The sequence below is a fragment of the Chelonia mydas genome, chromosome 1 (assembly GCF_015237465.2).
Source record: "Chelonia mydas isolate rCheMyd1 chromosome 1, rCheMyd1.pri.v2, whole genome shotgun sequence".
Taxonomy (NCBI): Eukaryota; Metazoa; Chordata; order Testudines; family Cheloniidae; genus Chelonia; species Chelonia mydas.
The window spans coordinates 101137476-101281654 of NC_057849.1; the positions used below are offsets into that span (position 1 = coordinate 101137476).

General features: G+C 41.9%; 1 protein-coding gene and 1 long non-coding RNA gene across 2 annotated transcripts; one reads left to right on the plus strand and one right to left on the minus strand.

Annotated features, from left to right (window-relative positions):
• Positions 1–19275: 19275 nt before the first annotated feature.
• On the plus strand, positions 19276–102039 carry LOC119566059. The gene is made up of 4 exons (XR_005225041.2): positions 19276–19399; positions 62597–62671; positions 95678–95735; positions 101430–102039. It is a non-coding gene; the product is annotated as an uncharacterized LOC119566059 (long non-coding RNA).
• Positions 46891–63836, minus strand: SLC10A2 (solute carrier family 10 member 2). The gene is made up of 6 exons (XM_007066245.4): positions 63315–63836; positions 56953–57071; positions 55884–55972; positions 53297–53472; positions 50195–50352; positions 46891–48489 (listed from the first exon to the last, which is right to left on the minus strand). The coding sequence occupies exons 1-6, from the start codon at positions 63707–63709 to the stop codon at positions 48329–48331; spliced, it is 1098 nt and encodes a 365-aa protein (XP_007066307.3). The 5' UTR covers positions 63710–63836; the 3' UTR covers positions 46891–48328.
• Positions 102040–144179: the final 42140 nt, after the last annotated feature.

Sequence of the window (144179 nt, forward strand, 5' to 3'; positions counted from 1 at the left end):
TGGTAAGCAAGTGGTAATTCTTCCACTGTTCTCTGCACAGATAAGACCTCAGCTGGAATATTTTGTCCAATTCTGGGAACAACATTTCAGGAAAGATGTGGACAAATTGGAGAAAGTCCAGAGGAGAGCAACAAAATAATTAAAGGTCTAGAAAACATGACCCATGATGAAAGATTGAAAAAAATGGGTTTGTTTAGTCTGGAGAAGAAAAGACTTAAGGGGGACATAACTGTTTTCAAGTACATAAAAGGTTGTTACAAGGAGGAGGGAGAAAAATTTCTTTTCTTAACCTCTGAAGATAGGGCAAGAAGCAATGGGCTTAAAATTGCAGCAAGGGAGATTTAGGTTGGACATTAAGAAAAACTTTCTGTCACGGTAGTTAAACAATGGAATAAACTGCCTAGGGAGGTTGTGGAATTTTCCTCATTGGAGGTGTTTAAGAGCAGGTTAGACAAACACCTCTCAGGGATGGTCTAGATAATATTTAATCCTGCCTTGAGTGCAAGGGACTAGATTAGAAGACCTACTGAGGTCCCTTCCAGTCCTACGATTCTATGATTATAGCAGCCATCCCTCATCCATGTGCGTAGATCTGTGCAGAGATCATGGATTTCCTTGTGATCTGGGGAGAGGAGACCGTCCAGTCCTGCTTCAGCAGCAGCCACCGTAATGCCAAAATATATGAGTGCGTGTCAAAGAAAATGACAGAGTGGTGTCACTCCTGGGACAAATTCCAACACTGCAACAAATGAAGGGAACTCTGGCAGAATTGCTAAAAGGAACAAGGACAGCAACAAGACAGGGCCCAGTACCTGCCTCTGTTATCATGAGCTTGACCAGATTTTTACCAAACCCTGGTGTTTTGTGGACAGCACCAAAGGCACCTATAAAAGTGTAGCTTCTGACCAGGATTTGATGAGGAAATTTCACTGGAAATCCCCAGAAGGCAGGATCTCTTTGCCAAACAGGAGCCCAAGGAGACATCAAGGAAGACAGCTCCTGAAGTTCAGGCAGACACCCAGCATAACTGTATGGGGGGGCGGGGGGCCTTCTTCCAGTTAGTACTATGTGCTATATTGTAACACAAATGTATAGGATGTTTCAAACAACTTTAGTTGCAGGTGCTTGATGGATGCTGCTATTTTGGGCAGACATGAGCCTTTCTGAGCCTGCTCAGTTTTTATTGTGCTCCACAATTCCCATGCTTAAAATGGCATCCATCCTGAATAATTTAAGCTCTGCAAACATAAAATTTTCCCTTTCTCTCCTACTTTTCCACTCCTCCCCCTCTCCAAGCTGGTTGCACCACAGAGGTTAAAAAACAAGCTCACCGTGATGGATCTGCTAAGCGGGGAACTACAACTGCCGCCAGGCCCTTCCTCACTGCTCTGCCCTTCCTCTTGGCCAAGTAATGGGAAAGGTCCTGAACCAGGAAGTGGCCAGGCTCCTTGAGAGGCAGCAGCTGTATGGTGAGCTAGGAGCTTCAGAGAAGCTAGAGGCAGGGAGAAAATCTCAGAAACTGTAGGCAGTCACCTATGGAAGAGGCTGCGACTGCTGGGTATTATATCTGGATGCAGGTCTGCATGGGCAGAGCAGCTGCAGTTGGGCAGGGAGCCAGGGCTGAGGGGCCCCAATGAGAGACAATAGTTGAGCCTGGCCTGGAAATCTGCAAGCTCCTATTTGCTTGAATAGAGACTGTACTGAAGAGGGCACCCCAAGCCCGGGGCCTAACAAGCCCTCATTGTCAATTGGACTGTCCCAGGAGCCCACACAAGAAGCACCATTGCTCACTTTGAACTGAAACCGTTAAGCCTCCGTACCTAGAGTATCTGTAACCTATCCCTATCCTGCCAGCCTTAGTAAAATACCCACAGACACATGTCTAAGTGAAAGGGTATGTCCACACTGCAATTAAAAACCCATGGCTGGCTGTGTCAGCTGACTTGGGCTTGTAGGGCTTGTGCTAAGGGGCTGTTCAACTGTGGTATAGATATTTGGGCTTAGGCTAGAACCTGGGCTCTAAGACCCTGTGAGGTGAGAGGGTCCCAGATCTTGGGCTGCAGCCTGGGACGAAATATCTACACCACAATTAAACAGCCCCTTAACCCAAGCCCTGTGAGCCCGAGTCAGCTGGCATGGGACAGCTGTGGGTCTTCAATTCCAGTGTCGATATACCCTGTGTGGTTATTGGGACGCACCTAGAAACTTTGGCCTATTTACAAACATCCTAAAATTGACTGCTAAGAAGTACATCCCATGTGGTCACCACAAGGCTTTCACCCCCTGCTGGACAAAAGAATCCGAGTCCCTCCTGGGGGAATATGAAAGGAGCAGCAACCCAGATAAAGCCTCTATGCTCCTTGAGTCCTTGAATTCAGAAAGCCTGGAAAGAGACTGTTGAAAACCTTGATTTCACCCATTCGAGCCGTAAGGCGTGGGCTCTTTTGCGGCAACTTCGAGGATCCCAGCCAGTAACGTGATGCCCAGCAAAGGTGACTGCAAATGCTGCAGTCTCTCCTCTCCTTTCTAACAGCAAGATGCTGACAGACAAGATTGAACACCAGGAGGTCAGGCAGAAACTCCACAGAAACCTCCAACAATGCCCTAGGAATCCCCACTCTCCTTTCCATATTCTCTCAAGAAGATCAATGTTGTGCTGTCGGAAACCAAAAGCCAGAAAGCTGCAGGGGATGTCAGCATTCCTCCAGAGTTTCTCAAGAACCTGGGGACATGGGGATGGCTGGCAGTGCTTTTTACTGCCATGCACAGAACCAGAGAAATGCCAACAAGCTGGCGACAGGCAACAGTGGTTGCCATACTGAAGCCTGGAAAACCCCAAGAGGATGCAGCCAGCTACCACCCCATCTCTCTCATCTCAACCACCAGCAAGCTCATGGAATGGGTGCTGTTCCACTGTCTGTCTGATATTAGTGAAAACATCCTCCCTGCAGAGCAGGCAGGATTTTGCTGAAGAGGAACTGCTGTGACCAAGTACCTTCACTTACTGGCCACACTAAGGCAGGATTCAAACGTAAGTTGAAGACAGGAATCACCCTTGTCGATCTGTCCTTGGCATACAACACTGTTTGGAGACAAGGCCTCCTCCTCAAGGTCTCCCACGTCATTCACTGCCGGTGAATGATCCGCCGCTTGGTGGCAATGACTGGGGACCGCTGCTTGAAGGTACACCTTAATGGCTAGATCAGTAGACCAAGAACTCTTAACTTGGGCATCCCTCAGGGCTCTGTCCTGGCCCCAATACTTTTCAATCTATACAACATGGATATACCAGTGACGGAGTCGAGGAAATTCATGTATGCGGATGACATTGCCCTAGATGTTCAACATATAACCCTTCATATCATCAGCTGCACCCTAACCTGAGATCTTAGCACAATGGCTGATTATTTCCAATGCTGGAAACTTAGGTCTAACCCAAAAAACCCATGGTGATCACTTTCCATCTGAACAATAAAATGGCTCATACCAAACTTGATGTGCAGTTCTGTGGTAAGAGTTTTAGCCAGAAGGCTAATCCAAAGAATCTTGGCGTTACGCTGGACCAGAGTTTGACCTTTCAACAACACATCGAGAATACCTGTGATAAGTTCAGGTCTCGTGTTGCACTTATCAGAAAATTGGCTGGAACATCATGGGGCTCCAGTCCACAGACTTTACGAACTGCAACAATTGCCTTGGTATATTCTGCAGCTGAATATTGTACAGCAGTCACACCAAAGGCCTTGACACTCAACTCAATAACGCGATGCACATAGTGTCAGGAACGCTCAAATCAACTCCCGTTGACTGGCTCCTGGTCCTATCGGACATCCAGCCTCCACAGATTAGAAGAGCTGCTCAGACATCTTGCTTTCTTAAATATGTCAATGCAAACATGAGGATCCCGCTGCACGATGACCTGCAGAACCCGCCAAAGGCGACATTAAAATCCCACAACCCTTTATAGAACCACATGAAGACCCTTGCACTCAATTTCAACACTGAGGCTCAATGGGGAGCTGCATGGAACACTTTGACCGCTCAAAACAAACAGCTCGTCACTGACCCTGCCGAGGTACCACTGGGTTTTGATGTATGTTGGAAAGACTGGTGCAGATCGAGTCACATCAGGACATCTCATGGGAGATGTGGACAAACCCTCTTTAAATGGAAAATGAGGGAAACACCTGTATGCAACTGTGGTCACCAGGCACAAACGATGGAGCACATCATATCTGAGTGTCCCCTTTGTTCTTTTGCTGGGGGCCTGAAGGACATTCACCAGCTCACTGCTGCGGCAATGTGCTGGCTATCAAACTTTGATATAAATTTGTAGTCATTGCTACCTACCCAAGACATATGAAAAAAGAAGATTGGTACCCACCAGGGCTAGCTCCTCCAAAATCTAACTGCTGAATCACCTATACGGCTTGCCTCCAAGTCGCAGTATACCTGGCATGCTACTGGCATCGTAGGGGTTTGGTGTATTCCAGCTCTGAGCAATCTCAATAGTTACAATGTTGTAATGCAGCCACATTTATTGGAAGGGCAGATACAGGAAAAGAAAACACAATATAAAAGGACTTTTCTTCATAGTTTGAGTAATGCCCTGAGCATTTAGCTACGATAGCATTTTATGACGTACATTTCCCAAAGTGAGACGTTTAAAAATGCCTAGAGATTAAAAGGCACTCAACAACTCAGCATTGTTAACCTCTTGGGTTCAGAATAATTACTGTAGAAGTCTGTTTATTTTGCCATGCACTTTGTGCTGATCTTCAAGTGTTATAAAAGGGAATTGAACGCAAAGATACTGCTATAGTTTGGCATGAACATTGAAAGGCAATGCAGGGTTGTTGAGGCCAGCTGTATAGTCCTGCAGCAGTAGTAGGGGGAGCATTGCCAGAGCTGGATTAACTCTCCTGTGAGCCTGGGGCTATTAGATTTTGTGGGACCCCTGTATACAAGTCTTTTTCCTAATTTAAAACAAAATTATCACAATTATGGCATCGAGGTTATTAACACTATACTGCACTTGCCTTTTAATTAACATAAAGCCATTGTATTTCCATTTTAAAACATGTAGAATATAGTTAAGTTAATTCAAAATAGCCTACTTCTTACCTTAGAACAGCTGTTATATTAGTTCCTTTCTGGGAAGGAGTTTGATTGCAGGAGGGGGCTCCAGGCTGGGGCAGAGTTTTGTGGTGCAGGAGGGTGTGCGGGGTCTGGGAGGGAGTTTGGGTGCAACAGGCAGATTCAGACCTGGGGCAGGGGGTTGGAGTAAAGGGGCGGGGTGCAAGGTGTAGGCTCCGGCTGGGAGGTGCTTACCACAGGCGGCTCCTGTCCGGTGGCGCAGCAGGGCTCAGGCAGGCTGCCTGCCTCCCTGCTATAGCCCCATGGCATTCCTGGAAGCAGCTGGCTGCTGGCACATCTCTGTGCACCCCTGCAGGGAGTGGGAGAGCATGTCTCCATGTGCTGCCCATGCCCACAAGCACTGCCGGCCAATGGGAGCTGCGGGGACAGTGCTGGGGGCTGGGGAAGCGTGCGGAGCTGCCTCCCTCCTCCAGGGGCTTCAGAGACGTGCCAGCAGCCGGCCGCTTCTGGGAGCAGCGTGGGGCCAAGGCATGCAGGCAGCCTGCCTGAGCCCTGCTGCTCCGGGGCTCCCCTTAGCCTGAGGCCCTGGGCTGCAGCCCCTAAAGCCCCAGCGTTAAATCTGGCCCTGACCATTGCAGCATATCTTGCTGGTCTGCCCATTGCCTTTTTGAACAAGACATTTCTTTGCCATTTGGTGACATGCCTTGAGATAACATCCTCCAAAGAAAGGACAACTTCAGAGGCATGTGTGCAATTACTAACGTATCCCCTGCTGCCCTCAAAGGCATCCAACCCACACCCTTCCCAGGACTGATCCCATAGAAAGGGGAAATAAGGTGGAAAACATCTTAACTTTTCTAAGCTCCCTCCCAACTGGGAAGAGACTATGGGAATAATATTCCAAAACTGAGCAACATTTTGTCATTGTTGACATGGAGACTGGAATTAGTACATTAACTACTTCTTCTGTTCCTCAGCCTGCCCAGCTCTTGCACTGACAGGGAGCCAGTGCAGCCCTCACAGAGAGGAGTGTTATCAACCTCACAATGCCTGACAAACCTCTAGGTCAAAAATAGGATGGCAAGAGATTAAATGTTTGGAGACCTTATGTCTTCACTGCAGTGATAAGAGTAGTAAAGGGAAGTCTCCTTGCAGAGAGAGGAGCATAGAGAATTGACAACTGACAACACTGATAAAGAGAGGGACATGTAAAAGCAGCTGTTGTAGTTGGAGCAGAAGCAGATGGTCCTGCTGGACATCATTTTGGCGCAATGTTCCCATCACAACCCCAGCCCAGCTTTTCCTGCAGCCCAGGGAAAACAATGCACATTGGGAGCAGCACATCCCCATGTTCCAGTGACAGGCACTTCTGTCCCCATTCCTCACCCCAAGTAAATAAGAACAGTGAACATTGGGACCCCCATCTTCACTCCTGCAACTACAAGTGAAAGTTTCTTCCCTTGCCGTTCTACACCCCGACGCAAGGACACTAGGCAGAAATCCTACACCTACATATTTGTGAACAGAACAGCACAAATACATGCGCACTTAGGCATGTGTGCCACATCTGCACTGTTATGTTCCATAACGTTTGCCCTGTTTTGTATCACAGTTTATGTTCCACTGGTTTATAGTTTGCACTATGAGGTTTTTCAATATTTCTTGAACTTAACTTATCTGATGTTCAGTTATTGATAAAGGTTCAGAAGAATTTTATGAAATTACACATAAGCCATAAACCTCATAAAATGCCCTTCAGTAACATTGCTGCACACGTCATAAATTTCCATTTCATAACATACTTTCACAGTGCATAATAAAATTTCATTTCAACATTCTAACCCTGAGCCCCAAAGTATGAGTCATCTTGTGGTCCTGATGATTTGCTGTGGTCTGGCTGTTCCCAGCACTCCATAGTCTCTGCACTTCTGCCTCCTAACCATCACCAAGGCACTCTTCCTTGTTCTCATAGATACTGTGCAAAACACCATTAATTCCATAGTGCTTCTGGTATAGGGACAGGATTTTATAATTGTACTATAAGAATTGATGTAAACCTTGATTTCATTCTGCCAGCCACCCTTTTTGAATAACAGAAAGGAATGACTGTCTGAGACTGGGATCCTGTTTCCCGTATGCATTACAATTAGGACCTGTTATAAAGTTTAGTTAGTAAAAGACAGGATTAGATTAGATTAGAGAAATGTTGAGGGTTTAAAGCCAATGTAAATCATTTTAGTTATAAGATTTAGCAAGACTTCATTTACAATGTATTCTGCTACCTTTGAAGGTTTCTGTGAAAGACACTGTGAATGAGGAATGCATGCATCAGGAAAAGATAAGGTGTGAAGGCCACTGTTAACCAGATGGTCAAGAAAGGAGGGGCGAAGACGTCTAAGGAGACTTATCCTTGCCAAAGAACCATCAATGCGCATCCATGACTGAAGAAGGGCAAATTGATGAGCCTGAGGTGAAGACTAGCACCCCTAAAGACAAGTGATTAAATCAATCCAGAACAGGATAACCCTCTCGGAGCTGTTTTAAAATGTTAACATCAGAAGACAACACCAATTAAGAAGTAGCCTGTCAAAACTGACTTAGCAAAATCCATAGACATCAACAGAGAGAAGGAACTATAAGAACAGGATGCTTTGCCATGGGATTTTGGGTTCGGCTGGCCACTGGATTGATCCAGACTCTGAACTGGTAACTATAAAACATCAACTGGCAGGACTGTGTGCACGATGTGTGTGTGTGTGTGTGTGTGACTGAAAAGCATATGCTAACTGTTGTGTTTTCAATAAATACGGCATATTTGCCTTCTCTGTTATAAAAGATCCCGTGTGCTTTGTATAGCATAACACTGGGAGCAAAATCACCTTTCTCATTGAACAAAATAGGCCTGAGTTTCTGAAGATCATGGCATCGTGGGACTTTCCAAACTGCTCCATAAATATTATTATTATTATTGGTGAGCCTTTCATGTTGATCAACCAGGGGTTGGCACACCATGGAGAAATACCACTTTCTGTTGATAAACTCTGAGGCCTGAAGAATAGTTACGTGGGTCCCAGCAACGGCCTCAATACAATTCAGGAACTCAACTGTGTAAATCCATCAATAATCATTTCCAAGCTCTATGATTTGGGGCATCAGTGCCCTTTTGATACAGCATACCTCTCCATGACATGAATCGATCTACCAGCACTGAAGGGGTTAGCTGCTGACTGGTAGCAATAGGGGTGGGAAGCTTCCAGATAGCGATGGCCATGAGTTTCTTAACGCTGAGGGGAACTGTCATGTTGGTGTTCTGCCACTGCAGTTCCCCGGTGGGGTCTGCACAGATCTCTAAGAAAGTGACTTTATCAACCTGAAATTCTGCCACCTCTTCTGGTCCTCTAAGATCTGCGTCACTGACCTATCCCACTGGTTAGCAATAGTTTCCTGAGCTGAGAAATGGCACCCCACTGAGTGAAGCTGTTCCTGGAAAAGTTCATCCACAAGTGGCTGCTCAATTTCCTTCCTCTTCCTAACTTTGTTTGGCAAACACCAGTGCAGCAGCCTCTGCACATTAAAAACTGTCACAATAGTGGCATATAGCATTGTACCTCCCATGCTGGCTGAGAGCAGTTTGAAAGTGGCACTTGCTCACAAAAGAGAGATGAATGCCCAATGAATGCTTGGGATGCCAAGAGCAGCATCATGGGAATTTTCTAGTTTGACTCCAAGTCATAGAATTTCAGAGTCTTCTGCTACTTATCGCACAGTATACCATGAGACAAATCCCCAAATGCATAGAGCCCAGCAGTGGGATAATGAGCCATGGAATCCCAGAATACTGTGCACTTTAAAAAAAAACCTCAGTGGCATGGATGCACTGATTAGAGGAAAGTTGGTTAAAGTTGGCCGTATGGAAGCAATTATTTTGAATTTGTTGTTTTGAAAAATTTATACCAAAAAACAAATTGTGAAATTTTTTTCCTGTATAGACAAGCCATAACAGAGATTGTCTTAAACTGTGTATCATGAGATTTAATGTCTCTTCTGAAATTTTTGTTAGCAGGAACTGTAATAACTCTAGATATTCTTGTTATCTCTGTTCTATAACTTGTGGTGTCTTGTTAGCCTCAACAACTTCCTGTGGCAATGAGTTCCACAGTCTAATTGTGTGTTGCGTTAAAAAGAATTGCCTTTTATCAGTTTTGAATTTGCCACCCTCCATTTTCTCTGAATGTCCCCTTGTTCTTGCTTTGAGACAGGGAGAACAGAAATTCCTGCTCTATCTTCTCTACAGCATTCATTGTTTTATATACTTTTATTATGTCACCCTATTCACCTCCTTTTGAAGGTAAACAATCCCAATTTTTACAATCAGAGTTTTCTGTGCCCATAATTATTCTTGTATTCTTTTTCTGAATGACCTCTAATTCTGCAATGCCCTTTTAGAGCAGGGGGTGGCCATGGCCATTACTGCACACAGCATTTCAGATGAGGCTGCTGCCTTGCTTTCTCTAATGGCAGTATAATGTCCATATTATTCTTCATCCATCTTAGTCCTTAAGCAGCTAAGATCTTATTAGCTTTTTTGACGGCAGCTGCACATTGAGCAGACATATTAATTGAACTGACCACACTGACACCCAAGTCCCTTCCTAAGTTGATCGAGCTAACCTTTTATGGAATGTGAGTAGTTCAATTTTTTCCTTCCCATGTGCATTACTTGGTTTTTATCAACACTGAACTTCATTTGCCATGGTGTTTCCCATTCACTTAGCTCATTTAAGTCTCTGTGAAGGTACTCACAGTCCTCATTGGCCTTGACTAACCTAAAGAACTTTGTGTCATCTGCAGAACTTGCAACTTCACTGCTCACCCACCTTGCAGATCATTTATGAATATTTTAAACAACACTGAACCTAGTATGGATCCTCACTGAGCATCATACAAATTTAACTTTTAAATCTTCCACTCTGCAAATCTGTACTTAATGAAATCACCTGGTTTTCTTAAGCTATTTTAAAACTTTTTTTGGTGGGAATGGTGAGTGCGTGTGTTGTTTGCGAATTTGATAATACTGCAAATCAAATACAATACTCAGAGGTGAAGCTAAAAAAAATTGTTAGGTTTATTTTTAAAAATTACCTGTAGCTGTCATGCGATTGGTACAGGCTGATATAGTCTTAAAAGTTAAACTACAATCAAAGACATTGCCTGTGATATACCTAAATACTTAAACCTTGAGCAGTTCTCGGAACAGACTTCTAAATGCAAATAAACAGTAGCTATATGACTGTTCTATTGCATGATGTGATGCTGACAGTCATCAATGATTATCTTGAACTTTAGCTCTCTTGAGTTTTAGATAAGAGTTGATGAATTCACTGTATATATTCTAGGGTACATTGCTGTGATGTGCTCATGCAATAATTACCTTTGCACCACATCCTTGATATGAACAGTGAAAATTCACTCAGATATTAATGCCATATTCTGTTCAGAGGAAGGGAAAATAATATAATTTTTGTAAAATCATGTTTAAAAATGAGATCTATATTTTCCGATATAAACTTATCAAGTTGACTTGGCACTGTGATGACTTTTTCCCTAAGTCAGTGTTAATTTTCTCCATGCCATTTTAAAAGGCTAACATTTAGAGTCTTAGAGTCCTGTGGCACCTTGTAGACTAACAGACGTATTGTATGCTCCAATACGTCTGTTAGCCTATAAGGTGCCACAGGACTGTTTGCCGCTTTTACAGATCCAGACTAACACAGCTACCCCTCTGATATTTAGTGTCTTGTCACTATATTTAGATCCATTTCCCCTCTGCCTTGTACTTGTGATCTATTTACAAATGTGCAAAGTGGGAGTAAAAAGCTACTGAATCAAAACTACTCACTTTTCATAGCTATAAAAGACTATACAAGCGCTCAACATTTGTTAAGCTGAATGTTTTAGAGGCTATTGGGCTGGTGTGGTCAACAGAGCTGTGCTGATTGATAAGAGCTGAGGAGTTGTCCCGATTTTGTTCTTACTCACAACAGTATAACTCTCTTTTTATGTTAGAACTTGAAAGGATATTCTTTCTGGGGAAGGAACAATCAAAATAAAATTATTCTTTGCTAACATTTTTTTCTGAAAGTAGTAGATCTAGTTATTTAAACTACTGTTATTTAAATAACCCTGCTGGCACTGTTATCATCTAGTTGGGAACTACAGACACATTTTTTTGGAATCTATGAAGGAAATAGATTTCTGGAGAAATGAGCTTAATATAATTAGTCCTAAGTACACACCTTCTGATTATACCTGGTTGATGTTTTCAAATTTCCACGAGTGTAAAAGAACGTATTACTGAATCCTTGCCAGCGCTGAATTGCAAAATCTAGAGAGAATGCAAAGTCTGCATGGGATCAACAATGCAGGAACAGGCAACCAAACTAATAGTTATTAGGCCAAATAATGTGCTGACTTACCTCGTGTGCAATCTCACTGACAGCAATGAGTTTTGCATGAGCAATATGTCAGTGCAGAATATACCCATTTGCCTCTTTTAAAAGGAAGCTGTATAGATGGCCAATATATAGTGGAAAAGTTAATCTTTTCAGAGTTATCCTGATCATTGTGCAAGAGAGAATTATCCCTTAAGTGTTTTCCACCTACATTCTTTCTTTTTTTTACTTCCATCTCTTTCTTTCCTCTTAAGAACAGTAGGGTAGACCTTTATTATATGATTTATATTTTTGTGCCTAATTCTGTTTTATTAGTTATAGAAGCATTTTTATACATTTAGGGCCACACATTTTCTAAGGGTGGTGTGCAAGTTGCACTGAGGACATTTACATGTGCAGCCATTTACATGCTAAATTTGAATTTACATGTATAAAAGTCTATTTGTAAGCAATCAGATATTTTGGGCATCCCTTTGAAGAATGGCTTGTAGTATTCCTCTATCTCCGTGTGGACTTTGTATGTTCTCTGTAACAGTAGCCAAGTGGCATATACTTCCAAAGTACTGACTGAAGCACAACAGAAGTAGAGAATCATAGAAATGTAGGGCTGGAAGGGGCCTTAAGAAGTCACCAAGTCTAGGCCCCTGTACGGAGGCAGGTCCAAATATATCTAGATCATCCCTGACAGGATGATGACCAACCTGTTCTTAAAACCCTCCAGTGATGGAGATTCCACAACCTCCCTAGGAAGCCTATTCCAGAACTTATCTACCCTTATAGTCAGAAAGTTTTCCTCAATCTAAACTAAATCTTCCTTGCTGCATTTTAAGCCCACTGCTTCTTGTCCTACCTTTAGTGGACATGGAGAACAATTGATCACTGTCTTCTTTATAACAGCCTTAACATATCTGAAGATAGTTATCAGGTCCCCCCTCAGTCTTCTTTTCTAAAGACTAAGTGTACCCATCTTTTATCATAGGTCAGTTTTTCTAAACCTTTTATCACTGTTTTCTGCTCTCCTATGGATTCTCTCCAATTTGTCCACATCTTTCCTAAAGTGTGGTGCCCAGATTTAGACACAGTACTCCAGCTAAGGCCTTACCAGTGCCTGGTAGAATGAAACAATTACCTCCCATGTCTTACATACAACTCCCCTGTTAATACATCCCAGTATGGTATTAGCCTTTTTCACAACTGCATCACATTTTTGACTCAGATTCAATTTGTGATCCACTGTACTACTGCTGAGCCAGTTGTTCCCCATTTTGTAGTTGTGCATTTGATTTTTCCTCCCTTTGTGTATTACTTGCACTTGTCTTTATTGAATTTGTTGATTTCAGACCAATTCTCCAACTTGTCAAGGTCATTTTGAATTTTAATCCTGTCCTCAAAATGGTTGCGACTCCTCGCAGCTTGGTGTCATCCACAGATTTTATAAGCATACTCTCCACTCTGTTATCTAAGTCATTAGAGAACATAGTGACTAGTACCAGTCCCAGGACAGACCCCTATGTGACCTTACTAGATATGTTGTCCTGACAGTGAAACATTGATAATGACTCTTTGAGTACGGTCTTTCAACCCATTTTGCACTCACCGTACAGTAATTTCATCTAGACCACATTACCTAATTTCCTTATGAGACTGTCATGTAGGCATGCATCAAAAGCCTTACTAAAATCAAGATATCTCATGTCTACAGCTTCCTACCATCCACTAAGCTAATAACCCTGTGTGACAGGGCATGCTTGCCCCCCACTGATACTGCAAGGGTTAACTCCAGTCTATGGGCCGAGGAGGCCAAACCCCCTTGGCCCTGCTGGGCATGCTTTGGCTGGAGACCAGGTATAAAAAGGAGCAGCTCAGCTCATTCAGGGTTGACTGCCAAGGAAGGAGGATGTATGCTCTGGGCTCCCACCTGGGAACTGCTGAGGCCCCAGGTGGTGGAAGCTGGAGATGCCAAGACCCAGGTGAACACCCAAACTCCTGTGGGTGGCCAAGGAGTGATGGAGCTCCTAAGAGCTGGACGGAGCTGCTGAGAGCTGTGGAGAGCTGGCAGAGGAGCCCAAAGACCTCGGAGATGCCAGGACCACTGCACCAGGGAAAGCGTAGGAAGTAGCTCAGGGAGTTTAGTCATTGTGCCGGTTAGTGTCCGCATGTTTTGGATGGATCCCCCTGTTGACCCAATGACGAGCACACTTTCCACTGCCAGGGCCCTGAGCTAGAACTCGGTGGAGTAGGCAGGTAGATAGTCCACAATAATTATGTACACATGGTCAACTATTTCCTGCTTCAGTACAAATCATTGTGTCTACATGGCGGGACTTTGCATGTACTAAGTATACAGAATTCTGGACGGGTGTTGCATGGTTACACACACCACGCCTAACATCATGTAAGTAGTGTGAGGTAGAAATTGGCTAGTGCAAGCTAGTGCAAATGAGGAGTACGGGCACTTGTTTGCACTAACTCAATATGGAATGAACGTAGTATCTTTTCAAAGTGGATTTCATGTTAACTGGCCAGTTAGAATGCTTTAAGAATCGTGTCATTTGGAAGCAGGTCATTAATGCACGCAAACTGAAGTTAGTGTGTAATAATCCCCCCTACCTAGACAAGCCCTCATTAGGAGAGTACTACTCCAATTTCTTTTAAAATGAGCTGGTACACAACACATTAAGCACCAATGTAATAGTACATTGTAAATTGCAGTTTGCTATCCATTGGATTCCTGGTGAGTTAATAATGAATAAGGGCTCACAGTTCTCAAGTGACTCGTGGGAATTTCTTTCCAATGTATCATTTCAAGCACATCGTGTCAAGGCTATAATATGAACAGCTGAATGGGTGAGCAGAAAAATCAGTACAAAGAGCAAGGAACTTGGTTAAAAAAGAAAAAGTTCTGGCAGTTTCAAAGGACCTATATTTAGCATTGTTAGAATGTCATTACACAGCTCACAATGATTCATTAGGATGACTAGCCCAAAGACTTATCAGAGAAAGAGAAAAATCTCAATGCTGACATCTTAAAAGCTTCTTGGGCCAAAGACAATTAACCCGGAAGATGTTACAAAAGAATGATCAGGCAGGAAACTAGAACAGAATAAATACTCTGACAAGAAAACTGAATGAGGTGGGTGAGGTAATGTCTTTTATTGGGCCAGCTTCTGTTGCTGAAAGAGACAAGCTTCTTAGAGCCTCTCAGAGCTCTTCTTCAGGTCTTGTCTCTCTAATATCATGAAACCAGGATGTTGGACCTCAAGTCTCTATTGCTGTATTTTATTAATTGGTGCAATGGCTGTATTAATTTCAAGCTGTTGTTTTCATTTGATATTAAGTTTAATTTGCATTTGATTTTCCAAGAATAAATAAATAAAAGGGAAGTTGTAACAGTTGCTGTTGGAGCCAAAGGATAGCGATCCCTGCCACATGACAGGGGATAATGTTCTTCTAACACTGTCGCATCATGGGACTGGGGCTCGGGAAAAACGGGTTAGCCTAGTCTGCTAACAGCAACCCTTATGTACGGAGTGATAGTATGTGTTGATAGGAGGAATGAGGCACAGTCTCAAATGATTTCAAGTCTACTTACAGTGAGGATTGCTAACATAACTTGGAGATGGGGCTGTAAGGACAAAGCTGGCAACATAAAATGAGATTGTTTTGCATCTATTAATTATAGTTCTATTATTTAAGACCTGCACTGTCAAACCTGAGGGTCTAATGTTAGGCGCCTAAATCCATATTTAAGCTTCAAAATACAAGTGGCCTGATTTTCAGAAATGTTGGATGCCTGCACCTCGCCCTGCCTTCATTGCCAAGCACCACCCTGTTCCACAGTGTGAGCGGTGTGTGCTTAATGCCAATGAAAACCAGGTAATTTCTTTAGATGCTTAAATATGAATTTAACTCCTTAACTTCAAGCACCCAAGTTTGAAAATGTTGGCTTAAATATAGCTTTATAAAGAAACCGAAGAACCTATTGCTGTGTTTCTCAGTGTTTTTGTTTTAGTTGTTGCTCAGGAAAGGAATGCCAGCTGTCTTTTAAAGGCAGATAAGGTTATGATGAGTGGCAGTCATTTGGTAAACTCTTTCTCGTTCATTTTATAACATAAGTTAATCTGTTTCCAACGATGTTAACTGCTTTACACTAAGAATAAGTGCATGCTCATATGATTTGCTTGAGCAGTTTTGTTTTGATTGCTTCAGGCCAAAGATCAATTCTAGCTGAAAACTGATGGAAGGTGAATTCTGCTGTCAGTTGCACCTGTGCAACCTTATTAGGCTCAGCTAGGTTGCAGGGTTGCAACTGAGAGCAGAATATGACCTTTTAACTGCTTTTCATGTGATTTAAAGGGAGCATAAAACCAACAGACACTCCCCTCTTATGAGATTTATGCATACAAATTTTAATGAACCCAGAGTAATTGTGTCTATATTGGGAGGCCTTTGGTCATGAACACTTTATGCCACTTTCACAACTAATTTTCACAAGTTACACAAAAATATTGGCCATGGTTCTTCTGTGCAAATAATGAAGAACTGCTAGAATCAAGGACCTATTCTTTTAAAGTGATTAGTGATTGGAGGTGTTTTTCAGTTTTAGGTGTCCAACCTGAGATACGTGACAGATGCCTGATTTTCCGAAGTGCTCACCTTTTCAGGTACCTCATGTTGGGCATTTAAACAATGAAGCATTCTAAAGCTCTCATCACTTTTGAAAATGTAGGCCCGTGGAAAAAGAACTTTGGCAAAGGCGGCTAAAAATTGAAATGTATAAATAACCATAGCCATTCCCCACACTCTACCCCCCCCGCAAGAATGAAGTTGAGGTGCTGCATGGAAGGAATAGCTCCTGACGGTAAATATTCTAATATCCTTTTATTTTTAACTATTCCTCAATAAAATGGCTATGTGTCAACTGAAGGCCTTTCTGTCAGGGAATCAAATAGCATCTAGCAACCATTTATTCAGCAGAAGTCTGCAAGCACTTCCCATGAGGACCTTATCATGAGATAACTTAGGTTACAATAACTTTATTTTTAATATATTTAGAAGGCTGAAACCATCCAGCCACATTATCTCTACGTAGGAATTTCCAGAGATGAAGGCCTTTGATTTCCTGCCATACTCCTCTGTGGAAGATATCGGTTTCCATATGTTCTTAGAGCCTGCTGGGCCATGTTTTCCCTCCCAAGCGGACAATACTTATCCACCAGCGCTATGCTTTGTATGTGTAATAGCTTAGTTGTTGCAGTTTACTCGCAGGGTTATCTCTGAGTCTGAAGAGAGAGGGGTGTTATTTCTAGCACTCCTTCTAGGCCGGCATCAACACTTCTGTCACTATCACCGTTACACAGAAACCCAAGTAATAGCTCAGTGCAAAAAAAGAACAAAGGGTGTGCTCCCTTTTGCACATTTCCCACGCCCACGCAGCTGAGAACATTTAAAAACTAGGACTGCTGGATAATGTCTGGATCACCTAAGGGGCTCACATGTAGTTTTGTGGCAGCAATGTAAAAATGTGGCACTCCAGAATTTTAGGCACGCTCACACCCACTGCTTTGCCTGTAGTCTGATTGTAATAGATAGTAAATATCAAGTGATGATCATGTTAGGGATGGTACTCAGAGTTTGTACATGCTTTAATTACTCTCCAAGCACTCATGAGAATCATGGCTCAGAGCCAATTAAGGGGAAAAAAACCCGCTTCATTTCAACACCTCATTCAAGAGATATAAACTATATGGATCTCTACATACTACTTGATTGTCACTGTTTGATGTAAAATATCTTCAGTGTTTGAATTCAGTAAGTACCAGGGTATTGCTTACATTCTCCCAATAGCATGTGCTGGAATATCTCTTTCACATGGGGAAATGATTTAGGGATGCTTGAAAAGAAGTTACTTCTGAACCGCTCTTTAAGCTAAATTAGCACAATTATGCATCAGTTTTGCACTAGCTACTCTAAGCAACCATGCCTTCTTATTACTGTGAGCCCTGTCCTCCCTGGACTTCCCTCCTATTGTTTATTACACTCACTTGATCTATCCTGTCTTAAATTAGATTGTAAGTGTTTTGGGGGGCAGGGACCATCACCTCTGTGGTTGTACAGTGTCTAGGATCATTGGGGTGCTGACTGTGAATGGAACCCTTTCATCCTACTGAGATGATAATGTGGTAACTATCCATTGTCCTTAGCAATCTAACCTTGGCCATCGCTAATACTGTACTTACTGTAGACTAATTGTTCTCAGTGGTAAAGTGCACAGATATAAATTTTCATATTAATATTTAATAAACTGCAAAAATTTAATTATGTAATGAAAAATACTTGGTAAGGCTGCTTTAATGTCAAATTAACATAATTTAATATGTTACAAGGTTTTCTTAGTTCATGGGACATATATATTTCAAACCTACCACATTGAAGTCAGTGGGAGTTTTGCCCTGACTTCAGGAGCAACTGGACCAGGTCTAGAATGACTGTGCTAATTCAGGTACAATGCTGAGGGACTTTCAAAGGTAGGCCACTCTGTTATATATGAAATTATAGTCTGTAAATTGGAACTGAATACTACGGAACAGCATTACCATTGTGACTCAGTTTTGTGACTTTGAGATCGAGAAATGAAAAGTGCTATATAGGTGTTTGTTTGTTTTTTTCTTATTTTCTTTTTACGGTGGCATTTCCTGGTCCTTCATTGTATTTGTGAAAGATTGGTGTTTGAGTAGAGCAAATTATGTGAACTTACACTCTCACCAAACATGGTGTCAGGTGGACACTGGTAAATGTGTTGGTAAGTTGATGACTGGATAAGATAGCCATGTTCTCCTCTGTGTTTTTGGGAGAGGTGCATAATTCACTTGACCTAAACGAAAAGGCTTAAAAACTGCAAGTTGATGTTGCAAACGAGCTGTATGCATATTGCGTAGTGCTCTTCTATCCATCTCAGGTAATATGGCTCCTATTATCATAATATCTGAACACCTCATAGTCTTTAATGGATTTATCCCCCAGCACCCCTGTGAGGTAGGGAAGTACTATTACCCTCATTTTACAGAAAGGGAACGGGAAAACAGAGTGGCTAAAAGACCTGTGCAAGATCACACAGGAAGTCTGCGGCAGAGCAAGGAATCAAACCCAGGTTTTTAATATCCTAGACTGCCACTCTTAACCCTTGGATCATCCTTCCTCTTCTATAAAGCTTCTTGCTATTACACAAACGGTACATCAATGTATTTGTGCAGAATAACTGTTCTGTAGTCGTCGACCCTGCATGCATCTCCCTTTGGTAACACTTATGCTCACCTTAAAAAGCACATTGATATAAACTGTTGTGCATAGGGGCTGAGAGCAGTATATGGCCCTACACTGGCACCTAAATAAATAACAAGTAGTGGGGAAAATCTTCTAATTGGTAATCATTTAAGTAGTTCCACTGATAATAGGGATTATATATAAAGATATGGGGGAAGAGATAAAGCAGAATGAAAAGCAATATAATGCATTTACCTTATGTGATTTGTGCACTCACTTTCTTGTTAAGAAATGACTCTGTGTGTGTGTGTGTGGGGGGGGAGGGCTACAATGATTTCATTATCCATTGTATGATAATTTAGACTGTGATAGCCCCAAAATGTAGAATCTTTCCAAAATGGAGAAGGACATAGGACAGAGAGCACACGATCCTTATCTGATTCCTGTTACTTTTCAGATTTCATGCTGTACATCAGAAAACAATCACAATACTCCTGAGAATTAACAAGTAATGGAAGAGGTGAAGCATTGACCAGGACTCATTTTGAAAACTGGAGAAAATCACTTTTATCGACGACACTTTCCAAGTATGTATATTTTAAAGAATGGGCTGGTCAGCTGTTATTGTTTAAAAGAGGAAGCAGTCACTAGCTCTTGGATTTCTAAGTTGATTATCTTGCTGAGATGAACATCTAGGGGATCCTGTAGCAGCTTAGTCTATCTACACCCTGCAGTCACTTTTGAACCTTGAAATTTGTATTGGGAAGTGATGGGGAAGTGAAATTTACTTTTCTGGGCTAACATTCAATAAAAGAATATAGTCCAATAATGGATGAAATCATGCCAGAAATGAGATGGAGAGACAGTTCCTTGTTTCCTACAGAAAATGCCTCTCTATTCAGCCCATCAGTCTTGCACTTTCTGTTTCTAGTGGTCCATTTTTTTTTTTACTTTGTCCAAATTCAAACATTTCCTTTGTTTTTAGTTTTCATTTAAAAAGAAAACTGTTTGGGGGAAAAAAAGTCTATTTCTGGAATGAGAGTATATAAAAGCATTAACCTGGGCCCCTCTGAGCAAGGAAATTGGTTCAGAACTTGAGGATAAATTATAGCAGCTTTGCAGAGAAAGGGGACAATCATAGCAGAGCAAATAATTAATGTTTTTGGTTGAGTGCCTGAACTGAAAAATCTGAAAAAACAAATCAGTTAAGTTCAAACCCAAACTTTTTTTTTTTTCATTTCACCAAGCAAAACCAAAAAAATATAAACACCCTCAAAAAATGATTTTGGGTCAAACAAAATATTTTGTTCACTCCAAAATAACATTTTTCAGTTTTGCATTTTGTTTTATGTCATTTTTGGGTGTGTTTTCCCCTTTTGTAAATAAAAGCTACATTTCTAAAGAAACAGCTTCAAAATGAAAAGTTGACACATTTCATTTCAAAATGACAGAAATGAAACAGTTTGTATTTTTAATTTTTTTCTATTTTGGGGGGTCAAAATTATTCACTAAATTCTCCCAAATTTGTGAGTAGTTTTGGTGCCCCCAAACATGCAATTTTTTGGTGAGTTTACTATTTGATGAAATTTTTTTTGCCTAACACTAGAGACAATGAATACAGATCACTTCAGGTCAGACCATTTTCTGACTTTCACCAGAGAGAATAACACCTAGGTTATCAAAGTACAAAAGAATATAGAGACCCACTGGACACCACAGCAAATAAAAGATGTTGGAATGATGGTGATGAGAATGGGCCAAAATCTGCCCTCAGTTACAATACCACATACTTGGGTGAGTGTAATCTAGGGCTACAGCTGCATGGTGTTGTCACTCATTATACACTATGGCTTTCTGTCATCCTTTAGTGGCTTTTCTGTGTAGAGGGTTTGGGAGTCTGCTACAACCTTTGAGCTAAGAAATATGTATTTTTAAGTCAGATAGTACAGACATATGCTTTTAGATCCCGGGGTCCTGGAATTTGGTCCCAAAGACACCAACCCACCCAGGAACATCTTTTTAAAATTGAAAAAATATATTAATGAAAATCTGCACCATATCTGACTTGTGATGTGAGGTAGCCAGCTTTGTGATCCTTTGTGTTTATCTGCAAACACGGGATAAATGGTTTGTGTTTGGGCGAATGTTCCATTCAACTGTTTCTGTTTAAAGAGATATCAGCTTTTGTATAAATACCTCTATTCATACTTGACTTTGTTGTTTACTGTTTGTTATTCATCTTTTCAAAATACTTCAGCCATCCAATTGGGTAATCAACCCCATGCGACTTGGGTAATCAACCCCAAATAGATTTATATATCTCAATTCACAGGTAATCAGTAATTTGTTTGAACAAACGGCTCAGTGAATAATTATAAATAATGAACAAAAAAGGAGGAAAATCATTGGTCACAAACAGAAAAAACTTCTCAATCAATAGTTGGCCCAACTCTATTGTGAGAAGAATTTGGAATTTTAAATGGACTTACTGCTTCTGGGAAGAGGGTAATCAAATGAGTAAATATGGTCCTCAAATTTATTTAATCTAAAGATCCAAAATATTTATTCTGGGAGATCTTACCTTCCTAATAGATATGCACAAATCATAAAACACGGATAAAGTATGAGCACTCAGATACCTCTGCAGTGAGCACTAAAGAAAAAATAAGACTGATGCTGAGAGATAATGAGAGCAACTTAGAAGTTAAGAATTAAATTTTACAGAACTGGAAATGAATGAAAGATGTTGGTGCTATGAGTGATGTCGCTAACATGGACAAGGTTGAATAAGAGAGAGGCTGACCTTTGGGCAATACAGTATCTGACTAATTTTGGAGTTAATAAGGAATGTTTACAGTTTTATGTGTTGGAATGCAATAGACTACTGTGTTGATGAGAGCACAAGAACTGAATTACCCAGCACCCCCCCCCCCATTTCTTGCAAATAGATACGTATAGAATAATAAACCATTTAGAATGGCAGAGATGATAGGTCTCCTGGCCTGGCCTGGAGGCTTCCAATTTTTGACACTTTATCCCTATGCTCCTGATTTTATCTCCTATTTTGGGGGAGAGTGGTCTGGACAGTAGTGTGGCTGTGGTTCTCTAGGCTATACTTCTGTGGCTACAGTCCTGGAGGCATGTTCTAGGTCCCATACAGGTCCTACCTAAAGCATAGCCCCCAACCTTCCCATAGCCATTAGAGATATAGCTAGAGTATTAAGCAGTGAAGTGAATAGAGTGGTACTGTGTAATCTGCCATTCTAGCTATATCTCTATGACCAAAGGTGTGTTGGGGACAACACTATCGGCAAGGTCTCTACGGTTAGGAAGCACATTGTAGATGGATAAGGAGAAACTGGAGGGAGCCAGAGTCAGAGGGTGCAGGTATGGGAAGATACTTTCCGAGAGAAGAGGGAGTCAGCCAGAGACTGCAGAAGATCTTGAGAGAGAGAAATGGAGAGTTTATGCAAGTGAGATGGTATATGTTTATCTGATATGCAAATCAGGGCATTATGTCATTTGCATAAAGTCTCCAAACTTCTGAACCTGCAGACTTAGCAGGCCTGGAAGTTATCAGTTTTAGAAGTCAGTTGGGACTGTGCTAGCTGACATCAGGGGCAGCAGTTGGGCCACGTGACTCACAGAAGATCTCGCTGCTGGCAGCTTGCAAATGGAGCTGGCAACCAGAGACAGAGAGTGCCAACAGGGCCCATGGCAGCGAGGAACACTTCTGCCCATTGTGATTAGAATGAGGTGTGGCAGAGATGTCCCCCAGCACCCTAGTTACAACCTGGCCTGCTCTGTCTCCCCTTCCATAGGAATAGTGCGGGGATTGCTGCAGTTCTAGGGCAACCGCTGCAGGCTCATCATTGAGAGAGTTGTCATATGTGAAGAGTTGGTGGAGGGGAGAAGTAGGGTTCTCATTGGTGCAGGCCCCCCTTTTCCCCTCCAGAGTAGCTCTGTACCACCCGCCAATGTGGTTGGTGCAGATTCCCTGTACATCCTGGTCGCAATGGACCTGAGTCTCCCAACTATCTAGTGACATTATGCACAGTTAACATATACAGAGGTATTGGGAGGATATTTTGCCATTGAAAACCAGGTATCTAAGTCAGGATTTGGCCCTCAGTTTGTCTAACGTCCTTAAGGAACAGTAAAAAAGAACAATCTAAGAGACCCTAGAACCAGGTTTCTAAATTTCCCGTGCCATCTCATATATATGGATGTGTGTGTGTAATATATGTGCACACATATACATGAGTATGTGTTTATTATGTTCACACACACATGGCAATACTAATCAAGACTTTTTAACATGTACCAAAAAGCCAGGTTAGCATTAGTGGTAAGCCATATAAATGTGTGATATATACAACAAGAGCCAAGTTAAAAAAGAGTCAGCCATTTAAACGGCCAAGTTAAATAAGAAACAATTGGAGCTAACTTGTCCCTCAAGGCATTTATAAGACCACACTTGGGAGCTCTTGGAAGCTAAGTTAATATTAATTCTATTTTATTAAACTTGGCCATTTGAAGGGCTAGCCCTTCAGCAACTTGGCTCTTATTGCAGATATCACACCTTTATATGACTGTTCTTCCCCGCTTAACTTCGCTCTTTTAGTGGACATTGAATGGGTTTTATCAGATATGATTTACATTATTCAGGCCAATTATTGTAAAAGACAAAAACAAAAGCTCCAAAGGACAAAGTGTGCTGGCATAAAGTATAATTGGACTGACTTGGACCTGTTTACATTCTTTTTGGCTTAGCTCAGCCTTCACATGTTAAATTGTAATAATCTATGTTTTCTCCTGCCAGCTTGACTAAAGCCTCCAAAGAATTTCCCTAGAGCTAGCTTGGTGGAACCATCTGTCATCTTGCTCCAGATACATACACACTGCTAACAGGAGAGGTTTCCTTCCGGTCTGGGCAGACAGACACTTAGCCAAAGTGTTGCTATCCTGGCTCCCCAAGGAGAAACACGAATGCTGGCTGTAACATGCTGGAGGCAGGAAGAATGCAGAAAGAAAGCAGAGTTGTTTTAAATAACCCCAAATTTCTGCTCAAATTGTAGCTACTAGGGGCTTTGGGACCAAAATTCTCCTCCCCCTCTCAACCATGCAGATTTAAATACACACACAGAGTGGGGTCCTATGACATAAGTCAGCAAAATAAAGACCAATGGATTAACCAGGATTTTACTTTGTAGGTGATCACACACACTAACTAAGTGCTAAGAAGCATGGTGATGAATGTAGGTATACATGCTTAGACAGATTAGATGGAAAGAACTAAAAATGACTTTCCTATGGTGCATAGTCACATGCCATCTAGTGACCTAGCAAGGAATTCCTACATATGCCATAATATCTACATTAGGGACTGAATTTGGAGGTGATATGAGTTACAAACCAGAAAGTGGGTTTCACGATTGTCTAACAGAGTCTAGAAGAACTAGGGCGGGGTAATTTACATGTGGATGAGTGGGAAAGAGGTGTGGAGCAAGAGAGGCGGCTAGGAGGTGGGTGTGAGATAATGTAAATTAAAGTAACCTCTCATGCTCATTCCTTCTTCCAGCTTCTTTCAGTAACTCAGGGCTTGTTTACCTCTAATATAGACAACTCACACAACCTTACCCAAGGCAACATGAGTTTCTATTAACCTGCTGCTTAACTATTTTTGTGGATTTTCCGGTAAGATTTCATTTCTCAGATCACATAACTATGCAACGAGTGTCTAATAATATGGAAAATGCTGTCTGCACAAATATTGCAGTTCAATGTGGTAATTATCATTGAAGTTACCAATTAATGTAAAGAGAAATCACACCATACAGTTTTATTACTTCAAATCCGCCTTTTCTTATTCTCTCTCTTTCCCCCCTCTCCCCCGAAGCAAAGGAAAATTTACTGTTTCCATAACTAGGCTTTTGTGGACAACAGGCCTACTTCTTGCAAACAGGCACCCCTTCCTTTTGCTGACAGTATCAGGTGGTTGAATATAAAGGTTGGTATTTCAAAGTCTCTATGTTCCCTGTGCCATTCTGCTAGGATGCACAAGAACATATTCATAGGCAGAAAAAAATGACATAAATACCCTGTTATTACAATGTCAGCCAAATGTAATTAAAAGTAAATAGGTATTTATATTCTTTAGGGAAATAAAGAGATGTGGGCAATTACAGATCTGTTAGTCTGACATCAGTAGTATACAAGGCTTTAGAACAAATTGTGAAGGAAAGAATAATTAAATTCATGGAGGTAAACAGGATGTAATGCAACATGGGTTTACAAAAGGTAGATCAGACTAACCTGATTTCCTTCTTTGAGATATAACCGACGTTTTAGATAAGAGAAGTGCAATCGATCTAATATATTTGGACTTCAATAAAGCATTTTATACAGTATCACATGGGAAATTATTAGCTAGATTAGAGAAGATGGGAATCGGCACAAGAATTGTAAAGTGGATAAGGAACTGGCTAAAGGGGAGAAGGCAACAGGTGGTGTTGAAAGGTGAATTATAGGACTGGAAGGAAGCTACTGGTGAAGTTCATCAAGGATCAGGCTTGGGACTGATCTTATTCAATATTTTTATTAATGACCTTGGCACAGAAGCAGGAATGTGCTAATGAAATTTTCTGATGATACCAAGTTGGAGGCATTGTCAATAAATAGGAGACTTGGAATACTGGAAGATGGGAGTGACAAAAATGGGATGAAATTCAATAGTACAAAGTGCAAGCTCATGCATTTAGGGTCTACTAATAAAATATTTTTGCTACAAGTTGGGGGCTCATCAGTTAGAAGTCACAGAGAATAATAGAAATGTTTAATGGTATGTCTTTAATCTGAAAGATATGAAGGTGTTTTTGAAAGAACTGAACCTTTTTAACATGGTCTGTACAAGATCCTCATCCTGCGTCTGTTGAAGCCCATGGGAGTCTTATCCACTGGGGTCCCCTTTATAGATAAAATGCTAGCCCCTCCAAAGATGCCAGGGGCACAAAACTTTGAAACGCTTTGTGCTGTGTGGGGTGGGAGGAGACTGTGTTATGGTGAAGCAAAACGACTTCTCTCCCTGTGTTTCCATAAAGCAATGCTCTGTGGCATCTCTGCCCATTGCAGCAAAGAAGGCCAAGACAAGGCCAGGTTTAGAGTGGGCTTGTCCAGTAGGTCAGGATTGAATGTATGAATCACATGCTCATTTTGGCTCTAAGACTTTCAGTGAGGTGGGGTTTTCATTGCAGTAGTAAATATAGAACTTTTAGTAGAATCTGATACAGTTTGGCAAAGAACACTAAAAGGGGTAATAGGTGCAGTCTGTATTGATGTTGTTTAAAGCTAAATATTAAACTAAGGAAGGTCTAGTTTTAAACTGCACCATTGTAACATGCATCTTTCTGATGCAATTTTCCTGGTCTCCAAAGAACAAACTGTACTGAGAAGCAATAACCTTCACATGTTGGGCTCTAACATGTAATGTTTCTTTTGCCCTCCTCTCAGATTGTGTGTGTGTTGGAGTCCAATGGGGCCTTCTGGACTTAGGAGCTGACTAGATCTATCCCGGATCTTAGTCGCTCTGCTCCAATGATATCTCAGTGCAAATGTTGGAGTTTTCACGTTTCACTGTAAATATTTCACACAATCCGACTAATTTCAGAATCTTGGCTTGGTACATTGTTAATAATATATATATATAGGACAAACTACTATAGTTTACTATGACAGAGTAGATGCAGTATAATTGTAACTGTATTACTTAAAATACTAGACAGATCAGAGGTAATGTGTAAGGCACACATTAGTAAGTGGGTTTAAATGCATAGATTCCGAAATTTTTAAGGTCAGAAGGAACCATTATGATCATCTAGTCTGACGTCCTGCATAGCTAGGGCCCTACCAAATTCACGGTCCATTCTGATAAATTTCACAGCCGGAGGGTTTTAAAATTGGTCAATTTCACGTTTTCAGATGTTTGCATCTGAAATTTCATGGTGTTGTAACCATGGGGGTCTGGACCCAAAAGGGAATCATGCAGGGAGGGTCACAAAGCTGACATGGGGTGGGGGGCGGGTCATGGGATTACCACCCTCACGTCTGTGCTGCCTTCAGAGCTGGGCTGCATGGCCATGGAGCTTCCTGCAGCCAGAGGAGGCATTTGGAGGTGGATCTGATCTCCCCCAGAGAGTGGATGTGCAAAGGAAGAGGAAGTCCCATCTCTTCCCAGCCCAGCAGATAGCAGCTGGAGCCTGATGAATGGTAGGAGCCCCAGGCTGGGGCACCCTCCGCCCTGCCCCTTCAATAGCTAGATTTCATGTTGGAGGTCTGATTTCATGGTCCATGACGTGTTTTTCAGGGCTGTGAGTTTGGTAGGGCCCTATGCATAACATAGCCCATGGAACCTCATCCAGTAATTCTTGCACCAAGAACATAACTTCTGGTTGAGCTAGAGCATCTTTTAGAAACATAACCACTTTTAATTTAAACATTTCAAGTGCTGGAGAACCCACCATGTTCCTAGGTAAGTTGTTCCAGTGGTTAATTAAAATGTATGTCAATAGCTATAAAGGAGTCTGGGTCTGATTGTTCTAAGAGAGTTCAAGGTCTCAATTCGACAGATAAATCTATGCAATCAGAGGCTTATTCCCCTGGGCAGTGCCCAGCAATGAACATGAACCTCCATGCAGAGGAAAGGATCCACCTGCAAAGATGCAACTGCAACATCGGGGTTTAATTAAGTGAAAGTGAGTTTGATTTAGTGTAAGTAAGATGCTGAGGGGGCCAGAAGAAGGTGTAAGTTACACCTGTTTAGCCTCTGTTGTGAATGTGGCCCTATACGTGCAAGCTATATTTGCAGTGATTGTACTACACCAATGTATGATGACACAATAAAAATAGAAAAATATATTGTTAAATAATTTTGCTAAGCCCATCGTTGTGGTAACTTGGAGCGTGACATAAATTCAGTTTGATAGGACATTAGAAGAAGCTATTTAAAGTAGAGAACAAAAGCCATCTCCCTCCCTGAATCATACCAATCCATCAGGCTAATGATGGACTGAAGACATAGAATATCAGGGTTGGAAGGGACCTTAGGAGGTCATCTAGTCCAACTCCCTGCTCAAAGCAGGACTAATCCCAATTTTTGCCCCAGATCCCTAAATGGCCCCCTTTAGGATTGAGCTCACAACCCTTGGTTGAGGAGGCCAATGCTCAAACCACTGAGCTATCCCTCCCCCATAAAGGATATGGGCCCTGTGTCCTGCTCTTCAGCTCAATAAATCTCAGTTTTGCTTCAAAACAGAAAACTTGACTGAAATAATTATTCAGAGGAATGAAAGTTAGAAAATCTTTCCATGTACAGCAGGGTATGGCTTGGGGGGTGGGGGGGAAGAGATAAATAATTTCCTTGAGCTTCTTTACAGTTTACTAAAGGCTGACTGCCCCTTTGATCATTCAAAGTGCATATCTTTTATCTGAACTCAGTCCTTGTATCAGCACAGTTTATCTGATAAGAAAAAAACTGTTTTCAACTGTTGAGTTGTAATGATGGGGTTCTTTAATAAAATTGTATGGCACACCCTATCTGCTTTCTATCTGGATTTGTTATCTTTCATTACAGTCATAGCAGATAACATTAATTTTGAATATCTGATGAGAAGCCTTGGAGTTATATAATCAACTTCTTTTGGGGCTTTACATTTCTAAGCAAAAGAGAATTGAACCTGCAAAGGAAAAGAGAGTTGAACCTGGTTTCCCAAGTTCCAGGCCAGTGTGCTAACCCCTGAACCATCTTTCCTTTTCCCTAAAATTCAGGTACCCATCTGAAGGGGTTCAAAAGTGAGTTTTTTCCTGCTTGTATCTTTAAGGGTAAATATAATTGATGATGCATTTAATACAATCATAGAAATGTAAGACTGAAAGGGACCTCAATTAAACATCTAGTCCAGTCCCCTGTTCTGAGACAGGACTAAGTATTATCTAGATCATCCCTGACAGAAGTTTGTCTCACTCGTTTTTTAAAACCTTCTGTGACAGAGATTCCTCAGCCTCTCTGAGCAATATGAATCACCCTTACAGTTAGGAACTTTTTCCTAACGTCTAACCTAAATCTCCCTGGCTGCAATTTAAGCCCATTGCTTCTTGCCCTGTCCTCAGGGGTTGAGGAAAACCCTTCTCTTTATTACATCCTTTTACGTTCTTGAAGACAGTTATCATGTCCCCCCTCAGTCTTCTCTTCTCTAGACTAAACAAACCCATTTTTTTTCAATATTTCCTTGCAGGTCATGTTTTCTAGACCTTTAATCATTTTTGCTGCTCTCCTCTTGACTTTCTCCAATTTGTACACATCTTTCCGGAAGTGTGGTGCCCAGAACTGGACACACTATTCCAGCTGAGGCCCTATCAGTGCTGACTAAAGTGGAAGAATTACTTCTCGTGTCTTGCTTAGAACACTCCTGCTAATACATTCCAGAATGATGTTTGCTTTTTTTGCAACAATAATACATTGGTGACGCATATTTAGTTTGTGATTCAGTACAATCCCAAGATAAGTTTTCTGCAGTATTCCTTCCTAGGCAGTTATTTCCCATTTTGTATTTGTGTAATTCATAATTCCTTCTTAACTGTAGTACTTTGCATTTTGTCCTTATGAATTCCATCCTATTTACTTCAGACCATTTCTCCAGTTTGTCAAGAACATTTTGAATTCTAATTCTGTCCTCCAAAGCACTTGCAACCCCTCCCAGCTTGGTATCGTCCGCAAACTTTATAAGTGTACTTTTTATGCCATTATCCAAATCATTTATGAAGATATCGAATAGAACCGTACCCAGGACAGATCCCTATGGGACCCCACTCAATATGCCCTTTTAGCTCAATTATGACTCCTTGATAACTACTCTCAGAGTACGGTTTTCCAGCCAGTTGTGCACGCACCTTATGATGGATTTCTCTGGGCAATATTTCTCTAGTTTGTTTATGAGAAAGTCATGTGAAACGGTATCAAAAGCCTCACTAAAGTTGAGATATTTTGCATTTACCGTTTCCCCCCCACCCACAAGGCTTGTTACCCTGTCAAAGAAAGATATTAGGTTGGTTTGACGTGATTGGTTCTTGACAAATCCATGTTAACTGTTACTTATTACCTTATTTTCTTCTATGTGCTTACAAATCAATTGATTATTTGCTCCATTATCTTTCTGGATGCTGAAGTTAAGCTGACTGGTCTATAATTCCCTGGGTTGCCCTTATTCCTCTTTTTATAGGTAGATACTGTATTTGCCCTTTCCCAGTCCTCTGGTTTCTCTCCTGTCCTCTATGAGTTCTCAAAATTAATCGCTAATGGCTCAGAGATCTCTTCAGGTAGTTCCTTAAGTATTCTAGGATATATCAGGCCCTGCAGACTTAAAGACATCTAACTTGTCTAAGTAATTCGTAATTTATTCTTTTCCTATTTTAGTCTCAGATCCTACCCCATTTATAAGGATGTTCACTATGCTAGTTGTCCAATCACTGCTAACTTTTTAGGTGAAAAATGATACAAGAAAGTTATTTAACACTTTGACCATTGCTGCTTTTTATGTTATTGTCTTTCCTGCCTCACTGAGTAAAAGACCTACTCTACCCTTGTTCCTCCTCTTACTTCTCATGCATTTGTAAAATACTTTCTTGTTGCCCTTTATATCTCTAGCTCATTTAATCTCATTTTGTGCCTTGGCTTTTCTAATTTGGTCCCTAAATCTTTGTGTTGTTTTGTGTGTGTGTGTGTGTGTTCATCCTTTGTAATTTTGACCTAGTTTCCACTTTTTATATGGCTCTTTTTTTGAGTTTCAGATCATTGAAGATCACCTGGTTAAGACAGGGTGGCCTCTCACCATACGTCTTATCTTTCCCTTGCTTTTGGTATAGTCTGTTCTTGTGCCCTTAATATGTTGCTTTAAAATACGTCCAACTCTGCTGAACTTTTTTTTTCCCTTAGACTTGCTTCCCATGGGATCTTATGTACCAATTCTCTGAGTTTGCTAAAGTCTGTCTTTTTGAAGTCCAGTGTCTGTATTCTGCTGTATTCCCTCCTACCATTCCTTAGAATCAGGAACTCTGTCATTTCATGATCACTTTCACCCAAGCTGCCTTCCACCCTCAGATTCGCTACTAGTTCCTCCCTGTTTGTCAGACCCAAATCCCGAATGGCCACACCCCTAGTCACTTTCTCCACTGCCTGTAATAAAAAGTTGTCTTGAATCATAGGCACTGACTCTATGGGTGCTTCGGGGCTGGAGCACCCATGGAGAAAAAATGGTGGGTGCTGAGCACCCACTGGCAATCCCCCTATCAGCTCCCCCCTCCCAGCGCCTCCCACCCGCTGGTGGGCCCTGCAGATCAGCGCTTCCCCCTCCCTCCCTGTGCCTACCACTACTGCAATCAGTTGTTTTGTGGCATTCAGGAGGCTCGGGAGGAGAGGGCGGAGGTGTGAGGATGCGGTGCATTCGGGGGAGGGGGCGAGACTGGGCGGGAAGAAGCGGGGCGGGTGGAGCAGGGGCAGGAAGAGGTGGGACAGTGGTGGGATCTTGGGGGAAGGAGCGGAGTGGGGGCGGGTCCTGGGGCACAGCTCGGGGGGTCGAGCAACCCCAGCAGTTTGGAAAGTCGGTGCCTGTGTCTTGAATACATTCCAAGAAAATATTGGATAATCTTTGCCATGCTGTATTATTTTCCCAACAGATGTCTGGATAGTTGAAGGCCCCTATCACCACCAAGTCCTGTGTTTTGGATTATTTTGTTAGTTATTTAAAACCTCATCCACCTCTTCTTCCTGGTTAAGTGGTCTATGGTAGCCACCTACCATGACATCACCCTTGCTTTTTAGCCCTTTATCCTTATCCAGAGACTTTCAACAGGTCTGCCTCCCACTTCTATCTCAACCTCAGTGCAAGTGTATACATCTTTGATATACAAGGCAACAACTTCTTCCTTTTTCCCTGTCTGTTCTTCCTGAACAAGCTGTGCCCTTCTAAACCAATAGTCCAGTCATGAGAATTATCCCACCAAGTTTCTATGACAATTATGTTGTAATTGTGATTATTCACTAGTATTTATAGTACTTCCTGTTTATTCCTCATAATTCTTGCATTGTATGCAGATATTTAAGATATTCATTTGATTTCACTTCTGCATTCCCTCTTGTCTCTCCTTTGTCCCTGTTGTGATTGCTCGTGTTCTCCCCAGATTCTGACTTTTCATCCAAGTCTCCATGTTTTGCATTTACATGTGGGTTTTTATCTCCTGCCCCTGTCGAACCCAGTTTAAAGCCTGCCTCACTAGGTTAGCCAGTCTGTATCCAAAGATACTTTTCTCTTTTCTTGACAGGTGGACCCTATCTCTGCTCAGCAATCCTTCTTCTCTGAACAGGATCCCTCGGTCGAGGATGCTGAAGCCCTACTGGTGACACCAGTCTCACAGCAATGTATTTGCATGTCTCTGCTTGGGCCCCTACTCTTGACCAGAAGGATCAATCAGTACAACACCTGCCCCCCACCCCAACTCCTTCACCCTTACTCCCAGAGCACTATAGTCACTTCTGATCTGCTCAGGATCATACCTCGCTGTATCATTAGTGCCCACGTGGACAGTAGTCAGAGGGCCAGATGAATCTTAGCAATCCTTCTGTAATGGCTCAGACATGGACCCCTGGCAGGCAGCACACCTTCTGAGATGCCATGTCAGGCTTGAAGATTGACGTTTCCATCTCCTAAAAAGGGAGTCATCGACCACTACCACTTTTCATTTCATCTTGGGAGTGGTGAGGATTGCAGCCACAGCCATGGGGGTACATGGCTTCTCCTCCTTCACCTTTGGGGGAGATTCCTCATCCCTCGTTGCCAGGGCAGCATACCCTTTCATTCCCTGATACATTAATTAACTTGATTATCAGTAAAAATCCAACAAAATCCTCTAACTAGCATATAAATGGCACTAAGTTAACCCCCCCCCCCCTCGGCCTTTTAAAGTTAACAATCTGTCAAAGGTACCAACACTTGGGAAGGCTAAATTTTATCCACTGAGAGAGAAAACATTTGAATTAAAGTGAAGAAGTTTCATTTATCATGGTTATGCAACTTCATTTATGATTAACAGAGTGAATCAGGGCTGTCCTAGGTCTCTGAGGCAACATTTAGGAAAAATGAAAGGGCCTGGTCCTGCATTGTTTGCCCACACTAAAGCCAGTGGGAGTTTTGAATGTGTAAGGAGTATAGGATTGGGCACTGTAGCAGGGTGATCTGTCCCCTTTAAAAGGCAGTGAGGATTGGCACCAGCCAAACCCCCTTCCAGGACTTCTGGAGCAGATGCTGGGAAAGAGAAGTAATTCCTGGGTAATTAGACTCTGAGGAAAATGTAAGGGTCTGCAGGGAGGAGCTTTGGGGTTCCAACCAGGACAATGTCTGGGAAAGAGGGGAGTTTAAATTAACTGCCTCTTCCTTCCTACCTTGTCAGCGTTCTCCTTCCATTAGTTGTAAAGTACTGAGTTAGTTGATTTTATAGTTTAAGATTCTTAAAATGGTTTTTGCATATGTATGTTGACACGATGCTGTATATTACAGATGGCAAATATAAATTTATAGTATTTATTTATCTTTTTGTATAGTCATATTTGTACTGAAAAGCAAAAATACTTCAATAAAATGTTTGATAAAGGTGATATCGGTAACCCATTGTAAGGGAAGAGGAAGTGAGGTGTGGGAGCTCATTTTAAAAATGTATGTCAGGTTTTCTACAATTTAATGATTCAGCATATCTGATACAATTAAATTACAGCTATAAACTGTGAGATAACACTAAGGTTGTGTGGGATGGTAACACTAGGTATAAAATGAATTATGTTCCTCATGGTCAAGTACATCTGAGACATATAAATCTATATAAGGTAGTGAGTCCTTGGAGAAATAAGGGAGTGTATCCGTGAACTTCATGTTCTCAGAAAAAGCCTTTGGGCTCTGCTTTTGCCTAGAGTTGAACCAGCATGACTAAGAACAGGATTTGGTTCATAATGTTCAATAGCAAGATGATAATTTATACTAAAATGAGTAATAAATAGAAGACACACTACACAATCTTCCTTGAAGTAAATGGGAGTTTTCCGGTCAATGTTGTCCACTTTTGCAATTTTATCTCAAGCCTTGCAATATTTGGTGCTTTTTCTTAAAGCCACAGCTCCTGGAATCCTGTGATTATATGAGGATCTCAGATTTCTTTTTTTAAAGCAAATTTCTATTCCTCATGATTGCTGAGAAAAGTGTGAAAATATGAACCCTAAATCCTCAAAGCTCAGAAGGCAAATAAAACCCACCCTCATATTTATTATTCACAAAGTGTTATGATTTTAAAGCAATCCCATTACTTTTTTGGGGCCTGACTTGTGATTTTCAAGTGCTGAGGGTTGATAATATTGCATTTTATTAATGGGTGTTGGATCAAGGCCATAGACAGCAAAATTAGCTATGCATAGTCTCTGTGTTGTATGCATTCATAGTCTTCAATGTCCTCAGTGAGTTTTACTTATGGTCCTTCTGAAGATCCTCTGTAGATGCTTCTGTGCAAAGAGATTGGGTTGGGTAAAGCTTGTTAAAGTCACATGATTCATTTTAAAACAACATTCTAACAATATATTTACTAGACTCTGGAATATTTAAGGCATTGATTGCCCAGACTCTCATGAGATTTTGTTTAGAAGTGACCTGTGGGAGGAAAATTCACAATCTTATGGAACTGTAATTGTTGCCTGGGCGGTATTTCTCTCCCCCTGGTCCGGCCCCTGAACGAGCAGGGAGTTAAGCTTCCAGGTGCTGTGGATCATGGGGGATCCTCAAGAAACACGTGGCATTTGTGCAATACCCCCATTCCTATTTGCCCTGCCCTGTCCTCAGGCATGGATCCCTAACCCAGAATCCTGGGGGGAGGGTGGTATTGTGGAGGCAGCCCCTATTTCTGAAGGGGAAGATTAGCTTGCAGAGAGGATCCTCTTTGTGTGGTTCTGGGCCAGGTGTGGTCTGGCTGTATGTTATTAATGACCATTACTGTGATCATGGTAATACACCAAGATAAATGAAAGATGGTATCTCTGGGTACAGTTAAAGGTGTTTTACCTTATAGGAGCTCTTCTTCTGTGAAATGTGCAGGCTCATAATAGCATACCATATAACCGAAAATAGATTCCAGTAACAAAATAGACTCAATAGATACCAAGCCAGTGGCAGTATATTTTTTTCCTTACCAAAAGATAATATTGTTTATTATAGCATCACTATTCATTATGTTACATGTCTTTCGGGGGTTAGCCATATACATATACATTTACTCTGGTATGAAATCTGGAAACCAACCTGGCCACTAACTGTTTTTGCTTCAATGAGTTTATATTTTTAAGTAAATTTAATGCTTCGCTGAAAGCTTTGGAAGTTGACGTCCTATGCACAGAACAAGTAAGTCTAAGAAGCAGCAGTGCTGGTTTCCAGTCCTGGCCTGGCAAGCCTGCTGCTTAATGAGAGGTTAGTTTAATCTTCATTCTGATGCAGTCCTAATGTAATGTACTTGTATCTATGAGTGTTTGAGTGATGTGGCTGGTTTGCAAAGAAGATCAAGGACCATTTACCAGTAATAGAAGCCTGTGATTCTGGAGCTGCAGCTCCCCATGTGTGTGTGATTTATACAGTAATAAAGCCTGTTGTCTGTAGCACATCAATTCATTACACTAGGCCTCTCTGCTGAGGCTGCCAAAAATAATATCAATTAGTATCAGTTATAGCACTGGGTTTTCTGACTTTATAACCTAATTGGACTCAAAAACTCATTTCATACAGGCCACCAGATAGGGCTTAGTTGTTAATAACATTCAGTTCTTGCTAGTGGAGGGCTACATACAACATTACCAGTACCAGCCAGTCCCCTATAGTTTTAGTCATTTAAAAATAAGTTTATAAGATAAAGATGTCTGAAAAAAGATGTGTTTTGGGGTCAGTTTTAAAATGTAAGACATTGTGGTTAAAAGAAATATATCAGTGCTTAGTCCATAATTTACTTTATCTCTCTGCAATACTTTAAAAAAGAAATAAATACATAAAATGGTTTGTATACTGAGGTTTAAAATTCAGCTTCTTAATGTATAATCAATAGCTTTAAAAACATGTTTTTTATTATAGGACTAAATCTATGTTTGCTCCATAGATTATTTAAAGCTAGTAATGACTATCGAATAAAAATGAGTTTAAAAGATTTGTAAATATCTATACAGTGCTAAACCAAAATACCTCATTAAGTGCTTTTCTAGATTGCTGAGTATATGTGGTTTAAACAATAGTATAACATGTTGATAGTCTTAGTGATGAGATGGGAATGCATACAGTTTTTTCTCAGTCCTAAATAAATAGGGCTATATTTTTAATTCTGCTTTCTCAACATACCATGTTCCCTCCATTTAATTACTACACAGCAATTCTTAACTTGCAGTATAGCTAGATTCTGAATTTTTTTTCAGAAAAATAATTGCATGCTGTGGTTGGAAGTTTAAATGATGATCACATATATTATTTAACAAAGTACTGCCTAGCATCAAAGCTGGCAATACCTCTAGGAGGCAAAGAAAGCAAAGCAAAGTTCACAACAGACAGTGTTAAGTCCCCGGTGGTAAATAACTGTATATAATTCTGTGTCACCCACATCTTCAACTGAGCATGGGGGAGTGGTGACTTTGGGTTTCAAATAAGAGATGTGTGATGTAATCAGGTACAGTTGGCAGAAAAAAAAGTCCAAATTCATCTCAGGTGTTACTTTAATAAAGTTAATGGTGTAGCACCAGGATGGAATGAATCTGGCCCAATGGTCTGTGTAAAAGAATCATAGAAATGTAGGACTGGAAGGTACCTTGAGAAGCCATCAAGTCTAGCCCTCTCTGCTGAACAAAGACCGGGTAAACCTAGAAAATCCCTGGCAGATGTTTGACTAACTTGTTCTTAAATACCTCCAATGACAGATTCCACAACCTCCCTTGGAAGACTGTTCCAGAGCTTAAGTAGCCTTATAGTAAGAGACTTTTTCCTACTACTTAATCTTTTAATGTCCCTTGCTGCAGATTAAGCTCATTATTTCTTGTCCTATCTTCAGTGGACATGGAGACCAATTGATCACCATCCTCTTTAGCATATTTGAAGACTGTTTTCAATTCCCCCCGAGTCTTCTTTTCTCCAGACTAACCAGGCCAAATTTTTTAAACCTTTCCTCATAGGTCACATTTTCTAAACCTTTTATCATTTTTGTTGTTGTCCTTGGGACTCTCTCCAGTCTGTCTACATCTTTCCTAAAGCGTGGGACCCAGAAATGGACACAGGACTCCAGCTGAGCCTCACCAGCGCTAAGCAGAGCATGACAATTACTTTGAGTCTTACAAACAAATGCCCTGTTAATTCACCCCAGAGTGATATTAGCCTTTTTCATAATTTCATCACATTGTTGACTCATATTCAATTTGTGATCCACTGTTACCCTAGATCCTTTTCCACAGTATACCACCTAGCCAGTTATTCCCCATTTTGTAGTTGTGCATTTGATTTTTCCTTCCTAAGTGTAGTACTTTTCACTTGTTTTTATTGAACTTAATCTTGTTGATTTCAGACCAATTCTCCAATTTGTCAAAGTCATTTTGAATTAAGAAAAGGAGTACTTGTGGCACCTTAGAGACTAACCAATTTATTTGAGCATAAGCTTTCGTGAGCTACAGCTCACTTCACGGCTGTTACTCTGAAACCTGCCATTTTGAATTCTAATTCTGGCATCCAAAGCCTGTTAACTCCGCCCAGCTTGGTGTCATCTACAAATTTTATAAGCATACTCTCCACTCCATTATCCAAATAATTAATTAAACTATTGAATAGTACCAGACCCAGATTGATCCCTGTGGGCCCATACTAGATGTGTCCTTCCAGTCTGACAGCAAACCATTGACAACTATTCTTTAGGTATCATATTTCAACCAGGTGTACACCCACCTTATACTAATTTAATCTAGACCACGTTTCCCTAGTTTGCTTACGAGAATGTGTGACTATATCAAAAGCTGTACTAAAGTCGAGATATATCACATCTACTGCTCCTCCCCATCCACTAGGCCAATAACTTTGTCAAAGAAGAAAATTAGGTTGATTTGATATGATCTGTTCTTGACAAATCCATACTAGCTATTCCTTATGTAACCCTTCTGCCCATCAGAGTTGGCAGCAACAAGGGCCGGGTTCAATATCTAGGGGATCCATTCCAATAACACAATGCAAACCGGCTCGAGCCCCCACCCAGTGACCTGGGACAAATATATACCACCCCTGCTGGGCGCCTCCAAGAGGCAATACTTCCCCTCTCGCAAGCACATAGTCTGAGTGTAGCAAAAAGCCTTTTAATAACAGAGAGAAACAATGTGGCATTATGTTGGGGAAACACCACCAACAGGATTCATAACACAACCCATGAGCAAAAAAAACCACCCCAAGCAAATTGGGGCATGCCCCTTTCCCTCGGGTTCTTGAGTCCCAGCACCCAAACGTCTCTTGAGTCCAGCAATCCACAAATCACCCAAAGTCCAAAAAGTCCAGCCCCAGAGTTCAAAAGTTCATCTGCATAGTGTTACTCCCCAGTCTGGCTAAAATGTGCCTGTGTGTGGGGGAAAGGGGTAAGGGGCACCTTACGTGTCCTGAAGCTGACTGCCCCACAGGGCTCTGCTCTGCTACGCTGTCTCACGAACGGCTCTGCTCCACCACGACCGGCTCAGCTCTGCACAGCTCGCCGTCTCACGAACAGCTCTGCTCAGCTCGCCGTCTCACGAACACACCGCTGTTTCACGAACGGCTCCGCTCCACCCCAACCGGCTCTGCTCAGCTCGCTGTCTCAAGAACAGCTCTGCTCAGCTCGCCGTCTCACGAACGGCTCCGCTCTGCTCAGCTCGCCGTCTCACGAACAGCTCTGCTCAGCTCGCCGTCTCACGAACACGCCGCTGTCTCACGACCGGCTCTGCTCTGCACAGCTCGCCGTCTCACAAACAGCACCACTGCACTCTAGATCTTCCGGCTCCCCACTACTTGACACAGTGCTCAGTGATTTCAGCTCTTAGTGATTTCAGTCCTGAAGCTGACTGCCCCACAGGGCTCTGCTCTGCTCCACCACGACCGGCTCCGCTCTGCACAGCTCGCCGTCTCACGAACAGCTCTGCTCAGCTCGCCGTCTCACGAACACACCGCTGTTTCACGAACGGCTCCGCTCCACCCCGACCGGCTCTGCTCTGCACAGCTCGCTGTCTCAAGAACAGCTCTGCTCAGCTCGCTGTCTCACGAATGGCTCCGCTCTGCACAGCTCGCCGTCTCACGAACAGCTCTGCACAGCTCGCCGTCTCACAAACACGCCGCTGTCTCACGACCGGCTCGGCTCTGCTCTGCTCTGCACAGCTCGCTGTTTCACAAACAGCACCACTGCACTCTAGATCTTCCAGCTCCCCACTACTTGACACAGTGCTCAGTGATTTTCAGCTCTTCACGCAGTTTTGGAACCCATGACCCTTGCCTAGCGAGTGCTACTTAGTTGATGGTGAGTCCCTCCATCATAGCAAAAGGCCAAGTACAGTTCCAAGCACAGTTCCCATAATCAGGGTAATAACATTTTATTCTTCCTGCCCCAATAACAGAGACACTGGGGATCCCACAGCAGCCGAAGTGACCATTTGGGCAGCTATGGCCTCAGTCTAGGCGGGGTGGGTGTGCCTATGCAAATGAGATCGGCCCCTGAAGTTTTTTTTCCACAACTTGCCACACCTCACCACCAGATGTCAGGGTGGAGCTCATCCTGACACTGCTTACACTTATTATCCTCTAGGTCTTTACAAATTGATTGTTTAATAATTTGTTCTGCTATCTTTCCAGGAAGGAAGGAATGCCTGAATGCACATTGTAAATTTAAGTATCCTATAACATGCTGTTGTTGCATCCAGTTCTTCATCTGGAATGGATATGGGATAGCTTTCTTTTGACAGTCATCTTTCCAATGCATCCTAATAGTAGCAGAGCAGTGATAGACCAGGGGACTGGGAGACACAATCCCTGGGTTCTTTTTTCCCTCCCATACCCTTCTAATGATTTTCACCTAACTTTGGTTCCAGCTCTGTGAGATACTAATTAACTCACCGAAGCCCCTGAGTGCCTTCAACTACTAGAATGTCAACAGCATGTAATTGTTCAGGCTCTTTCCTCAGTTCCTGGCATGGTCTTACTTTGACAAACTTACCATGTGCCAGGAACTCTATGTGTCTATTCGAGTCCAACCACTGTTGATTCAGAGGAACTGGTTATGCTAAACTTCAAACCCTTAATCAGGGAAATATATTCAATTTTCTATAGCTTTGTCTACTGTTTTGGGGCCAGATACTCAGCTGGGGGACAAATGGGACTTTGCATCTTTGAACACTGCTCCACAGATCCTAGAGTTGGGTAGGTGTGGATTCAACCATCAGTGTAACTTAGAGCAACCTCAGGGCCGCTCTAAATTGTTCATGGGCCCAATGCTTTCCCCCCCAAAACAGCTGTTCCACAGATGAGGACTGTCAAAAAGCAGTGGTGCTCCAGCCGTGCTCCCTTTCCCTGACATGATCTTTATGCTGGAGGCTGGGAGAGGGAATAGGGTAGAGCAGGCTAAGCCAGCTGGAAATTGTCCTTATATTAGAGGAATTGCTACATAGCTGGTAACACTTACTTTCCAATTGCTTTGCTAGAGTGGAATAAGCAGCCGAAAGGTAAGCGGGGAAATGGTCCTGCTATTGTGGGGAACTTTTATGGCTTATACACTACCCTGGTGGAATTGGCTAGCAAAAGGATCTGAGTCCTCACTCCCACTCCCTTTACCCAGAGGCCTGTCTGATCTGGAGGACGCCCCTTCCACTCTCCTGTGTGGCAGAGTCCTCGTAACCCCAACAAGGCTGGGCCCAGGACTCCTGGGGAGCTCGACCCCCAACCTTGTCATGGTCACTTACGGCAGGGGTGAGGGTGTCCCCACTCTGGGGTGCGCTCTCTGCACTGGATGCTTCCCTGGCCCACTGATCATTACGTATAGTTCAGCAAACAATTTAAAAAGTAAGGGAAAAAATGGGCAAGGTTAAAGGAACACATATAACCCAGCTCTGTGGCATGGGGACATCACAACCAGCAGTCTCTGGAATGTCCGGGCAGTTCACAGTCTGTTCCTCACATGTGCCAGGCTTCCTGCGCAGCCTCTGGCTGGGCTGCAGGGATGTAGCGGGTTAGACACTTGCTCTGGTGCTGGCCACATGCTCTCAGGCTCTAGGTGGCAGGACCCTTCTTCCCAGCGTGTCCCCCGCCCCGTTGGGGTTATGATCCTCCTCCAAGTCTGGCCTGCAAGGCCTCTTGGTTGGGGGCGTCTCCCTGCGCTGGGTCCTCTGTCCAGGGTCCCCCCTCGCTCTTCCCAGCTGCTCACCGCACCTGGCTCCGGACTGCTCCAACCCGAGTTTTAGCACCAGCACTGCTGCTGCTCTGCCTCCAGCACTGCTCTCCGGGCTGCTCCTCTGGCCCTGGCTACTGTGGCTCCCAGCATAGATCTGCTCTCTGGTTGGCTTCTCTGGCTCTGGCCAGCGTGACTCTGCTCAGCTCAGGCTGCTCCTCTGGCTCTGGCCTGCACAGCTGTTCCCCAGCTCATCCCAGGCACCTTCTTTTTCCTTAACTCGGCACCACTCTGGCCCAGACAGCTCCAGCCCACGTGGAGGATAGGACCCCTGGCCTTCTGACTCCCTCATTAGCCTGCCTGCCTTGTCAATCAGGCTGATCTGGAGTGTTGGCCTCTCCCTGTTGCCCCTGGGGACCATCAGTCTCAGGATCCTGGTTTTCCCTTTTCTTTTGGTACTGGGAGATGGTCAACCAACCCCCCCGCCAGCCCACTAAGTCCCCTTACATTAAGCAGAGGATCTGGCCCATAGAACTTAAAGTGAACTTCTGCTCTGAAAAGTGATTCTGTAAAACACGACATCATAGTGTCGCATGTTCATTGTCTCCTGATTATTTTCATATCAAACATGTTCATTTTACAAGTAAGCAGAGAGGTTTTTTGTGAACTACTAGCTCTTGGGATTCAAGCTGGGTTCTTTCCATCTCAAATGACTCCAGTGACCAAAATTACAAACATTCGTTCAGTTTATTCATTTCAAACAATTTACAGGTGTTTATTTTACATACACACACATGTGCTTGTGATGGGGCATGGTGTCCACCCCATACACAAGGCAGAGCAGGGACAGCCAGGGCTTGAAAGCCTGATTGAAGGCTTGAAAGTCTTCTCAGCCTAGCTGAGAAGGACAGATGGGGCTGGTGTAAAACCAGGAAGTTGGCAGCAGAAGCGGGTTACAGGGGAAGTACTCTGCATTCACTCTGTGGAAGAGGTGTGTTTAGTGTTTAGTCTGCAGTTACTCCCTGGGTGGAGGGAGTTTGGGGCTGTTAAAACCAGAGGTGGGACAGAAGATAGAGCAAAGAGGAAGGAAAAAAAGCTCAGGGAAGTAGTAACAGTGTCTGGGAGCAGAGCATAGTTGCTAGACATAAGGTCCCTGGACTGGAACCTGGAGTGGTGGGTGGGCCTGGGTTCCCCTACCAGCTGCTGGGAAAGTAGCACAGCACCTACCTGTGGATTGGAAGACTGTCAGGAGTGGATGAGGACAGCTGATCCAGTAAGACTTTGATACCTTGGAAGGGGAGAACTACATAATGATCTGGCTGGAGGACTGAGTCACAAAGAGGAAATGTGTGAAGTCCTAGTGGGCAAGTGGGCTGTGGCTAGGGTGAGATGACGGAAGTGAGTGTGGGACCTGACTGAGGCCTGGTCTACAGTATGCGGTCGTTTTGGAATTAGCTGAGTTACCTCGAAATAAAACTGGTTCCATCCACATGACCAAACCAGTTTTTTTGATTTAAAGGGCTCTTTACTCTGATTTCTCTACTTCACCTCTGCAAGTGTAGCACTAAAATCGAGATCTCAGTTCCGGGTTACAGGTACTGTGGACACAATTCGACGATATTGGCCTCCAGGAGCTATCCCAGAATGCTCCCTTGTGACCGCTCTGGACAACACTCTGAACTCCGATGCACTAGCCAGGTAGGCCGTAAAAGCCCCGGGAACTTTTGAATTTCCTGTTTGGTGACCATCAGCACAGGTGACCATCAGCACAGTCCACCATCACAGGCAACCATGCAGAGTCCACCATCACAGGCGACCATGCAGAGTCCACCATCTCAAGAGACCACGCAGTCCCGGATTCGCAGACAAGCCTCCAGCATGGTCCAAACGGGAGGTACTGGATCTCACTGCATGCTGGGGAGACGAATCTGTTATGGCAGAACTATGTTCCAAAAAAAGGAATGCAAATACGTACACTAAAGTCTCCAGAGCCATGACGGAAAGAGGCTACTCCAGGGACACAGAACAGTGTTGTACAAAAATCAAGGAGCTCAGACAAGTGTACCAAAAAGCCAGGGAGGCGAATGGGTGCTCTGCATCACAGCCCCATACATGCTACTTCTACTGTGAGCTGCATGCAATTATGGGGGGTGACGACACCACTACCCCACCACTGTCCATGGACACCTGCAAGGGGGGAGTAGCAGCACGGAGCGAGGATGATGAGTTTTTGGAGGACGAAGAGGAGGAGGAGAACAGTGCACAGGCGGCAAGTGGGGAATCTGTTTCCCCCCCCTAGCCAGGAACTGTTCTTAACGCTGGAGCCAATAGCCTCCCCCTACTCCCAAAGCATGCTCCCAGACCATGACCCTGGAGAAGGCACTTCTGGTGAGTGAGAGCTTGATCGGAGCCACGCAGTGGGAGGTGGGGGGAAACCCAGCCATGCTGGGCTGTTTGCGTTTAGTTTAAAGGGCTCATCCCTTCTCAGAGCCTCATCGGAGCCACACTGGGCTGTTCACGTTTAGTTGAGCAGGGATGATCCCTTTAAGAGCCTCATTGGAGCCCCGCGGTGTGTGTGTATGTGGTGGTGGTGGTGGGGTGTTGTGTGAAGTGATCATCCCAGAGAGCCCGCAGGCTGCCTGCAAGCTGAATTCTGTTGCCTGGCCGCATGTTGATGGCTTACTCACACCAAAGTGGCAGGCTCTTCGGTATAAGAGGCAAAATGAGACCTTGTACAGAAAGAACATGTGTACTATGAATTGCCTGTTTCACTGAGAAACAGTGTCCCCTTTGTTCTCTAAAATGTATCTTTTAAAATACTACCCTCCCTTTTTCTCCTCCTGCAGCAGGTGCAAATGTTTCAATGCGGCCCCTATATACTCTGTCCCAGAGGCTGGTCCAGATTAGAAGGCAGAAAAAACAAACTCAGGAAGACATGTTTGCCGAGCTCCTGCAGTCCTCCCACATTGATAGGACCCAGTTGAATGCGTGGAGGCAAACAATTGCGGAGTCACGTAAAGCATTACGTGAATATGAAGAGAGGAGGGATGTGCGCTTTGAGAGCAGGCAGGATGCTATGGTCAAGCTCATGGGGGAGCAAACTGACATGCTCTGCTGTATGGTGGATCTAATGCAGGAAAGGCAGCAAGACCACAGACTGCCGCTGCAGCCCCTGAATAACCACCCTCCCTCCTCACCCAGATACCCAAGAACACGGGGGGGGGGGGAGGCTATGGGGACCCATACAGTCAACCCCAGATGATTGCACAAGCAGCAGAACGCTGGCATATCCTAATTTTTTATTTGGTTTCTGGACGTGTCCTTCCCTCCTGCTCCACCCCCCAAACCCAATACCCTCCCTCCCCCATCTATTCATTCATTCATGCTTCATATTTCTCTCAATGTTTTGTGCAACAAATACTAAAGAATGGTTTTTAAACAATTGTGACTTCATTTCCTTTCATATATATATGGGGGGGGGTAACTTTAAGAGAAACAAACACAACTCTCACACCGTACCCTGGCCAGTCATGAAACTGGCTTTCAAAGCTTCTCTGATGTGCAGCGCGCCCTGCTGCACTCTTCTAATTGCCCTGTTGTCTGGCTGTGTGAAACTGGCCACCAGGGGAGTTGCCTCAACCTCCCATCCCGCCATAAACGTCTCCCCCTTACTCTTACAGATACTGTGGAGCGCACAGCAAGCAGCAATTACAATTGGAATATTGGTTGTGCTGAGATCTAACCAAGTCAGTAAGCTGCGTCAGTGTGCTTTCAAACGTCCAAACACACATTCTACCACTATTCTGCACTTGCTCAGCCTATAGTTGAACTGCTCCTTACTACTCTCCAGGGTGCCTGTGTATGGCTTCATGAGCCATGGCATTAAGGGGAAGGCTGGGTTCCTGAGGATAACTATAGGCATTTCAACATCCCCAACAGTAATTTTCTGGTCTGGGAAGTAAATTCCTTCCTGCAGCTGTTCAAGCAGACCAGAGTTCCTGAAGATGTGAGCATCATGTACCTTTCCCGGCCATCCCATGCTGATGTCAGTGAAATGTCCCTTGTGATCCACCAGTGCTTGCAGCACTATGGAAAAGTACCCCTTGCAGTTTACGTACTGGTCACCCCGGAGTTCCGGGGCCAATATAGGGATATGCGTTCTGTCTATCGCCCCGCCGCAGGTAGGGAACGCCAGTGCATTAAAACCATCCACAATGGTCTGCACATTTCCCAAAGTCACTACCTTTGATAGCAGCTGGTCAATGATTGCGTTGGCTACTTGCAGCACAGCAGCCCCCACAGTAGATTTCCCCACTCCAAACTGATTTCTGACTGACCGGTAGCTGTCGGGCGTTGCAAGCTTCCACAAGGCTATGGCCACTCGCTTCTCAACTGTGAGGGCTGTTCTCATTTTGGTGTCTTTGCGCTTCAGGGCAGGGGACAGCAAGTCACAAAGTTCCATGAAAGTGGCCCTGCTCATACAAAAGTTTCTCAGCCACTGGGAATCATCCCATACCCGCAACACTATGCGGTCCCACCAGTCTGTGCTTGTTTCCCGGGCCCAGAATCAGCATTCCACAGCATGAGCCTGGCCCAACAGCACCATGATCTCCCATTTGCCACATGCCATGCCATCCGTGTCCATGTCCTCATCAGTATAGTAATCGCGCTGTTGTCGCTTCCTCGCCCGGTTTTGCAGGTATTGCAGATACTGCTGGATAATGCGTGAGGTATTTACAATGGTTAAAACTGCAGCGGAGATCTGATCGGGCTCCATGGCTATGGTGCCTGCACGGGTAATCCTGGAAAAAGGGCGCGAAACGTAGGAGAGCAGAGTGGCAGTGGAAGCTGTGCTGTTTGGTTCACGGTAGCCAAAAAAAGGCTGAAAATGGTTGTCTTCTGTGGCTTTCACGGAGGTGGGAGCCCAGGACAGACAACATGGAGAAGCTCGGAAGCGTGGGAATAGCGGGAGAGCAGAGTTGGCGGCGGAAGCTGTGCTGCTTGGTTCATGATGGCTGAGCAGAGTTGAGTTGGAGAGGTGGATTCATAGTAGCAGAGAGCAGCTGTGCACCATCTGCTGAAAGAAGTATGGCGTCTGCACGTCAAAAAGGCACAAAATGATTGTCTGCCTTAGCTGTCTGACGAGACATACCCAGAAACTCCCGCGAGAATGTTTTTGTCCCATCATGCACTGGAAGCTTAACCCAGAATTCCAATGGGCGGCAGGGACTGCAGGAACTGTGGGATACCTACCCACAGTGCACCACTCCGACATTCGATGCTAGCCTTGGTACTGTGGACGCAATACGCCGAATTCACACGCTTTAGTGGGGACACAGAAGACTGAATGTATAAAATAGCTTCCAAAAATTCGAATAGAATAATTTCTAAATAATTTTGTACTGTAGACGTACCCTGAGCTAATTCCCAGAGCAACCAGGAGGAGGCCATCTCAGCAGTGAGTGTATCCTGTGACACATGCTTTAATATGATACAAGCAAGACAAATTATGAAACTTAATATATTTTCAAAATACATTAAAAGAATGTACAGAAAATTTTCATTTAAAAAGCTCAGAGGTGAGCAGAAAGGAATATTACATGAGCAAAGCTGAATTCTGCCTTGCTTCTCAGTTTAAACAGGAACAAACATGAAGACAGCTCCCTAACCCATGTGAGGTTAACAGTAGAACTCCCATTGACCCAAGGGGAACAGAATTGGGTCCAAAGACATTTACCACAGCTGTTGGAGTTAAATGCTTATCTTTTGCTTACTGAGTTTTCACATTTATGATCTCTCCAGATTAGGCTGCTGTGTACCTGCCTGTTTAAATAAAAGTGAAAATGGTGGTATGAGCTAGTTCATGCCAAATACTGAGCACTTCCTAGAAGGTTAGGAACACTCAGCTCCCAAATCAATACAACTTCAGGCTTTCCAGTGCTTTGCTATGTGATGAATGATTTTAGGACCCTTTCCCCCACATCTAGTACATTAAAGTAATTCACTCTCTGATACTGAGCACGTTTCTGAAATAGTGAAAAACTGAATGGCAGGAGCTTAAATTCCTTTCCTAAATTGTGTTTTCAAAATCCATATTTTGGATAGAAAATATAAAGTGCTTTAATGTGTGCGGTAGGGAACTTACAACACCTAGAAATGTTTGCTTGAGTTAACCAATCTCTGAAAAAGAGTGATCATTTCCATGTGTTGATATTTGGCTCATTCTTGAGGTTCTTATTCAACTAACCTTTCATTGGCTTCAGTGTAAGTTTTCCTTGTGCAAGGACTGCAGAATTTGGGCTATTGAATATGTTTGGGGTTTACAGAGTTACTGTGTTTGCTTGGAATTGAATTCAGATCACTCAGGCATTCAGGGGGAGATTTTCAAACAGTAGCCTCCAATTTTCAGGAATAAATAGGTGCATTTTTATTCACAATTACTGTCCATGGTTTAGATAATATAAATCTTTAAATTCTTGATATCACCAGCCTATCAGGCACCTTCATATCTAATTGACCCAAACTGAAGACATGAAAATTTTTACTGCAGTGAATATAGGCACAAATTGAGACATTTTTTACTTATTAAAATAATAGCTTTAGTATAAATTAATCCTTTCATTACCAATTCCTCTTGTAAGCAATGGCTTGAAATTGTGTGGTTTCCATTACCGCCCCCGCACCAAGACCATGAGAAATAAACTCATTTTAATCCCTATGTCCATGGAGGAACACTGGGAATTTGAGGGTCCTGATCTGATCTGCCTATTGTGATAAACAGCAAATCTGTCAGATTAAAAACAACAAATTGCTTATGCAAACACTTATGCCTGAAATTTTGATCAGCTTTCCTCTAGGTTTACTCTGTTCTTTTCTTGCTCAAATGGACAATTATGGAACACTAAATATTGTAGTAAATTAGTGTCAAACCTAGATTTGCATCCTGGTGGTACAAGCTTCATTCAAAAATTAAAAAAGAAAACAACAAAAAAACCTTTCACCAGTCAATCATTGCGAAACTCTTTTACACAATGTCAGGAGACGATAATGTTGTTCATGTTGCTTGTACTTTTTTCATTTGCTGTAAATCCTCCATTCATCTGGGCATATGTTTCTGGTATCGATTCAATTTCACTTGCTGGTTCTGTGAAGTCTGTCTTTGGTGAGGCACAGAATCTTTTGTGCAAGTAGTAGACTAGGAATCAATATATATATGTTACAATAAAGGCAGAAATTATAATAAACTACAGAAGCTACTGTATTAAGATGGTGCTGTAGGGCTTTTACTTTCCTAATGTTAATAACAGCTACTGTTTAATGTTTAACATAGCTTTTTAAACAGAAGTCTGTCAACAGTAACCCATCCTGGAAAAAAACATATTTGAAATAAAGATAAATATTTGTACTGCATTGGGAATTTGACTGTCTTCTGATCATCCAGTGGATTATAGGCTTTAATTGTATTGTTTAATTTAGAGCAATGTCCCTGGCACCAATTCTCAGTTCTGACTGTACTTGGTACAGGAGCTGAGGGAGTAGGGGAAGAATAGTTAAGTGACACATTTGTACCTCTTGGATTCCGGGGAGGGTGGGGGTGTGTGAGATTTTGTGTCTTTTTAGAGGTGCAAAACAGAACTTGCAGGGGATGGGGACAGTGGCTAAGATGTCATTGTCACCTTTTTGACCTTCCAGTCCTAGGGCATTCCCAAAATTTGAAGGGGCCTGGCAGCCTAATTTATGGCAGATTCCCTAGGCTGGCTTGTAGGCTACAGCTTGGCCTGGAATCTCTGCAGTGCTGCATGCTGTGCTCATGTCCCTTACACGAAAGCTTGTGAGGAGTTATTGAGGAGGCAGCCTTATGGCTGTCTTTCATAATGTCTGGGTTGAAGGTATCTTTCCCCTGGACAGAACTGGAACGTATAATAACACCACCGCCATCTGGCTAGTTTATAACATCATTAGCTCTCAAGCTGCTTTAAAAGGAGAGCAGTATAAATTATCCCCATTTTACAGATGGGGAAATCCAGGCACATAGCTGTGAATTGACTTAAAAGCAGCTGACCACTGGCAGATTGAGGACTAGAACCCAGGGCTCCTGACTCCCCAGCTAGTGCTCTATCCATGAGGTCACACTGTCTCCCCTTTCTAGGCCCCCACTGCTCTGGCCCATTTATGTGGTGTAAAAAGATAGGAAGAGGGATGAGGCTCTTACTTTAGCTACGCTTCCAGCATATCTATGTTATCACAGTATCTGTGTACCTCACATTCACTAATGGATTTTATGCTTTCAATAGCCCTGTGAAGTATTATTCCCATTTCACAGATGGGGAACTGAGGCACAGAGTAGACGCGGTGACTTGCCTAAGGTCACACAAAGTCTGTGGCCAAGCCAGAAACTGAATGCAGGTCACTTGAGTCCCAGTTCAGCGCCCTATCCACTAAAACACCTTTCATATAGGCAGTAGAAAAGAGTAGCAGCAGGGGCAGCTATAGTTTCTGCTGTCCTGGTCCTGTATGGGCTGTTGCAACTGCTCAGAATAGTTGGAGTGCACTAGGTCCAGTCACATCTGCTCTGTGCTAGTGCACCTCCTTCCTACCCTGGTCATACCCTTGGCGTGCCTTCCAGGGGATGCTCCTGAATTGGGGGCATTCCCAGATGGCCAATTCTAGATGTTTAGAGCCCCTTTACGCTGGAGTAAAGGGCCCAGCCAGAATGCAGAATTGAAGCCCATGTCTCCTATCTTTTGTACAGTGCCTAGCACAATGGGGACACATTATTTGGATTATCATTTAATATTGTATTTTTGTATTCCAAATGGTCTCATTATCTCTGGGCACCCAGGAATAAATAATAATAATTAATAAAGCTATTAATATAGTAGAAGATATCTGTGGCTTACCTCCTACAAACATTAAAGCAAACACTATCTGGAAAATACTGTAGATGAGTGGAAAAGTAAACATCAGTGCAAGCTGTTCAGGGTTGAAGGACAGCTGCACTATAGTTGTACACAGTTGAGTGTTCTGCATGCCTGTTTCCAGAGCTACAGTACGACATCTAAAGGGAATGATAAAAAGAAAAATTTAAAATAGTATCCTATTGTTCCAATGTACTTTGAAAGAATACAAATGAATGTAAGAGACATACAATCAGAGATATCTGGGCAGAAAAGAACCATCTAGTTTACATAATCCAGTCACAGAACTCAATCAAATGGGAGCATTGGAAAGCACCCATTTCACAAATGTACAGAGACCTCTGTAGTAATGCAGGATTTTCTTCTCAACATCTTTCATGTGGTGATATATCATTGCTCATGCTTGGAAAATTGTCCAGTGAATTTAAGGTATGATTGTATGCCCTTGAAGTCAGTGGGAGTCTATGGATTTCATGGGCTTTGGATCAAGTTGTTAGTGACCCACAGCATATGACATATCAAACTTATTTGCAAAGTTTGCAAATGACATAGCATAGATTGATAAAGTAGTGGAAGACTGTATAACATAGCCACAAGGGTGGGATGAGGGGAATTTACATATTGTCTAGTATAGGTATAATATACAAAAAGTGGAAACATGGATAAATGTTGAAGGATGCATACAAAATAATAGCACAAGCATGTAGAAACAATCAGAAAAGCTAAGGCACAAAATGAGTTACACCTAGTAAGGGACATAAAAGGCAATAAGAAGAGGTGGTATAAATACATGAGGAGCAAGAGAAAGATGAAGGAAAGTGTAGATCCTCTACTTAGCAGCGAAAAAGCTAATAACTGACGATATCAAGAAGGCTGTGGTGTTTAATACCTAGTTTGCTTCAGTCTTCACTAAAAAGGTTAATTCTGTCCAGATGCTTAAAACAATTAATATTAACACCAAGGGGGAAAGAATGGAAGCTAAAATATTTAATTTTAATATTTAATATATTAATATTAATATTTAAATAAGTTAAATGTATTCAAGTCAACAGGGCCTGATGAAATTCATCCTAAGGTACCTAAGGATCTAGCTGAAGCCATTTCAGAACCATTAACGAGGATCTTTGGGACCTCACCCGTCTTCCATGAGTTCTCCGAGGGCTGGAGAAGGACAAACATAGTACCTATCTTTAAAAAGGGGAACAAAGAGGATGCAGGTAATTATAGACCAGTTGGCCTAAGTTTGATACCTGAAAGATACTAAAGAAATTATTAAACAATTTCTTTGTAAGAACCTAGAGGATAACAGGGTTATAAGGAATAGCCAGCATGGATTTGTCAAGAACAAATCATGTCAAACAAACCTAATTTTCTTCTTTGACAAGGTTACTGACTTAGTGGAGTGGGGGGAAGCTGTAGATGTAATATCTTGATGTTTAGTAAGGCTTTTGATGCAGTCCCACATGACTTTCTCATAAGCAATCCACGGAAATGTGGCTTGGGAGAAATTATAACAAGGTGAATGAAAAACTGGTTGGTTGACCAGATTCAAAGGATAGTTATAATTTGCTATCAAATTGAGAGAACTTATATAGTGGGATCTGATGGGGGTCAGTCCTGCGTCCAGTAGTCAATATTTTCATTAATGACTTAGATAATGCAGTGGAGAGTGTGCTTATAAAATCTGCAGATGACACCAGGCTGGGAGAGGCTGCTAGCACTTAAGAGGACAGGATTAGAATTCAAAATTACCTGGACAAATTGGAGAAATGGTCTGACAGCAACAAGATGAAATTCAGCTAAGACAAGTGCAAAGCATTACACTTAGGAAGAAAAAAAAATCAAAAGCACAACTACAAAATGGGAAATAACTGGCTAGGTGGTAGCACTGCTGAAAAGGATGTGAGCCTATGTATGCATGTGCATAGTGGATCACAAATTGAGTATGGGTCAACAATGTGAAAAAGGCTAGTCATTCATGCGAGGTAATTGTCCCACTCTACTGAGCACTGGTGAGGCCTCAGCGAGAATATGGTGTCCAGTTCTGAGTTCTAGTTTAGGAAAGATGTGGACAAATTGGAAAGAGCAACAAAAATGATAAATGGTTTAGAAAACCTGACTCATGAGAAAAGGTTTTTTAAAAAAACAACTAGACGTGTTTAGTGTTGAGAAAAGAGTTATTTCCCGCCCCCCACCTCAAACATGTTAAAGGCTGTTATAAAGAGGTTGGTGATCAATTGTTCTCCATGTCTACAGAGGGTAGGACAAGAAGTAATGAACTTAATCTGCAGCAAGGGAGACTTAGATTAGATATTAGGAAATTTTCTAACTATAAGGATAATTAAGCTCTGGACTAGGCTTCCAAGGGAAGTTGTGGAATCCCTGTCATTGGAGGTTTTTAAGACCAGGTTGGTCAAAGAATGGTCTAGATATACTTAGTTCTGCCTCAGTGCAGGGGGAGAGGACTAGATGACCTTTCAAAATCCCCTCCAGCTCTATATTTCTATTATTTTATATTGCTTACTACTGGATCCTGTAACTGGGCTATGTCCTGTGAACCAGGAGAGCTAATTTAGAATCTCAGGGCCATTTTATTTGCTGACAGAGGAGCTACAGTGAAGGCAGTGTGAATATGTATATGCATGTGTGCAGGGGGTTGATATGCAGTGATGGCTCCTGATTTGTCAACCTTTGGGTGACACAGCGTTCTTCCAGCTGAAAGTTAGTCACAGTGATAAGACATCTATTGTGAAGGAGAAGGGCAGTTGCAAATGGGGGAAGACACCCTCCACTAAAACATCAGGTGCACAGACATCTAGGTTTCCTAGAGAACTCTACTGTATTCCCAACCACTTTGAGGAAGGCTGTGTGGAAATAGAGAATAGCTAGAAACCATAAGGAAAAGTGTTCAGAACAAAAGTTTCACTTTGATGTATATACAAAGGTATGGGCTGTGATTCTGTAACATAACTAGCTCTTAAGAGTGAGTTAGTGGTTAGTCACTAAATAAAAACATCATATGGGCCAGTTTTCTTTTATGGCTGAAATAAGATTACACACGCTATATCACAGAGCAATCTCTACCTGTGCCAAGACTGACCAGCGATGCGAGCCAGAATAAAACCTAGAGAGTAGCCGGCAGCTGGAAATATGGTTCCAACGATCCACAGTTGAGGGCTGATAGCCCAGGATCCCTTGTACAATATTCCTCCAACCACAGCTATGATCAGTATAAGAATTAGTCCAGTAATGGAACCAGCCTGAACGGAGAAAAAAGGGTTGTTTTTTAAAATAAACCTTGGCTAAATCAAATAAACCAGCCCTGATTTAATCACGCACAAACATATCTTTCTTTTAATCACATTGAAGTAAGTTTTACATTTAAAAAGAAAGGGTGGTTACATTAATGGTTGACAACAGCCACATTAGATAGTGTGAAAGCTAGCTGATAATAATCAAAAAGCCAAGCATCCATTGCTCTAGGGGCAGCCTTTCTGGAGGTCCCAACTTTCTTCTAACTGGTCTGCCTCTATTCATTTCAAATTAGCCCAGTCTGTCAACTTAACCTAAAATGAGTCAATCAGCCCTAACCTCTAGCGCTTGCAGTCTTCCTTTGTCTCCCTGTCAGTTTCTTACTGCTGGTCTACACTACCACTTAAGTTGATGTAACTTACATCTCTCAGGGGTGTGAAAAAGACACCTCCTCCCCACAGCGACGTAAATTACATATACTTAGGTGCTGTTTACACCGCACTATGTTGGCGGGAGACTTTACCGCTGACATCGCTTCCACCTCCTGTGGAGGTGGAGTTATTATGCCGATGGGAGAGCTCTCCTGTTGGCATAGCATGTCTTCACCAGATGCGCTACAGTGGCACAGCTATGCTGATGTAGTGTAGACTTGCCCTTAGAAGCATTCTGGGGTCAGGCTGTTACCCTTCTACCATACCAGGCCTTTCAGCTTCCCCCCACCCCCTGTTCTGCTCCCTTTATAGCTGGGCTTGTTTTCCCAGCTGTGGGTGCATGACTCCATGACTGGTAGTTCTGGCAGCTGTGCTGCGTATGGTTAGCCTGGTTTCCTGGAAGTGTGGAAGACTGTTCTTCTTTCTGGCTATGCTCAGTATGGGGAGGGATAGCTCAGTGGTTTGAGCATTGGCCTGCTAAACCCAGGGTTGTGAGTTCAATCCTTGAGGGGGCCATTTAGGGATCTGGGGCAAAAATTGGGGATTGGTCCTGCTTTGAGCAGGGGGTTGGACTAGATGACCTCCTGCGGTCCCTTCCAACCCTGATATTCTATGAAGATATGCTGAAACAAGGTATAAGGACATATAATTGTAAAATCTGCAGATAACAATAAAAGCAATGAGTGGGGACACCAGGAAATCCTTTGGGTTGAAATTTTAACACCACTTTAAATTCTTACTGCAATAGTCTCCAAAGGAATTATTGTCTTTTGACAACTTGTATTTACAACATTTTTTTCTTTACTTATTTTTGTAGTGCTGAGCACTTAATTTGGGTCCTTGTGATGGGATGTATGGATATCCCATTCTGTGTTTGACAGAGAAAAGGCTAAATCTTTTCCTGAGGAGAAATTCTGTCTTGATAGCATACACTGTCAGAGAACAATTGGGGTTATCTAGCTGAACTTAGGTGGAGTGAATTATTCAACCATGGAGACTATGGGGCTGACCCAGTTCTGACTGAATTCAATGGAAAGACTGATTTCAATGGTCTTTGGCCCAGTCTACAAGAATAGTGAGTTGATGTGAATGTCCTTGTTTTGGTTTGGGATGAGCTAATAACCAGATTATTCTAGGGAAGAGAAATGTGTCCAGCTGTGCAAATCTGGTTTAATTTAATTCTAGTACATTCTAGTTGTGCCCTTCCCCCAATTTGAACCAAACCTTGTCAGCTTTGTCTCCTTCATCTTGCCTTTGACCTTTACTTGACCCTTCATTGGCCTACACAAAGCAAACTGCGCCTGTGTACTATTTACTGCGCACCTTCTGTTTGTGTGTAGGATGTAAACATGTCTGAAAGTTGAAACTTCCATTATTGCTGCCAAGCTATTTTTTTTAAAAGAAAACTACCAGTTTTAATATGCAATTGTCCAGTCTTTTGGGTCCAAATATGTACCGTGTCCAAGTTTATAAGTAAGCTATGAGTAGATTTTGAAATACAGCACAGTACACGAATATGTTAAGAAAATGAATTTGACATAAAGAGAAACATTACATTGAGCTGATATAACTGAACGGATGACAAATATTAAGGGGAATAACTATTCACCAAAAATGATTATTTTAATGAGAAAATATGTATACTAATTAATGATGATCAGTGGGAGTTGAGGGTACTCAGCATCTCTCAGAAAGCAATGAGAACATTGTAGGATAGGGTCCATAATCCATTTCAATTAACACCAAATCACATGGGAAATCACTGAACAATGGTGATTTATAATGGTGTATGCAACACACACACATTTTGTACAGGATGCGAGCAACATGTTGCTAGATGGGGAACTTCATTGCTATCATGAAGCTAGTTACTAATATTCTTATTTTTTGCGAGTAGAAACATATTGTTTGAGAAGTCCCATTGAAGACATAACCTGGCCGACAATGAGCAACGGTTCAAATCAGTATTTGAAAGTTTCATATCTTACCTTAAGTATAATTTTAGCTTTCTGGGGCCATTTGTGATTAACAAATATTCCAAATGAAACAGGAATTACAAGGGCTACCAGTGAAATACCTGAAAATAAGAACAAATGACATTTAACAGAAAGCAGCCATGATAAGAAAACAATGAGTGAGAGTATGTTTAAATAGCAGGATTCTGTAGGTAAGTTTCTGGTTATACCCACGGACATCCGCACACACAGAGTAATGTAAAGCATAAGAGTATGAATTGTACTATCTTTGGAAAACTTGTGAGGTATTAGTAGTTACATATATACTCAGTAGGGTAAAAAAGCATACAGCCATTTTAGTGTGGTTTACCATTTGTTTATGTGCATTTTGTATTAAACGTGCATTTTGCCTGAAGGTGTTTCTTCTGTGCCATAGCAGCAACCATATTAGAGCTTCTTATGTTGTGGGCATTTTTCCCAATGCTGATATTAAGAACACAAATGGTTTACATGACTCTCCTTTGGAGCTGAAATGTAAGTATGTGAGGTGACTACACTGGTGTGTAGGGAACAGATTCCGGAACCTACACCAGTGGGCATTAAGGGCTGAATCCTCAATACACCACTAGTATTCAGCTGTCATTCTTTTTTCTCTGGCCAGGTGAGGTTTCTTGCGTTGAATCAAATTAAGTTCCTGGTGGTGCCCACTGTCAACTGCTTCAGGTTTCAGATTTGCAACCTAACTTAAATCTGAGCGTGTGCTTAAATACAATGCTGGATCAGGGCCACAGCACCCAGGACCTTGCAGGCCTATGCCCTACAGGCATTATAAAAATGGCAAAGATATTTATCCAAAGGTAGGGAAAATCTCAATATCTGTTTTTTCTATATCCTTACAATATCTCCACAAAGGATATAGAGATTTGATACCCTACAGTAAATATCTATACTATTTTTATAATGGCTGTAGGGCTCCGTCCTGTAAGATGCTGAGTACCCTAGTCTCTGTCAGAATGGATACTGTAGGCTGCTGGTACAAAGATAGTTGCTTCCAAAAGGAGAAAGATATGAGAGAGAGAAAGAAAACGTTGATTTGACTCACCGATACTGTCATAGGGGATTACGATGGACTCGGTCTCTGTCCACATTTTGGTATAGACAAAGAGACAAAGTGGCATCATCCCCAGTGCAAGCAGTGTTGAACATGTTGTCATACTGATACTGCAAGGAAATTGGCAAAAGTTATAGTTCATTTCATGCTCTCCAACAGTCTCCCCCATTTTCTTATTACAATTTAATAGTTTATGAAAAATGGTGAAAGAAATGCTACTGGCTGCAGTCAATTTATCTTGCATATTAATTCACAAGAAAACTAAATTGAAGAAATGTTAGAGTGCCAGATTATACTGAAAAAAATGTGAACTATTTCAAGTTAAGATGGAATCTTCACCTTAAACTATTCTGTTGTGCCTAGGGCTACAGCTACACTATGAGCTAGGAGGTATGATTCCCAGCTCATGTATGCACACTTGTGCTAGCTCTCATTGAGATAGTATGAGTATAAATCGTAGCGTAGCTGCAGTAGTAAGGGCAGTGGTGGCATGGTTTAGCTGTGCTGAACACAAACCTGCCTGAACCCTGGGGGTACGTACGTGGCATGGCTAAATTTTGATGCTGCTGCAGCTACACTGTTATTTATATTTGTGCTGGCTCTCCTCAAGCAAGTGCAAGGTAGGAACTAGACCCCTATCCCTAGTGTAGCCGAGGAGAGTTAAAGGGTATGGTTAACTGACTGGGAGATTATCTGCTGAGGAGGTGATGGGAGCAGAGAGACCTGATAAGCTTTATGTACTCCCATCTTCAGTCCAGAATCTGCCATCTTTAGTCACATTAGACTCACAAAATCAATAAGACCACTCATGGTGTAAGGTACTACAGAAACTGGCTCTTAATTGCTGGACCACTGTGCCTGAATTGGTTCCTTGTAAGTTCTAACTGGAATAAACCATATGTCCAGTTATTTTTATCTGGGGAACCTTGATTTGGCTCCTTACCCGTGCTATTGCAGCTTGTTTACCATTAGTAATAATATACAGCTGTTCATCAGTAGCTTCCACATCTCTTTATAAAGGAGGTAAGTAGTATTAGTCCAATTTTACCAAAATGGGGTGTAAGAGAAGTGAAGCGCTTTTTTCCCAAGGTCAAACTGCAGGCTATGGAACTGGGAATAGAGCCAAGGACTCTTTGAGATCAACATCAGTGCCTTCACCATGGAGCCACACTGCCTGCCTGCCCAGGTGATGTATAGTATATCATAGGCTATACTATCTAATAACATATGGTATTTCAGATCCTGTCACTTGACCCCTTCAGTATCCAGGTGCAAAGAGAGAAATTAAGGGGCAAAATGTCAGCCCGAAGGGTAGGCTCAACTCTAAATAATCAGTTTTTTCTGGTTAATATTAATGTAAAGTATTGTTTTATAATTTCATTTCTTTAAATACTAGAAATATGAAAACAAATCAGAAGGATGTCCCATAGAATCAGTGGGAGCTGAGAGATACACCTCAGCTAATAGTGGTGTACTCTCTTTAATTATTAAAATTCACACCATCTTGTTACTTGGTAGACTGTCACAACACTGCTTCTGGTAAAAAGGTACATAGACAAGTTTTAAAATATAGTCTTCATGGGGTATTCATAGGAATTTCCAGAATATTATTTATTTATGTATATAGTACCTTGGGTTCTTTGCAGGACAGAAGTCAATCTAAAGTCTTTGTCCTCAAAAGCTTATAATCTGGGGGCTTGATTTAAAGCCTCCCTTTGACTTCAGTGGGCTTTGGATCAGGCCCTAAATAGCCAATGTGCAAACAAAGGCCGTGTTCCTGCAACTTGATGTGTAAGGGTTGACCCCTGGGTCCTCGGGGGGACCCCACTGAAGTTATTGGGGCTCCACAGAGGTATCAGGGGTCTCTCTATGTTCACCATATTGCAGGATTGAGGCCAAAGGATGGAGGGATGGGCTCAGTGAAAAGCAGTGCAGTTGAATAGTGAAGCTTTGCATGAGATTTATTGCTTCCTTATTTGTTCATGGATCTTTCTGTTTTTAAATGTGAATGCTTTAGAAGTTGTTCTTTCTGTTTAAGACATTCCATTATTTGGTTAATCAACACTGCAGTGTGGGGAGGGTTGATAGTCACACCTCTTTGACAAAGCCTACCATTGGGGTGAAGATGTAGAGGGAAAAGGTAGGTGGGTAAGAAAGAGAATCGCAGGCATATGGGCAATGTAGATAAAGGCCTGGCCCTAAATTCCCTCTCCTGTGGTAACCCCATGGAAGACAACTCTAGGACAGAAATCTGAATCTGTCCCTGACTGTGCCAACAGAATAGGCCATGGGACCTTCCTCCAAACCTGGGGGATCCTTGAGAGGTCAGGGACATCCATGTGGAAGCCCTGTGCTTTCACATTGACTTTGGCCCTTCACATTAGCCCCTTGGCTATGGCTGCCGAGAGGCTTCAGTTGGAGGGCTCCATGTAAAAGATGGACTTGGGCCTTGGGCTTTGTTACAGGGGATGTTATGGGTTTATCTCTCCTTTGGCCAACCCACTCTTCCTCAAAGTCTGTCCCTTCTCTGCTTCCAACCCCTTTCCCTAATAGAAGAGGAGGGATGTCTGCAACAAGAGGGGATTCTCTCTATATAGATTGAGAGAGTGAGGTCACTGGCCCATTTCCTGACCTCCCACATGCTCATTCTCACCCCCTGCTTTGCCTTTCTCCCTACCCTCTCTTTTCTGTGGTTCTTTCTCCTCACAATACAAGCATGTTTTCAGCTTTCCCATCTTAAAACACCCACCCATGCCCCTCCAACTACCACCTCATCTCACTCTTCCTCTTAAACTCATTGAAACTGTTTGTGATCATTGTTTGGAGTTGTTCTCCTCCACTTCCTTCTTCAACCCTCTCCAGTCCAGCTTCTGCCCCTTGCACTCAACTGAAACTATTCTCACAGAAGTCTCTAATATCCTTTTCCTAACTAAAGCTCAGAACAAGTATTCCAGCCTCATTCCTAGCTGTGTCAGCTGCTTTTGATGCAGCCAGCCTTGCTCTTTTTGAAATCTTGCCCTTCTTTGGCTTCTGTGACTGTCTTCTCCTGGTTCTCCTCTCTCTTTAATCATTCCTTTGGCATGTCCTTCAGAGGATCCACCTCAGCCTCTCTCCAGCTTTCTTTGGGGGTCCACAGGTCTCTGTCCTTGGTCGTCTTCTCTTCTCCCTCTGCACACTGGCTCTGAGTAATCTCATCCGCAAACACAAATTCACCTAATATCTTTATGCTGACAACTCACATCTCTACCCCAGATCTGTCTTGTGCTGTCCGAACTGCTATTGTGGCATGTCTCTTTTACAACATCTTGTGGATTTCTAGACATCATCTCAAGATAAAAATGGCTAAAACTGAGCTCTTCATCTTCCCCTTCAAATCCTCCCATCAGCTCCTTTCTCAATCACTGCAGAGAATGTCACTATCCTGTCTGTCATTCAGGCCTGTAACCTCTGCATCGTCTTTGCACTCTCTTAAGGTTCTCCCATTCAGTCTATGTCTAAATCTTGCAGATTCTTTCTTCATTGCATCTCTAAGATATGGCCTTTCTTACCCATCCAGGCTGCTAAAACTCTCATCTAGACTTTCATCATCTCATGTATCAATTCCTGCAACATCCTTCTCTCTGGTCTTGACAAATGCAATCTTGCCCTGCTCATGTCCATTTGAAATGCTGCTGCAAACATTATTTTCCTAGCCTGTAGCTTTGACCATGGTACACCTCTCTTTGCATCCATCCACATCAAACATAAGCTGCTTGTCTTCACTTTCAAGATGCTTCGCAGCCTATCTCCCTTCTATGTATCTCACATTCACTCTGGCCTCTGATCGACCCATGGTGCCAGTCTTCATTGTTCATTTTAAAACAAGCACTGTCATGCCTTTTCCATCATGCTTGGGAAGTGCTCTCCGTTAACATCCACAAAGCTACCTCATTATCCCCTGTCAAAGCCCCCCTTAAAATTCTCCTTTTTCATGATGCCTAAAAAAAACCCTTGACAAGTCGCTGAGTGTTCAATGGTATGTTGACTACTTCCTATTGTGCTGACCAACATTGTTTCATGGTTGCTTTGTACACCCTTGTCTCTCTTCATCTGTTGTCTCTTGCCTTATACTTAGATTGTTAGCTCTTTGGAGTTGAGACCATCTTTTTGTTCTGTGTTTGTACAGTACCTAGAACAGTGGGGCCCTGGTCCATGGCTGGGGCTCTTAAGCATTATGGGAATACAACTAAGTAATCATAAATCTATCATAAGGGTGATCTTCTGAGGAAGATATAAACTCACTCGGAGTATGTCATGAACAGAAATTTATTTCTGTCCCCAGCTGGTGATCACCTTACACCCTGAAGTAAGACTTAGCATGCAATGGTCCTTTCACACTTGGGGTGGTCTGTTGTGTAAACAAAGAAAATATCATCTATTTAAAGGCCAGCCACTCGTGGTATGACATGCAGGGTTTTTGCAATGCAGGCTGGCTGCAATATTTTCCTTCATGTAGTCATTCTTCTACCAAGCATGAGGATTCTTACATTGTTCCCTACTTTACACAACCCTCATCCTCAGGGCCTGAAGTAATGGTCACTGTGGGTATGTCTACACTGCAATCAAAGCTGTCCGGGGTCAGTGGACTCGGGCTCATGGGGCTCCAGGGCTAAAAACTTGATTGTAGACTCAATGCCACTGTTGTGGGGTTATTTTCTTTCTTTCTTTCTTTCTTTCTTTCTTTCTTTCTTTCTTTCTTTCTTTCTTTCTTTCTTTCTTTCTTTCTTTCTTTCTTTCAGTAAAGATATACCCTAAAGGCCTGATCGAAAGCCCATTGAAGTCTCAGGGTTAAAGTCTCTACCTGAAGAATATTCCCTTTGTAGGCATTTATCTTTCCCTTTGCAAGGGTCATAGAAATGTCCTCTCTCAAATTAAAGGCCAAATCCTGTGCTTATTTACATTAGTGTCAATCCAGATTAATGCCTGTGACTCAATGGAGTTTTTCTGAATTTACAGTGATGTCAGTGAAAGCAAGATTTGGCCCTACATACACTGTTCTACCCAGGTAAAATGGGTTGAGACCAAAACAGAATTTCAGCCTTTTTTGCTGAATTTCCTTCCCTTTGTGGTTTTGCCTGATCAGTGCTTTACTGAAATAAAGTGTTTTTTATAATATTTCTAGGTCTTCTCTCCAAAGCAAGAAAACTGGTGATTAGCACAGTTGATTACATACTGTATTAAAAACCACATATTACATTAACACCTGTAAGTTACAAAGAAATTCACTGTTTGCAGTGTGGTAAAATGCCTTATTAAAACCACAAATATTAAAATTCTTCATCTATGCACCTTAGCTCCCCATCTTTCTTACTTCTATTAGTTTTTCCATTGCTCGTTCAGACTGGCATATGATGAAGTAGAGACATGCTGTAATTTATGTTACTCTGTGGGAAGCAGAGAAACTTTTTTGTTTATTTTAGAACAAGGTAATCAGTTTCTTTAAAAATATTGCTCTTTTTTAGAGGCTGTTAAAGCTAAATGATGGGGAAAATAGGTGTCTTGGGATTTGCATCAAGAGCAGCGTTCACCTTGAGTACATATTTGATGTCCACAAACATGCCAGCTGCCTGACATATCACAATTTCTGACTTTACAGCATCTTGAAGTTGCAGCCAAGTTACCCTGCCACTGAGATCATCACACTCACAAAGAAGCGTTTTGATTGCAACCAGTAAGTAGGCTATGGCTTATATACTACAAAACACTCTTTGAAAACTTTGCATGTGTGCTAGATGCATACAGAACTGTTACAAATTAGTTTGGATCCTGGATAAAAACTTTGCAAGTCTAGCCATTGTGAAGAACACAATGTAAGTATTTTTCCACTGGTGATTTCTTTAACAAGACATTAGAACAACAATTGATTATAGACCTCTGTTTATAAAGTTAATTGTTATGAAATCTATATTGCAGTAGTGCCTAGAAGCCTAAACCAGGTCTGAGCCCCATTGTGCATAGAACTGAACAGATATGTAGTGTAGTAAGGAATAATACTTCACTCTTATACCACACTTTTCATCAGTAGATCTCAAAGTATTTCACAATTGTTAAGGTATTTATCCTCACAAAACCCCTGTCAGGTAGGGAAGTATTATTACCCTAGTTTTTACAGATGAGGACCTGAGATTCAGAGAAGCTAAGTGATTTGCTCAAGGTCACACAGAAAATCTGCCAGAAAAGAAAACTTAACCTGGGTATCCCAAATCCTAGGCTACTGCACTAACCACTGACCCATCCTTCCTTTATGCTCCAAAGAGATTAATGGGTAATTTTTAAAAAAGAAAGTAATTCCTTTAGAGAAGTGAAGTTCTTACCTTAGGTCCATGTCCCCATCTAACCAATATGCTAGAATGTTGGAAGATGTTCCACCTGGACAGCATCCCATGATCAGCACAGCAATAGCTTGAACAGGAAGCACATTAAAGACGAGTGACAGCACAAAGCCTGTCAAAGGCATAATTCCAAACTGACAGAGGAAGCCCACACATATGCCCCATGGCCTTTTTATGTGTCCCCAAAATTTTTTTATGTCCACATTGCAGCCCATGGAGAACATCACCAATGCCAACAAGATTGTTAGGACAGTACTTAAAACTACATTCAAAATTTGGTTAAAATTGTCATCAGGTGTAACACACGAAGTGCCATTGCAAATGGTGGCATCTGCAGAACAGTACGAAATATTTGTGGTTGAGTTTGCTGTCATCATCTTGAAATCGCCAAAATTAAATTTCTCAAAGTCACTATTGCTACGTTTTAAAATAAAGAAATTCTCAGTTCATCCAAGTCAAACTTTTAAGCCCTCTGTAAATGCGATTCTCTTGGTAGCTCTTTTTAAATGACATGGGAGGCAATAAACAGCAATAAATACTTGAACTCAGTTTCTACCAGGTTAGGGTCTAGTATTGTGCTGAGTCACAAAGGTGTATGTAATTGGTGCTATCTTATTGAAGTGGCAAACTTTTAATTAATCATTTATTCATGACATAATGTTCAGTTCCACACCAGAATAGCAATCGTGTTAATATTTAAAAGCATGAGCTAGGTTTGTTAAACAGCTTTAACACAAAGTGAGATTCACAGGAGTGATCAAGTCAAGGCTCCAATCTTTCCACTCCGCGCGTGAGGTTGCCCTGCTCCCCCTGCACAGGACCCCTTTGAAGTCAATGGGGTTCGGGAATGGTGAGCAATCCTCTTAAGTATGAGAAACTGCAGGCTTAAAGCCCATGAATTGAACTTACTACACAATATGCACAAAACTACATTTTGGGAGAGCTAGGGGTATTGCTTTAACAATAACAGGTACTTTTTGTGCGTGTATGTACAGCTATCATCACTGGAAACTCGCATACAAATGCCCATCATTTCAATAGGTTCTGTAGCAAATATGCAGAAAGGAACACCAGAACAAACTGAAAAGGAGGACTTGTGGCACCTTAGAGACTAACCAATTTATTTGAGCATAAGCTTTCGTGAGCTACAGCTCACTTCATCGGATGCATCAAACTAAGAACAAACTAAGGCTCTGATACTGCACTGAGACTGTGGTGGGCAGGGCCCTGCACCAAGTGCAAACAAAATCAGCAAGGCTGTTCTTGTGTTCAGATCTGCCTATCTGGGCAGAATTAGAGACTAAACATTTTGCTCAAATAAAAATTAGCAATGAAGATCCTAATGGTGCAAATACTCATGTGCATACTCATTGGTTCCTTGTACTCCCCCGTCTGTCTTCATCTATCTATAGTCTCTTGTCTTATACTTAGATTGGGGCAGCACAGCCGGGGAGTTGGGGGTGGGATAGCATTCCCACAATGGAAATATTGCGGGGGCTCTGCCTGTATAAGTTTGTGCCCATCTGGGCGGTCAGTATGGAGGCGAAGTGGCTGTGGGACCCAGAAAGGCTGGAGTGGCTGCCCAGGGGCCCAGGATTAAGCCAGGGAGTTGGACCTGTGGAGGCTGGAATGGGCCAGGTAGGAAACCCTGACACCTTCTTCCGAGCCTGGAGACTGATCCTCCACACCTAGTCTCATTATTGCCCTTTACTCCCACTCCTGTCACTTCACCCTCTCATTTGCAGGGATCTTCCTCTTCTCCCCCTCTTACTTAGATTATATGCCCTATGAATTTCCTGAATAGTTTTGGCCAAAATAATTTTTTTGGCGGACTTAGGTGCTATCCCAAAATGGCCAGAAGAAGCAGCCTCCCTTATAATTTTTAGCCTGGTGGTTAGCTGTGTTAACTAATCTGAATTGAGATCCCAGTCCAAGAGCCGCTTTTTCATCTTAAAGTTTCTGTGTGTGTGTGTGTGTGTGTGTGTACGTACATTTACTAGGGAGGTCGTAAATTTGAAGTATAAGGAGTCGTTGATGTTCAAAAAACATTTTATTATTCAGTGTAGAAACACTTCATACCAGAGGAAACCACGTCATAACTACTTCAAACACAGTAGGCTCCCCCTCAGGAAAACCTTATTGTTCCACTCAGATCCCTGACTTTTAAGATGGTGTATCTTCATACCTTCTAATCTTTCTATTTGATGGATTGTTTAGAACTGAGGTCCTTAGTCTGGGCCTGGCTTCTGAAAAGTCTGTCCCAGTATGCTCTGCTGGTAGCAGATTCTTTAAATTTGGAGCAGATGAACAACTGCAGCTCTAAAGTAGTCAGTTTGTTACTGATTATTGCAGGAAGCACAGTCCTCCCAAGAAGCTGGGAAGTATATTTGCTGCTGTTTCCCTCTACTTTTTCTTCTCTTATGCCTAATGGGGTGTACATGCTCATAATTCATAAATACATAAATATATATCAAGTACATAAAAGGTTGTTACAAGGAGGAGGGAGAAAAATTGTTGCTCTTAACCTCTGAGGATAGGGCAAGAAGCAATGGGCTTAAATTGCAGCAAGGGTGGTTTAGGCTGGACATTAGGAAAAACTTCCTAACTGTCAGAGTGGTTAAGCACTGGAATAAATTGCCTAGGGAGGTGGTGGAATCTCCATCATTGGGGATTTTTAAGAGCAGGTTGGACAAACACCTGTCAGGGATGGTCTAGATCAGTGGTTCCCAAACTTGTTCCACCGCTTGTGCAGGGAAAGCCCCTGGTGGGCCAGGCTGGTTTGTTTACCTGCCCCGTCCGCAGGTTCGGCTGATTGCCGCTCCCAGTGGCCGCGGTTCGCTGCTCCAGGCCAATGGGAGCTGAGGGAAGTGGCACGGGCCGAGGAACGTACTGGCTGCCACTTCCAGCAGCTCCCATTGGCCTGGAGCAGCGAACCGCGGCCACTGGGAGCGGCGATCAGCCGAACCTGCGGACACAGCAGGTAAACAAACCGGCCCGGCCCGCCAGGGGCTTTCCCTGCACAAATGTCGGAACAAGTTTGGGAACCACTGGTCTAGATTACACTTAGTCCTGCTATGAGTGCAGGGGACTGGACTAGATCAGTGGTTCTCAAAGCCGGTCCGCTGCTTGTTCAGGGAAAATCCCTGGTGGGCCGGACTGGTTTGTTTGCCTGCTGCGTCCGCAGGTTCGGCCGATCGCGGCTCCCACTGGCCTCGGTTCACCGCTCCAAGCCAATGGGGACTGCGGGAAGCGGCATGGGCCAAAGGATATGGCCCACACAAACCGGTCCGGCCCACGAGGGGCTTTCCCTGAACAAGCGGTGGACCGGCTTTGAGAACTGCTGGACTAGATGACCTCTCAAGGTCCTATGATCCAGTCCTATGATTCTATGATGTACAAGTATAAAACCGATGGAGTGCATACATAATGGTTAGGTTTTATTGGGATGAGTTTGGGATGGATATATTACTCACATAGGGTCAAGATAAGAAATCAGCTGTGTATTGTATATGATGCGTAATCAAAATGAATAGGCAAAGACACCATTTGGGAATAAGTGATACTTTTTCTTTGCATTTTTTCTTCCATTTTGGAAACACTATGAACTAGATAACTTCCCTCTACTCCTGTGAGTGGAAGGGACTTTGATCTGTTAGGTCTCAATTAGGTTTCCATATAAAGGAGGTTCATCAGTTCTACAATCCCAGGCAGTAGAGACTTCTCTGTGTGGGATTAATCTCTGTGAGGTTTACAGACCAAGAGCCCCTCTCTATGCTACTCTCCCATTTCTAGGCAATTGCTATCCATGTTGTTACCTGGGCTGTGACTGAAATGGCATTATCTGGATGCCCCCTAAAGGATCCTGCTGCTTTGAGAGTGACCACAAGATCTATCCTCCTCCACAAGAGTCTGGATACCCTTCCCCATGATTCCTAGGGATCTTTGTGGGTGGCAGGTTGTGCCTCTGTTTCATTCATACACCTACTGAAGCGGCAATTTGAACTACTGATTAGATCACTTACATGGCTTTTTAATGAATGTTTTTGTCAATTGGGGTGAATGAAAAAAGATTTCTTATGTCATCGTCCCATTTAGACACAATAGTTTTACTTCTGGGGATAACGAGGTAAAAGGCTAAGGTTTGTTAGGATCTGTTAATAAATATTAACTCTTTTAGTTCTTTCTCTTTGTATATTTTCATTCATTTATATGTCAACTAATCCTAAGAATCTTTATCGTTATCAAAGAGTGTGTCTGAATTCTAAGGCCTGGAACACTGATCCTTGAACGATAAGTAATTCTATTCAGGAATTTTATCCATTATGCTGTACTTTAACAATCTTGGGTGCCTTCATGTCTGTAAAACTCCAGATATTCTTGGAAATCTGTCTGTCTGTAATGCTTACATAAGTATATATAGACTTGGGAAAATAATAAGGGATGATTGTTACAGCAGATGTTTTCTGTTGGGGAATCAGTAGGAAATAATGATTGTGGAGTAAGAAGGACCCACTGAGAGAGATTATCTTGAAGAATTATTAGTCCTCTCAGCTGTCAATAATCATGCCTTCACACATAAATCAGGTACAGAGAGAATGTATAGAAATTACATCAGAAGATATGTTTTCAGAATATTCTTGGCAAAGGGGACTTCTTTGTCTAAAACCCTATATAATGATACTGGAATGGGAACTTAGCTGGGGGAAGAGAAAACTTACGCATCCCTCCAGATACAGCGAAGGAAAGAGACACAGCCAACTCTTGGTCTGACAACAAAGGGTGGTAATGTATCTCTTTCTTTCTGTATTCCGTATAGTGCTATACTAATCTCTGATTCACAATCTTTGATTAAATAATTCCAACTGAGCCTGTTATTCGACAATCTTGAGTCATTAATTCAGACATGTAACAAATTGGTGACCCTGACGTGATTGTCAAGAATGTTATCATTGGATCCAGATTACCTAGGATAATGACCTACATTTTCTGGTAAAAGTGAGCTGTAGCTCACAAAAGCTTATGCTCAAATGAATTGGTTAGTCTCTAAGGTGCCACAAGTCGTCCTTTTCTTTTTGCGAATACAGACTAACACGGCTGCTACTCTGAAAGCTTACAGGATGTCTTCTCTGCCATTCTAAAGCTTGAGTGAATAGCTTACTCCTGTAACAGGTACTGAGGGTGGGGGTGAGAATAAAGTAAGATTAAGATAACAGTAAGAAAACCTTGAAATAGGTTAAATGAGAAAAATGTCAGCTGACGAGGGGAAAATCCTAGAGAATTTTACAATAAACTATGTTATTGAACAAGGAACTGCTTCATTTGCATTAAAAGCAATTGATGTAGGTGATCCCCGGAAATATGTGTGCAAGTTGTTTGAAGAAGAGACAGAGGGAAAAGATAGAAAAGGGAAAGAGAAACAGTTAAAAGGCATGGCTATACAAGGTCTGTATGTAATCTGCAAGGCTTTAAATAATATGGTTAATAAAATGAGGGAGAAAATGAGGGAATTAGAATATGATTTGAAAGGAGAAAAGGAGCAAAACAAGGAGTTAAAACAGCACCTGAAGGGTGTCAGTAGTTTAAACTCCTCCTTGTCTTGTAATTTGCAGGAGGCAAAGGATAAAACTGAGGAATTCCAGTCAGGAGAGCAAAGAAAAATTGGGGTGGAAATCACAAGCAGCGGATGTGAGAAGTGCATACGAAATGATGTGGAGTGAGGTTACAGCAGCAAGACTTGGCAGTGTGAAAGACCACAGCCTGTGTAAGTCTAGAGAGAAGTTTAGAGTTCAGAGTTTTCCAGGTGCAGATAGCAGCATTAAGACCAGATCTTCTGCTGTCCACAGCACCTCTGTATCCAGACCCTGGAGATGATGGTTATTGGGATTGTTAAGAGTGTGGTTATGAGTATGTGGAACTGTAGGTAGATAAGGAGAGAACATAAGAACTGCCATACTGGGTCAAACCAAAGGTCCATCTAGCCAGTATCCTGTCTTCTAACAGTGGTCAATGCCAGGTGCCCCAGAGGGGATGGACAGAACAGGTAATCATCAAGTGATCCTTCCCTTGTCACCCATTCCCAGCTTCTGGCAAATAGGCTAGGGACACTATCCCTGCCCTTCCTGGCTACTAGCCATTGATGGACCCATCCTCCATGAATGTATCTAGTTCTTTTTTGAGCCCTGTTGTAGTCTTGGCCTTCACAACATCCTCTGGCAAAGAGTTCCACAGGTTGACACTGTGTTGTGTGAAGAAACACTTCCTTTTGTTTGTTTTAAGCCTGCTGCCTATTAATTTCATTTGGTGACCCCTAGTTCATATGTTTTGAGAAGGAGTAACTAACACTTCCTTATTTACTTTCTTCACACATGATTTTATAGATCTCAATCATATCCTCCCTCAGTCATCTCTTTTCCATGCTGAAGATTGCCAGTCTTATTAATCTTTCCTCATATGGAAGCTGTTCCATACTCCTAATACTTTTTGTTGCTCTTTTCTGTATCTTTTCCAATTCCAATATGTCTTTTTTGAAATGGGGCAACCACATCTGCATGCAGTATTCAAGATGTGGGCATACCATGGATTTATATAAGGCAATATGATATTTTCTGTTTGCTTTTTTGACTGCTGCTGCACTTTTTGAAAAATGTCTAGGTATAACAAAAATGTGTTACTCTGCGGGAAATAAACAGCACAGATCCCAATAACCTATGACAAGGTCAATCTAATGATAAGTAGTATTCCTGTTTTAGAGTTAGGAAACGGTTATTTTACTGTAGGTCACCTACTGAGTCAGGGATTTCTGGGAACTGAACTGAGCTCTCCTGATTCAGTCTGCTGTCTTAGCCATTGAACTATACTGCCTCCATTTTCTTACATAGCTCCTCCTCAGCACAGGTTATGGTGAAGCTAGATGCCAGTGGAGAACCCACTGGAGCATAACTCCTAAGGGAGCTTTTGTGGGATGTGTACTCTGTTATTTCTGTTGCACGCTGTAACCTTCTTGTGTTCAGAAAGTCAGAACTGACTTTAGCTGCCACAAATTTTGAATTTGAATTTCAATGGTGGATGATCCCTATGGCCTGATCCTGCAAACTCTTCTGCACATGAAAGCTGTTATCCAGCCTCCAGAAGGGCTCTGGAAAGTCCTATCAATACTTCATGGTATTAATGCTAATGTAACTACAGTGTCCCATGAATACTTGTGACTTTGCGTAATGAATACTGCTCTGTTGAATTTTCAGGAGCAATAGGATAGATCTTCTCTAGGGTAAATTGTGGTAGTTCCACTGAAGCAAATAAATCTAGGCTGATTAACACCAGAAGGGGATTTGGCCCTATGTATTTTTAAATACGTGTGCTTTGTGTTAGCTGAGTTATATATCCCGTAGTTCAAAAATACATGAACAGTAAGTGCATACTAAACCATAACCCCTGATACAGTGTGTCCTCCTTCCTTGTTACAGAGTGTCTCCTTCCTTAATATTTCCAAAGTATTTTGTTTAACCCTAGATATTATTGACAAGGAGGATAATTGCTTAGTTTGGAGACAGTGGTCCTGTATAACTGAGAGTAATGGAAGGAATTAAGAAAAGGAAAATCTATGCTAATAGTAGGAAAAATTTATTGATGTTAAAATACGTTTAGCTACATAAAATTCTTCCAACGGATGTTGCAAAATCCCTATCACCTGGGACTGCTAAAACTAGCTTGGACAAAATACAGGAAACAGGCTGTAGAGCAGGGGTAGGCAACCTATGGCATGCGTGCCAAAGGCGGCACACGAGCTGGTTTTCAGTGGCACTCACACTGCCCGAGTCCTGGCCACCGCTCCGGGGGGCTCTGCATTTTAATTTAATTTTAAATGAAGCTTCTTAAAGATTTTTAAAACCTTATTTACTTTACCTAGAACAATAGTTTAGTTATATATTATAGACTTATAGAAAGAGACCTTCTAAAAACGTTCAAATGTATTCCTGGCACACGAAACCTTAAATTAGAGTGAATAAATGAAGACTCGGCACACCACTTCTGAAAGCTTGCTGACCCCTGCTGTAGAGCACAATTTTGCATTTTCAGGGAGATAGTCTGCATGATCAAATGTCTTTTCAATCTCTAACTTTGTCATTGCAGAATTAAATAACTTAGTTTATTTTTTTCAAATGTAAATCCCTGTAAACTTTTTCAGTTTAATTTTTTAAATCAACAAGCTAACATGCATTCATGGAATTCTACTCTACATTCTGCCTGTCTGCTCCATGTTCCTATGCAGACTAAAAAGACATTTCCAAGACACATGCTCTCTTGCTCAGGCAACTCTTCCTGCATATAAACATGAAGCAGACAAGCCCAGCTGGGAAAAAGCATTAGGTGCTTGCATATGCTTGCATCATGTGTAAAGTCAATATTCTTGGGCACTATCCGTGAGAAGTGGTTTTTCAATCCACGGCTATGCCTGTGCGGTCAGTCAGTTTGGGGGAGTATGTTTCTGCTAAAGCATTTTTTAAATCCTGTCTACACATAAGAAATGCAGCAATACATTTGCTTTTGGTGTTACATTTCATGCCAGCATATTGAAATCATGATAGAAAATCTAATCCAATGTATTTGTCTGTTATAGCCAAACTCCAGCATTTTGACTAGAACATAATATTGCATCTCAGAAGCATGTGATTACCTTTCTAACACAGAGCAACAGAGTGCAAATACCCTAGATTTCAAAGAGCTCTTCCCTTTTTTACTACATTTATGAGAGCGCCTGATGAGAATTGCACTTTTATACTGTGCAGTAAGGAGTGCATATTATAAGACAAATACCAAAGGTTTGCCAAGAATGTAATTTTTGGTCTTTTGGTCATTGAACTGTAAGGGTGACCTAAAATGTCACTGGCTAAATAGCTGAAAGGTAAATAATTCTGTATTATTGAAGTCAGGGAAATGAGTCATCCCATAACTCTACAGTTTCAAATGATTTTATTGGATTGGAATCTGTTAATACAAGTGTGTATTTCATTTTCCTTAGCAAGTATCGACCTTGGACTTTGACAGACAATACATTATGCAGATTAGCCCAAAGTCTCTACTTTAGCTTTAGAAGTTATAGTTTTACTTTGTAGGAAAGATTAAGTTGGGCTTATTGGACCAAACTCTAGTGTGGTGTGTGTGGTGTATTATTTTTTCCCTCTGGTTCAACAGCTTACTGAATTACAGGGTCTTTAATCTCTTTTCAAAATAAAAAATAACTCCTCTAATTCTGTATATAATTGACTAGTCTGTAGTATCCAATCAGTCACTAGGCAAAAGAGGGTATGATACATTATTATGCACAATTACAAGATAAAGAAACTTTCCCCCCTAAAAACACACCCAGAGCACAGTTCATGATAAAATTATGAATGCAAATTAGAGAACCAATGACCATGAGTAAATTTCAGTAAGCAACATAAAATCCTGCCAACAGAAAAGACTTGGATATTGGATCTGATAGATGTTCCTTCTTGTTGGTTGTTCGTATGTGATGTGCCTCTGCCTTTCGGGGAAGCTCAGTGTAGCCATTGCAATTATTACAAACCCCTTTGAAAACTGAAAAAAAAGTAAACCTTCCAGACCAAATTCTGCCTTCATTTATCAATATAAAAATGAGTTGGGGCCCAACAAATGTTTAGCATAAGCAGATAAATTTGGAGGTGTGAATCCAAACACACGTAGAATAAATGAGAACCTCTTGAATTAAGAATGGAGCTGGATGTACTTATTCATAAACCCATGTAGTTTTGGACTTAAGGTACAGAGAGCTTGTATTTATTTCTGTAATTTTTATTTAAACGTTACTTAACCCAACAGTGAGATCCTGCTGCAGTCTGCTGTTCTTTGATCTCCCGGCAGTGCAGAACGCCTCCTCCCAAAACGTAGGATGACCTTTCGCCTCTGTACACAATGGTGTATTCTCTGTCACTATCATTAACAGTTTCACAAATAGATGACAATTTACAGTATGCCACATTATGTTGAGAAAAGATTTTAATAAGGGACAGGCTAAAAATAAAATAGTTCCAAGTTGAGAAATAAAGGGTAGAGGAAAGGTAACAAAATCATCAAGATATTGTTTGCTTTTCTGAGAAACCATATGATTCAGATGATATTCTTGAATGTGTGCGTACACAGTTAGAAATGTCACAAGGTTACTTTTCTGATTTTTAATTCAAATGAACCTTAATCAAATCGGATGTAAAACTAATATAGATTTCAGCACCTTAGAATATATTTGGAGAAACTTTCTTGTGGGATCAGGTTGTATTGGAATTATGAACCAGATGAACACTTTCTTTATTGTAGTATCTAGAGCTAGCTCCCTGCTGAGATCAGTGCCCTCCTCCTTTGTGCTAGGTGCTGTACACACATTTAATAAGCAGTGATTCCTACCTTGAAATGCTTACAGTCTAAGGACTTGATTGTGGATTTACCCCAAGGGACATACTCCCTTACTCCCCTGACTAGGCACAAAGGGGGCCACACTGATAGGACAGACAAGAAGTGGGAAAAAAGGAAGGATCATTATCCCCATTTCACAGCTGAGGAATTAAGGTACAGAGTAAGTGACTTACCCAAGAACACATGGAAGTAGTCTGTGTGGCTCTCAGAATTACACCCAGATCTCCTGTGTCCCTTAAACATGACCATTCTTCCTCATACCAGAAAGAGGATCACCAAGAAGCGATCACTATGAATATTGTCACCTTTGTGCTTCCTCTCTCCTTCCCCCCACCTTTTTTTTGGGTCTATGGTTCTCACTTATTGTGTCCCTTCAAATCTGGATCGTACAATCTTTGGGGAAGGATTTTGTCTTCGCTTCATTTTGTGATGCACTTAGCACGTTTTCAAAAGGCTCAAAAAACTAACAGCAACAATATAAAAACAAACACCGCCCTATAGTACAAATGAATAAGGGTGATCAAAGAAGAGCCAAAAGGAAGAATTTACTCAGCAGTGTTTAAAGCTCATAAAATTCCTCCATTCAGAGTCTTCTAGAAATGGAATGCTTCCAATATCCTCCCTTCCCTACAAAGACATATCAAAATATTTTTGTAATGAGGAACTAATTTCCTTATGAATTACCAAGTGGTGGGGATTAATTAAATGATAAAAATGCTACTTATACCTATTAAACAAATCAATCAACTTTATATCCTTCAAATACATGCCAGCAATTTGTCTTATATTTTCCTGCACCTGGTTTTCTAGTTAGCTACATATTTGCTAGTTTAATGGATTTCGAGTAACATCTATTTACATTTTTAATGCATGCAGTACTTCATAAACCTGGTTTTACTACGCCAATTGCTTTCTTTCCAAATCCTCTTTTCTTTTAATCCTAGGTTCCGTTCCATAAACTTATTTTGCACCAGTTTCCTCTTCTTGTGCCAATTTGTAGGCCCTCTTCCCCTCTAATAATCCCCATTCCAGTCCTAGAACATCTAAATCATGCAACTGTGGCATCTGGTGGAAGGAAAATATTTGGAACAACTGTAGCCTCACATGCCATCTCATCCAAGTCAATGTTTATTTCTCCTCATAGACACGTGCAAGGTCAATAGTATTGGTACAACCTTAAATCCAGTGAATTTAGTTCATCCTTTTGCAAGGACTGAGCTTTTCCTTATGGCATATTTAATTATACTCAATGTAGGGGCATTTGATAGCTGCTTTCAACTACCTGAAAGGGGGTTCCAAAAAGGATGGATCTAGACTGTTCTCAGTGGTAGCAGATGACAGAACAAGGAGTAATGGTCTCAAGTTGCAGTGGGGGAGGTTTAGGTTGGATATTAGGAAAAACTTTTTCACTAGGAGAGTGGTGAAACACTGGAATGCGTTACCTAGGGAGGTGGTGGAATCTCCTTCCTTAGAAGTTTTTAAGGTCAGGCTTGACAAAACCCTGGCTGGGATGATTTAGTTGGGGATTGGTCCTGCTTTGAGCAGGGGGTTGGACTAGATGACCTCCTGAGGTCCCTTCCAACCCTGATATTCTATGATTCTATTCTATGATTCTAGTCTGTAAACTGTTTATAGTAACTCCTGCTATGTGCTCTCCAGACTGAGAAAAAAGAGTCATTGTCCCTAGGAGCTTGCAAAGGAAGGATAGACAGACAAGTAGATAGAGATTAGGGGGAATGGGAAATTCCCATAGGCTTTTTTCCCCTAATTTAAATTTTTTGTCAACATGAGTCACACTTCAAGCATGGAAAAAATGAATCTTCAAGAAGGTTTGAACTGGATTTAAAGGTGAAAAAGGTGGGCAGATGATCTCAGCAAGGGTATACCATGCATAGGACCTGTTCTGGTTTTAAATGTCTTAAGTGGTGGGCTTGTTGTAGCCATGTCAGTCCCAGGATATTAGGGGGACAAACTGGGTGAGGTAATGTCTTTTATTGGACCAACTTCTGTTGTGAGAGAGACAAAGTTTTAAGCTTACAGAGAACTATTAAGCTTGAAACTTTGTCTTTCAAGTGGTGAGGTTGTTTCCACTTCCCTTGAAAGACTAGTCTACAGTCCAGTAGAACTCAGTGCTAGGATTTAGTCCCTGGGATTCAGCTTGAATTACTTCAGTGTAATTTCACTGCAATAACATAATTATACCCACAGAAAATCAATGCAATAAGCCACTGTGGTGGAAACTTTGGCAGCAAAAGGACAATATAATGCTTTGTCTGGTTTTTTTAACACCAAAATTATAGAGAGTTTCTGAGAACATTGAAAGTTTGCTTTGAGGGTTGGCCTTAAAAGCAAATGACAATTGTAATTATTTTGTTTTAAACTTTAAACAAAAATATAGGTAGCCAGATTTGAAGGTAATCTCTGAACCGGTTTCCTTTGACCCGGTAAATAAAACACCCCAGTCATGTTCACTCTCACTCTCACCTTCATTCCAATTGAGTGAACCAGCAAATAGGCAGCCCCAAATATCATTGTCAATGCCCAGTTCAGTTTCAGGAAATAAAAACCATGTTCATTGGCAGTTCACAGAAATGAACATGCCAACAAGATCCCCATTAATCAAAGTCCATGGAAGGGTTTCTATTGTTTCTGATTCATTCAGCCATTGGCCACTCTTTCTATTAACACTGTATCAATCAGCCAAACAGAATGGCATCAAAATCTATAAACACAGAACCCTATCTACACAATATTTTTTCTATATTTTGCAAACTACCTTTTACAACCCAGAGATGCCAATGTACTCCTGCATTCTGGGATTATCTTAAAAATAAATACAAAGTTCTCATTTTAAGGGCAAATAAAATGGGAGCTCACTGCGAACAGAGTACACTGACTGCCTAAAATCTAAATTCATTCTAATTTCTCTCTTCCATGCCCTTTTATGGTTAAAGCACAATAGTTTATCACAAGCAACAGGTGTGGCATTTCATCCTCCACAATTCCATCTAACCATGACTAACTTTTGTCTGTTGAATAATCAACCTTAAAACCCCCTTCCCTCCCTCAAAGAAAAAAAATCATGTTCTTTTCATAGTGTTTCCAAAATTTACAGTGTCATTTGCTGTTTTTATTAAAAATGCACTGATTTCTGGGAAGGGTTTCCACAAGCCAGTGGAATTTATACTTCTAAATTTCATAGGAACTTCTGAAAAATCTTATCCTTTGCAAGCATGTCTCTTTATAATTATTTTGGGCCCAATTCTGCTTCTTGATCTAGGATAGTCATACTGACTTCAGTGGAACAACTTTGTGTGAGTAAATACCACATAAGGAATGGTTGCAGAATTGGGTCATACATTTGCAAAAATGTATTGTACCAAAAGCTCAATAAATAAGGTCAGAAAAACTGTTGCTTTTTTACAGTTTAAAACATGACTGCTCATAGGAATACATACATATACTTACAACTGGGTTTTGTCCAGGTGTTACATCTCTACTTATAACATGAAATGCAAAACATATGCACACACAAAGTTACAACTGTTTAAATCTCCCTAATTAAAATTAGTCTATAGCTGCAGCTCCAAGGCACCATAGCCAATTAATCTGAGTCAACAGCACCAATTATACCTCATTGATTGGTCATAATTTACTAGATAAATTAGATCGTATAGTGGCTTTTCATGTACTCTGAACACAGTGTAATTTGTTGTTAAGACCTCAACTCTTGCTTTGTAAGAAAGATTGAAAGCACCAGTTTGTAATCTTTCACAATTCAATTAGAGTAACCCCCCTTCATTCTGATGCTTTACCACAATCACACCATTTCATTCCAGAGCAAACTTCTCCTCCCTTTCAGACCCCTAGACAAACAATATAAAAGAGGAGTGGGAAAAAATGAGAGAAAGAAAAAGGAAGAAAAGCAAGAACAATGAGATAAGCTCCATATCTGTCTGTCAGTCATCCCCGTCCCTCTGGTCCTCCTCCTTGGGCGTTTATCCAGAAGTAGCTCACACAGATGTTGACTGGGCTTATTGAATCCAATTAGCTTTTCATATTCACAGATGCTCTTCTGATGCCAGGCAGTTATGAACAATTGTAAAATTTTTAGCTCCTATAAAATGTCCTGAATGTTGACTTAAGTGAATTATGTAAGTCTAATATGGACACTTGGAGCCAGATGACTAGGCCAGTTGTGCGGACACAGCACGTCCCTCTTCCCACGTAGCTATCTCCTTTCCTGCATGAGGAAGGTCAGCACTAGCCTCTCTCTGCTTGGGACCTGATGAAGTTCAACTCTTGGACCCGAGATCCATGACTCCGGAGGTGAAGGTTTGAGTAAGTGTTATAGCTTGGGTGGGTGAGGGTACACTTTGTTGCCTCAGGCCCTGTATGAAACCCAATAGAGTTTTTGAAGCCTGAAGCTACTTTACATCTTCTGCAATTCTTTACAACTGTGAGCAATTATGTGCCTTTTTTTTTTTTGCTTTTTATCACAGTAACTTGCACAAATATCCACTTTGCATGCACAACAGCAGCAATGGCATGTGCACCTTATTTTTTGGATAATCAAGTTAAAAAATTCTTGCCTCTTGCTGTTTTGGAGAATAGGCTTTTCCCCCAAACCTGTCATCCTAGTTTAACTTTAATATGACTTCTTTCATTACAATGGGTAACTTTTGTCAGTACTGCACAACAGTATCTAGAACCCTGCAGCCTTCAGCTTACCAGGGGGTTCATTCCAGTGATGGATTGGTTGTTCAGATAATTTTATTACGTCTGAAAGACTGTTGTCACAGCAGCTGTTAAGGGAGAATTCTTGAAATAAAAGTTTTAAAGTTGTGGTTTTGTGGCCATTAAAGCCATTTTTTCAAAAGCTTAAATGTATGCAAATCCTGTGTGGGAGCTGCTAGGTTCTGATCATTTTGGAAAATTGGGCCATTTATGTAGGTGTCTAAATATGGATTTAGGAGCTTAACTTCAGTCACCTACTTCTGAAAATGTTGCCAGGCAGCTATATGGTTGTAAGAGATACAAGCAAGCAGGAGTCATGCCCTTGAGGATTGTCAAGGTTCCTTCCCCACTCTGAACTCTAGGGTACAGATGTGGGGACCTGCATGAAAACCTCCTAAGCTTACTTTTACCAGCTTAGGTTAAAACTTCCCCAAGGTACAAATTAATTTTACCCTTTGCCCTTGGATTTCCACTGCCACCACCAAACTTTATCTGGGTTTACTGGGAAACGTAGTTTGGACACGTCTTTCCCCCCCAAATCCTCCCAACCCTTGCACCCCACTTCCTGGGGAAGGTTTGGTAAAAAATCCTCTCCAATTTGCATAAGTGACCACAGACCCAAACCCTTGGATCTTAGAACAATGAAAAAGCATTCAGTTTTCTTACAAGAAGACTTTTAATAGAAGTAAAGGAATCACCTCTGTAAAATCAGGATGGTAGATACCTTACAGGGTAATTAGATTCAAAACATAGAGAATCCCTCTAGGCAAAACCTTAAGTTACAAAAAAGACACACAGATAGGAATAGTCATTCTATTTAGCACAGCTCTTTTCTCAGCCATTTAAAGAAATCATAATCTAACACATACCTAGCTAGATTACTTACTAAAAGTTCTAAGACTCCATTCCTGTTCTGTCCCCGGCAAAAGCAGCATACAGACAGACACAGACCCTTTATTTTTCTCCCTACTCCCAGCTTTTGAAAGTATCTTGTCTCCTCATTGGTCATTTTGGTCAGGTGCCAGCGAGGTTACCTTTAGCTTCTTAACACTTTACAGGTGAGAGGATTTTTCCTTTGGCCAGGAGGGATTTTAAAGGGGTTTACCCTTCCCTTTATATTTATGACAAGGGTAGACCAGTATTGGCCGTGATGCTACTCATTTGGTTGGGGATAGGATTAGTAAGGAAAAATCTAAGTAAGGGTTAATCTTTGGGGGAGGCAAAGTCTTTTTATTCTGTGTCTGCACAGCACCTGGGGTAATGGGGGTACTGGTCTCTGACCAGGGGTACTGAGTGCTATCACACTACAAAATAATAATAAAACAGATAATCATTATGTAATTTTAATACATTTTTGCCATGTGGCTAAGATTATTCACCTAAATCTCTATTTAGGCACATAAGTGGCCTACATTTTAGGCCATGTGCAACTCTATTTAAAGCAGCTCTACTTAAAGCATGTAAGTTTGTAAGTGTAGGACTTTGTTTTTAAAGCACTATTGGAATTGAGTTTCTTTTCAACAAGATATATGAAGTAACTTAGTACTCAGATTTGTGGCTGTATTCTGATGCAATTGAATACCTACTACTTGGAGTCACAATAAAAATGGATTCATCATGCTCCTGGAAAAAAGAGTAAAACTGAGTTACACAAATGCTTTGCCAGTCATTCATGAGCCAACAATAGAGAGGCTCCAGCCAATTTCCCCCAGCTCCCCAGCCTTGCACCCCAAAACTGCACCATCTTGCCCTGGTCAGAAGGTTGACCAGTATAAGTTCATTACCCAGTCTGCCCCTCCCTTGATGTGGGGAGAACACACACTAGCCTTTGTAACCTCAGCTGAGATTTCCCAAGCACTTCAACCAAAGCACACTGTTTCAGGTAACAGAAAGCTAGATTTTAACTGCTTATAAGTAAAATATATATATATATATAAAGTATTTATCAGTATAAAAAGTTGGTTACTTAAGAAACAAAAATAATTTCAAAGTCTGAGTTCTACAAATTAAACAGGATTTGAATCAAGCAGTGTCTCATCCTGACAGATCGAAAAGCACGTTACAGATCCTCAGTACACAGGCTGGGACTCTTTTCCAGCCTGGGACCACTCTCCCCAGTTAAAAGTCTCTGTCCTCCATATGTTTCTTCCAGGTGTTGAGTTAAGGGGAGAGGTCAAGTGATGATGTCACTTCCCCTCTTTTACAGTTTCTTCCAGCTTGCTGGAAAGATGGATGCTTGTGATATGAGGGTCCACCCCCATTGGTCAAGCAGTCTCCATTGTCTATGTGCTCTCTCTGAGACATTTTCTGCTGGGAGAAACGATTCCCTTTAATGGGCCATCAGCGCATCTGTGCCATCAGCACTCCATTGTTGTACCTTAAAGGCTGATTGTGGGTGTTCCTAACCTCACAACATATTTCAGTAGCTCACACATAGTAAGACTTTATAACTTCCCATACAATGATAGTACATACAATCCAACAGGATATTACTGCTCAACAGATCAAGACTTAAAAAATGATACTTCACAAGGCATATTTTGTACAAAACATCATAATTATGACAATGGTGAATATGGGGGTTCCAGGGTGCTGCTTTGAGGTACAGAGGTAGCACCATTGCTGTCCTCTGCAGCGACTCACAGTAGAGCCTCAGAATCCCGTTCTCACTTGCCATAAAGACTTCTGAGTCACTTCTCACTGCCAGCTCTCACAGGAGAGAAATCAAGAACACTTAGGACTGTCAAGGAGAGTCTTGCCTGCTTGGACATAAGCTCCTTGCTCCAAAGCTCTCTGGGAACCCACTACTCCCAAAAATCCAGGTTTACATATAGTTATACTGACTCCCCAAGTGTCACTGAAGGAACTGTGTGTAGGTAGTCTATCCAAACGAATCGTTTTATGGCCCCATGTACACTTTGACTGTACATGGTTACACAGGTATTGTTGTGCTATAAGCACCCTACTGTCCATAACTGAACCCAGGAAGCATGTTCCTGAAGGAGAGTCAAGTGTGCAAAAGTTAGCATTCGGCATAGGTGCTGGACTAGGGATGCCAGGTTGGGGGTGCTGCAGCATCCACTGGCGTGAAGTGGTTTCCATTATATACAGAGTTTACAGTTTGGTTCAGTGGCTCTCAGCACCCTACTATACAAATTGTTCCAGCCCCCCGGCATACAGGAGAGGGGTGGATATATACATGCCAATGCTGTAGCATGGCTCCGTACCCGCTCTACAGTGCAGTGTGGATGGGGGCAATGGGAAGGTCACGGATATCTATAGTCCTCCAAGCCATTCCTACAGTGCTCCCTTTGGTGCCTGACACCAAAAAAAGATATAAAGGTGCCTGACCCACTGTTGCTGGTAGTAGTAGTGACCCGCACTGATCCCTTTTCAGTTCTCCCGTCATGAGTGCTATTCATCAGCACAACCTGGAGGGTATTGACCCTAGTTCAGCTGGAGGTGAAATGCTTCTGGGCACTGCCTACCACCCTATCTGCTGCTTTTGTCTGGGAACAAGAAGCACCTCCTCTATCTTCTCCTCCCCATCATTCTCCTCCAGCTGCCTGCTAGGCTGCTGTTGAGCCAGTGAATCCCATCCCCCATCCTGACAAGGATGAGCAAGCTGGAAAACTGGCAGTGCATTCAGGGGGGGCAAAAATGAACCCAATCCTGACCCTGGAGCAAAGCCTGTTTGGCACCTAACCCCTATGCAGGAGACTTCCCGGGTTGTCCCCCTGCACAGTGTTCCTCAGGCGTTCCCTCCTTGTCAAGGACAGTGGGAAGGGAAGGGCTTGTAGTTGTGCCTAAAGACAGCAATGTTTGCCTGCCATCAGGGAATTTGCCTGGGTGTTTTTTTTAGGATTGGTTCCTGTAATAAAGCATTTTTGAAGTTAGTTAGATGTACGTTTGTAAAGAACAGTTTATGGTCACTTCACAGGTATGTGCGTGCCCCTCGTTTTCCAAAGATGATCAAAGTGATTAGTTCCTAGAGGTTTGGGATGGGATAGCGGGAACCACAGCACATAACTGTGTTATCTGTATAAGTCTGGAGCCATTGAAATGCAAATAATGATACAAATGTTTTTCCTGACAAACAGAAGTTACCTCAGTTATCCCAACTGCTTTGGATGCCTGCATTTACAATGTCACATTTTTGGTGCTTTGAAAAAGACCAATCTGAAGAACTAGTTTGTAGAGCGTGTGCTGCTGCTTTAGAATTGAGTTGAATTGGGGATGTTGTATTAAATTAGATGGAATATATGGGTCCAGAAAGTCAAAGGTGTTAACATGACCAACATTAAACAGTGTTAAAAAAAGTCAGGAGACCTCAGCCTGCTTGGAACCCTGGCAAACACACCATAAAAATCCTTTAAATTTCTGATTAGAGATACAGAAAAGAAAGGAGAACGGTTAAAGCATTTGAAATATAAAGTATTTAGTAAGGCTTTCATTTTAGCAACGTTCCCTGTTCCCTTTCCCTCTTGCTGGAGAGAGTTTTTAAAAGGAAAATGCCTCTATTTGACAAGTCTTGTAGATGGTAATAACTCTTTTTGGGGGGCAAAAGGAGAAGAAAGTTATTGAGATAGGCTGAAGCTGTTGTTGCTGTTAAAGTCTGACGAGCTGGCCGCCACTTCCTGCAGCTCCCATTGGCCGGGAACGGCGAACTGCAGCCACTGGGAGCTGCAGGTAGCCATGCCTGAGGATAGTCAACATAAAGAAAATGTCTCATGGCCCGCCAGCAGATTACCCTGATGGGCCACATGCCGAAGGTTGCCGACCCCTGTCCAAGAACACAAAACAAGACAAACACACACAAGAGAAAAGAACAGCAAAGATAGAAAACGCAGCTTCTGTCTTTAGTATTGACTTTCATGTGCAATCTCACTTCTGGAAAAACACAGACACAGCCCACGGTCTAATCAACCATCCTGAGACCTGGAAAACTAATACCAGCATTGATCTATATAATAATATATATACATATAAGGCATTGCTTTTCTTTGCCACTTTGCTCACAGGCTCAAAGCAGTGTTGCAAAATGTCGTCCTGGCCAGCTGAGCCAGACTTTTATTAGTCAGAAGGCAAAAGGTGAAGGATAGGAAAGAGAAAAAATAAGACGGGGAAGAGAGAGGACACATGCTGGGGAGGGGAATGGGGAAGGAAGTGACAAAATCTCACATCCCAGGTGGTGGTCAGGATTCAGCTGGAGTCAGTGGAGGTGACAATGCCATTTGGATTCCTCTCTGCAGACTGGTCAGGACATCTCTCAAGGCCAGCACTGTCAGAGTGGATACTGGGGCCCCAGGAGACAATGCGGGTGGCTGCCATATTGGTGAAGCTCATTCCTTCCTGTTTTCCCATCCTTCAGCTAGCTAGCATCCACATCTGTCCTCTAATTTTTATCTCCAAAGCCTTTTCTTTGAAGGACCCCAAAAGGAGGAGCAATGGGTAGAATAGCCAATCCCCTTGTTATTTTGTCTAACAATTAGGCCTAATTTCTGACACATCAATTTGGCTCCATTAATTTCCAGACCACTTCTCTTGTTTACCAGGCATGATCTTACTAAAGTCCTCGAATTATATCAGTAGGCCTTCTTGTTTGTACTGTTTCAGCCAGTCTGTCTCCCTTTTGAACCTTTTCTCATCAACATTTGTTGTTATAGGCTATTGTGACACTTTATGCACTTTTATCAACTTTCCCCCAGTTGAGTGTACAATTAGGGTAAATTTGTAGGCACAATTATTACAATAGGCCTCTCTCTTCATGATGTATTATTCAGTAGTAGGTCACCACTGGGACTCATTTATACTTCTACTAATTCTAAAGGAATTCGATAGACTGCAAATCTGCCCATTAAACTCACATCATCCGTATCTTTTTGACATTCAGTGCTCAATTGTACTCTTTGCTCAGATCTGAGAATTACAGGTGTTCATTTCTGGTGTAATCTTAGTTTTTTTTAAAGAAGTTCTAACCTTTTTTTTTTCATTATTGTATACCTAAAAGATATAATATCAGTAAGACAGTCTCAATGCCAGGACATGAATGGAGGACACAGTCCAGCATCACGTCTAGTCCTTCAACTACATACAGTTCACTAAGCAACATTTAACACAAACCAAGCCAAACACATACAAAAGGGAAGAGAAAAAAAATAGCAAAGATCGAAAATGCAGTTTCTGTCTCTAGTGTTGACTTTCACATGCATGGGAGTGCAGGGGACTGCACAAGATGATCTATTGAAGTCCCTTCCAGCCCTACACTTCTATGATTCCATGATTTGAAATAAATGGTGACAGCGTACCGTACTGCCAAAACTAAAAGGATAATTGGTTCCTACCACTGTTTAGCTTTTGGTTTTCAAGTTGGGCTAGACTGGGAAGAAAAGGGTAGATGAAAAGCAAATTGTGATGAGCTGCTGGTGCTCAGGTATTATAATGATGAGAGCCCTAGAAGGGCCCAATCCAATGTCCACTGAAGTCAATGTAAAGATTCTTTGACATCAGTGGGCATTGCATCATACCCTGAATCCTTAGATAGTTATATCTCTTAAAGTGTATATAGTAAGTTTTTTTTACTTCCAGAAGCTAGCCAGGGTAGCTTCAGTAAAAGAGTGGGAGAGTAAATCCATAGGCATAATTTACTTCACTCTTTGAAAGGGGACCCATTATGATTGACAAAATCTGAACATGCTTGTAGTAAAGTAATATTGCTACTTAGCAATTTCATTCAAGGACCTCAAAGTGCTTCATCTATATTGGGACTTGATTCATTTCCCACTGGTGCAGGTGGTGGTAATTTGACCCTGAGATCAGTTGTGGTCTGATTCCCCTCTGCGATCGTCCAGGGACCTTAGAATGCAGTTGGCCTGTGCAGAAGGCTCATCTGCTAGTGAGGAGCAGAGAGGTCTTCTCTGATGGGCCTTTTGATTCAGGCAGTATCATGTAAGCTTAGTGGATACCAACAACCCTCCCCCCCTTCCCACTCCTAAACAAAAAACGCTCTGACCTGTTCTGAGGCTCTTATTGCAGGCTGATTGGAAGGATGAACTCAAGAAGTAATAAAAGTGTGGTGGAGTGAGCATGCATAGGAGTTATTGATTAGATAACGTCTATTAGTTTGTTTGAGAAATAAGCCTAGATACAAGTAGGGTTTTATCCCCACTGTGCCAACAGTTTCCTCCACCTGTGGATCAGAGGCTGCCTGCCATCACTAATTTGGATTTATTCTAAGAACCCTTTATGTGACAAAGCTACTAAGAACCAGCAATGAGAAATGCTTGGGAAAAAAATGACTCCAGTACTTCAAGATAATTATTTGTTGCAGACACTGAGTTTGTATGGGTAGTAAATGAAATAAAAAATTGGGTGGACTTTTTAAATGGCTTTGTACATGCCAGGTAGAATTCAGAGATTGTGTTACAGGCCCCTGTGAGTTATACAGATAGAAGCGGAACGGATTAAGGGGACTGTATCTCAGGCATGCTGCTACATCTCATGTTGCCTGTTGGCAGAACTGAGTTGGTAGCATTGCCTTGCTGAGAGCTATACAGGCGTGTTCTGAGATCATGAGGAATTTAGATTTTTTTTGCTTTTCTGTTGAAATAATTATATAATAATATGATGATGATGATGATCCACATGGGCAAACTGTTGAGCCCACGTGGAGCCCTGCTAGATGGGGAAATTAAACACACACCAGATTTAGGTACTTTCCCATCCTGGGAGGTTCAGGGTGTGTCAGCAGCCTGACACTGAGGATGTTCAGGTCTATCGTACCTAAATCTTTCCACAGGAAGTGGAAAAGGAAAATGAATGTTGATGATAACTTCAACAAAAAGACAATTTTAAAGAGTTTACTCAGGGCTTCACTGTGGCAGCAGTAAAATGGTGCTTTCCAGGATCAGCAGGGACCTTTGGCAAACATAAATGACTTTTCTATAATGAAACTAAAGCACCTGGTCAATTGCGCACTGCAAATATCCCCTGTCTGTACAGTGTATTAAACTGTCATTGCAGTTTCTTTTGGGGGAGATAGTGCTGAATAAATTAATGCCTGCACAGTCTCCTCTGTGGCTATTTCACAGCCCATGAGAGGGGGGACGGAGGCTGTGAATCCTTTGCCAATAGCAGTAGGATTTGTAGTGGAGCTGTGCTACCAGCCCTGAGGGCCTGCAGAACAGCCATCCATGTGACTGCCTCCAGCCAAGGCCTTGCGTGCAGAACCCTAGGATTTGAGGGAATGGGAGGCTGCAGCCCTTGCCCACTCTGTACCGGGGGAATCTCTCTTACCAGAGAGAACAATTTCCTGGAAAGTCAGCGAGGTCAATCTTTTGGAATTTCTTGCCCCTCCCCAGCAACACTTCCTGCATATTGTTGACCTCTCAACAGGGTTTCATGGGACTACCCTGCTTCGACCTACAACTCCCCTATTCTGATGGCAGTGGCTCCTGTCCTGTGGGGCTGGCTGGGCATGGCTTCCCACTCCGGGCATTGCAACTTGGCACATGGAGTTGCAGCACTGCTTAGGTATGGGCCACTGCTGTGCCCCCGCCCTCCCCCCCCCCAAGTTAGTGTGGGGCAAGCTTGCTCTGCAACAATTCCACCACTCCAGTCTTTCTACTCTACCCACCCCCACTCCAGGAGAGCATCCAAACCTCCCTGGTCCTTCCACCCCCTGGAGGAATAAACAGATTTTCTCAAACTTGGCACATGCCACACATGTTCATGGCCTGTGCTAGTAGTTCATGTAATGTCATTTAAAATAGTGAGGAATTACAGAAAGTTACTTTCCTCTAATACTGAACAAGGAACTTTATTAGAAAAAGAAAAACAACACTACTGTAATCCAAGCAATAAAAATATTATCCCTAAAGCTACTCTACCCCACACTCTGCTTCTCTGTACTGTGTCTACCTATTACCTCATCCTTCTTCCTAGCTTCCTGTGACAGTCTGAGAGAAACAGTGCACATCCATTGGATAGCAAGACCAAATTTTGACCCTTAAGGAGTAAATGTTATGGTTTAATTTCCAGCAAAAATGCACACACGTTTTAAAGCAGAAAAACAATAAGCTTTTCCAGTTTTGATGATGCCTGACAGTTTCTTATTCCTCATAGCTCCTGTATTAAATATCTGACTGGGAATGTATGAGTAAAGCATGTCTGGGTTCGCTAACGAGCTGATGGATTTTATTAATCTTGAATTTTGCATACGCCAATTGTTTTATAATTGTAGCGAGATCTGTAAGGTAATTAGACACGCTCTCTTAATTTTTGTTACACTGTAAGCTGCATGATAGGATTCTTAGCAGTTATTTAGTTTTCTATATGGATGAAACTGGATACCTGGCTCTTACAATAGACCCCCCCTGACAGTTTTGTAGGATCAGATCTTAAGATTCTGCTATAGTTACATTTTCTTCCCTTGATATATTTTTCTAATTACTTAATTCATAGTGCAACATCCCTCATTTAATAGTCCCTTCTTATGGTAATTTTTTTTCTAATTGGAAACTATTATTGAAAATAGAGGAAAAGAGCAATTTGATATTATGGAACCTAAAAGGAAATACTATTTTCCCCTTCTGTTTCTATTTTTCTTTAATATGCTTACTAATCTATATAAAATGATACATTAAATAATGAAGAATACTAAACAAATAATTTCTCATTAAATATTAGGAAGCTTGCATTTGTGTATAGGTGTTTATAATAGAATATATATACAGTAGAGAAATAGAGTGCAATGTTTTGCAAATTAAATACAAAATAAGCTTATCTGGTTTCCAAAGTTTTCGGCACATAAGCAATTCTTTAGGGGTTTCCTAAAATACCAAAAGATGACAAAAATAAAAATGAATGCTGAGTTTATGGCAAATACTCCCTGGAATTGCTAAATCACCTTTCCATTCTCAATAATGTGAGTCCAAGACCTCAAATCCATATGAAATTTTGAAACAATCAATCACTGTAGCAGCAACTGATTGCAGAAAACATGATTTCAAAATCAATTTGTCATGCTCCAATATGGATTTAATGGTTTATTTTTTTTTGACATTTCTCATTTGCTAAGTGCAGGTATGCTGCAGTAATTGCCCTATCCTGCATTTACAAACCAAGATGCTGGGAGGCAGAAATGGTTTTGAATTTGTACTGGATATGGAATTACCTGATAATGTTTTAATCTGATCAGTTTCCCAGCACCACAAAAGAAATATATACGCCATCCGATTTCTATGGCGAGACCTTTTGGATGTCCAGTTCACATCACAAGAAATCCTAGGGGATGGCTTTGACAACACAAATGCCTTATATGGCCTGCCTGTAGAAAAGAAACATGAAGATGAGCTTTAAAATGTTAAATTACATAAAGGAAAGGGTTGGATTTTGATTCTGTTTATGCAATGGGGGCACACACAGGCTGGTTCAAACACTTCCTTATTTAAAGTCCTAATTTGTGGGAGAACAGTTTTTTTATTTTAGTGGGAAGAATTTATTTTTACTGCTTTGATATCGTAAATTGAGGAGGCGGCAGCCAATTTGGTGGCAGCTATTTGGAGGGAAGTGGCCAGTCATTAGTATGAAGTTGTAGAAGATTCAGGGAGTGCTGTTAGTGACCGTCCTGCTTCCAGGAAAACTCCTCTGTGAGTTACTCATCACAGAGTTAAGTTTAAGTAATCCAGAAGGAGTGATGAGAAAGTGGAGGACCTGTGTGCCTTCAAGCAGCATGTGGGAGTTCAGCCTAATAACTTGGCTGTCTCTGATGGTTTACGCTGTTAAAAGCCATGCCTAAAATGTTTGAATGTGGGTGCTTAAAACTAGTTACTGGGTTAAGTGTCCTGATTTTCAAGAGTGCTGAACATCCCAAGCCCTGTTTTAATGGTAATCGAGGGTGCTCAGTGCAGTTTGTAGGGTTAGGGCCTACATCTGTTTCCAGAAGCTCCTTTATGAAGAATAAAACCTAAATTTATTGCATTATTTAAAAACCAACATCTATCTGGCACTATTTCACATGATTTGTTCCTGGCTGTGCGGCTGGTTTCTCTTTGATGGCCCCAGGCCATTCTTGGTGAAGTGAGTGTACTTCACAGGATGTTCACTTGATGGCTATCAGACAATATCTCAGAAGAGGAGGAAAGAACAGCAGCCAAATGGTTGGTGCTGAACACGATATGCTTTTGAAATGCTCTTGAGAATTTGTCCCCAGCCATCACCTACTCCTCCCCTTTGCACAAACATGCACTCAAGATTCTCCAGAAATCATGTTGTCTATTTATTATTTAGTTCAGTTTATAAATAACTATAACGAATAAGTTCCTATCCCACACTCCAGGTGTCTTTTAGGAAATTTTACACAAAACACCATATACAGAAATTTAGCAGCATATCCGCTCCCCATATCATGACATATCCAACAACAACAAAATAATCTACGAATACCTTGGTCTCCCCAATCCTCAGTCATTTCCCACTTCCCTGATTCCTAAAAAAATATACAAACCTTATATGTTGCCCTCAAAGTCAAGAAATTCCAGCTCTCTTGTATCTTGGAGGGGAGTGAAATCCACAGCTGAGGGGCTCACATGAAGACCACTCTACCAGGAAGTTAAGCAGGTACTGAAGAACTTAACTAAAGTATATAGGTATGGGCTTAAGAACATGCTTAACCTTTTTGCTAAATCACTTATTACTTATTACTATATTATTATTATTACTTATTACTATACACTTATCACTTATTACTATTACTATACACTATTACTATACATTATTACTTATTACTATACACTTATCACTTATTACTTATTACTATAAACCCTGCCTTATCTTTTCTGTGCTCAGTGATAGAGTGCCATATCCAGTTATCTTAGTAATTACTAGTCTATCTTCACAGAATGACCTTCTGCATTTTGTTTTGTTTCACCTGGATGTAGCATCCCATGTTCAAATTAATCCCTGCTATAACTTCATTGAAGGCAATGAAATTACACCAGGTTTGAATATGCCCTTAAACTGTCCAATTAAGCAACTGTTCCCATGGTATTAAAGTACCAGCTTTAAAACAGTGAGTGCTTTGCTAGGGAGCAGTCAGACCAGTTCTCCATCCTGTTCTAGGTCCCTTATTTTGAGAGTAATGTGAATTTGCTATCCTACAAAATCATGTGTTGTTACTCTGCTCACATCTAGGCTTTCTTCAGTTCTGGTTGTTTAGGAAATACTGTTCTAAAGGCACTGTATGACTTGAAAATATGTGAGAAGGTCTCTTCCTGATCTCTCTTGGGACTATATAACAGAGTCTCAGATGTGCTGTTTAGAATGCTCTAGCTCAGTAATCTGATTGTGGGCTGAGAGACATTTTGCTGACGTTGATTATCCTCATGCATGGCCTGCTGCAGCTTCCAATGGCCATGGTTCACCATTACGGGCCAATGGGAGTTGCAGGAAGTGGCAAGCCACAGGGACATGCAAAATGCTGAAACATTAGTATTATATTGAAGCAAACCAAAGGCCCTGCCCTATATTCCTCAGGCATCCAAGTATCCCACTGACACAACAATGTTTCGGTTTTTGTAATTTTATTACAAAAATTATTTTTTTAACCTAAACAAATTTGCATTTTTCTATGGCTCAGTCTTCATGTGAGTACCAAAGAAATCATCCTAGTTAAATTAATTCCATCTTACTTTAATTTTCCACCTCAAATCACAATTAATCAATATTGTTCACATCCCTTTATTTCTTTGGTTATATTTTATTAAACTAAGCCTGATGTTTTGCATAGATGGGCTAAAACACTGACATAGACTAATATTGTTCATGTTTCATTCACCCTGGGCTGTGAATAATAACTTTCCAGCAGAACAGAGTAGCAATTCATTTGATAAATAATTGAAAGCAAAATATGTTGCATTTGGGGGCATGCTTATGTGAAAAATTGTGAAGGGAAAATTGGCAAATTAATGCAGAAGTGTCAAATCAGGCTGCTGATCATGCACAGCAGCAGAAAATTATGGATTCAGATTGTAAGATTTTTGCGGCAGGGATGTCTTCTCATGTTTGTACAGTGACTTATAATGGGGCCCTGATCTATGACTTGGATCTGGGTGTGGTATTGGCATACAAATAAGCTTTTGTATGAGAGACATATTATCTATTTATTGGGAATATTTGGGTAAAAGTCTTTGGACATAAAAGTTCTTATCTTTGAGAAGGTTCTGGAAAGTTCTCATATTACCTGAACTTGGCTTACTTCTTGGAATTTAATACGTCTTTTATGATTATGTGGTAAACTTGTGAATCACTGTAGCCCATTGGCATATGCATTGTATTATTTGGAAAGAAGAATCCTCATTTTTCTCCACAAAATATTACCTAATCCAAAAGGCTAATAAATACCATATCCCATATCCAGAGTATGTGTTAGGGCTTCTTAAATTATGTAAAAGGTCTTACATAATTTACTTGCATAACCTCTTATTACTCATGATATGGCTTGTCAAGGTTTTAGCTCCAGATTGAATTAGCACCTATAAAATGTATAGATCTCAGTTCTTCATTCTGATTGGCTAGGGATGCCAAGAATACTGGTTCAGAATGAAGCTGAGACTTATTTAAAACAGGTTATAGTAATGATTTGTTTCATAGGTACAGTATTACACCAGTGCTGTGATAAACTATAGCTAATTAGTCCTAGCAGACATATTTGTGTAATAATGCTGAAGAAAGAGGAGAAGCCAGCAACAGGAACTTATAGCAATACTGAAAATATCAAATGGAAGTAAAAAAATTGCAAAGGAATATTTTCAGTTAGGTATACTGCTTAATTGAGTCACACGAGAATAAAACACATGTAACCTGATATTGTACGAAACCTTTGCAGTCTTACATCAAACTTCTAGAAACATAAGCATTTCAAAAAGGAGAGAACAACACATGAAAACTACCAATTTTGCATTGTAGTGGAATCTTAAATATCCAAACTTCAATTGTCTAAAGTTTCCAATTAGCCAAATCAGGGTCATCTTATCAGGCAGCTATAAATTACATGGAAAATCATTATCAGAAATCTTGGGTTTCAAAACATATTTATTGTCTATGATAATCGGATAATTAAGGTCACAAAGATTTCCAAAAAGATAATAGGCCATTTTTATCCTGTGATGTAACACAGTTGTCTGCAGTGCATGTAAATGGAGATCATAGAATCATAGAATCATAGACTTTAAGGTCAGAAGGGACTATTATGATCATCTAGTCTGATCTCCTACACAACGAAGGCCACGGAATCTCATGCACCAACTCCTGTAACAAACCCCTAACTTATGTCTGAGCTACTGAAGTCCTCAAATCGTGGTTTAAAAACTTCAAGGTTCAGAGAGTCCTCCAGGAAGTGACCCGTGCCCCATGCGACGCTGCAGAGAAGGCGAAAAACCCCCAGGGCCTCTGCCAATCTGCCCTGGGGGGAAATTCCCTCCCAACCCCAAATATTGCGATCAGCTAAACCCTGAGCATGTGGCAAGACTCACCAGCCAGACACCCAGGAAAGAATTCTCTATAGTAACTCAGATCCCACCCCATCTAACATCCCATCACAGACCATTGGGCATATCTACCGCTAGTAGTTGAAGATCAATTAATTGCCAAAATTAGGCTATTCCATCATATCATCTCCTCCATATACTTATCAAGCTTTGTCTTGAAGCCAGATGTGTCATTTGCCCCCACTGCTTCCCTTGGAAGGCTGTTTCAGAACTTCACTCCTCTGATGGTTAGAAACCTTCGTCTAATTTCAAGTCTAAACTTCCTGATGGCCACATTGTTCTTGTTCTTGTGTCCACATTGGTACTGAGCTTAAATAATTCTTCTCCCTCCATGGTATTTACCCCTCTGATATAGTTATAGATAGCAATCGTATCTCCTCCCAGCCTTCTTTTAGTTAGGCTAAACAAGCCAAGCTCATTGAGTCTGCTTTTATAAGACAGGTTTTCCATTCCTCGGCTCATCCTAGTAGCCCTTCTCTGTACCTGTTCCAGTTTGAATTTATCCTTCTTAAACGTGGGAGACCAGAACTGCACACAATATTCCAGATGAGGTCTCACCAGTGCCTTGTATAATGGTACTAACACCTCCTTATCTCTACTGGAAATACCTCGCCTGATGCATCCCAAGACTGCATTAGCTTTTTTGACGGCCATTTCACATTGGCGGTTCATAGTCATCCTGTGATCAACCAGTACTCCGAGTTCCTTCTCCTCCTCTGTTACTTCCAAGTAATGTGTTCCTAGTTTATAACAGAAATTCTTATTAATCCCTAAATGCAAGACCTTACACTTTTCACTATTAAATTTCATCCTGTTGCTATTACTCCTGTTTACAAGGTCATCCAGATCTTCCGGTAGGGTATCCCTGTCCTTCTCTAAATTGGCAATACCTCCCAGCTTTGTGTCATCCGTAAACTTTATTAGCACATTCCCGCTTTTTGTGCCAAAGCCAGTAATAAAAAGATTAAATAAGATTTGTCCCAAAACCAATCCCTGAGGAACTCCACTAGTAACCTCCTTCCAGTCTGACAGTTCACCTTTCAGTGTGACTCGCTGTAGTCTCCCCTTTAACCAGTTCCTTATCAACCTTTCAGTTTTCATATTGACCCCCACCCTTTCCAATTTAGCTAATAATTCTCCATGTGGAACCGTATCAAATGCCTTACTGAAATCAAGGTAAATTAGATCTACTGCATTCCCTTTGTCTAAAAAATCTGTTACCTTCTCAAAGAAGGAGATCAGGTTGGTTTGACACGATCTACCTTTTGTAAAGCCATGTTGTATTTTGTCCCAATTACCATTGACCTCAATGTCCTTAACTACTTTCTCCTTCAAAATTTTTTCCAAGACCTTGCATACTACAGATGTCAAACTAACAGGCCTGTAGTTACCCGGATCGCTTTTTTTACCTTTCTTAAAAATAGGAACTATGTTAGCAATTCTCCAGTCATATGGTACAGCCCCTGAGTTTACACATTCATTAAAAATTCTTGCTAATGGGCTTGCAATTTCATGTGCCAGTTCCTTTAATATTCTTGGATGAAGATTATCCAGGCCCCCCGATTTAGTCCCATTAAGCTGTTCGAGTTTGGCTTCTACCTCGGATGTGGTAATATCTACCGCCATATCCTCATTCCCATTTGTTGTCCTACCATTATCCCTAAGCTCCTCATTAGCCTCGTTAAAGACTGAGGCAAAGCATTTGTTTAGATATTGGGTCATGCCTAGATTATCCTTAACCTCCACTCCATCTTCAGTGTTTAACGGTCCCACTTCGTCTTTTTTGTTTTCTTCTTATTTATATGGCTTTAGAACCTTTTACTATTGGTTTTAATTCCCTTTGCAAGGTCCAACTCTACATGACTTTTGGCCTTTCTCACTTTATCCCTACATGTTTTGACCTCAGTAAAGTACCTTTCCTTGCTAATCCCTCCCATCTTCCACTCCTTGTAGGCTTTCTGCTTTTTCTTAATCACCTCTCTGAGATGCTTGCTCATCCAGCTTGGTCTACAACTCCTGCTTGTGAATATTTTCCCTTTTCTTGGTATACAGGTTTCTGATAGTTTCTGCAACTTTGACTTGAAGTAATTCCAGGCCTCCTCTGCCTTTAGATCCACATGAATTATCTCAAAAGTTTTCTTGTCTAGAAAGAGCAAAATCTAGGATTTCACATACACAAATGTTCCAGTGACAGAAGGATGTGCAGCCATATGATGCTGTTCTGTGTCCCTATGTTCAAACTCTGGACTCAGAGTACTCTGAGCTTCTCCAACATATCCATCTTCTTGTTCTGTTCTAGTTTATACAGGTTCTTGTGCTCAGGGGCAGCTCTACCAATTTTGCTGCCCCAAGCAGCCGCCGCCGAATTGCCGCCGCGCCCCGAAGAGCAGCAGAGCTGCCGCCGAATTGCCGCAGCGGGACACGGACTGCCACCCTATTCTCAATGCCGCCCCAAGCACCTGCTTCAAAAGCTGGTGCCTGGAGCCGGCCCTGCTTGTGCTGCTTTTATCACTGTAGAATCTGAGTACCTTTTAGTAGTCCTTTATATGATATAACTAACATCTTGTTGAGCAGAGTTAGTGAAGAAGTGCTAACAAATGCTGTTGCTAATAATTCAATGCTTTTTCCTTTTAGGAAAACATCTCTAAGAAAAAGGCAAAGAATAGCACTGTCCAGGCTATCTACATGGAAGGTAAAGAGTCTACATCTCTTTCTGAATAAAGTAGGGAAACAACTTGGGTGTTCTATCTCCATGAATCAATAAAACTAACTCTAGTATCCAAAGGTGCATCTGATCTCTGGAGCTCACCAGTGTATGGTCAGAGTACACCATCCTCCTTGACTTCGCCTGTACTGGCAGGAAAATACACCTGTACCAGGAGATTTCACAGAGACTGGAGGAGGTGGGAATTAGGTGGACTCTGTCCCAGTGCTGGGAGTTCATGAAGCACCTCAGGCACCTGTACTGGAGTGTGAAGGTCTCTTAACAGTTTCTCTGGGAGGGGACCTAGCAATTGCCCCTGCTATGATGAGCTGGACTTGGTGTTCTTCAGGCTGTGACTACTGAACATGAATTCATAACCCCCTCCTTGACCCTGCTGGCCTCATTGCACAGCAGGATCCTCATGAGGGGCAGGGCAAGGAGGCAGGAGGATCCTGGGACGAAGTCCCGGAGGAAACCCCTGGGGACCTGGAAGAAGAGGAGCATGTTACTCTGCACCTCTCTCTGATGGACCTTGTTGAGGTTGCCCCCTCTGAGGAGCCTGAGGAGGAGCCCGAGTGGCGGCAGGAACCAGAATCTGAGGCTGGTAAATTACAATTTATCCCGCCCCAGAAATATCCCCTGACTCTGGAGTTACATGCCTGAAGCCAACCCCCTCAACACACCACCACTTCACCTTGACATGGTTCACGAGCAAGCCAGGGCTGTAAATCATTGGTTGTATTGAAACCCCATGAACCACTATAAAGCATTAAGTGGAAGCTGTAACAGAGTATTAACAAGCAATCCCTGTGCCCCTAGGTCTGTTCATTTGTCAGTCAGCAATCTGAACAGTGATTGTCCCTGGGCCAGGCCGACCAGGGGGAAAGGAAGGAAGGGAGAAGGCAGGTCCTGAAAGGGCCCAGGTGGGGAAAGAACAGTTTTATGATGTATGGTTGTACAAAGACCCCAAACCACCCTCTCCCGCCACTTTTCTTCCCCTTGCAAATGGGATCTGTGTGGGAAGGGGGCAGGGATGGTTGGGGGCTTGGATGCAGGTCTGGGAAGGGAAAGGAAATATTTTGTTTGTCTGAGGAAAGTCAGGGCAGTTTGTTTTCCCTGTGACCACTGGAAATATTTATTACCATTCCCAGTCCCTGGTGTGCGACTTCTCCTCTTGCAATGGAATGCTAAACTGTATTGTACTGTTCAGCCACTAGGTGATACTGTGTGTAAAATACCTTATTTAAACAAACCTCAGCCGTATCTGGCAGAGCATTAAAGGAACTTATGATTAGGGCCCTACCAAATTCATGGTCCATTCTGGTCAATTTTACGGCCATAGGATTTGAAAATTAGTCAATTTCACATTTTCAGATGTTTACATCTGAAATTTCAAGGTGCTGTAACTGTGGGGGTCCCAACCCAAAGAGAGGTTGGGGGTGTGTGTGTCACAAAGCAGTTGTAGGGGAGTCATGGGATTGCCACCCTAACTTCTGTGCTGCCTTCAGAGCTGGGCTCTAAAGGTAGCAGTCGTGAAGCTTCCTGCAGCTGCAGGAGGTTCCTGGAGGTGGATCTGATCCCCTCCTGTGCTTCTATGAGCACCCCAGCCTGGGGCTCCAACTGCTAGTCCCGGCTGGGCTGGGGCGGGACAGGACTTGCTCTTCCCCTGCACGGCCACTCTCAGGGGGGAGATCAGACCCACCTCTGAATACCTCCCCTTGCTTCAGGAAGCTCTGGAGCTGGGCAGCCTTGGAGATTCCGGCAGCAGGGGGAGGTCCCTGGAGGTGGATCTGATCTCCCCCCAAGACTGGCCGTGTAGTGCAGGGGAAGAGCAAGTTCTGTCCCTCCCCAACCCAGGGACTAGGAACTGGAGCCCAGGGAACATTAGGAGTTCCCAGCTGAGGCGCCCCAGCCCTGCCTCTTCTCACCCCTCCAATAGCTAGATTTAATGGGGGAGGGCTTATTTCACGGTCTGTGAAAACGTTTTTCATGGCCGTGAATTTGGTAGGGCCCAAATGAACGATGAACACATCTGGTGTATATAAGCACACTCTGTGACCAGTCCATGTCTGGTACAGGAGCATGAAATAGTGTCAGGAGTAAACTAAGAATAGAAAGAGTGGGAACAGCAACAAAGACTGAAGAGAGAAGCAACACAGCAACAAAAGGTTACAGAATCTTTTCAAAATGCCACTCTTCAGTGCTCCAGAGAACTTCAGTTTTTCCAAACTTTCAGAATAGACAGACTGGAAACAATATTTTGCTTTGCTATCAAGCTGCACAAAGAAACTGGAGATATACAGGTGTCATTTTTAATTTATGCTATAGGGAAGCAAGCAGAGCATATCTTTAAATCCCTTGACTTTACTGAAGACAAAGATGACTATGAAAGTGGTCTGGCTATGTTTGATGCATACTTTATATCTCAGGGAAATGTGGTTTATGAAAGAACATGTTTCCACCAGACAATTCAAAAACCAGGGGGAAATGTTTTATAAGAGCTCTGCATATGTTGGGTGAAAACTGTGATTTTGACAATGCAAAACATGAAAATATCAGACAAGCTTATTATTGTGTTAACACATAAAAACATTTCACAGCAGCTACAACTGTGGAGAAATTTAACCCTAGCCACAGCTATATAGACAGCAAAACAGACAAAATAAGTCAAACAATAGATCAAGAGGCAAGAGCAACTTGAAAAACCTGAAACTACCTTAGAAGCTATAAATAGACACTTGAGTGTTAAAAGTCATTATCATAAAACTCCAAGGCTAAGAGGCACAAAATCCTACATGTACAGGATGTGGAAAGAATCATATCCCAAGAGATGACACATGTCCAGGGTGTAATACATGCATGAAATAGATATTTTGCAGCTGTTTGCTGCACCAAAGCAGTCAGAGAATTGACTCTTATTACAAACGATCAAGAACCATTGTTTCTGGGATCTATCACTTGTGATGATATAGAGCTTGCCTGGAATATTCATGGCAAAACTATTGACTTTAAAATTGAATCAAGAGCTGACATCACAGTCATCTCAGAATGGATTTACAGTCACCTTCAACCCCTCCCAGAGCTGAGTCACTTGACACAGCTTTGACTAGCCCTGAAGGTATTCTGAATTGCAAGGGCCAGTTCATCATAGAAACAACTTACCAAAACTAAAGCTATGCATTCAGAGTGCATGTGATCAAAGACCAATAACCTTCTCAGTTACAGCATGGCAGCCACGATGGGCCCAGTGAGAATGGAGGAAGAACTGGATTGAGGATTTGATGACAGTGGACTTTTGAAAGGAGATCCAGTACAAATCAACTTAAGAGAATGCTGGAACATGCAGTGTGCAAGCATCCCTACCAGAGAGACCTTGTAATGGGCGAGCTGCAATTTAAGTGAATTCAAAGGACATCATTACGTAGTCATTAGGGACTATTTTTCCAGGTATATAGAAATAATGTACTTGAAAGACATAACATGTTCCTGAGATCTGAGCTGAGCACTTTCAGTTCTCCCATGAACAGTATTGATCAGCACTGAAGAAACTGAAGTGATTTTTTTGCTCACTTTGGCATTCCAGAACAACTAGTGACAGACAATGGACCAAAATTTGTTTGAAATGACTTAAATTCTGCTGCAGTGAAATATGATTTTGATCTTATTACTAACAGCCCACATTACCCACAAGTGAATGGAGAGGCTGAAAGAGCTGTACAAACAGCCAAGAAAATGGTACAGCAAGAAGATCCATTCCTTGCTCTTCTGAGTTACGAACTAACACCAATAGCAGTTACTGGATATAGTCCAGCACAACTCCCAGTGCAAAGACAACTCAGAACTACTGTTCCCACTTTGGAAAAGAATCTCTCTCTAAAGTGGCCAGACATGTAGAGAGTGGCCAAATCAGATCAACAGGCAAAAAAAGCCTACAAATACTTTTGCAACAGATGTTATTCAGAGAACTGCCAGGTCTAGAACCTGGCGACTATATTTCTGTCAAATTGAATGGAGAAAAAGAATTGACAACTCCAGCTATCATAAAGAAAAAGAATGCAGTGCCCCAATCATATGTGACTTGGACCAAAAGGGGAGAGTTCACCAGAAACTGTCGACATCTACAGTTTGTTCCTTGGAAAGAACAATCAACAGAACAAACTCTGTTCATGGCAGATGCTGAATAAGAAGACGACGACTCCAGGATTCCAAACCGAACACAGCTGGTAGTTGCAACTAATGGATGGCCAGATGATTAAGTTGTTATGTGTTTGGGTCATGGAATGAGAAAACCAGTAGTTTTCAGACGCTTAACAGCCTGATACATACTGAATCTCAAAGGCAGTGTGATGGTATAAATATTTTAAATGGCAGGAATGTAGAATTTAAAGGGGGAGAGGTAATGGAATGCTAAACTGCATTGTACAGTTCAGCCACTAAGTGGCACGGTGTATAATATCTTATTTAAATGAATTTCAGCTATATCTGACAGAGCATTAAAGGATCTTGTGATTAAGGGTAAGCTTTTGTCACGGTTATTTTTAGTAAAAGTCACGGGCAGGTCATGGACAATAAACAAAACTTCACGGGAGCCTGTGACCTGACCCTGACTTTTACTAAAAATAACTGTGACAAAATGGGGAGGGAGGGGGGTTGAGCACCAACTTCTGCTGGGGCTCTGCCCCTCTCCCTCCCCCCCGCCACTGCCCACAGTGGCTGAGAGCACTGGATTCCCCCCCACTGCCTGCAGTGGTTTGGAGTTGCGAGGCCCATGTCTGGGAGCTCCGGGTTCTGCTCGCAGTGCTCAGAGCTGAGGGGGTCCCCCACAGCCCATGGCAGCTACGAAGGTGAAGTATCCACTTTGAAAACACAGTGCTGGTCCCTTGGCAGTGTAGAGATGACTGGGTTGTGGTGTTAATCCAGAAATTCAGGGAAGAAAATACACTTGCAGTGCTACTCTGTTTCCCTCACCCTTTCAATGCTGTTTGCTGGACACAGGAGCCGGACTTTCTGGCAATGCAGAAGGGGGGTGTTAGGAGGTGGGTGGATGTTTTCTGTGGTTCTTTGTTCCTCTTCCATGGAAATTCCATCTGCTAGTGTAGAATACAGTCAATTTCCTCTCAAATTGCCATCTAGCCCTATAAGCATAATTCAGTACATTTTTGGTGTAGCAGAAATTCAAATTGGTTCTTCAGATTTAATGGCAGGGCAAATGTACCTGGCCCACCTTCATAGCTCACCAAATCACTCCACTCAGCAATATGTAGAAGAAAGATGGCCGGGTGTCCTGCAGAGTACTGGAAAGTGCCTTCTTTTTTCCATTCTGGTACCTTCAAAACTGCTATGTTCTCCAAGGGATGGCCAGCCTTTAAAGAACAGAAAGGTGACTTGGTAACATTACCCCTGAAGGAACCAAAGCCCACCCCAGTGGTCCATCCATGCACTGTAAACATTGCAATGTTTTAATAAAAGTAATGCCAGTATCTTACCATTTTGAGCCTCAGCTCCTTGCTCGTGGGCTGCGAAAATAATTTGATTGAAGGAAACTGTAACAGCTGCATTCCTATGATTTGAAAAAGTGTCAGCATTGTGGCCTTTGCCAGCAAAATTGCATGATATGGGTGGATTTAGGTACTTTCCAAGGAAAAATGAAATATAATGCTACCCTTGTGTTTGACTTGCCAGGACATTCTGATGCCAAGGGGGAACCTTTTCCACCGGGAGGGCAGCAGCGGCACCAAAGAGATAGCAAAGGAAGACTCTGGAGGACTCTGGAGGACCTGTTTGTTGGCAGAGACAGAAGAAGTCAGCAGCAGATGAACTTACAGCAAGGGAGGAGCAGGCTCTTAGGCAGGATAAAGGATTCCTGGAAATGGAGAGACAGCACAAGCAACGGGAGCGTGCACAGAGGGAACAGGATCATACACTCATGCAATCCCTGGTAGAACATTTTCAGGGTCTGCCTGCTGCTGTGGCCATTGCCCCTCTGTGGGAACAGGCAACACTTCCTCCTTCTCCAGGTGCCTTCTCAGACTGCTGCTGAAGTAGTGAATCCCACATTCCCCCTTACTGGGGAGGAGCATGCTAGGCGCCGGACACCACTTTCTCCAAAGTCCCTCTCAGGGAACCCCCCAGAGCATTCAGGAGCCTGATGAGCCTGATCTAGTCCCTATAACATGGTCTGTATTCAGCCCCTAAACCCCACACAGAACAAGTTCACGTTTTTTCCCTGCACACTATTCCACAACCGTTCCCCCTCCATCAGGGTGAGAGGGAGGGGAAGGACACAGAAACTTGTCCACAGAAAGTAATGTTTGCCTACTTCTGAGAGAATCTGGCCTTTTTCCTTTCTTTTGGTTCATTCGTTCCTGTTACAAACAAGTCTAGTTCTATATTCCATGTATGTACTGTTCACTTCACTTGTGTGTGCAACTTGTTTTCCAAGTATGATCAGTATGATACTTCCCAGAAGATTGGGATGAGGTAGCAGGATTCACAGCCCATGAATGTGATTTCTTTAAAAGTCTGGTGCTGTGGAAATGTGAACAATTCCATCCATCTCACAACCCTTTCCCAAACCTCTCCCCCAGCCATGAGTTTACTTATTTTTGTTTAAAAGGGTTCATGGTTCATGACAATAAAGTAAGCTGTGCACTAACTGTTGCTGTCCAAAGCACCACAATGAAAAACAGAATTTACTGAAAAGTTGTTGTCTTTGTTAGTAATTAAATGACAACACAAAGGAAACAAAACTAAACTAACAGTGAAGATATCTGCCACCGAGTGGTGCTTTAATGACTCCCGTCCCCACCAAACAGTTACCACTGGCACAACCATCATGGGAGTACTTGTGCTTTGGGAGTAACCATGCATAACACCTGACAAGTGTGGTGAGCCATGCTGTCAGAAATAAGTGTGAAGAAGACAAGTGTGAAGTCCCTCCCAAAACCATACAGAACTGTTTAATTACATTAACATTGCTTAAGTGCACCGCATAAACCAATGTGAAACAGAATAGTTAAACATGTAACAAAAACATTGGTCAATGATGGCATTAAAGTGTATGAACAGTCACCACAGCACAAAACCATGGCCAAGGTGGTTAATCTTGAGGGTCCTCCCTGCAGTTGTCGCCTTTCAGTTAGTACATTAATGTCAGCAGCAGGGGATCAAAACCCACCATCTTGCAACAGAAGTTTATGGTAATGCTCTTTTTTCAAGTAGCACCAGAGCATCATAATAGTGTCCCTCAGCACAGTCCTAATTCACCTTCTGGCTTCCTGTTGTTCCATGATGTATGAACACACAACATCAAGAATTTCCCTGGTTCACTGGAAACCAGGAGCTCTGTGCACATGTGTGGGATCTGACTGTTTGTATAGGCTCTGAAAAACAGATCTGTCCTGTGCCCATTTGCTGTGGAAGTATTCCCCTTTTGCTTCCCATACCTTATGGCAAAGCACAGAATGCCATGATAATCCAAATTGAGTTGGCCATATTGGCATCTGGACAGGTTCAGAAGCATCACCAACGGGCTATCAGCTGCCCAAAGGTCCACTTCTCCAACAGTCTGCAACTACTCAGTCTGTAGTTGATTTCCTTTTTCCCTGGGTCAGCAATGTCAGGATAAGCCTTCCTGAGCCACAAGAAGAGAGGGTATGTGAGGTCCCCCAGAATAAATGTCATCACAGAAATGCTGTACATAGTCATGTCGTTTCAGGGGAATAAAGTCCCTTCTTGCCACCTGCAGTACATTCCTGATCTTCTGAGCACCCTGGCGTCATGGACTTTTCCTGTGTCCAGCTGATCCCTGTGATCCACTAAGCCTTGCAGAACCAGTGAATAGTAACCTTTGCTGTTCACATATTCACTGGCCCCTTTTGGTAGGCAAAGTGTAGGCATGTATATTCTGTCAGTGGCCCTCACAGTTTGGAAACCCATCCTCTATAATTTCAGGGATTTGGGTTATAACAACCACACATGGACAGATCACAGCCTTGATGGCCTGGCAAACCTGTACAACCATTGCCCGAAGAGCTGACTTCCCAATCTTGAATTGGCTGGCAACTGACAGTAGCTGTCGGATTTTGCCACCTTCCACAGGGTGATAGCCACCTGCGTGTGCACTGGTATGGGTTTTCTAAATCAAGTGGTCTGCCGCGGAGGGTGGGCGCAAGATGCCAAGTGTGAAGGTCTGCTTCCTCATTCTGAAATTCTGTAGGCATATTTCAATAGTGATGTGGTCCCACTACACCATGCTGGTTGTCCAGGATCAGAAGTGGTGCTCCACCCATGGGCATACCATTGCAACCATGACGTTCAATGCCTCTGTTCCATGGGACTCAAGTGGATTTTCATCCCCCCCTTGAGTCAGTCATCTACATAATCTGAAATCTCTCTGGAGCGGTTCTGTCCAGTATCTGGTACTGCACTGCATTTGTCCAGCTAGCATAGGACTTGCTCTATGTTTCCAACACAGTTTGGCAGAAGAGAGAGATGACAGGGAGCAGTCATCATCAAATGTGTGAAGGTAGAGTACAGGTCCAGCAAAATTCAGCAAAGCAGTTTCTAGAGTGTCTCCTGTTTTGCACAGGACTCCGGGATACTGCCCCATAAATGTTAGCGCTAACATTGCATACTGAAAAGAATATATGCCTGTACACAGTGTATACCCATTCCCAGCACAATGTATGTACATACTCAACACAAGTACTGCGTAAACAGTTTAGCAGTACATGGACAAGTAACAGTATATACTTGCAAGTGTAGACATACCCCAAAATGTTGTCTGAGCTCTTGAGTATATAATTCATTTGCTCTCTGAAAAAAATCATTGCACTACCAGCCTCACCTCATAACTTGGTCAAACATTTTGATTTCTCAAGATTTCCATGGGCTAGACAACACAACCTTCTAGTTCATTCTGCAAAAGGTAGAATTACAATTATGTAGTCTATTAGGACCTAACTGCTGAAGACAACAGCCACCGGAGGGCAACAAAACACACCATACAGATGTTAGCGCTGGAGCTTGTATAATAGAATTTAGCCACCAGGGAGTGATGTGACCCCACAAGTGAGCTGGTTTAACATTTCATTGAGAAGAGGGCACTATGGCAGTATAGAAGTGAGTGCGTTGTGTCACTTTTATAAAAGGTTCCATTTCTTTGTTTAGCTAATTATTCCATTAACTAGGTTTGCCAACACAGTATTTCAAAAATGTGGCACAGAGCTCAGCTATCCTCAGTCTTGGTGCCCGGGGGGTTGCGGCAATGCCAAAGGGGGTCAGTCTCTCATGTGTGAGGAGCAGCAGGTAGTGTCTGAGGTCGGGGGTTGGCCTGGTGTTGGTGCCCAGAGATTGAAGGATATTGGTCTTCCCCAGTGAGGAGCAGGTGTCAATGCCCACTTAGGTTGGGTTGGGGGTGTCAGTCTCTCCTGGCAAGGAACAGGGATTGGTGCCTGGGAGGTGTTGGTGCTGGGGGAGGTGACCGGAAGGTGGGGCATTGAATTCTCCTGGTGAAGGACAGGGGTCAGTGCCCAGGGATGTGTGTTGGTCTCTCCTGTTGGGGGAGGGGTAGGGGTTCCTCTGCAGGGCTGAGCTAGGCAGGGTCTCTCTGTGGCAGGGTGTGGAGAGATGGCACTCACTCACTGTCCTGTCTATGCTCCTCCCCATTGGGTCCCGGTATGTCCCACTCCCGCAGCTAGGGCCCCGGCTCCCACTCCTGGGTGTGGGGAGCCTGCACAGTGCTGTGGAGAGCGTGTGTGGCTGTCTGTAAAGTGTGGCCAGTTAGGGACTGGAGAAAAGAGTTGCCCCCGCCAGGGAGAGCACAGCAGGAGCTGAGGAAAATTCTGTGCTGGGCCCTGGCTGAGTCACCGAGACACTGAAACACCTCTGCAGACACTGACACTCTCCCGCTGCCAGGGATTGGGCACCAACACCCTCCTCACCCCTAAGGACTGAGCATACCTCTAGTTGAAATACAGGATAAAAGGCATCCTGTACTGATTTAGTATGGGACAGGTGATTTTTTACTTGAGTAAGGGGCGTCCCTTAACACAGGAGTGTTGGCAACCCTACTCTTAACAATGATGCTAATTTATTACATTCACTTTAGGAAGCACAGTTTAAAACACACATGTAGATTGTATTTGTTTAACTCATGTTTAATTTGTTAAGCAGTCAACAATAGAGCTATTAGCTGGTGTTATCACATAACATCACTATTATTTAGACTGCAAGTTCTTTGGGGGCCAGGACTGTCTCTTTGTTCTGTGTTTGTACAGTGCCTAGTACAATGAGGTCCTGGTCCATGACAACTTCTCCTTGGCACTATTGTAATGCAAATAATAAGTCATAATAATATTCTAGTGACAGGTGCTTTAGCAGTGTAGATAGATATTTTTTGTACTGCATGTAAACTGACTTTGCCACTGTTTTCATCATTGATACGAACATTTTCTTGTGGTGCTTATATGGAAACCCCATTAATCTCTATCTATCCAGGTGTTTATAGTGCGCTCATTGCCATGGTATCCGAGTGCTTCAATAAGAGTAGCATGCACAATGAGAGGAGAATATACTCATCAGTGTCTAATACCTCTCAAGGTTATACATAGGGTATAGAACTTTAATGAGAACTTAATGAGACTTTTAGTACTTACTGATTAAGTGTATCTATTCTTTTGAGGATATGGATAAAACTGCTCAATGCTATTAAAGTTAGAGAAAAGTGAAGGTCCAGTATGTCATCCTCTGATGTCATTAATCATATTTATAAAGGGCATTCTGATGACAACAACCTGATCCATAACTACTGAACTACTGGGAGCATTACGGGTAGTAATCTGCTGAATGAATAGTAATTAATCACATTAACTACCATGACTGTTTTTGGTTCTCTCTGTCATATACTGTTTGTAGCGTAAGCCAACTGCAACAGAATTCAGAGTATGGTACTGTACTGTGTACATAGTTTTCATAGCACTTTATAGAATTCCTACTTTCCCGCACATGGAAAGACAGTGCCAGTCAGGCCCAAGCCAGGTTAAGAGGCATTGAGCAGTTGCAATGCTCCACAGAGAGAGAGGGCAAAACATATTTAGCCTAAGGGAGAACGTTTCCCTTAACTCTCCAGTGCACAGGGGTGCACATGCCAGCTGCTACCTCCCTTTTGTAATGTGCAGCCTGCTCTTTATTTGCACACAGTCCTGCTGCAATGGCTGATGCAACATAGAGGTAAAGTTACAGTCTTGTCTTCTGCCTCTTTTGGCATGCCAGTTGTCCATGGTGTAAAGCCGGAGCAGTCCCTTTGCAGGACCTGCAGTTCTTCCTGGATTTTATCTGGGCCACATAGGTGTGGGAAGGATCCTTTTGATCTCCCTCTGTGCTGTGCACATTCATAAGGGCTGAGCCTAATCTTTCCCAGTGTTTTATAGACATTTTTTTAACACAGAGTTTGGTTTTACAATGGGATTACTCACGAAAGTAAGGTACTACTCATTGTGAGTTGGGATGGAAGAACTTGAACCCATAATAAATTAAGTTCCAAACACTGAAATAACTATTGTTTCTGTATTTGATAATAAAAAGAGCAATGGTTAGCATTTGCCATTGAAAGTCAGTATACACCAAAAATTTCTTTACTGTGGGCCATGAGATATGATAGTATTCCCTTATGGCTAGAATAGGAACTCTGAGAGAGATTATGTGCTCTGCCTCTACCAGTATGTCTATACTGCAATTAAACACCCATGGTTGGCCTGTGTCAGCTGATGCAGACTTGCAGGGTTTGGGCTATGGGGCTGCTTAAGTGTAGTGTAGACATTTGGGCTCAGGCTGGAGCCCAGGCTCTGGGACCTTCCCCCGCTCCATAGGGTCTTGAGTGCCTGTGATCCTTCCACAGGAGGCACTGGGGATTTCTGCTGTGTCTCATATACCCAGCGTAAAAGGGCTGGAGTGGGGTGAAAATCTGACCATACGTGTTTGTAATTATGAGGCTGTATGATTAAAGGTGCCCATTTTAATCATTGATTTTATCACTATTATACCATTACCATACATCTCGTACAAAGTATTTCATGAATGGTATCAATAGAAAAGTTATGATTTGCTAAATAGGATTATACTATTTATATGCATGTATCATCTTTATGAATACAGCCTATGTGCTTGTATCTTAAATCTGTATTGTATTCCTGGGCGACACCCTCCAGATAGAATTTAGATCAAGGCTAGACACTTAGTTTGTAATGAAAGAGGTGCGCAGGCTCAAGAAATTAGTGGCTGGGGCTCAAGTAAATGCTTTACTTTCATAACTGACATGGCAAGCCCAGAGGTGCCAGGGCTATGAACTGCCAAGATTAGAGGTGCCGGAGCACATAGAAGAAATGGGCCATAGAAGAAACGCATCCCACCCGATAGCTTTGCCTGAGGCTGCCTCAGACAGCGAGGCACCAGTGGCCACCCCTGTGAGTCAGCAAACCATGTAAGGACATGTGATGTGCTCATGTGACCCTGGACTCCATCTTGGGCCAGTAACTTTCCACAAACAGGGGCTGTGGGCTTTGTTTGGGATAGTAAATTCCATGCACATGGCAGAGGATATAGAAAGACACTGGAGACATCTCCATTTTGTCTTCCTTTCCTGCTTCATTTCTCTGGACTGGCTTTCTAATGAGGAAGCTCTGAACAAGGACTGATGACCCCAATCTGTTTGGGTGAGTCCAGAGAGACTTTTGCAAGCCAGCAGTTTATTCCATCACTGCTATAAACCTGATACAAGGACTTTGCAACCATATGTATGTAGATGATCTATTAACCATTTATAACTCTCTCTTTAGTTAGTTTACTAAGGAATGGCTGATAGCATGATATTTGGGTAAGATCTGAGATTCATATTGACCCGGGGATATGTGTCTGATCCCTTGGGGTAGAAAGAAACTTACTTATGGTGAAATGGGTTTTCAATAACATCTCACTATATCAGACCTGTTTCAGAGTGGTAGCCGTGTTAGTCTGTATCAGCAAAAAGAACGAGGAGTACTTGTGGCGCCTTGGAGACTACAAATTTATTTGGGCATAAGCTTTCATGGGCTAAAACCCACTTCACCAGATGCATGCAGTGGAAAATACAGTAGGAAGATATATATATACACAGAACATGAAAAAATGGGTGTTGCCATACCAACTCTAACGAGACTAATCAATTAAGGTGGGCTATTATCAGCAGGAGAAAAAAAAACGTTTGTAGTGATAATCAGGATGGCCCATTTCAAACAGTTACAAGAAGGTGTGAGTAACAGTAGGGGAAAAATTAGCCTGGGGAAATAGTTTTTACTCTGTGTAATGACCCATCCACTCCCAGTCTTTATTCCATGTACATTGGCCAGACCAGACAGTCTCTATGCAAAAGAATAAATGGACACAAATCAGTCGTCAAGAATTATAACATTCAAAAACCAGTTGGAGAACCTCCCTGGTCACTCAATTACGGACCAAAAAGTCACAATTCTTCAACAAAAAAACTTCAAGAACAGACTCCAACGAGAAACTGCAGAACATGAAATTAATTTGCAAACTAGACACCATTAAATTAGTCTTGAATAAAGACTAGGAGTGGATGGGTTACACAAGGAGTAGATTACACAAAGTAAAAACTATTTCCCCCTGCTAATTTTCCCCCTACTGTTACTCACACCTTCTTGTCAACTGTTTGAAATGGGCCATCCTGATTATCACTACAAAAGTTTTTTTCTCCTGCTGATAATAGCCCACCTTAGTCTCGTTAGAGCTATTATGGCAACACCCATCTTTTCATGTTCTCTGTATATATATATCTTCCTACTGTGTTTTCCATTGCATGCATCTGATGAAGTAGGCTTTAGCCCACAGAAGCTTATGCCCAAATAAATTTGTTAGTCTCTAAGGTGCCACAAGTACTCCTCATTCTTTATATGAGACCTGTTGATCTGGATGGGATTCAAGGGCTGGAATGCCTAAGGGGGACTAAATTGGCTTCTGATTAACTGGTGCAGAAGCTATTTTGTTACTGGCTTGGTGAATCTAATTATAGAATAAGCCACTAGTTTTGGGTATTGTCTGCCCTATTTCTTGCATTCTGCCCTGAGTGTGGCATTCTCAGCAAGGCCAATTCCTGGCAGCCAGTCACAGTAATGTTTTTCAAATGATGTCTTTCCAATGGCTTCTAGTGTTGTTAAGTACATTTCTAAGTGTAATATATTTCAAGATCTGTCAGACACAGAACAGATAAATAAAAACTAAAATTCACATGCATTTTATAACAATGTGAATAGTCTAGAGCAGCTTCTTTTAACTTAAGCTATTAAAGATGTCTCAACTTCAAGTGTCTGTGATAGATTTTTATTCTAAAGCATGAGCAGGGTGACATTTTCAGATAGCTCTTTTTTACAGAGAAAAAATAGAAATAAGCTATTGAAGATGCATTTAGTAGTTTGATTGCTGATCTGACCAATGATTTCTTGGGAAATTGTACAAAACTCAGCCAGGTGATTTTTCCCTACAAAAGAAAATAACGCTCTGAAGTATTAAATCTGAGCCCCCAGCAAGTAAAATAATTCTTCCTTACTGTTCTTTTGTGTGTCAAATTAAAATAGTGAAATTAATGTTTAATTAGACATAGAAAATCCTAAAAGAGAGGGCCTTATGACTCCATTGTGATTATTTTTTTTAGCAGTAAATAAAAAGGAATGAATGATTAGGCCATTATAGTATTAATGTTTGTTTTTTTGTTAAAGACTTGCTGGTTTGATTTAATTTCACTATTTGGTTTGGGCCAGAGGCAACCCTTATATAGTAAGAGTCCTTCAAGTGATTTCTTACAGATATTTTTCCTTTTATTGCTGCAATAGCATCATGGAACAAATAGCCTTTAAGAAGCAATGTTGAAGTTGTTTGTCCTAAAAGCTGACCTTCCTTTTAAAATTTTCTAGGCTGTTAATCATCCACCAAGCATTTAAGTGAAGTTATTATATATGGAGTGTGCAGAGATACATATAGTTAGGGCTGCATAATTGTTTCCATTCTAAAGAGGTTTTCCAGTAGCTAATAATGTTTTCAAACTGTAATTATTTGGACTGACATTTTCCATATTTAGTCTTGCCCAAGAGAGATTTTTTAAAGTTTTAAGCAAAACACTTCAGGCATTTTCAGGAATGAACAGAGTGAAAAAGCACTTATGTCATTTTAAGCATGTATATATAAATGTAATATGTACTTGTGACTGTCCCTGGATGATTTGCCATTTAAGGGGAAATGGGTCCATCCCCACCTGTGACACACTTAGCTTGCCTCCCTAGGTGGAGAAAATAAGCAATGTCTGTCACATGGCTAAATTGCAGGTGGAGAGGGGTGAAGCCTGTGAAGAGCCAGGAGGGACACTAAACTCCATTTTGAAAACCCTGGGAGTTGCTACTTTATAAAAGCAGGGAGGAACTCAAAGGAGCCCAGGAGGTGGCTGAGAACAGAAGTCAGATCCTCAGGAAGAAGGGGCTGTGAGCAACTTGAGGTTGAGCACTGTTTTGTGCTTATTTTGGATTTCTCTTTTCTGACTTAGTCAGTGGGCCTAGTCACAGCAACAGGTTACTACAGCAACTGAACCATGCTGGAAAGTTGGGAGAGCCAGACTGAGGGAAGAGAAACGGAGGCAGTGGCTAGCATGAAACCATATCGGAAAGGCAGTATTGCTACAGTGACTTCGTTGGGAAACATTCCAGCACCTCATAAGGAGGGAGATAGAAACTTGACATTTGGAAGGGAGAGCTTCTCAAGACAAAGAATATACCTCTTGGTGTTGGGTAAAAATCTAACTAGATTTGGCTTAGTTATAAGGTTTCAAAATATTTTCTTAATTTTATGTTTTTTATTATATAAAAAACATAAAATTATTATTTCCTAATATATATATATATATATTCCTTTCTAATGATTTCCTAACATTATTAGGGCACCACGGATGTATGTGCATATGTGAAACAACTGGAACTAAGTGCAGTGATTTTGGTCACTTGGGATTCTTGATACCTGTGATATGGACCAGTGATAAACATAATATAAGATTTATTTGTAGTAGGCATTTCATAGGGATGACCTATTGATGACAGGCATATATTGGAGCTTATGAGTGTTGGACTGTAAACCATTTTGTGCATATATAATTGGATATGTGGGTGCTTAGCCCATTAGAAATGTATTTTAAAAAATTTGTCTTGAACCAGGTCTATTATGGAGAGGATCTCTGCTTATTTTATTGTATTGCTGAGGGTTTTTTTGACTGATGGAAATGCAATTTATGGTCACAATAAAAAGTGCATCAGTGGAAGCATTATGCCGGAGTTGACAGACATACATGTATACAGAAGAATTAATTGTGCATGTGTAACCCATGTGCCTAATAAGGAGATATCTCTTTAAGAGATCCATTGGGGGGGAGGTAGGAATGAGTTGTGTCTGGGTCATTGTTGCTAGGCCAATTTAGCACTCCACATCCAGAAGCTTCTGGAATTAGGGGTGGTAGTTTTGGGTATGCTCCAACAGGTGCCCTGTTGCTGGGGTCAGACTCCATGAGGGCAGCTGCTTTAGTAGGGGCCATGTGTCCTCTGTGAGTTGGGAGAAGCTGAGCCCAGGAGCAGGAAGCAGGCTGTTGTCCCTAACTCTGAAGCATTTTGCAGCAGGGTTTCTTTAAATCTGTAGACTTGTGACTTAACTGAGTGGTTGCTTAGTCAGTTAGCTGACTGGCTAGCTGTGATTTTAGCAGAGGAAGAGTCTGCCTGGATTCCAACTGAAGATTCCTACAAGCAAGTGGAGGGAAGATGTTGTTTTAGACTCAGCAAACTGTACGGATTTGGTGATCAAAGACTCTAACTGGGACTAAACCTAAGCTTTTGGGAACTCTTAGTTTCTTCTCACTGTGTTTTTGTTGGGACTGAATTGTTCAGATTTTGTTCTCTTTATTTATGTTTATGTATAACTGTGAAGATAATGTGTGTGGATTATACAGTAGCCATGTTATGCTGTGAAAATTAGGTTGTTTCTTTATCATAAGATTTTGTAAAGTTATTTAATTCATTTCTTTAGTTCCTTTTGGGACCTGAATGTGGGGAGGTTGACCCTGTGCAATCCTTGCTGAAAATCCTTAGAGACTGAACTCTGGGTCTCCAGCTACTTTTCTATGGGAGTTGAGGTGTTTTTAGGCACTGGAGAATGGCAATGGAGTGAATTATCATCCACCCGAAGTTTACACATGGGCAGAACTCAAATGCGGTATGCAGTAGCACTGCGGTATGCAGTAGCATGTATTCAACAGGAAATCAGGTGACAGTTTCCCCCACCCTTGTGATTTACTGCAGTTGTTATAACTGGGGATTCTGGTTTTTAGTTTTAAAGGGAAAATGCTTCCAAGTTTAATTCTGAAAGATCAGTGTTTAAAAAAAATACTGAAAGCCCCTATAAATGACTTGCAGTGGTGTTCACGCTATTGGTTGTTAGCCATGCTTGGTGTTGCTCCTCATGGTTTATTTCTTAGTCATGCATAGCATCTGCACTGTAACTGGATTGTGGGTTTGTTTGTTTTTTGTGCATGGCTATACATGTAAGGGAAGAGATGTAAACAACAAATGAATCTGTTTGTTTAAAAGGTTTTTATGTTTGTTTCATTGTTAGTATAACACATTTCAAGCAAATGAACAGAGCCACAAATTAAATAAACAGATAGGAATTGTGTTATAGGAAATTACAAAACCGAGAAATAGGCTTGAGTCCCAATCAGTAGATATAGAAATCTGCCCTTTATCTGCCACTGCTTCTTGTATCCTGCACTTAGGAGAAGCACCCACATAAACCCTCCTTGACCCCACAGCAAGTGATTTTGTTACATTTCCCTGATGCATTTTGCTGAATTTTGAGTTACTTCTGGCTTTCACCAAATTCTGTGTGGGTTTCCAGTGACTCTGGTTCCTGCAAGAGTTCAGAATAATGTTTGAATTAGATCTAGTATAGTGAGACAAAATACAGTATGTGACTGATTTCCCTTTATTCAGCAGTGAGTAAATAATGGAAGTACACCAGGTTTATTTCATGTGGTGATTGCAGCATTCATCTTAATTTCTTTGGGTAAAGATGACAACTCTTGTATACATTAATTACAGGACATGAGTTACAGATGTGAAGCTTGCATATGGGTCTTGTGTTAGCAACCTATTCAGCAAATTGAGTAGTGAGGATCAGGGCCGGCTCCAGCTTTTTTGCTGCCCCAAGCAGCGAAGGAAAATAAAAAGAAAAACCCAATTGAGCTGCCGCCGAAGTGCTGTCGAAGAGGAAGAGAGGGAATGAAGGACCCGCCGCCGAAGACCCGGACGTGCCGCCCCAATAATGGACGGAGTGCCGCCCCTTTCTATTTGCCGCCCCAGGCACCTGCTTCCTTCGCTGGTGCCTGAAGCCGGCCCTGGTGAGGATCCAAGAGTCTCCAGATGTTACCAATGCTTGTCAGTGGTCACTGCAGCATGAAATCTCATGTAAGTTTCTGTTCTTCGAAGAACTGACTAAATTATTATTATCCAGACAGCTGTAATGAGCGAATACAAGGAAAACTCAAGAATTAATTATTTTGAAATATTATTGTAGAACAACAAGCATTCAAAGTCTGTATTGTGCAAGAGATAATGAACTTAGACCTACTTTTTGAGTGACCAGCTGTGGTCCCAAGTTCATGAAAGTGGTTAGAATGATTGGTTGTAAAGGAACAATTACAATATCTTAACATTATACATATGAATAAACTGTTTTAGTTTAATGTATAAGTCTTCAGTTGTGGCTCCCATGTTCATTTCCAATGGGAGCTGTAGGAACTGATGACAAAAGTCCAAATAGATCAACTAAGGTTCAGATTTATAAATACAGTGAGAATTCACTGAGCACCAGATTGTGCAGCCCTTGCTCACAATGTTTAGCACTTGTATGAGTAGTCAGTGTTCTTGTTAAGCATTTGAATATTATGGATTTTTTTTTAAATTGGATGCACGCATTTCCTCAATTTTCATCTGGTCTGATACGATGGGTGAAAAGCAATCATTTAGAATGGGTTATCGGTGCTTAGCACAGCTGTGTACGTTATTGTTATTGTAAATAGCATCTGTGGAATCAAAGACCCAACAATAAAGTGGATGAATGGAAATCTAAAATACTGTGACAAACCGATAAAAACATAGAAATTGTGACTTAAGATTGATGCAGTATCTTTAATACTGCTCCATGGTGTTACTGTAGTCAGGTCAATAAATGCAGAATAATCTGGTAGATGGAAGAGTCAGTAGTTGATATTACATGTCATAGGCCATATATCAATGGTAAAACATCAGAATACCTTGATAGACTGCCCTTTATACATGCATAATACTCCTATTTGCACCAATGGGAGTTGGAGTACAGAATAAAGACTGTGTGTGGCTCCATGTTAGAGCAAATGCATGCCAGATATGCAAGAGCTTAGTTGTCAGACTAGGTATTACAAGGCTAAAATTGTCATGATAACTGCAGCAGGACGCTTCCTAATTTTTAACATATAGAATTTCTTATTTTCGAAATCCACTATAAATATTTAACTCTGAGAATATCCCTGTGAACTCTCAGTGCTGTTTATTTACAACAATCTCCCATTTTACGGCTGGAGAAACTGAGATCCTAAGAAGTTAATGACTTTCCTCAAGGTCACAAAATCAGTGGCAAGGCTGTGTTAGAAGCGAGGAGTTCTGATTCAGTCTCATGTTTAATTCACTAGCCCATGTGGCTTACATAAATTCAAAATCTGCCCCTTGACACTTAACTTTGAAAATAATGTTGATGGTTAACAGCAAGTACTGACCTTGTGAATAGCCTAAGTGCTCTTAAACCCCAATTCAGCAAAGATTTATGTACAGGCTTAACTTGATTTTGTAGGACTATGTATGTTCATGAAGCTAAGTACGTGCGTCAATCTTTGCCTATTCAGGCCATAAGTGAGGAATAACACTTGATCATCCTTTTGTAAACCTTTTTCCTAAACAGAGAACCCACATTAAGTCTTTCTTTTAAGAGCCAGATTCTGCTGACCTTACTCACATTGAATAGTACTTTAGTCTTTGAGTGGTAACGTTGAAATAAAAACAAATAGCTAAAATGAATGTTACTATTATATTTATAGGAAACACCACTAAAATATGTTTTCTGATAAAATTACTCAAGATTACTGAATTCAAAAAACAATAAAAGAAAACAGGTGTCTGACGACTGTTAGGAAAATGCTTTAAAGATCTGCATGTGTTGGTGGCAGTAAATTAATTTTGTATTTTTACAGCTTTTTTTTTTTCTGCTATCATCTTTCCTCCTTTTACAGTCTGAATGTAGTTAGATTTTGAAGTAATGAAAGAAGAAGTTGAGCATGTTGCTTCTTAGGAATTCATTGTTACAGATAAGGATAGTCCAATAAAGATATTATGTATTGTAGCTTTTACCTCTTGCTACTGATTGGTTTTGACAATGCCAGATATATGGAAAACCGCTGTATGATCAAACTTTTCTTGCATGTGAAATTTTTCAGTAAATTAGTCTGTCCATTACTTGTATATCAGCATTATCTTTGATTTGTTGCCAGCTGGAAATGTGGAAGATTAAGTGTAGCTGATGCAATCATTTTACAGGTGAGGCAGCTGAGACAACTTTTGGATAGCTTTACATTTCTGATGTGGGAAGTTTGTTGTACTACCACAGAAATGTGATGAAAATAAATACTATATTGCAGAATTTTGACATCTTACAAAGAAATCATTATAATCTGAAGTGCTTCTCTTATAGCCATATTACATTGCCATCAGTTTTATGTAGATAATCTGTCTACTTTATGTTACTATCTAGGAAGTATGCAAAGTCATACTTCCTAAGTCATATAAGAATCACTAAATGCTATGCCTAAAATTGCATTTACTCCAATCTTGGGAAGATCTTTCCAGATCTTTAGCAATCAGATGTGTAAGCATTTTCTACACTAAATCTAGAAGATGACATTGTAAGTGGAGTTAATCAAAAAATGGAACTTATGACCTATTAAACATTCTGATATTTTGACATATATGTTTTCAGCCCAAATCAGTATGAAGAGTATTGAAACTTTTCGTAGAATGTTCCAAAAAGTTCTGATTCTAAAATGGCGAGTCAATTTAATCTTTGCATGTGCCACAGTGTTTCAAGGGAGTTGTAGTCTAGCTAGTGAGCTGTACCCATACAGGAGAATGGGGCATAAGCGGCCTAGAATTACAGCTCCCATGAGGCACCATGGCGGCTCAGGGAAATGCAGAGATAATGTCTATTCAAATTGAACTGAAATGTTCTGTTTAGATTTTCTTGATGGAAAATTCCTCTGAAACTGGGCTTTTTCAGCAGGCAATTTAAATTTTGACATTACCCAATTTTCTGATGAGAAAATATTTTCCTTCAAAATTTTTTGGCCTGTCCTACTTTTAACCAAGTATGTTGACATGAGAACATATAATTCTGTGTGGCATTCTTTCAAACTTGTTCTGTGTATACACAGAACAAGGTATTTACCCAGTGAGTATAAGGATGGTAGAATCCATCCCATTGTCACTAGTTACCATGAAATTGTCTTTTGGTATGAAAAGCCACATACTTCTGTTAATCACAGTTACAGCATATATTTCTTATTTCTGCTAAATGAAACGAGCACCCATTTAACAGGTTAATTCCTGTGTTGTTAAACACATAATACTTTAATGTATATTTTAAGGTGGAATCAACTTGCTTATTAGTTCCCACCCCTTTTTCCAGCGTTGTTCAACCATGCATCTGCAAAGTTCTCAATGAGAATCCAACTTATTGATGTTGGTAGGCTTTTGCTTTTATAACATTTAGATTGTGGCAGGATAGCTTGGTTCCCCGTATATTGAGGTGTTATGATATTTCATGTGGGCCACAATTTTGCCCTGACAGCACAAGTACTTATTCTTTGAATGCTGGTATTTTCCAAACTACCTGTCAGTAAATATTTGGGAGGATACAGTCTATCATACATTTTTTTGAGGCTATGAAAATACTGCAGATTCCATTTTGTGAAAGCATTTGGAAGAGAATAAAGCCCTGCAGATCTGACTGAATGTTTGACTTGAACAAACTGAACTGCATCACACCAACTGACTCTCCAGTGTTATGACTACCAACACGCAGCCCCAGTATTTGCCCTTCTTACCTCAGATATTTTCAGGATCCTGAGTCTTGTCTGGAGCATCAGGGAGGTTGGATGGGTGGCTGGTCTGTTTCCCAGCTGAGTGCATTATCTTATTGCATATTTGCCAAACATTCATGAGAATGGGCTTGTGATTCTCAAAGGACTGTAGGCTCAGTTTCAATAGTTTTGTGAGTCAATGCAGATATTTTGTATGGCTCTAGTGTGTATATGGATGCTTCAGTTTTCTGGCCTTATAATCATCATTGGGAATCCCTCAAAGTAGAGGATGATTGTCTTTCATGGATTGTCAATTTCGAATTATCTGTGGGTCATCTGATGGCTGATAAGGCCTATTCTGGAGCTTCAGACTCCACATTGCAGACATGTATTTCCAAGCAGGGCAGGTGAACCTGGGATATTGGTTCAGGCCATGGTGAGTTCTTTCTGTCGCTTCTGTTTTTCTGTTACACCATGTAGTCGCATCTGATTCTTGAAGTGCTGAGTTCCCTGCCTCAAGCAGTTCCTTCATGGTGGTTGGTTCTGGCTTATACATTCCCACAAGTTGATGTCAATGTTGCATTTCCTCATATTAGTCTTGAGGACGTTCCTGTAGCTTTTTTTCTGCCCTCCTCTGGCATGTTTGCCTTGGATGAGTTGAGTGTAGAATACCCTATAATGTAACATAATAGAATATACCAAAGAGCTAAGAAGAAGAAAAAAAAACTACCCTCATATACATATAATGGGGTAAATTCATCCTTGGTCTAATGCCATTACTTTCATTTTTGTTAGCCTGTGCGTGAATCTGGCCAATTATGTTTACATCTATGTTAACCAGCTGTAATATATTCCAGACTGATGCATACATATATGAAAGTAATAGCAAGGAATTAAAAAAAAAAAGCTGTTTGAAGTGCCTTAAATGTCCTGAGTATTAATATAACAAGTCAAAATATGAATTTAATTCATATTTAATGGTAGAAATGATGGAAACAGCATCTGCATTTTCACAAGCTCGTATTCATTGCCAACATGTTTTTAATATCTTTCTGATTAAATAAAAAAGAGCATTTTATGAAATATGATACAAATGTAATAAACTAAGTTTGGCAGCTAATAATGGTCACATTTTTGCAACGAGCATAAACATAAAACAAATAGTTTAACTAGGCTTGAGGAGGCGTGAAGCAAGTGTGTTGGACAGTCACAGTATAGCTGCACTACCTAAAAAGTTGAGGGAATGTACTATTGCCACCATTAAAAATTCAGAATCTATCAATAGTTACTGCAGTATCATATCCGAGAGAGCATATTTTCTTAATGATCAGCAGTACCTCAGTTTATTGACTGTTGAATGATAAAATCTGCTTCCTGAGATCTGCTTTCCCAGTATTTTACCTTGAATTCAATGGAGCCCTGGGTGCTACTGTAATACAGATAAGAAAAAAAAACCCAAAGGGGAGTGTGCTGCTTAAAAATCTTTGTTCCATATATTTCATACATTTGTCCTGTGTTTCATAATGAAATGGATCAAAGACGACTACACTCAGTGGAGTTAAGATGCTTACAGAAATGGAAGCTCAGGTGATTTTCAGTGGAATACTTTGGATCCCTAGAAAAGGAGAGGAAAGGCATGACAAGGTCATGTAAGTCAATAGATGGCTCAAGGATTTGTGCTATAAGGAAGGGTTTGGGACAATCGACCATTGGGAGGCATTCCCAAAAAGACTTTTTTCTTTTTATGCACTTCACTCTCTGGGGTATTAACCTTTCAGCATCAAGTCTGGCATGACTGATAAGAGCAGCTTTAAACTAGAAGATGAAGGGAGAAGTTTGGGAGAGACTCGTGAAATCTGCATGCCTCGCTTCAATAAACCAGAGGGAAATCAGCTAAATGAAGAGCTAGTAAGGGATAATGGGGAAACTACAGTAGAACTTCAGAGTTATGGACACCTTGGGAATGGAGGTTGTTCATAACTCTGAAATGTTCGTAACTCTGAACAAGCCGTTATGGGATGGCTCCTCAGGTGGCTCACAGCACTGGAGTGGCTGACCGGAAAGTGGTGGTGGGTCACTGGTTCTAATGTAATGGGGAGATTTCGGCAAACCAGTAAAGCACCTGAAACCACTCTTGCTTATTGTTAAAAGCAGCCAAGTCAGCAGTAAATTGGCCATGCAGCAGCCTCCGCTTAACCAAGGCAGGAGGGGAGGGAGTTTTGGATGTCACAGAAAGGGCAGCTTGACCCCACGTCCTTCCTGATAAGAATTGTGTTGAAGTTGCTGATACATGCATTTTAGAAGAGCAGGATGTGCCCCAGGAATGTCTGTTAGGGCCTCAAGGCTGCAAACTCTGGGGAAAAAACCACACCGGGTTAATCAATAATCAGCAGGAAATCTCTTGCTTGACCGTTGAAACTGCTTGCTTAACAAGTTTTCTTTAAGGGACATGTCATTGTATTACTAGCGTATAAATAAGGGGGAAAAGTTTGAGGTAGTTGGACTCTTCAGGAGTGGACTCTCCCGCTGGATACATCTTGCGGTCCTCACCGGCAGGCGGAAGTTTGGCCAACGGAAGCCTGTCGCTGTGTCACTCGAGAGCCACACTCAGCTTCGGTAATTATCGAGGGTTGGGGGTGTTTTACTAACTTGTTGTGGATGTGTTTAAGTGCTTGAGACTAAGTAAAGTTTAGTTTTAAGTGAAAGCACTCTTGTGTTGTCCTGTCTGTGGCAGCCATCTATTGGCCAGACAGCTGTGTCTCTCCTGATTAATTTCCTGACATCACCTCGCACAGAGTAAAAGTTACCAAGAGCTTTGGGTTGAAAGAACCGTGGGTAACACTACACCACTCTGGTTGCAAGGGTGATGAGTGAGGCACCCTGGGACACTGCAGTGTCAGTGGGTGCATGGTGCAGGCTGTGGCCCTTTAAAACTGAGCTGGTCCTCCAGAGCCCAGCATGCAGGCAGGAGCTTGAGCTCCGTCTCCAGCAGCTTACATTCCAGGCCAGGTTTCAGTCGCAGCTCAGGAGGTTTCTTTCCTGGGCTCTGAGCTTGCAAGCTTTTCCCCCTTCCAGCCAGGGGAGAGGGAGAGCGGGAAACAGCGTTCACCACCTCCTACTGTAAGTGACTGCTCCGCCCTGTGGTGAGTAGGGGGTGAAGGTGGAGACAGGCAGCCCAGATGTGCCTACCTTTAAGATGCAATACAGGCACAGTACAGTATTGTATTTCCTGGGTTGTTGGGTTTTTTTTGTCTCCACTGCTGCCTTATAGCTTACTTCTGGTTCCCCATGGTGTCCGGTTGAGCGGCCGACTTTCCCGCAGTCTGGACCTTCCACAGTAGTACAAAATACTGGCTTCCCTTGTCTTCCTAGGTGAAACATCTTTGCCTATATTTAGTTTCCAGAGATTGCAACCCTCCTTTGGTTGAAGGCCCCATCTTTCTCAGCTTGCAAGGGCTCTGTTCCCTTATGTCTGTCCAGTAATGGATAGCTAAAATGGCTCTCTGCTTCTCCTTGTATCTCCCATAGTTCCTTGCTATAAGAAGCAAAATGACCCCATGCTGTTCTTCCCCTCCTATGGGCTTTCCATCCCCCTGCTGATTTCTGAACAAATGGGGCTTCTAGTGTTTTTCGTCACACCTTTCTTAATTTGATAGGAGACAGGTAGATAGGTGTGATGTTTCCTCCTGTCTGGGTGGGAACTTTTCCTCCTTTAGTTCAGCCACACACTTTAGGCATAATGTCAATGAGTATACATAATTCCTCCTGTAGTGTTAACACAGATATTTTACAATGATATTAATCACCCGTGTGTTACAAGAGCTTACATGATACGTTAATATAGTGGTCAGTTGATTCAATTGCTTATTATTTGAGATTTAGACCTTTCTGTCTTTATAGCTCAGATCAAGTTTCTTTTCCCTGCTGGAGTGTAGTCATGCTGTCTCTTCCCCCCCCCCCCCCCCCAGAGGTGAAAGTAAGCTGGTGCTGGACCAGACTGGCTTCCCCAAGCTGGCGACTTAAAGGGCCCGGGGCTCCCTGCAGCGGCTGGAGCCCCAGGCCCTTTAAATCGCCTCCCAAGCCCTGCTGCTGGAGCCCTGGGGTAGTGGCAGCAGGGCTCCGGCAGTGATTTAAAGGGGCCGCGGCTCCAGGGGGTGGTAGCTCCGGGGGTGATTTAAAGGCCCTGGGGCTCCCAGCCGTAGCCTGGGGGCCTTTAAAACTTGATTTAAAGGTCCTACGTCTTCCAGTTGAGGCCACGCCACCGCTCAGGACTCTGGTGTACTGGTAAGTCCTTTAAGTTACTTTCACCCCTGCTTCCCCCACTTGTTAGCTTTGCTCACCTGGCATGCCAATCTATCTATGTGCCTTCATTGCTTTTGTCTGATGACCAAGGTGATCCCCCAGCCTCCTTGTGAGCTTTGATGATTCTGGTTACTGCGCATGTAAGGTGCAATCCCATTGTCTCTGGTCAACCCTTCTTCACTTGTATTCAAGATCTCGGGAGAGCTGATGACTAACTCCCCTCTCACCTACCTGGTTTAAACACGTTCCAGTCGTAATTTCAGCATACATCCATACACACACATTTTGTACGTACTTCACACAAGAATATTAATAATCAGTGAGTTATTGGTTTTCAAATGATACCCCAAAAGGCATATTTTGTACAAAGATTATTATAATAGTGTGTAAGGTGTTTAGTGTCACAGGGGTGTAACTGGGAAACTGAGACACAAGTCCAGTCAATTTAGGCTTAATCAATTTTTGCCTTTTTTTATACAATTTTAGATAGACTTATTGTCACTTAGTGTCTGAACATATTAGTAACAGAGAAGATTTAATAGGTAAATGGACCCAAGTTATAGCATTCCAGGGCACTGGGAAGTCCTTCCACTGTCCATGATAGTTGTCACCTCCTCTGATCTTCTGATCCGGTCCTTCAGTATCTGGTCTGGTGTTTCTCCAGTTTGGGTCTTGTTCACTTATACATTTCTAGATTACAAATTACCTAATCATTATGCAATTGGCTTTTAGCACATCACACATTTGGGTTTTAGGTAATCTGTACATTGCTCATGGGCAAACTTCAATTTATACAGTTTCTGTTGCTGTTTAGACAATCTCTATGTCATTTTGTTCCATGTCATCCTGCCCCTGGGTTTTCCCAGTGAAAGGCTTCTTTGTTGCAGGTCTGTGCATTTTTACCTCAAAACTTCCAGCACAACATGTTACCTTTGTTCTGTCAGCAATAACATCACTTTAAGCCAATCAGAAGTTCTATGTTTAAAAAAAGGAATGGGCAAAACAACACTTATAGCAGTAAGGCCTTGTCCTAAGTATTATCTTATTTAAACTCCTTTAGTATCCATAATTCTAAATTATGAAAGTATAGCTATCAATTTTTAATCTTACCATTTAGAAAATTTTCATTTGTAATTCAGTATTATATTTGTGTATATCATCCTCCCCCTTAATTAATTTATTTGGGGGTGGGGGCTTATGGAAAACACTATAACTGTTTTCCATCAATGTTATCTTCTTTCAACATGTGTTTTCAAAAGCTTTTTTTATTCCAAGTCCAGTTTTGTTTGGGAATCATTACCAAAAAAAAAAAAACAAAACAAAACACCAAAAACCCAAGCCAAAAAACCCTTTAAAATTTTCCTGTGTTGCATTAATTTTAGGGCTTTAATATTTAATTGCTTTTAATGATACCCCAACAAACTGGTCATAGTAAATAACCTTGGATCAAGTGATCATATGTTAATTGATTTTAAATTCAATGAAGGGATAATCAAAATCAGGAAATCAACTCTGGTTTTCTATTTCAAAAGGGCAGACTTTGTGAAATTAAGGGACTTGGTTAAAGAAGTCAGCTGGACTGAAGATCTCAAGGACTTAAATGTGGAGGAGGCTTGAAATTTATTCAGATCAACTATACAAAAATGGTCTAAAATTTGCATCCCAAGAAAGGTGAAGAAACATGGTAGGGAAAGTCTCCAGGCCTAGGTAGATGAATAACCACTTCAAAAAGGTTATTAGGAGTAAACTGCAAGCCACTAGGGAATGGAAAAAGGGATTGATTGGGAAAGAAAAGCTATATTGTGGAGGTTAGAAAATGTAGGAATCAAGTGAGAATTGCTAAAAGTCAAGCCGAATTAGCTCTTGCCAAGGAAATTAAAATGTATAAGAGGATTTTTAGTTATATAAAGAGAAGGCAGTTGTGCTACTATGCAGTATGACTAGGAAGGAGATTAAAGATAATCTAGGCATGGCCCTTACACTAAATGCATGCTTTGTCTCAGTTTTCAGTATGCATGATAATATGGCACATGTGCATGAAGGCAGTACGACTGATGAAAATGAATGTCTAGAAATGAAAATTACCACATGTGAGCGGCAAGGAAAACTTAAAAGATCTTAATATACTCACATTTGGGACACCAGATAATTTCCATCCCAGAATACTGAAAACACTATCACATGAGATTGCTAGTCCAGCAGCAAGGCTTTTTAATAAATCTAACTATTCGGAGGTAGTACATATGACTGGAGAATAGCTAACATCATAGGTATATTTAAAAAAGAGGGAGGGAAATGATCTGGGCAATAACAGACCTGTTAATCTTATTTCAGTAGTATGCAAGTTTTAGAGCAAATAAGGAAAGAATAACGATATTCCTTTAGGTAAATGATAAAGGGGATGTAATGCAACACGGGTTTACTAAACGTAGATCATGCCCGACTAACCTGATTTCCTTCTTTGAGAAAATAACTGATTTTTTTTTAAGATAAGGGGAATGCAATTGATCTAATATTCATGGATTTGAGTAAATCATTTGACATGGAACCACATGGGAAATTATTAGTTAAATTAGAGAAGATGAGGATTAGTACAAGCATTGTAAGATGGATAAGGAATTGGCTAATGGGGAGAAGGCAATTGGCTGTGTTGACAGATGAACCATAGGACTGGAGGGAGATTATTAGTGGAGTTCCTCAAGGATTGGTCTTGGGAATCATCTTATTCAATATTTTTAATGACCTTGGTACAAAAAGTTAGTTTGCTAATGAAATTTGCTGATGACACAAAGTAGGGAGGCATGGTCAATACAGAGGAAGATTGGAATACTATAGAGATATATCTGGATGACCTTGAAGACTGGAGTGACAGAAATGGAATGAACTGCAATAGTACAAAGTATAAAGTGATGCACTTAGGGCAATGGTTCCCAAACTTGTGCAGGGAAAGCCCCTGGCGGGCTGGGCCGGTTTGTTTACCTTCCGCTCGGCCGATCGTGGCTCCCAGTGGCCGTGGTTCGCTGCTCCAGGCCAATGGGAGCCGCTGGAAGCGGCGCGGGCCAAGGGACGTACTGGCTGCCGCTTCCAGCAGCTCCCATTGGCCTGGACCAGTGAACCACGGCCACTGGGAGCCGAACCTGCAGACGTGGCTGGTAAACAAACCGGCCCGGCCCTGCAGGGGCTTTCCCTGAACAAGCGGCGGAACAAGTTTGGGAACCACTTGACTTAGGGTTTAATAATAATAATTTCCGCTGCAAATGGGGGGCTCATCAGTTGGAAATAACAAAGCAAGAGAGAGACCTGAGTAGCGGGTCGATCACAGGATGACTATAAGCCACCAGTGTGATGTGGCTGTGAAAAAGGCAAATGCAATTCTAGAATGTATTAGGTGAAGCATTTCTAGTAGAGATAGAGAAGTATTAATTCCTTTGTACAAGGCTTTGGTAAGACCTCATTTGGAATACCGTATTCAGTTCTGCTCACCCATGTTCAAGAAAGGTGAATTTTTAAACTGGAGCAGGTTCAGAGAAGATCTACTAGGATGATCAGGAGAATGGAGGTCCTATTTTGTGCGAGGAGACTGGAAGAGCTTGGCAAAAAAGAAGGTTGAGAGGGGATATTATTTCTCTCCATAAATACATTGGGGGGGTAAATACCAGAGAGGGCAAAGAGCTATTTAAGCTAAAGGAAAATATTGCCACAAGATCAAATGAATATAAACTGGCCATGAACAAATTCAGGCTGGAAATAGTTAGAAACCTTCTTCCAATCAGAGGAGTGAGATTCTGGAGCAGCCTTCCAATAGGAGTTGTGGAGGCAAACAATTTAATTAAAAAAGAGAGCTATGCACATTTATGACTGTAATTGTCTGAGGAGGTTGCTTATGATGATGGGGACAAGGTTCAAAAGCTCCGGGGCTCACTTCTGGCGTATGTCTCATTTTCCTTAAAACTCATACTTCAGGATTTCAACCAACCACTGTCAGGGGTCAGGAAAGGATTCCTCCCCACCCCCATGTTTTCTGGGACGGTTTTAGCTCCCTCCTCTGAAGCATCAGGGATGGCCAGGTGGCAGTGAGCATTCTCTCTCTCTCTCTATCTCAGGTGCATGGCTGTCTGGTTCTTGCTCACATGCCCAGGGTCTAACTGATCACCATGTGCGGGGTTGGGAAGGAATTTTCCCCTAGGTCAGTTTGACAGAGACCTTGCGGTTTTTTTTCTCCTTCTTCTGTGGTTTGTGGATGCGGGACATTTGCAGAATGTCAGAATTATCTGGGTATATCTCATTTAATCCCTTTCCTGCCATTGTGGGGGCCTCAATCATAGGTGCGCTCGTTTCCTTCTGTCTGCAGCCTGTGGCACATAATAGTCCAGTCTCCTTTGGGCTTCATTTACTTTAGTCTCATTTCCATCATTGGGTTTAGTGTGCAGGTACTAGGTGGTGGTGTTCGCCTGTATTGGCAGGAGGCCAGAGTAGATGATGTAGTGGTCACTTTTGGCCTTACACTCTATGAGTATGACTCATAGGGAGGAGAAGTCACTCATATTAGACGAATCATCCATGATAGAATAACACAATACCAGGTGAAGTAAGCACTTTTTCTCAACATCTAGGCTAGGCACTCAAATGGGAGTAGGTCTTTCTCGATTTGGTCTCAGCAGGCATGAAATGGTGATGCAGTGGAATCTTCATAAGCCTCTCACTCACCAGCTCCTAGCTTTGCTCAGGGCAGTGCATGTATATCACAAATCTCAGTTAGTGTTTCTCTGTTTGTTTTAAATTGTTACTTGGTCTTAAGCACGTTTTTTCATGATCCCATTTCAAGTAGAATAACAAAGCTAAAATATTCAGTCTCTCTATGCAGGTCTGGCCACAGACTAATTACCTCCTTTTAATATATATGGTGGCCTGCAAATAGGGAAATAAAACCAAACTCTGGGTATCTTTGTGGAGGTTTTTTTTGCAAAACCTAGGAACTTTTCTTGCCTATTCCTTATAACTACCAGTCTTGGTGCCTCTTTCCACACTGTGCTATGGGCCTTGCTGCTTATTCAGCCATGGCTCTCCATGCCTTTGTGAGCCTTGCTAGAATAGCTCTTTTGATAAACGGTATATAAGGAATTGTAGAAGACAGCTGGTGTTGTATGTATCAAAGAGAAAAGATGGCCTTGTGGTTAAAGCACTGTACTAGGACTCTGAAGCATGCATTCAGTTCCTTTCTCTGCTGCAGGTTTCCTGTGTGACTTTGGCCAAGTCACTTAATTTCTCTGTATTTCAGATTTCCATTTGTAAAATTGGGATAATAATACTTTCCTACTGTAGAGGGAAGAGAAAATAATATGTTGGAGACAGGATATTACAGTGATGGGGATCACCTAAATACCTAGATTGAAATTTTTTTGCAGTTTTATTATGGTATTTTAAGGAAATACTTCTCTGCTTTTATTGTTACTTTATTTTTTTTTTAAAAAAAGGTAACAGAAAATAATAGTAGCAAGTAAACATATTTACAACTGTAGGATCTTCTTTAGGGAAGGTTTGGAAAGCAGCTTGTTATGCTCTGAACTTCTCTTTCAACTCCCCTGGTATCTCCTTGTCTTCACTCTAATCCTAGCACCATCTGTTACTGCTTACATGGTTCATCACAGAAATGTAAACTGAAATCCCTCCTCATTGGCACAGAAAGAATGCACTAAAGAAACAATCTTCTTTCTCTAGTGGTGGAGACACTTCAGTTACCAAGGCATCACTGAGGAAGCACATTGCAAAGTGACAGCAGTGACCTGAAAAGATCTAGCACAGACTCAGTGCTTTTCTAATCTTAGCTCTCGTCGTTTAGTAGTAGATATAACATTATGTTGCTTCCCTAACCCACTGATATCACCTCATTTCTGAAAATTGGGGAGAATACTTCTTAAAGGCTAATAATGGTGTAATGTCCACAAACACATGTTTTGCTAAAGTTTAGGCCTAATCTGCTCTCATCTTTCCAACCGAGACCCTCTGCCTTCTACCATTAGACTGGGGTTTCTCACTTTATACCAGTGAGGCTTCTGCTACTCCCACACCTTCATCTTTTAAAAAGAATTTGAAAAAAAAAATCCTATTGTTTTATTACTGCCCAAGAATGTTTGCTACTCAGGAGACACCATGGGCAAGACACTTCATATGGCTTTAAGAGAGGTTCTCATAATATTTCTGGCCCATGGAAAGGTAACACAAATAGGAATATCTCTGTTATAACATCCAGTGAAGTAAGGCTGGGACAGATATGTCGTTCATCTTACAAATACATTTTTCAGTTTATTAGGTGAAACTGTTGATAACTTGCCTTTATACTCCTCATGGGCCCAACAGTAGCAAGGACTAGAGAAAGATTAACATGATATGAATGTAATGACACTGTGATTACAACCAGTTAAGTGTCCAGCTTCATAAAACTGTCCCTTTTGCATTGCACCAGGGACAGAATAATAATAATACTGGATGTATGTGAAGGTGGCTTGTTGGAAGGGGCAATTTAGAGAAGCCAAAGGGTTCCTCTACATTAATTTGGCTGGTAAAAGAGCTGGTCAGGAAGTTTCTGTTGTAATGATTTTTTCCATATTAAAATTTTGATTTTGCTGAAAATATTCATTTTTTTTCCAGTGGGAAAAGTGAAATGAAATATTTCATTTTGGATTAGTTTGACCTGAATTTAATTTTTTTTTAACTGATCCAAAACATTTCATTTCAAATCTAACAAAACATTAAAATGCATTTCCCGTCAGTGCATTGCCTTATGGGAGTTGTCATTCAGGCTCCATTTTCTTCTGAGGGGTGGATTCCCTCATGGACTACAACTTCCCATAATGCAATGCAGGCTTCCCTCTAACAAAGCTGTGTGCTGCATCACGGCAGTCACGTGACTGACTGCATTATGAGAGAGCTATCCTGGCTCATAGGGAAAGAATGGGGCATCAGGTTTTCAAACTACAACTCCCATGATGCAATGCACCACTACAGGAAAATATAAAACAAAGCTTTTTGGATCAGTTCAATAAACTAAACAAAAGATTTCAATTTTGATAATGTCAAAAATTTTGTTTTGATTAAAATGATCAAACAAAACATTTCTGAATTGAAATCTTTCAGAATTTCTATTCTACAAATAACTTCCAAATTTCAACTTTTCATTCCAATTTGGGATGAAAATGACGTTTCAGGTTTTCTTGTGGGATGGAAATTCTGAATTTCACTCGGTTCTAGTTGGTAATGGACAGGGCATTTGGGGACTGGCATGCTGCCTTGTTCCTGAGCATGCCACCAAAACAGAGGATGAGGCTTAAATAGTGTTGTCAGCTGCTACATTGGCCCTGTGCCACCAGCTGTTTTGTGCAGTTGGAGTGCTACAAATACGTGGAATGATGGGCTAGGATGAGGAACAGTGATCCGGAATCTGGTTCACAGAGCAACTACTGATACTTCTCTCTCTCAAATGTTGGACATAATGTTTTTGTAGCATATCTTATGACATGGCAGATCTTTTACAAACTGAAAGATCTGACCACTTAAATAAGATTTATATATGCTACATATTTACACAAGAATACCCGTTTTGATACCTTAACCTTCAAAAATCCTGAGTCAGCCCCCCAAAACCACCAGATTTAAACAAATGCTCAATGTTAGTTTCTGTTTATTTTCCTTTCTTATTTTTGAGCTCTTAGGGTTTGTATTTTTCAAGCTCAATCATGAGGGCTAGATACTTACTTTTATTTTTAAATAAAAGTTGAGATTCTCACATAAACATATGACTCCAAGAGGTGGGACTTTAAGAAAGGCACCAAATATCGAGAGTTGGCAACAGTAGAATACTTGGCGTGCAGGCCAGTCTTCACTGGGATTCTCCCATTTATCGGCCTGATCGCTACAGGCTACAGTTGTCTACTGCAACTACTGAAGGCGACAATCTTTTTCAGCCTCAGGGGTGCAAGACACAAGCCTCAAGATAAATAATTTCCATTACGGAGGATTACTTAGAGGTGCCAAAAAAGCCTCCCAGTTTTTTTTTTTTCATACTCTAAAACTGTTTAAGGTTTTATTTGAATGAAAGATTTGAACCAACTGTAATTTGATCTGAACTAAGAACTGAATGATCTCAATTAGTAAACTGTTTTTTGTTTTTGTTTTTTGTTTTTAAATTTTGCCTTTCTCCTGTGGAAATGCTTAAACACAGCACCACAGCAGACTTCCATTGGTATTTTGGGTTGGTTGGGCTTTTAGACTAACTTCTGTCTTACATAAGGAATTTTACACTGATAAACAAGGCCAACTCTGCCTGTTTTATTTATATCTTAATATGAAATCAGCAGTATAACTAGATAATTTGAACATTTAAGAGAACTTTCCTTCTGAATTAACTCAGATCATAATGACAGCTCTGACCCAGTAAATGAAATAGAGAAAGAAAAGGTGTAAACTGTATGGAGCCAGGATATGGAGCAATTTTCTTGTAATAGGTACTCTCAAAAATTGCACATTGCTTAAGGAAAATTCATCAGCCTCATGTAACAGATAATAAAGAGCTTTATCATGATAAGTACATAAATTAAGTTAGTATCTCAATAAGTACAGAAGTTAAGTAATTCTTCTGGCAAACTCAATCTGCATTAGTAATTTTACCAGAATGAGGGCATGTATTACATATCTCATTCCAAAATAATCAAATTGTTTTTAATAAATAATAGAAGCTTGATTGTAGAGAGAGATGATCGACTTTGTTTGTTTGGGCTGTAATAAAGATAAATGCAGGACTTTATGTATTTAAAATAAACATTTTTACTCTCTAAAGCAATGCACATTATATACAATATATGCAGTGTCAGACTGATAGATTGCAAGAGAGAAAGAACCAGTGTCAGTTTTTGCATTAACTCAGCAGCATTACTCAAAACTGCCATTACCAGTGTAAATGTGGTAAGAATCCTGGCCCTCTGCCTACTTCTTTTAGATACACTAGCACAATTCACATTAAAGTCAATGGGCCAAATTCTGTTCTAAAACACACTTGCTCAATCCCATTTATTTCAGTAGAGTTGCATGAATGTGAGTGGTGGCCAAATTTGGTCTTCTGATTTGTTTGATACAGTCACTTCACTGTATTTTGCAGACCAGATCAGACAGGCTAACATATTGATTAGATCTATGATCATTATATATATATTGTCTCATCTTAAATTTTTAATCAGTTAAGAAGCAAAAATAATTTAACTTGTTGTTTCTCAGTATTTTTTTATGCAAAAAATATTTATCCTCAGTTTTGCAATTATCTCCAGAACAGACACTAAATAAAGCTACCAATTTAAAATATTGAACAAACTATAGATTTGTGGGCAAATTGTAGCTTATGAAAATAAATGTTTGTGTCTCCCTCAGTATCCCATCAAAAATCTGGCTGTCCTTTTGGGTTTCATTATAATGTGTGTTGGAACATTTTATTGATATTAAATAAAAACATTACCATTAAATATGTTAAACACTAGAATAGTAAACTACAAAGTAATGATAGTCAGAACCACATTAAGGATGGAAATAATAGCACGTGCATATCGAGAAATATTACTAATAGTCATTGATTAGAATATGGAAAAGAACGGACCTCAGAAGATTGATTATTATGGTATAAGATTATAAAATTCCATAGGTGGCATTTCTTCTGTCAAATTATGCACATAACATGTTAGGTCCTTTGTTTAATATATTCCCATATATACTGTTTAATTTTATTCCCAATGTATGGTATTTCTTACCTAATATATTTTTAATCTGTAGAATTAAGTTAGGGTGGCCAGATAGCAAGTGTGAAAAATTGAGATCAGGTGGGAGATAATAGGGGCCCAGATAAGAAAAAGCCCTGAATATTGGGACTGTCCCTATAAAATTGGGACATCTGATCACCCTAAATGAAGTGAACAAATAAGGGGAGGACGGATGGTTTTGTGGTTATGATGTCACAGACTTTTGAGTTAGGATTCCTGGATTCTATTTCTGGCTCTGCCACGGACTTTCTGTGTGAGCTTAGAGAAGTCATTAAGGATAAAATTTTCAAAAGCATCTAAAAATGCATATAGGTGTCTTGTGTGATTTGTTTTTTAAAAAGTCCTTAACTCCCAGGTGGGCCTCTGTATTTTAGGTGCTTAAATACCTTTAAAAATCTGGCCATGGGAGTCCTAAATCCCATTGACTTTCAATGAGACTTCGGTTGTTAGAGCCAAGTTCCTGAAAGGTATTGAAAAATCTCTTAAATCAATGTGTGTTAGGTATCTAAAGTGGTAGAGTCCTCTGTTGTACAGTGAAAAGACAAGGACTCAAATCGCTGCTTGTCAGAATGGGTCTATGTGTCTACTGTCTGCAGCATGTGGTTTGTTACATTTGTAAGCCCCAGAGCTAGAAAACTTTGTTTCCTCTATAAGGGAAAAGCTAGGTCTGGCGTCCTCATTTATATGAACTATAATGCTGCTTACCTATAGTTGGGGGAGTGGTAAATAATGAAGAGGACTGGTCCCTGACACAGAGTGATCTGGATCGCTTGGTATGAGGGGCACAAGCTAACCATGTGTGTTTTAATAGGGCTAAATGTAAAGTATATATCTAGGTAAAAAGAATGTAAGCCATACTTATAGGACGGGGAACTCTATCCTGGGGAGCAGTGACTCTGAAAAAGAAATGGGGGTTGTGGTGAATAATCAGCTGAACATGAGCTCCCAGTGCAATGCTCTGGCCAGGAGAGCTAATGCGATCCTTGTACTCATAAATAGGGAAATCTCAAATAGGTTTTTTTTTTTTTTTTTTTTTTTTTTTTTTTTACTACTGTATTTGGCTCTTGTGCAACCTCTGGTGGAATACAGTGTCCAGTTTTGTGTCCACGACTGAAGAAGGATTTACTCCTGGGGGAATTCTGCGCCACTGCACAATGCAGAATTTTGCAGAAATTAATGTTTTCTGTGCAGAATTTTCTTTCCCCCACAGAAATGGGCTGCAGTGCTGCTGGCTGCCACTAGGGGCTGCTGGACCTGGCAGAGCTAGGCTTGCACATAGAAGACAGAGAGGGAGATAGAGGGTTCCTGGCAGCTTCAGTTCCCCACATGCCCTGAGGGAAGGAGGCAGTGGTGTGCAGGAAACTCCTTCCTAGCCTGGGACCCAGCCTCAGGCTGTTTCTCCCTTTGGATCCCTGAGCTCTGAGGTGTAGGAGGGTGGGTATCTGGGTTGGGGGGCATGACTGCACACAATATTTCAAAATTCTGCAAAATTCTGCTTTTTTTATTTGTCAAATAAATGTGAAGGCTCCAGCATGGCATTGGTGAGCACAGGCCACTGGCTACACAGAGGTGGGAGATCACAGTGCAGCTCCCAATTGGGACACAGACTCAGTGGTGAGGCTGCACCCAACCCTGACAGAACACAAGGACTGGGCCTACCCCAGAAACACCTCAGGGCCCTGCCCCTCCATGCCAGGTGCACCAGGTGTGGGCAGGCAGGCTCAGCAATGCAGGATCCAAGTGTGGAGTGGCTTAGTGTGGTGCGATCCTGGTGTAGGTTAAGAGGGCTCTGTGTGGGGCATTCTGGGTGTGGGCAATTCAGTGGGGGATCTGGGTGTGTTGAGGATCTGTTGGGGGTTCTGGGGGCAATGGTAATGGGACTCTGAAGGGGGTCCAGGTGAAGGTGGTTGGGGCTCAGCGGGCGGCATCTGGGTGTAGGGGGGATAGAGCTTGGCAGGGGGTTGGGGTTTAGGGGCTTAATGGGGGGTTCCAAATGCTGGGGAGTGGGGCACAGTGGGGGGGATCCATGTGCAGCTCATTGGGCTTGGTAGGGTGGGGATCTGGGTGCGGATGGCTTGTCAGGGTGGTCCAGTGCAGGTGGAGTGGGACTCATCGGGGGGTGGGTTCTGGGTGCAGGGGGCTGAGGCTTGGCGAGAGGGTCTGGTTATGCATGGGGGTTGGGCAGATGGGGGAGCAGCTCCCTGTACAGAGACCCTTCCCCCTGCAGCTGAGGAGCAATGGGTGCAGGAAGTGCGCATGGGAGGCAGGAGGAGTTTGCAGAGCTTCCTACAGCCAGGGGAGAAATCTGGGGGTGGGTCTGACATGGCCCCAGAAGATAATCTAGGGGAAGAGAAACTGGAAGATAATCCAGGGGAAGAGGCAGTCCCGTCCTCCCCAGCCCAGCCAGGACTAGCAGCTGAGCCCGGCGCAGGGTACGAGCCACCAGCTGAGTCTTCTCCAGTCCTGTCCCATGCCCCACAGTGATTTATCTCTCCGCCAGCTGCCCTGGGCACCTGAAACATACTGGTGGGGAGAGTCATATGACTGCTTTTGTGGCTTCCCTTTGCTTCCCTGTGAGAGAGTCATTTTTCTGCAGGGAAGCAAAGAAATCTGCAGGGGACATAAATTCTGTGCATGCACAGTGGTGCAGAATTCCCCCAGGAGTAGGGTGTATTGGCTGGGGGGGAGCCTGTGGCTAGGCCCTGGGGAAAAGGGTGTGTGAATGTCTGGCCCCCCTGGCTGGGATGGTGGCGGGGCGGAGCAGAGAAGCAGGAACTGAGTTGTTGTAGGGGGTTCTTTAACTCCTGGGGGTGGGGGGATTTTGTTTGTCTGTATTGTTACAGACATACTTGCTGATAGATATTTTGAAATAAATTGCCAAAATAATTGAAACTGGCATCATTATGAATTGTTATTTTGACAAATAAAATTTGCAGGATTTTGCAGAATTTTAAAATATTGTGAACAGAACTTTTAATTTTTTGGTGCAGAATTCCCCCAGGAGTACAGGATTTGATAAATTGGAGTGGGTTCAGAGAAAAGTCACAAGAATGATTAAAGGATGGAACCTGTCTTATAGTGATAGACTTAAGGAGCTCAGTCTATTTAGCTTAACAAAGAGAAGGTTAAGGGGGTGACTTGACTGCAGTCTGTAAGTACCTACACGGGGAACAAAAATTTGATAATGGGCTCTTCAGTCTAGCAAAGAAAGATACAACACAATCTGAGCTAAATATGAATGTATGGGGATTAGATTAGATTTGAGTTGTACGGTTAAGTGGGAAAATATAGGTAGGCTCATACCTCAGGGGTATGGGACTAATAAGTATGTATCAGTGATGAGTGTGTATATAGATAGATAAAAAGGAAGATAAGGCTGTAATTCAAGGCCTATAGGCTTCTAGGTCTGTAAGATACATAGCTTGGCCACAGAAAATCACAGACCTGAAACAGGTTGGCATGACTAGTTGACCAAGAGATAATCCTGTGCCAGTAAAATGTAAGATCACAGTAAAAGATGTGTTAAGATGATGATGTTCTGGAAACTATGCAGCAATAGACTGGAAAATACGTTGCAATATGTCAGTTAATATCACAAGTAACAGTATTGTAGTAACATCTTGAGAAATTCTGCTATGACAGCAAGTTACCATAGTAACTCATTGACATAAATGCTAAAGAATGTAAGAGGAACTAAGGAGTTAGTCTATTAAAAACAAGACACCTGAAATTAGTGGTGTGTGGAAGCACAGATAAGGAAAAGGGGCTGAAACCATTATGGATAAGGTACAGGGGGTATCAGTGTAACGTACTATAAAGGCTATATCCTGGCCTGCGCTCCTTTGGGGAAAGAGATACCAAGATGAAGATAACTGATGATTGATTTGACACCTCCAGGAAATGTAAGTGATGCCAGTATTAGGACTAGGCATGTTGTATTACCCCTTTCCTTCCTGTTGTATTGTAATGTTTTTGATTATTGTTCATCTACTTAGTAAGATTCTTAATGAAAGGATGGTTGAGAACTTGTAAGTCCATCAGTTGTGGTCATTGTTCCTTGTGTGGTCCTATGAGGGCTCCATGTACTGCATGATTCCAGAACGAGAGAATTCGGCTTCTTTCTACATTGCCTCAGAAATCAATATTTAATCAAAATTAAAAATAAGTGTATTTACATGCTGGTAAGTTTGTATAACTTGCAATAAAAAGTGAGAGAAGGGTGGTGTAGTGTAATACTGATGAACAGATTGGTGTCTAGATAAACCCTTTATTATGAACAGAACAGTGTAAAGAAATGAGGTAACAAACTTCTTATGGCTCTGTATAACTGCAGCCTGTGACTGCCCTATTACTATGGAATCAGCTGTGAAAACAGCTAACAGACAGTTACACCAGGCTGTTTCCTCTGGTTCAGACGCACTATTATCATTTTCGGCACACAGCAATCCCCCATCGCAAAACAGTCCAGTGCAGGCACTGATGGGACAAAGGACCAAAACACTGATACCAGTGAGGGGAGATCTTCTGCAGCCAGAAGGTGTAGACACCTCTGAGAGGATATGGCCAACAATCAGAGAAAGCAGGCACAAGAGTACAGCAGGTCAGCCAAGGACCTGCCAACCCTAGAGATGGGCACTCCTGCGAGGATCCATCCTTTAGAGAGACACCAGAAGGAGTCATGAGGAATGCAGTAGCACGCATGTCTACCAGCTGACTACACAAGAGCAGCAAGTGCTTTGAAGGAACAGAAGACACTTACAAGTTAGCAGACAATGCCCAGAGAGAGCCTACAGAGATACACATCATCGCAACATAGAGAGACTGCGAACTATCTAGAGGCCAACCCCACAGGGAGGGCCAAGACTTTCCAGAGAGAGAGTTTGCTAGCTTGGTGACGGGACAGGGAGACAGAGGTGGGTCATTGCTGTTAAGGAGACCAAACTTATCAGAAGACTGTATACCCAGCTGAGTCCGTGGTAAAGACAAGACTCCATCTTGGCTACGTGTTAGCAACCTCTGGCCGAGGGACATGGGATGGGGGTCAGGGTATCAATTATTTGTTTTTTAATATTTATATTGTAAAATAGGGAAGATGTTTCATGATCAGTGCAACTGGAGTCAGAAGGCCTGGAGGGACTGTTACTGACAGGACACCAGAAGCACAGTGAACGTGGAGAGCTAGGCTGAAAGCAGTTCCGCCATATGGACAGAGCTGTCCACAGGGTTTAATAAAGTTCCACTTGTTCAGCTTAGTGATGCTGAATGCAGGTTCTTTGCAAATGAAACAGCCCCCACCCAGAGCCACATTCCTCCTCCTTGCTGGGAAAATTAATATATAACTTCCTTTGGTCTCCCTTTTAGGTGGTTCTTCCCCTCTCACAAGCATTCAGGAGTCATTGGGAACATGGAATCACGAATTAATTTTTTATTTGGGGAAAAGGAGAAAACAAAAGAAACATAACCATAAATATATTTACATACAATGAAATGAGCAAAACCCAGTCAGTCTGTAAGACACTGCAGCTCCGCATATTAATTGTCTGCCCTGTCAAGGTCCAGAATTCTTAGTCACTCAACAATCCCCACTCACCTAATGCTCCATTCACAGGTCCAGTTAGATTCAGTAGTAGTCAGGGAGCATCAGAGAGTGGTTCTTCTCTGTCTGTCTGTTCCAGTCTAGAGAAGTCTGCATCATCAGGTCCTACTCAACTGTGTAGCTATCTGGTCCAGTTCAGTGACATCAGCTCTGCCACGGCAGGTCTGGTCAATTATCACTGCACAGTTCAGCTGTGCACTTCTGCCACCTATCAGAATGCTGTAAAGTTATTTCAGTGCTGCCATCACTGGTCTGATCAGGTCTCACTGTGCCGTCAGCATCACCATCACCAGTCAAATCCAGCCCGAAGAATCACTCCACACAAGGTTCAGAATCTGCAGCTGGGGAACCCAGAGGTGGGGAAACTTGAAGAGAGTCCCTGCTCCCTTGAATAGAGCTCCTGTTCTTTAGAACAACGTCATAATCCATCTCCTTGTGGAACCTGAAGCCCATTCTCAAACCAGAATCCAAAAGCCTGTAAAAGGCAGAGGGTGACCCACTTACTTCAGGGGATATCTTGCACAATTCTTATGCCCTTTCTTAAGTATAGCTAGAGTGACAATCCGTTCTCACTTATACAATCAGAACATAGACACATTCCAATTAAAGCAACAAAACACAGTATCTGAAACTATTCATAGATTCCAAAGCCAGAAGGGACCATTGTGATAAACTAGTCCAGTGGTTCTCAACCTGTGGCCTGTGGGCTGCTTGCGGTCCATTCAGCATCCAGCTGCAGTCCCATGTGACATCCTCAGGGTCATACAGGTAGTATATAGTGTGGATGCCGCCCACAAAGTGTTAGGTGGGCTACAGGTTGAGAACCACAATACCCGCCACAAACCCCTATGCTCAGCCCGCCCAGTGACCCCTCCACAGAGACATGGCCAGGAGCGGAGAGCTGGGCGTGAGGCAGGGACCCCGGACCCTGTTCGTGGGGACCCCGACCCTGCCATGCGGAGCTATGTGGCAGCTGGTTGCCCAGATCCCACTGTGGGGGGGATGCTGTACCCTGCTGCAGGGGGATGGGAGGCAGCCAGGACTCCAACCCCAGACCCTGCTGTGGGAGGATGGGAGGCAGCCAGGACCGGGACCCCACCATGGGAAGGGGATCCCAGATCCCGCCAGGACCCTGTTGTGCTGGGCTGGGGCGGAAGCCGGGTGGCCAGACTCTGAGCCCTGCTGTGCAGGGCCGGGCATCTGCCTGGAGCCCGCCCTGTGGCAGGGCAGCTGGGAGCCTGAGCCCGTGGCCTATAGCACACAGCTGAGCTGGGCCGCAGTTGTGTGCTAATTGGGCCACATGTGGCTTGCAGGCCACGGGTTGAGAACTGCTATTCTAAGGGATGACAAGGGATTAATGCATCCACTATTAAGGATGTGGCTGAGGTAATGGGGTTGCAGCAGTGTTATCGAGTGCACTCAAATGACCTAGATAATTACTAAAAACAACTTATTTTAAAAAAAATTTGGTCCTCCTAAATGAAGGAAACACAGTCTCTTCCCCTTCCTGCTTTCTAGAGTGGCCCTCATCCTCTGATAAAGTACTGATGGGAGAACACTTTATTTTCATCAGAAACCTTTAAATCACTTTGGGAGCCTAGCACCTTTGTGACTATCTGCTGCATGCCAGTTCCTCATCTGAGCTCCTGTTGAGGGCCGAGAGGTCACCTTGACATTAAGTTGTTCCTGTGCCCAGCTTAGCATCTGCTGCTGTTCCCAGACTGTCCTTCACCTCTCTCTTCTGCAAGCTTCACCCCAGAGGCCTGTGCATGTGGTATGCACAGGCTTCTGAGCTAAGCCTTACATTACAGAGATGCAGACACCTGAAAACCACCTGAGATTTACATCTGTTCAGAACGCTGCCAGCGCTTTTGCATTAGTCTTCAACCTTGAAGGAGGCCTGTTAATTATATCTGTGCATTTCAGCTGAAGGCAAACTTGCTGTGCATTTCCTGAGCTCACCAAACAATGGGAGAAGTACACACACTACAGCCAATTTATTGTACAGTTTCACCTTTCTATTGTTCTGCTGTTGTTGAGTCACAAGTAAGTAACATAAAGGCAATTACTGAAAACCCTGCATGTTGCTGCACAGCACTAGATTTGCTTTAATGAGCCTTCATTTTATGATTTGGTAGACACTTGTTTTGCTCTAATGGCTTATCAGTGGTTTGGTGTCTGTTAATTGTTTTGTTTGTATTCCACAAGGGAGGTATTTCTTTGTTTATCTAATATGTTAATTAGGCTACTCTACAGTGTTATTCAAGCATATCGTTGTTGGCACTGAACAATAGAACCAAATCACCAGCTGCAGGACAAAAGTCAAAAACATGTTTTGGAGGAAACTATGAACGAAGCTGATGCAAATGTAATACAGTGTAAGTTTATTGTGAATATACAGCACTGTACTTACACCAGAAGAAGGAATGGCGTCCTGGACTGAAGATCGTCTGGAGCAGGGGTCTCAAACACGCGGCCCACATGCGGCCCGCAGAATTATTTCCTGCGGCCTGCCAAGCTCCCCTCCCCCCCGGAGTTATTTCCTGTGGTCGCCAAGCTCCCCCGCCCCCCCCCCCCCCCCCAGCGCGCCGCATCCCCACTCCTCTGCCTACCGTACTCCCAGCGCTTCCCACTGCCAAACAGCTGTTTGGCAGTGCTTAGGGCTTTCCAGGAGGGAGAAGTGGGGATGTGGTGTGCTCAGGGGAGGAGGTGGAGAAGAGGCGGGGTCGGAGCGGGGATTTGGGGAAGGGGATAGAATAGAGGCAGAGTTGGGGCGAGGACTTTGGGGAAGGGGTTGGAATGGGGGCAAGGAAGGGGTGGGAAGAGGCGGGGCAGGGGTGGGGCCTCATGGAAGGGGGGTGGAGTGGAGGTGGGGCAGGGAGCAGAGGGGGGGAGCTTTAACAGAACTAATTCTAAAAGTAAGGGCTTGTTTTGTCCTTTGAGTGAGGTGCATTACTGAGTGTTTATATTTTATTAAAACCCCTCTTCACATTACAGTTTTAGAAAAGTTAATACATTGACTTTTAATAGCATACTATATGACTCTTCATTTTTTTTCATTTTCGACTATAGTTTTATATTGTTGTATGGAAAGGTTTCAGTGATTCAGCCCTCGGACCAATGTACTAGTCCTCATGTGGCCCTCGTGGTGATTTGAGTTTGAGATCCCTGGTCTGGAGGAATGAGCAAAATAACATGTTTGAAAACAGGAGTGTCATGGTTGTAAGGGTTAGCAGCACCTCTGTTCCCTTTCTCTGAGTGTGCCTCCCTCAGGTGTTAGGCCCCATGCCTTTACCTAACCAGAGTGGAATCACATGATTCTCCCACTCCTCAGACGGGGTATTGTAGCCCAGGGTCCGTCTATCAACCATGCTTACCCAGCAGGTCTGACTGGGTTGGCACCTTGGTTCTTCCATAATAGAATGACCTGACAGCCTTATTAAACCAGATTATTGTTTAATCTGGGCAGTAGAACACAGCATAACATGAGAGAGAGAATTATAAAACAATCATCAGTCTAGATCCTTGTCATTTTACTTAATGCCTATTGCCATTCTCTGATGGCGACCCAGGCAGGTCGAGCTTCTTCAGATAAGCAGGTGCCTGTTGCAGTCTGACCAGCTCCTATATAACTTGTATCCTTCCCACCCCCACCCTTAGAAAGATTGTCTTCCACTTTTTATGCAGCCAGAGTTCTTTGCTCTTTCTGTTCCTGGGATTTTTGGCCTTGCTAGTCAAAAACCAGTTTGATAAGCTCAACAGGAGATGTAGCCAGTCTCCTCAGGGCTAATGGCTCTTCCATTGTCCTGTAATGACCCTTCAGCCTTTACTGGGGGGTATCTTATCCCAAGTCATTGTTACACCTTCCTGTTTGTTTACCAACAGCTCTGTTAATTTAATCCAGTATAGTCATAAAGTAAACATCCCAATAACCAAGTCAACATACTGTATTCATGTATTACATGAATGTATTACAGAGCAGCTCCATGTTTGTCACACGGAGATCGTGAGTAATAATCTTAGCTCTGCCACTGACTCACCGTGTAGCCTCAGTCAATTCACTTTGGATCAGATTTACAAGGTATTCAGCAGAGAGCATGTGGAATATTCAATGCAATTTTTTTTGGTCAGAAAATGCCAATTTGTTGAAACCAAAACTTTTTAGAGAAAGTTATTGGTTTTGATTAAACTTGCATTGGAAAGATTTGTCAGGACCCAGATGGATTTTTTTGTGTTGGGAAATGGGGGAGAGCTACCCCAGTATAACCATTAATTCAATGGTTGGGGCACCTAAGAAGAATAGAGGAGACCCAAGTTCAGGTCTCTTCTCCAAATCAGGCAGAGAAGAGACTTGAAACTGGGTCTCTAACATATCTTGTGGGTTACATAACCATTAAGCTATTGCAAAAAGAAAAGGAGTACTTGTGGCACCTTAGAAACTAACCAATTTATTTGAGCATGAGCTTTCGTGAGCTACAGCTCACTTATTCTAGGTCACTTGCTTATCTTTTGTGACAATTTTGAAAAGCCTTGTTTTCGCTCTCGTGCAGACAGAACCCAAGTGTTGAACCATTGACATTTTTTACAAAATTGATTTTTTTTTTTTACTGGACAGCTCTAGTATTTAGGCACCTAAAGAAACACATAGTGGGATTTTCAGAAATGCCTAGGTAGGCTAGGCATCTACCTACAATTGACTTCAACTGAATTTAGGCACCTAATTTACAAGCACTTATGATAATCCCTCTATGCCCTTATTTGTGTCTTTAGGCACCACGATACTTTTGAAAATCTGGCCCATCACCTCAGTTTCCTCAGCTGTGAAATAGGCCAATTAGTGCCATAAATAAGATTTAATCACTCATTTCAGAGGGCTGTTGTGGAGATTAACTGGGCAATGTCTGCACCGTGCTTGGAATAAATACAGTGCTATACAAATACGAAGAATTACTACAATTATCTTAATTTGAAACTCCTCATCACATATTTTTTCTGACTCATCTTCTTTTTCTCCCACCTTTTCTGCAGTTTTTTTTAAATAACAGAAGCATATCTGGAGTTGGACAGTCAATTTACCTTTGCGTAACTCTGTATGCAAAGGGGAAAACTGGAATTATATGGATGATGTATAGTGTATCTCTGATTTGACTTAATCATCAAGAATGTTTGTTGTTCATTATGTGTTTTTACAGATGTGGATTTTTCTAAACTAGACAGGATTATTTAAAAAGAAAAGGTTTATCAGACCTACACCGTCTTTCAGCATATGGTATTCTTTCCTTGCATGACTCAACCCCATCTGAGATAACCTAGAGGCAGCCCTCTCTACTCCAGAACCAGGTGACATATGGATGTTAATTCTTAGTAGCCCACTGAAAGGTTTTGCAATTTTAGAACATAGGCTCCTGTTTGTGAGAAAAAATACATTTTTGTGCATCCACAAAATGAGAGGGAAAACAACCAGAATCAAGGTAATTTCTGCACATTTAATATCAGTCAGAAACCTTATCTTTCCCTTTATTCTGTTTTCACACAGTCAATTAAATATGAAAAAGATAAGATTCTGCTCTTTCTCAATAACAGTGCAGTGACTGTGTGTGGCATATCCTAGGCTGTTATGTGCTGGTGCTACTTGTAGCTGCATCTGTGAACTAGGGTTGTCAAGCAATTACAAAAATTAATCGTGATTAATCGCGCTGTTAAACAATAATAGAATACCATTTATTTAAACATTTTTGGATGTTTTCTACATTTTCCAATATATTTCAATTACAACACAGAATACAAAGTGTACAGTGCTCACATTATATTTATGTTTTATTACAAATATTTGCACAGTAAAAAACAAAAGAAATATTATTTTTCAATTCACCAATACAAATACTGTAGTTCAATCTCTTTATCATGAAAGTAGAACTTACAAATGTAGAATTATGTACAAAAATAACTACATTCAAAAATAAAACAATGTAAACTTTAGAGCCTACAAGTCCACTCAGCCCTACTGCTTGTTCATCCAATCACTCAGACAAACAAGTTTGTTTATATTTGCAGGAGATAATGCTGCCCGCTTCTTGTTTACAATGTCACTTGATAGTGAGAACAGGCGTTCGCATGGCACTGTTGTAGCTGGAGTCGCAAGATATTTATGTGCCAGATGTGCTAAAGATTCATATGTCCCTTGATGCTTCAACCACATTACAGAGGACATGCGTCCATGCTGATGATGGGTTCTGCTCAATAATCATCCAAAGCAGTGCGGACTGATGCATGTTCATTTTCATCATCTAAGTCAGATGCCACCAACAGAAGGTTGATTTTCTTTTTTGGTGGTTTGGGTTCTGTAGTTTCCGCATCGGAGTGTTGCTCTTTTAGGACTTCTGAAAGCATGCTCCACACCTCATCCCTCTCAGATTTTGGAAGGCATTTAAACCTTGGATTGAGTGCTGTATCTATCCTTAGAAATCTCACCTTGGTACCTTCTTCGCATT

Coding starts and splice junctions, on each gene's coding strand:
- SLC10A2 (XM_007066245.4), bottom strand. CDS start 63,709: ATGATGACAGCAAACTCAACCACAAATATTTCGTACTGTTCTGCAGAT. Junction 57,072..63,314: donor GATGGGGACATGGACCTAAG/GTAAGAACTTCA, acceptor ATTTCCTTGCAG/TATCAGTATGACAACATGTT. Junction 48,490..50,194: donor TGCTTTAATGTTTGTAGGAG/GTAAGCCACAGA, acceptor ATTGATTCCTAG/TCTACTACTTGCACAAAAGA.